Source organism: Balaenoptera acutorostrata, chromosome 20 (assembly GCF_949987535.1).
Source record: "Balaenoptera acutorostrata chromosome 20, mBalAcu1.1, whole genome shotgun sequence".
Taxonomy (NCBI): domain Eukaryota; kingdom Metazoa; phylum Chordata; class Mammalia; order Artiodactyla; family Balaenopteridae; genus Balaenoptera; species Balaenoptera acutorostrata.
In genome coordinates this window covers 18,224,115-18,344,002 of record NC_080083.1, presented here as the reverse complement: position 1 = coordinate 18,344,002, position 119,888 = coordinate 18,224,115, and the positions used below count along the sequence as shown (strand labels likewise).

The 119,888-nt window shown below is 45.8% G+C and overlaps 1 protein-coding gene and 2 long non-coding RNA genes across 3 annotated transcripts; all 3 read left to right on the top strand.

Annotated features, from left to right (window-relative positions):
- Window positions 1-1,732: 1,732 nt before the first annotated feature.
- COPRS (coordinator of PRMT5 and differentiation stimulator) lies at window positions 1,733-5,730 on the top strand. The gene is made up of 4 exons (XM_057535131.1): window positions 1,733-1,898; window positions 4,056-4,122; window positions 4,522-4,743; window positions 5,298-5,730. The coding sequence occupies exons 1-4, from the start codon at window positions 1,800-1,802 to the stop codon at window positions 5,465-5,467; spliced, it is 558 nt and encodes a 185-aa protein (XP_057391114.1). The 5' UTR covers window positions 1,733-1,799; the 3' UTR covers window positions 5,468-5,730.
- Window positions 5,731-9,317: 3,587 nt separating this feature from the next.
- Window positions 9,318-41,355, top strand: LOC130705867 (uncharacterized). The gene is made up of 3 exons (XR_009006262.1): window positions 9,318-9,608; window positions 37,318-37,505; window positions 40,818-41,355. It is a non-coding gene; the product is annotated as an uncharacterized LOC130705867 (long non-coding RNA).
- A 353-nt stretch (window positions 41,356-41,708) lies between these two features.
- LOC130705868 (uncharacterized) lies at window positions 41,709-107,639 on the top strand. The gene is made up of 3 exons (XR_009006263.1): window positions 41,709-42,861; window positions 52,138-52,410; window positions 107,467-107,639. It is a non-coding gene; the product is annotated as an uncharacterized LOC130705868 (long non-coding RNA).
- Window positions 107,640-119,888: the final 12,249 nt, after the last annotated feature.

Below are 119,888 nucleotides of genomic sequence, written 5' to 3'. Positions count from 1 at the left end.
GCTTGTCACTTGCCACTCACTGATAGGGTTTTGATATGAGCCTGCAAGCAACTGATTTATTACCGTCTCTGTGCAGTCAAACCTTTCTGCTGATGATAATCGTATTTGCAGCCGCTACCTAGCGCTAGCATCACCACCTCCGCTCCACCTCAGATCATCAGGCATTAGATTCTCATGAGGAGCGCACAACCTAGATCCCTCACATGTGCAGTTTACAGTAGGTTCCTATGAGAATCTAATGCCGCTGCTGATCTGACAGGAGGTGGAGCTCAGGTGGTAATGCGGGCAATGGGGAGCGGCTGTAAACACAGGTGAAGCTTTGCTCGCTGGCCCGCTGCTCACCTCCTGCTGTGTGGCCTGGTTCCTAACAGGCCACGGACTGACACTGGTCCGAGGCCCGGGGGTTGGGGACCTCTGCCTTAAAGCAAGGCTATGAAGGTGGGTCACCCTGGGGTCATCACACCCTGTACCCGGTTCTCACCATTGCAGGTAATGAAAATGCATGTAGCCAGTTGACCCAGAGCTGCACTGTTAGGGTGGCTTCCAGCCACGTGTGGGAACATAAATGTATTGAAATTAGATAATTCAGTTTCTTGTTTACACTGGCCACATTTTCAAGTGTTCAACCAACCAGCCGCATGGTTACCATACTGAACATCACAGATAACAGAACTTTTATTTCCACCATCAAATAAGGTTCTATTGGACACTTGACCTAGATCCAGTTAGATTTGGGGAAACTAACTCATGGGTCAGAATAGAACACACATTGATTGGTCACATTCTCTTCCTTGTAGGAAAGTCTACATAGAGAAAAAAATGTATGAACTGTTAGGCTAAATTTTTTCAAATGTGTATGTATAAACAACGCACTCTTTGAGGGAGATGAAGGAATAGGCTTATGTCTCAGATTGTCATAAGGTGGCCTGGTGAGCAAGGACTCCCAGCTTCCAGCTTTTCTGCTATTTAAAGGTTAACATGATTATCACACCTTGAGCAGATTTGTTATTGGAGTTCAGACAGTGGCAGGGAAGGGTAGGGAAAGCTGTCTTTAGAGTTTGGTTTATCCCCAGCCCAGGCACTGCCTAACCTCTGCTGGTCTCGTCGCCCAGGTGAGACTGTACCCAGCACAGAATGTTTAGGGTTACTATGACCAATTGTCATAGCCTATAGGGTGTCTGGAACGTTTGAAGAGTTTGTTTTGATCATCCAACCTGGTTACTAATGGGTTAATTTTAAGAACTGACATTAACTCAAGGTGGGGAATCACTGGGCTCCTGAGTTGTCTCACCCATTTGTGGGTGAGTTATAGTCTAATTCTAGACCGAGTTCTAGAGAAACCTGTTTAGAGAAAAGAGTGAAATGGGGTTAGAGCTACAGTTGCATGAAAAGTTTTGAGAGCTGAGTTTTATACACTGTCAGGTAGGCGCGGGTAATCAACGATTCTAACAGTTTTTGAAGCGGAAGCATGCGCAGTGTGGTGGGGTAGGGATAACACTTGGCGTTCCAGACCCAGCTAGTCGTCTAGCCCTGGGATCTGCATCGTCAGGAGCTACAAAAATCAGATTCCGGGACCGGTAGGCAGGGACGGAGGCTTTCGCAGTCGGGCGCGCTCCGCCCCGTGCTCCGTCCCGCCCCTTGCCCCGGCCCCGGCTTCCTCGTGACCCCCGCGCCCCGCCCCCTGGCCGAGAGCACCCCCGGCTGATTGGCCCTCCGCGGCGTATCCTCCGGCTGGCAGCCAGGCCGGCGTGTCACGTGGCCGAGCGGCGTCCTGGGCGCCGACCTGCGGGCTATTGGGCATGGACTCTCGGACCGCCGGTGCCCCGGCGCTGGGGGCGGCGAAGCCGCCGCCGGGTCTGCCGCTGCTGAGCACGCGGGAGGCGCCCCCCAGCCCGGGGGTGAGCGCGGCGCGGGGCCTGGGCGCGGCTACCACCTGCGGCCCGGGGCGGGAAGTTGCGGGGCTCGCGGGGCGGGCTGGGCGGGGGCCGCGGGGAGCCGGGGAAGCGCCTCGGACCCGCCTTCTGCAGCCCCGCCGTTTGGGCGCGCGCCCGAGCTGGAAACGGCCGGGCTGTGGGGCGCGGCACCCCGAGGACGTGGGTGGGCGCGCCGGGCCGGGAGGGCTGGCTGTCGGCCGCAGGGCGCCTGTGCGTCCTTGCTAAATGGGAGGTGATGCTGCTGACCCAGAGCTGGAGCCGCTACTGGGGGGCCTGGGCTGGGGCCAGGTGAGGGCAGCGAGGAGAGCGACTTTCCCTGAAGGGTCCGTGTGCCTTGGTGGGGGTGCTCAGCTAAGCCTCAGCACCAGATGATGCCTCATGCGCTCTCGCCTTTTCTCTTCACTGAAACCAAAAGGCCGCGTTTGACGCAGGGTTTCCAGAAACTTGTTTTCGTTTGCGCGCCAGACGCTCCTGGCTTTTCAGAGACCGTTATTACAGTCATCTGCCCTTGTTTACAGTCAGCAATCCGTGTTAGAGGGTGAGCTCCTTGAGGGTAGGAACCCTCTGTTTAGTGCTGTAAACCCGGCGCCTAGCATAGTGCCTGGCACCGTAGACACACATTAATTGGATGGAGGAATGGAATGCTTGTCTAAGCATCAAAGATATCATATCTTAACCAAAATATGAAAAATGTAGTGATAAGCTTATAAGGAAAAATACTTCGGGGTGCAGGTAGGATGAAACTAATTTTGTCAGAGCAGAGCAGGAAGGTTTGTGCGCTTTCTCTCCAAGATGAGACGATGGTGGTCCTGGCAAAGGCGTGGAGATGAAGAAATGCGGGGCAAATGGCTGGGAGCTTGGGTCCCGGAGCTGGGAGAGAGAAGTATGCTGCACAGGTTGATGGAGCGTGAGGGGGAGGTGTGGATGCCACGGCGTATTTTGTGCTCCAGCAGCGGAGGCCTGTTGAGTTTTTCATCAGAGGAGTCATTAAGCGTGTAAGGCTGCGCAAGATGGGTGAGTGGGAAGGCAGTTAGGGAGCTCTTGCGGTGGAAGAGATGAGAGGTCCTACTACTGGTCGGCAGGAGTGACCAGGAGTTGTCGCTGACTACAGGAGATGGAATTGACTCATTAAATCCAGGTAGGACTAGATCATGAACTAATTGGGGCAGGTGCCAAACGCAGTTTAGATGTAGGGGCAAAGAAGGTGGATTTCAATTCAACAGATGTTATATTCCTGCTGTGTGCTAGGTGTTTTCATAAACGTTACCTCATTATAAACCTCCTGCAAGGTCAGAACAGTCATCCCCAATTTCCAGAGAAGGAAACCCAGGTGTGGTGGCTGAAGTGATGTGTCCAGGGTACACACTGAATGAATGGGATTGAAATCAGGTCTTCTCATGCAGGCTGTGAACATTTCTCATCCCACTTAGAAAGAGGTCTTAACAGGTGATAGGATTTCAGGAACTTTTGAGTGATGGGAGCAGAGAAGCATATGGGTGGCTATGGGAGAAGACGATTTCCCTTTAACAACTAAAGCTCTGTTGTCCCCATGTGTCAGTCAGGAGACAGAAGAATTTGATGAAGGAGCTGTTAACTAGACAAAAAGTTAAGTAACTGAACAGCTAAAAACAGGGAGGTAGCCCCTGCGGGGAAACAGTGACCAGTCCTAGGGCTGACGGAACAAAGGGGTGAGGTTGGAATGACTGAAATGTACAAGCTCAGAGGAGAGGCTTTGCGGGGAGCTGAAATTCCAACCTCTGAGGAGGGGGTACTGTCCCGGCTAGTGCTAGAGTCTCCGAGCTTGGAGGAGGGATCCTGCGGGCCCCGAGACTGAGGCCGCTCTAGAGAGGGCTCGAGAGGAGGCTGGCTCTGCACGTGCTGGCAAACTGTACACTGGATTCAGTGGCCACTCTAGGAAGACAGGCGATCCTGCTGGCAGGGGTGGTGCTGACAGGAAGAGGAAGCAGCAAGGCCCAGTCGAACAGGGCACAGCAGAGATGTGGGTGGCAGAGTCCCTGCCCCAGCCTCGCAAAGGAGGGTATGGAAGTGTGGGTGTGGGGCTGAAATACTGGCCGTACCCGAGATATCCAAGTCCTGGGTAATTGTTTCTTCTTCCCGCAGGCTGCCTTTGCCCCAGCTGGCCACTCCGGTCAGGAGAGAGAGACTGAGAAGGCCGCGGATCGACTAGGCAAGTAGGCAGCAGAGCCTGGGGTGGGTGTTGGGAGAGACCAAGGAGGTCTGTATTGTGAAAGCTTATCATCTGCGAGAGGCCCTTTGCCTCAGTGGCATTTAAACTACCTGAAAACATAAACTGTGCCTGCCTTCTCATGTGAATGAAAAGAGCTGGTAATTAACGGCCTTATTTAAGGCAAAACATCTTATTGAAAGTAAATGATCAACCCTACTTCTAAAACTGGAAACAGAACAACAGTTTTTAAATAAGCGCTCCGGTGGCTGAGGAACTCTGCACACTTGTTACTGCTGCCCTGTTAGTAAGTCTGCCAAAAATCTCCCGAGTGCACGACTAGGCCCTCTCTGGTCTGCCAGTTATTTTTTTAAGACCTTCTTCCTTTTGTCGATTTCTTAGCCAGTGGAGCACAGAGCTTCCCTCATGATAGTCCTGCCCATGGTGAGGGCACCCATTGTGAAGAGGAAGGCTTTGCTGTGGATGACGAGGATTCTGATGGGGAACCGAGTCCCTGGGAGCTGTCAGAAGGGGTGTCCGGCTGTCCACGCAGGGAACAGGCTGCTGATCTTTTTAACGAGGACTGGGACTTGGAGTTGAAAGCAGATCAAGGGAATCCGTATGGTAGGTGTGCGGTTTTTGGGGTCCTAGGCCAGGCTTCTGAAACCCTCCTACACATTAACCCCTAAACAGTTTGCAAGAGGGACCCACATCCATGAGCTTAGCCTGATAGCTCTCATAGGTCTGAAATTTCTGTGACAGCTCCTGTTTCATATGGGGGGGGGGAAAAAGTGCCAGTTTTGCATTTTATTATATAATGTATTGGTTGGTTTTAACATTGAAACAATGTTACCATCTCCAAATATCTTTGTGTGAATCCAGCGGCTGCAGACAGAAGTGCTCTGTTCACCAGTTGCTTCCTCTGCGCTGCTAGGAACCGGTGTCTGAGAAGCAGGACTGTGGGTGGCGTCAGAGTGAAAGTGCTTGGGATTCTCCACCAAAGGAGGACTGTGTGTGTGTGTGTGTGTCTGTGTCTTTGTCTGTGTGTCTGTGTCTGTGTGCGCGTGTGTGCATGTGTTTAAGCAAAGACAGTGCAAGTGTCTGTCCCCTAGACATTGTTGGCTCTCTCTTTTCACTCTCCCTCCTTCCTTTAATTTGTCTTTTAAAACTGCCTGCAGATGCTGACGACATCCAGGGTTGCCTTTCTCAAGAGGTCAGACCCTGGGTGTGCTGTGCCCCGCAAGGAGACATGATCTATGACCCCAGTTGGCACCATCCCCCTCCACTGATACCCCATTATTCCAAGATGGTCTTTGAAACGGGACAGTTTGATGATGCCGAAGACTGAGGGCATAGCTTTTGCCTGGTGAGTGGGTGGGCCCTCCAGGTCAACGTCTCCTTTCTTTGAGGTGAGATGTCATATCTGAGGAAACATTCCCAGTGATCCCCGAGTCGGGCACACAGACTGGTGTTAATTAAGGTCCTCTGTCCCCCAGTTCTGTTGTTGTTGTTGTTGTTTTTAATGAGCTCCTCCTTGGAACGTGTGAGTGTTTATGTCTGTGTCGGGAAGGAATGGTGTTCTTTATAAATAAAAGTAGAAAAAAAAAACCAGCATGCTTTTGCCTACTTTTTTAACCCCCTTTTTCATTAGATACTTCTGAGCAAAGCCTCACTCCTTCATTTAAAGCCCCTCACTTACATTTTCAGGATTGATGTTGTCTGAGATGAAACTACTCTGTGAAAGAAAACGATACTTTAGTTTTTGCCTCTGTAGATCTGGCCCTATTGACCAGAGATTGGAACCCAAGAGGCACTGGTGACTTTGCGGCTGACTGCTATTCCTGTTGATGGAAAATTGACCATTTACTTAGTTAACAAGGACTTTCTGTAGGCTGGAAAATGAAATGGCAAATTAATTAAACCAGCAGTTGTATAGCCCTCAGTTGGCATGAAAGGATTTTACACTCTACTTTCCATTTAACCTTTTAATCCTTACAATTACTTACATGTCACTTAAATTTTTTTTTTTAACCTCATTTGGGAGATGAGGAAAATAAGGCTCAAAATGTTTTGACCTCTCCCAGATCACACAGCCAGGAAACGGCAGAAATGTGACCTGAACCCTCACGTGACTCTGAAGTCTGTTCCCATGGTTGCCCATGTGTGTGTGGGTGTGTGTGTGTGAGCCTGGAGGTGGGACCTGGGGACCACACCTCGGCAGGTCTGTGACACACCAGACCATGTCAACGTTGCCTCTTGGGCAGGCTAGGGATTGCTTCTTACCTCCCTGCCTCCGTATTGAAGCTGAATCAAGAAAAAGTTTCAGACCTGAAATCCACGGCAGTTAAATGAACAATTAACCATTTAAACTATTTTTCAGAGACCCCATAAAATGTGTGAATAAGGCAGCACCTTATGAGGGAGGGCAGTAGCTTTGGCTGTGAGGAGCCCTCATGGCCAAGGTTGTCTTAGGGAGAAAAAATGGTCCCTTCCGCTGTCCTTGCTGGAGAGACAGTCGTAGACCACATCCCCACACCACTCTTGCTTTACTCCTCCCACTGCCATGGCTGATTAGACCATGAGTGTGTCTGACGTGAAAAGAGGAACTTGAGAAATTGAGCTAAGAAGCACTGAGGGCTTGAGGAGCATGGCAGAGCTGCCAAATAGAAAGGTGGTGTTATGGACAGGTTACGTCGGCCCATGTGCAATTATGAGGCAGCTGAAACTGAGTAAAAGCAGAAGTCACGAGGTGGGGAGATTACATGTATGTCAGAGGGAGGGACGGAAGAAAGAGTAAGGAAAGTACACGTGCATGAGTATCTGAGCAAAGAAAATTTACAAGCTGCCGCTGCTGGGATCCATGGAATGGTTGTGAATTTAGATTCTCCTGCTTTTCAAAAGTTACTCTTTGCAGTTCCTCCCGGTTCTTTCCAGCAATATTCTCTTAGAGTTAAAGACATTAGAATGGCTTTCACACCCAAAAGTTGTGTGTGTCAGGAGAACAAGAAAAGGGGGGAGGGGCTAGTCAATTGTTCTGATTTAGGTATCGTTCTGGTGCCCCTCCTAGGATGGATCAAACAGAGAAGGATGGAGATGGGTAACTCCCCAGGCTGTGGACACTGGTTCACAGCCTGGGGAGTTAAGTGGGGTGAAGGGGGTGTGAAGTTCAAGTAAGAAAAAGAAAGTAGGGACGTGGAAAAATACTAATGATATAATAAGCGAAAATATAGACTATAAAACCACTCTGATTATACTGGAAACATGAAAAAATGGCATATGTAAGTGATAAGGATTAATATGGACAAATGGAAACAATTTGATTAGACGGTGGAGGTGTTGGCAGTTTGCTTTTTTATTTTTGTTATTTTAATATAGATTTTGCAATGAGGTATTTAAAGACAAGTTGTTATCCTAAAACAGAGTTGCCTCCTCTGCCTAGCCTTCCCCGTTCTCTCTGACAAATATCCCAACACTTGCCTCCCTCTGCTGCAATCACCGGCTTACGGGCCCACCTCCCTCCTTAGGGTGAGTGCTCTTTGAAGGCAGGACCACATCTTACTCCTCAGTATCCCTGTTTCATAGCTTTTGCCCAGCATGAAAACATTCAGTAAATACTGGCTCAAATTCAGTCTTCTTCAGTAATGGTGCGGTATTTGCCCAGGCTGTGTTTAGGGTTGACTGACAACATCCCAAGCTGGTGATGAAAGAACAAGGTAGGGACTTCCCTGGAGGTCCAGTGGTTATGACTCCGTGCGTCCATTGCAGGGGGCACAGTTTTGATCCCTGGTTGGGGCACTAAGATCCCGCATGCCGCACAGCATGGCCAAAAAATGAAATAATTACCTCAGAAGGAGCCCATTCATTGCTGGCTGGTGCTACTTGTTGGAAAAGTCTCTCTTGTATGGAGTTGGAGTCTACCCATTTGGTGGTCGTGGTCTGCTCTGTGGTCCTGACACTCTTTCCAATGTAGGAAATGAGCACTCTTATCCTCTCTCTGGCTTTTCCTTTTCTAGGCTGTTCTAAACATGTGTCTGGAATCAGAGGGCCAGGGGTGGGGGGAAGGAGGTGGAAGGGGAAGGGAGAGGGGACTGTTTTGGGGATTTTTGAGGTTTTGGCAGGCGTTGCAGCATTGAGAGAGGTTGAGCTTGTTCAGCGAGGGCTTCTGGAATAGAGGAGGGCCAAGGACAGCGCCCTGGGGAGCGTTAGCAATTACAGGGTAAATGGAAGAATCAGATCCCAAGGGCAGGCTGTGGCAGAGGAGGAGGAAAACCAGGTGAGTGTAGGCACCACTCAAGCCAAATCTAAGGAGAAGAGAGTTTTAAGGAAGAGGGAGCGGCCATCTCTTCTAGAGAGAGGCAAAGTAAGATGCAGGCTGAAGAGGTATTTTGGGATGTGGGAATCAGAAAGTGCTCAGAGAATGTATTGACTTGGGGCAGGGATGGGGATAGGGCATTGCAGGCTAACACATTTTGGGGGACGCACCTGAGCCTTTGGTGCTACTGTTTCTCTTGGCTGGGGGGGCAATGGTGACATCCGGCCAACTTCTCTCGGAATGCACAAGCCAGGCTGGAAGAGGCAGCCATGGGACAGAAAAGGAGGGACCAGGGAGAGGGACAGAAGTGGGCAGAGGCTGCTGGAGAAATAGAGGCACGGACTGTTCGGAGGGACAGAAGATTATTCCGGCGTTTCTTTCAGACAATATCATTTACCAGGAAAGAAACCACAGCTGACCACTTTAAAAATCTTAGGTGATGGAAAAGAGAGGAAAAATGTTATTTATCGTGTGGCTGGATGACATTTCAGATACACCCTCATTTCTCTCCTGCCCTCTCTCCGTGCAAGCAGGCTCATTGCCTTAGTGGAGGCATGTGACAGAGTCGAAACAGCCAAGAAATTTTTTTAGTTTTGGTTTTACAAAAAGGGATTTTTAAATTAAAAAAAAATTTTTTTTGGTAAGGAGGCAAGGGAGTTTGGGGCCAACAGACTATGAATCTTGTAGACATTTGGGAAGAAAGAATTTTCCTCAGGCCAAAAAAAAAAAAAAAAAAATTCCCTGGGCTATGAGAAGGAAGATGGAGAGAAGAGAGAGAGAGATTTGGAGATGCTAAGAGCAGATGGAATGATGAGCCCTGCTTCTTGGTGTGTCCCTGGGGAGTTAGGTCCCCAGAGACTGATAGATGTTGGTTCTTTTAGGCAGTCAGGACCATCTGGCAAATGGTGCCCAGGCCTTGAGCATGCAGAGAACCTGATGGACCCAGAGGGGCCGTGGGACAAAGAGGACCTGTGAAGATGGATATTGGATGACGTCATGCCCTGCTTGAGGAAGTGAGAACCCCAGAAGGCCCAGATGGAAGCTCGGTGTCGGAAATTGGGATGGTCAGAGAGACGACAGTTTTGCTTCTTGAACCCCCAAGATGCAGGAGATGCAGAGTTAACAGAAGCCTAGATGAGAACGACTTACTGCTGGAGGCAGGGGACCAGACCATCAGGTAGGTAGAGAATGGCATATTGAAAGTATCATCATGGGTTGATTCATATCAGAGTGCTGATAATTTTTTCTTCGTTTTTATTTTCTATCTGGATGAAAAACTTGCCATTTTTGTACTGTGGCAGAACAAACAGAATTGTGCCGTTCACAGTTTGTATAAGTGGTTTTGTGTATTATTATTTTTTTAAGTTACAAATGCATTGGAAGTTTCCTGGGTACTCTTCTTTAAAAATTTTATTTATTTTTATTTTTGGCTGCGTTGGGTCTTTGTTGCTGCGCACGGGCTTTAGCTGCGGCGAGCGGGGGCTACTCTTCGTTGCGGTGCTCAGGCTTCTCATTAAGGTGGCTTCTCTTGTTGTGGAGCACGGGCTCTAGGTGCGCAGACTTCAGTAGTTGTGGCATACGGGCTCAGTAGCTGTGGCGCACGGGCTTACTTGCTCCCCGGCATGTGGGACCTTCCCGGACCAGGGCTCGAACCCGTGTCCCCAGTGTTGGCAGGCGGATTCTTAACAACTGCGCCACCAGGGAAGTCCCAGTTTTGTGTTTTTTTTTTTTTTTTTTTTAAAGTTTTACTTGATTTTATTTTATTTATTTATTTATTTTATTTTTGGCTGTGTTGGGTCTTCGGTTCGTGCGAGGGCTTTCTCCAGTTGCGGCAAGCGGGGGCCACTCTTCATCGCGGTGCGGGGACCGCTCTTCATCGCGGTGCGCGGGCCTTTCTCTATCGCGGCCCCTCCCGTCGCGGGGCACAGGCTCCAGACGCGCAGGCTCAGCAATTGTGGCTCACGGGCCCAGCCGCTCCGCGGCATGTGGGATCTTCCCAGACCAGGGCTCGAACCCGCGTCCCCTGCATTAGCAGGCAGACTCTCAACCACTGCGCCACCAGGGAAGCCCAGTTTTGTGTATTTTTGATGGCTCTGTTGTGTTTCTGTCTGTTATAGCTTTCTTCCCTTTGGGAAGGTCTGGGGGAATGTACCCTTTCACCCCACCCCTAAATTAGTTTGGTGCTGTTTATAGTGGGGACAGTTTGGTCATCCTGAGACCCCAGGGCGGGGATGGTAGATGGTGCTTCCCCTAGCTTTCTCTCAGATGCCTGGGTGGCTGGGTGGGTTGACTGGGAAGGCTGCAGGGACCACTCTCTTTATATACAGAAGCAGCTGGCTGGACTCTGCAAGGCTCCAGTGCCCTGAGGAAATCGGAGACTGTCTTCCAGGGGGACGGAAGCACACTCACTGGCTAAGTAAATATCTTGGCGCTGCACTGCCCTTGGTTTTCCGGAGTTTGCATTCTTGGGCCCAGCTTTTCACAGGATGGTTGGAATATGGAGAAAGAGGAAAAAACACAAAAAACACAAAAAAACAACCCAATACTCTGGCTGTAGCCCATCTGGATTCTGCCTCCCAGTTCTCCCAGAGCAGATTCCCCACCCAAATAGCAGAATGCTGGATCTGGAGCACTCTGTGTGAGCGTGCACACGTGTGTGTGAGTGTGGCAGGCCCAGGAGAAGTTGGAGGGTGTAACAGGAGGGCAAGCAGCACGGCTGGCTCCCACTTTGTTGACTTAGCGAGTCTGGCTGCAAAGCCAAGGCCTTTGGAAAGAACGGCCCCCCAGCTTCTGGCAGTTTCTGTTGAGCTGGTTCCAGGACTGAGCTAGATCCTGCAGGTGCTGATGGGCAGGAGGAGAGTTCAGTTGGGTTCCAGGGCACCAAGGTTTGGAGAGTTCCACCAGGATTTGTGCTTGCTGCGGGCCTGGGGAAAAAAACACAGCCACAGTTTCAGAAGGAGATATTTCTCTCCGTCTTACAGGATTCTCCGGTCCTCCCCTTTGAGTCAGAGAGAGAAATTTCCCCAGGAGGCAGGCTCCCACTCTCTGACCATTGCAAGGTACAGTTGGCTTTCCTTTTTTACTTTTTCTTCCACCCACCCTCCCCTTTTCTGGTGAGGTGATTTTGATTTCAAAAGCCATTTCCTCTGACAGCTTCTCATTAGCTGTTGAACAAATGTGGCAGATATAAGTCAGAGCCATGTGTTTGGCAACTCAAGGCAGGCGCCTGAATTTCTCCTGGCTGCCGCCTGTAGCGTTATTCCATCCCTCCAGCAGGTGGCAGTAAAGACCCATCGCCGCTCTCTCTCCTGCGTGACCCACGGGGAGGGAAGAGTGAGGGGCCCTGGAGGAGATGCTGAGCTTGCTCGGGGTTACCCTCCTGTCAGTGGGCTTCCTACTGGTTGGCAAGCTCACCTGTGAGTTCATGGCAGGATTTACTCCTGATTTTATAGATGGGTTTTCTCAGAAAAAGTTACTGTGAAATTTAGGGTAAGAGTCATCATTATCCCCCTCTCCCCTACCCCAGCACCTACCCCAGAGTCTGGCATATAGTAAGTGCTTAATATATGCTTGCTGTGTAGATTTTTTTTTTTTTAAGAGAGTAGATCTTTTTATTTTTAATTAATTAATTTATTTTATTTATCTTTGGCTTCGTTGGATCTTCATTGCTGTGCGCGGGCTTTCTCTAGTTGCGGCGAGCAGGGGCTACTCTTCATTGCAGTGCGCGGGCTTCTCATTGTGGTGGCTTCTCATTGCAGAGCACGGGCTCTAGGCGCACGGGCTTCGGTAGGTGTGCCACGCAGGCTCAGTAGTTGTGGCTCGCGGGCTCTAGAGCGCAGGCTCAGTAGTTGTGGCGCACGGGCTTAGTTGCTCCGCGGCATGTGGGATCTTCCCGGACCAGGGCTCGAACCCGTGTCCCCTGCATTGGCAGGCGGGTTCTTAACCACTGCGCCACCAGGGAAGCCCTGCTGTGTAGATTTGATCTTTAGTCATCAATTTCTTTCTGAACACCTGCTATATACTATGTACTCAGGATGGACCTGGTTTCTGCTTTCATGGAGCTCAGAGTCTAGGGGGAAGTTGATGGCACATAAATGGACCCTTATGTTAGCACAGGAGAACTACAAAAGCCCAGGGTATGGTGGGAACCCAGAAGAAGGGGTGGGAGGTCAAGGAGACCCCTCAAAGCAGACAGCCTAGAAGCTGAGTCCTGGAGGACTTGGCCAGGAAGTGGGATGGGTGATCGCCCAGGCAGAGGGAGCTGTGTGTGCAAAGGCCCCCAGGTGTGAGAGGTCTTGTGTGTTTGGGGACATGGTGAGGGATGGTCAGGTAAGCAAGAGTCCTTGGAAGCTATGCCAAGGGGCTTGCAGGGGTCTTAGCAGGAACGTGTCCTGGGCAGATTTTCACTTTCGGAAGAACTTTCTAGTTCCTGGTGGAGACTGGTGGGAGGAGGCTGAGACTCAAGCCAGGGAGGTCAGTCGGGGCTGTAATCTAGTAAGAGAGGATGGGGACCTAAACTAGGGTGATAGCTATGGAGATGGAGGGGGAACGAACAGATTGGGACTATTTATAGAAGTGGGGACAGATTGGCTGTAAGGGTAGAGCGAGAGACAGGAAAGAGTCTGGGATGAGCTTGAGGTCCGTCCTGGCTTGGGCAACCAGGTGGATGAAACAGTCTCTTACGAGTGAATGATCTTTAGATTCATAAGACCTTTCACAGCCAGTATTTTAAGAGGAAGGTGCTCCCTGTTCCAGATGTTCAACTTTGCTCTCAGGGTTTGGAGGACTCCCCGGGGCTGTGTAGCCCTCCACCTTGAACTTCACCTGTGAAGCTCACACGTCCAGGGCACCCTCTGTCTTTCCTATGCTCGGAGAGCAGATGCTCAGGAGATGGAACCTTCTTGCACATGGTGTGTGGGGTGGACACTCTGATTGCCTCCCTTACATCCATTGCCCTCCTCTTGATGATCACCCCTTCCTCATGTCTCTCATGGACCATGGGGAAAGCTAACCCTACCCCTGGACATAGGGGTGGGGTATGGGGGTCAGGTCTAAGTTGACCTGTATATCTCATCTTCTGTATGAGTCTCCTAGGCCTGCTTAACAAATAACCATGAACTTGGTGGCTTAAGACAACAGAAACTTATTGTCTCGCAGTTCTGGAGTCCAGAAGTTCAAAATCAATTTATCGGCAGGGCTGTGCCCCCTCCAGAGGCTCTAGGGGAGATTCTGTTCCTTAATCCCTTCAGCTTCCGGTGGCTGCCGGAATCCTTGGCTTGTAGCTGCTCAGCCCAGGCACTGCCTCCCCTTCACAAGCCTCTCCTATTCTCTTCTGTCTCTTGTAAGGATACTTGTCATCGGATTTAGGGCCTACCTGGGTTATCCAGGATGATGTCATCACAAGATCCTTAACTTAATTGCATCTACAAAGACCATTTTTCCCAATAAGGTCACATTCACAGGTCCAGGGGTTAGGAGGGAGACATATCTTTTGGGGGGCTGCCATTCAACCCACTACAGCCTCTGTGGGTGGCAAGACAATGAAATTGGGACCATGATGACATCATTGAGCCCCTATGGACCAACCCCGGAAGCCTGCCTGCTTCAGGACTGTCAGTTATGCAATTCAATAAATCCTCCTTACTGCTTTGACATGACTTTCCCCCGTCGCTTGCTGCTGAATGCCTCCCGACTGATAATATGTGCCCATTTGGAGTCCTGCATGCGGGCAGTTGGGTGTGGGGAGAGATCACAGCAATTGGAATTCTCCTCTGCTGGGCTCTATTGTTGACACTCTGTGTGACCTTGGGCAGACCACAGGCTCCCTGACCATCGGTTTGAATGCATAAATGGGGCCCTTGTCCCTGCGAAAGGCTCTTCAAAATGGAAGCCACTGTGGTTTCTGTTGTTATGGCCTCTGCATTCCAAGAAAGACGTAATAGAACTGGAAAGGGGCCAAACAATGGAGTGATGAAGGGCTTTTTACCATCAGGGCAAGCTCCACAGTGAGAATTCTCCAGCTGGGAAAGATGGAGGCTGAGGAGGGGACAGAACTGAAGTCCTTTCTATGATAAGGCATATCCACAAGGCGGAACAGACTTGTTCCTCAAATCCCAGAGTCCTTAGAAGTCTAGGGGGGTACTCCTGAAACTTTGAGAAGTTGTTTCAGGGCAAATGATAGGAAGCGCTCTTTTCAACGGTGGAAAGGTTGACTGGAGGCATGTGGGCAGCGCGGTGTCCTGCACGCGGCATCGGGGAGACCTGGGTTCCGCTCCTGGCCCCAGTGGTGTGACGGTGAGCAATCCTCTTTTCTCCCTGAGTCTCAGAGTGCTCGCTGGTAAATTGAGGGGCAATAAACCTGACAGTAAGCCAGGAGTGAACTTCTACAGACTCACCACTGCTCTCCCCACCCCCCAGCGTTGACACCCCTGAGATCAGCTTCCTGCTTGTTACTAGTTTCTGTCATGGGCTCACTGCAGAACCCCTGTGCATGCATGAGATCTTCTCTCCTCTCCCTTACTCAGAACCACTTAAGCAATTCTCTCCTACCTTTCCTACGTCATCTATTTCGCCCTCCTTACCACTATCATTTCTCCCATCTGAAAACAACCCTCCCGTAATCCCACTTCTCTCTCTAGCTCCGGCCCACTTTCTCAGCCCTACTCTGCAGCAAAACACCTTGTGAGAATTGTCTGTACTTGTCTCTTTTGCTCAATGAATCTTTACAAAATGAACACACTCATGTAACTACCATCTAGGTTTTCGAAAAAAAAGGAATATTATCAATACCTCAGAAGCCCTGTCTTCCTCCCAATCACTTACCCCTCTCTACACCCCAAAATAACAACCATCCCGACTTATAACACCATAGATGAGTTTTATCTTTTTCATCTTATTGCATAAAATACTTAAATTTATCATCTTAAACATTTCAAAGCATACAATTCAGTGGCATTTAGTACACTCACAGTGTTGTGCAACCATCCCCGTGACCTAGTTTCAGAACATTTTCATCACTTCAAAAGGAAACCCCACACCTATTAGCAGTCACTCCCCATCCCCCATTCTCCTCAGCCCCTGGCAACCACGAATCTGCTTTATGTCTCTATGGACTTGCCAATTCTGGACATGTCATATAAATGGAATCACACGATATATGGCCTTTTGTGTCTGGTGTCTCTCACTTAGCAAAATGTTTTCAAGGTTCATCCATGTTGTAGCATGTGTCAGTACTTCATTCCTTCTTTACGGCTGAATAACATTCCGTTGTATTTCTACACCACATTTCTGTATCCATTCATCAGTTGATGGACATTTGGGTTGTTTCCACCTTTTGGCGATCATGAATAGTGCTGCTATGAACATTCGTGTACAGATTTTTGTTTGAACACCAATTTTGTCTGTTTTCAAACTTTAACATTGGGCACATGATTCATATTCTTTTTTAAAAAATTAATTAATTAATTATTTTAAATTGAAGTATAGTTTATTTACAATGTTTCAGGTATATAGCAAAGTGATCCAGTTATATATATGTATTCTTTTTCAGATTCTTTTCCATTACAAGTTATTACAGGATACTGAATATAGTTCCCTGTGCTATACAGTAGGTCCTTGTTGTTCATCTATTTTGTATATAGTAGTGTGTATCTGTTAATCCCAAACTCCTACTTTGTCCCTTCCCCCCCTTTTCCTCTTTGGTAACCATTTGTTTGTTTTCTATGCCTGTGAGTCTATGTCTGTTTTATAAATAAGTTCATTTGTATCATTTTTTTTAGATTCCACATATAAGTGATATCATATGATATTTGTCTTTCTCTGTCTGGCTTACTTCACTTAGCTGCAAATGGCATTATTTCATTCTTTTTTTATGGCTGAGTAATATTCCATTGTACATGTATACCACATTTTCTTTATCCATTCATCTGTCGATGGACATTTAGGTTGCTTCCATGTCTTGGCTATTGTACATAGTGCTGCTATGAATATTGGGATGCATGTATCTTTTCAAATTAGAGTTTTAGTTTTTTCCAGATAGATGCCCAGGAGTGGGTTTGCTGGATCAGATTCATCTTCTTTTTCTGTCTGACTTCGTACTTTGTGAAGATTATATTCTCTAATAAGAGATTCATCCACATTACTGCATAGCAGTAGCTCGCTCATTCACATTGCTCGATAAAATGTCATTATGTGAATATATCAATTTTATCTAATCTATTGTTGATGGGTCATGTCCAGTTCTGGGTTATTACAAAGAATGCTGTTATGAACGTTCTCGTTCATGTCTTTTGGTGAACACATGTAGAGATTTGCTATCAGACATATACCTAGGAGTGGAATCACTGGGTCATAGATGCTGCCAAAGGGTTTTCCAAGGTTGTTGCAATTTTCACTCCCCCAGAAATATGTGAAAGTTTTACTTGCTCCACATCTTCACTAACACGTGACATTTCCACCCGAATGTTTAATAGATATCTCAAACCCAGTAAGCCCCAAACTTAACTCTTATGTTCTCCTATAAACCTGTTCCCTCTTTAGTCGATGGCAACTTTGTCCTTCCAATTGCTCAGGCCAGAAACCTTGGAGTCACCACGATCTTCCCTTTTTTGATACCTGACATCCAACACATCCAAAATATGACCTCATCCTTTATCCTGCTGCCATCCTTGCTGGAGCCATCGTTTCTCACCTAGATTCCTGGAATGTCTTCCTATTTGGTGCTCCAGCTTCCATTCCACATATGAGCACAGCAGCTGCCAGGGTGATCTTTTTAAAAAAAATTGTGGTAAAATATGCATAACATAAAATTTACCATTTTAACGGGTATGGTTCAGTGGCGTTAATTACATTCACGTTGTTGTGCTACCATCGCCACAGGGTGATCCTTGTGTGCATAAGGTAGACCATGTTAATCCTCTGCTCAAACTCCTCCAATGGACCCACACTCCGGAGGAAGAGTCCAAGGTCTTACGACAGCACGCCAGGCCTTGGCCAACCTGGTCTCCTGTTATTCCTGTGATTTCATCTCCTTCTACTTCTCCTTGGCTCTCTCTACCCCAGCCCCTTGGGCCTTCTCGTGTTCCTGGAACAAGCCTGGCATGAGTCTGCCTTAGGGCCTTTGAGTTGGCGATCACCTCTGCCTGCCCGGAATGCTCTGTCCCAGAGAGTCTTACGGCTAACTCTCTTGCCTCCCCCACCCCCCCAGAGTCTTGCTCAATCAGCTTGAGGATTTTTGCCCACTATCTCTGAATTTAAATATAAGAGCTGGGACTTCCCTGGCGGTCCAGTGGTTAAGACTGTGCGCTTCCAGTGCAGGGGGCACGGGTTCAATCTCTGGTCGGGGAACTAAGATCCTGCATAATGTGCAGTGCAGCCAAAAAAAAAAAAAAAAAAAGAATTTATCTTTAAAAAATATATATAAGAGCTGGCTTGTGGTTAAAGAATTCTCACGGTAAAGGTTTTTTGTTTGTTTGTTTTCCTTCCCACCTGCTTCCAGTGTTTAACATGGGCAATTTTCCTTGCTCCTCTGGGGGGAAAAGAAGTTTATTTCTCGCCCACTCTTGTACTGAATATGGGGCCCAGCCTTATGGGAAGCTCTCCATTTAATTCTTCACCTTGACCGGGCTGGGGTTTGTCTCCTTGTCCACGCACTCTGTGAGGCCTTGAAAACCAGTGCTCAAGATCATGTGGGTTTGACACAGGTCCTCAGGGAGAAAGCCAGCTTCTACATTCTCTCCGGTTTCCTGCTTTCCCTTCCTCTTTGGCCTCTGACTATTCTTAACCCTTTATGCCAGCTCACTTGGTGCCTTTAAAGGACTGAAAATGTTTTGTCCAGCCTTTTGACTGTTTCAGCAGGAAGTAGTTTGGGGTGTCTAGTCGGCTCTGTGGCCAGAATCAGAAGTCCGTTCAACGTCAGCTTTAGGGAGACAGCACATTGTAGGAGAAAAGACTGGGGTTCAGGAATCCTTGGTCCTGCCTTCAAACTAGCTGTGATTTTAGACCAGTCACATCACACGGACCCCCTGGGCCTCAGCTTCTCACCTGATAAAATAAGGGCTTAGGGGCGGATGGCCTCAAAGATTCTGTGATTCCACGTTAACTGACAGACCATCTCTGTTTTGATGGAGTTCATGACTGTGAGGGGAGAAAGCTCCCAGTTCAGGTGGGCTTTCTGTGTGCTCTCAATGATCTGCCAGGCCCTGGGTCTGGTTTGGGAGAGGAGATGACAAATGTGGAATGCCAGTGGTAAGAAATATGAAATGAAGGGCAATTTATCAATTCCCCAGAGACTGGGGGAGGGGCAGGGAGGAGGGAAGAGACTGACATTGCACATGGGAAAAGGGCCATGGATGCTGGGTGGGTAGTGGAGACAAGAGTATGGACATGGTGAGTCTGTGGATGAGGATCTGCCCTTGTGCTGGTAACTTGGGTCCCCAAAAGAAGGTCCTGAAGACAGAGGCTTAGGGCTTGGCCAACAACCCCCCTTCCCTTTTTCTCCTTCCCAATCAATACATTGTTTAGTCTGGAGAGTTTTTTGGACTTCTATTAAATGAAACCACACCGTATATATTATATTGTGATTTCCCTTATTTGTTTAACATTGTGTTTATGGGATTCACTCATGAAGTTATAGCATATTTTTTTTTTTTTTTAAAGGATTTTCTTATTTATTTATTTATTTATTTATTTATTTTTGGCTGTGTTGGGTCTTCGGTTCGTGCGAGGGCTTTCTCCAGTTGCGGCAAGCGGGGGCCACTCCTCATCGCGGTGCGGGGACCGCTCTTCATCGCGGTGCGCGGGCCTTTCTCTATCGCGGCCCCTCCCGTCGCGGGGCACAGGCTCCAGACGCGCAGGCTCAGCAATTGTGGCTCACGGGCCCAGCTGCTCCGCGGCATGTGGGATCTTCCCAGACCAGGGCTCGAACCCGTGTCCCCTGCATTAGCAGGCAGATTCTCAACCACTGCGCCACCAGGGAAGCCCTAGCATATTTATTTTTATGGCTATGTAGTATTCCCTTGTATGAATAGAGAATATATATATATTTTTTAATTTTTTAATTAAAGTATAGTTGATTTACAAAGTGTTACTTTCTGCTGTACAGCAAAGTGACTCAGTTATGCACATATATACATTCTTTTTTGTATTCTTTTCCATTATGGTTTATCCCAGGATATTGAATATTGTTCCCTGTGCTATAGAGTAGGGCCTTGTTTTTTATCCATCCTATATGTAATAGTTTGCATCTACTAACCCCAAACTCCCAGTCCCTCCCTCCCCCACCCACCTCCCCCTTGGCAACCACAAGTCTGTTCCTGAATAGAGAATATATATATTTTAACCCATTCTCATGTCCATGGGTGTTTGGGCTGTTTGCAGCTTTTGTTTTTATGAGCAGTGCTGCTGTGAACATCCTGGGGCCCATGTGGTGGAAGAGATTCTCCAGGTGCATTATGACGAGTAGAACTGCCTGTTCATAGAGTGTGTGTATACTGGGTAATGCCAAACTATCTTCCAAATACTTGGGTCCACTACTCCTCCCAGCAGTCTGTGAGTGTTCCTAACACTCCGTATCCTCAGAGCTCTCCTCGGTGCTGGCCTGTCCACTCAGCTGTGTCCACATCTCAGAGGCCCCTTGGTCTCACTTGGCCTCTGGCCTGAGTCCCTCTGGTTCGGTCCCCCCCTCCCACCACCCCCAGGCTGACCTGAACTTCCTGTTTCCCAGAGAGTTGGAGCCCTGGCTCATATTGTTGGCTCAGCCTCTGGGTCCAGGCGTAGGGCTTCAGCCTTGTCCTGGGCCCTCTGGCTCCTGGGGGTCAAGGAGGCTAGACATCACTTTCTCTTGCCAAGCCAGGTGGCCCTGGAATTTTCCACCATGGAGGAGGCGGTGTTGTCTCCCCATACCTCCCAGAACCAGGAGTCCTTAAAGACAGCTTTAAGGGCTTTTCTTGAGGCCTTTGGGCAGATTAGCACCAGCCCTGTCAGCGCCGGCAGGAGGACGTGACATGTGTGCTGGCCGCAGGCCAGGCCACACGGATGTCTGTGCACAGTGCCAGCTCAACCAGCCGGGGGCCTCAGGTGTGCAGTGCGTGCAGAGCCGGCCCTGCCCAGCGGGGGAGCCCCGGGAGCCCACCTCCTCCTGTTGCATTCACCTTCCTGCCAGGTGCTTCCTTTCTGACAGTGGCTGCACCAGGGATGGCGCCCTGCATCCTGGGCTCGGAGGGTTTGGGTTTTTCCTTGTTGTGGGAAGGCACGACAGTGTCATGGTTCCCAGCACAGGCCAACTTGGGTTAGAATCCCGGTTCTGGGACTTCCCTGGCGGTCCCGTGATTAAGACTCTGCGCTTCCACTGCAGGGGGCGTGGGTTCGATCCTTGGTTGGGGTACTAAGATCCCATATGCCCTGCCGCGCTGCCAAAAAATATATTAAAAAAAAAAAAAAAAAAAGAATCCCGATTCTACCTCTTACCAGCTGTACTGGTGACCTAACCTCCCTCAGCCACTGTTTCCTCATTTGTAAAATGAGGACACCATCTACATCTACAGTGTTATTAAATGAGAGAATGTGTGTAAAGCATTAGTACTCTCCCTGGCACACCCTGGACCCTGAGAGCTGTTTTGGGTAGTTATTGTGACAATATAATGGTGGAAAGAACTGGGTTTAAAGCTAGAAGGACGTGGGTTTGAATCCTGATGCTGTCACCTCTTGCTTGTGTCATTTAGCCGGTCTGAGCCTCAGTTTTCCCCATCTGCAAAATGGTATATAATAAGAATTTCTACTTCACTGAAGTCATTGAACTAAAATGTGTAAAGAGCTTGGCAGAAAGTAGTTGCTTAATAAATATCAGTGACCGTTATTATTACATGAGAGGAAGGACTTTTATTTTCAGTTAAGGGAACTAGAGACACGATAACATAGAGAGTCATTATTTCCTGTGGAACAGCCCAGACTTCAAATTTTTACGTATTTGAAAATATATTATTAAAAATACATTATAAACATTTTGGAAAAGAGAAAAGGAGAAAAATATCAAGAATTCCCCCAAGGTCCCACCACCTGAGCATAAGCACTGTGACCATGCTGGTGTAAAACTCTTCTGGGATTTTTCCACACGTATTTTATGAAGCAGTTGTAATAGTAGGATATACACTTTTCTGTATTCTTTTTCCTTCACTTAACGCTGTATCATAAACATTTCCCCATGTTGCTACATGTTATTTGTAATTGTAATTTTTTATGATTGCATACCATTCTTAATTAAGACCTTTATGTGTAAACTTCTCCGGTATTTCAGGTTTTTTCCTTAAGATTCCAGAAGTCAAATTACTGGGTCACGGGGCATAAACACTCTTTATAGCTTCAGATTCTTGTAGCCAAGTTGCTTTCCAAAAAGGTGGTATCAATTTGAATGCAGTAATGTCTGAAAAAGCTCATCCAACTGCATATCCATTGGTACTGGGTATTATAAATACAGTTTTCTTGAGACTGATTTATGAACTAGGTCTTGTCTTTATTGGCAGCAGTTGCCAAGCCCAAAAAAGTGAAAAGGAGTTAGTAAACCACAGCAAACTTCATTAATGCAGAATCATGGAGTTGAAAAGTTAATACCTCTTGTCTCACCTGATTTTACCTTGTGCATTTAGACTATAAAGATGGATGGATACTATATTTTAATTTAACAGAGTTTTTTAAAGTTTATTTTTTTCTGTTCTAAGAGTAAAATGTGATTATTAAACACATTTTGGAAACGACAGAAAAAGTTGAAAGATGACTCACTCTTAGTTTCAAGGGTAACATTTTAGTACATTTCCTTATTTTCTTCTAAACATTTTTCTCTTTTCACATAACTGAATATACTCTATGAATAATTTTAATTTCTTTTTTTGCTTGTTATAATATAGATATTTATTTATATAACTGTAAACATATATAGACATCCTTTTTTAGCCTATGTATTGTATTATTTTTATTGTCTTTTTTTTTTGAAAAGGAAATACATACTCATGATTTTAAAAAATTCGAATAGGTCAGGGTGTACAATAAAAAGTCTCTTTCCCACCCTTGACCTCAGTCATCCTCTCCAGAGGAACCATTGTCATAATTTTCTTGTGTATCCAGAGAAATTCTATGCATATTCAAACATAAATGGTCTTTTCTACACAAATAATAGAGTGCCAGACATACTAGTTTGCACCTTGCTTTCTTGTCTGTTTCACTTAATGTATCTTGGAAGTCATCCCACAAAAGCACATATGATTTTGACATGGTCTTTTTAATGGCTGATAAAATATATTTCATGGATGTACTGTAATATATTATCCAGTCTGCTACTGAAGACTGTTCCTTTCTTTGGTTCCTATAGACAGTGTTTCAAGCAACAGTGCTGCCCTTCATGCATGTGTCAGTCACGCCTGTAGGATAAATTCGTAGCAGTGAAATTTTGCTAGAGCAGCTGATGCATTTTAAAATGTACACCTGTTAAATTTTGATAGACACCATCAGATTGCCTTCTATAGGACTTGTACCCAATTAAACTCTACCCAGTAACATATAAAAGTTCCTGTTTCCCTGGTGGCGCAGTGATTAAGAATCCGCCTGCCAATGCAGGGGACACGGGTTCGAGCCCTGGTCCGGGAAGATCCCACATGCCGCGGAGCAACTAAGCTCGTGCACCACAACTACTGAGCCTGCGCTCTAGAGCCCACGTGCCACAACTCCTGAGCCTTCGTGCCACAACTAGTGAAGTGTGCACGCCTAGAGCCTGTCTGTGCTCCGCAACAAGAGAAGCCACCGCAATGAGAGGCCCGCACACCGCAACTAGGAGTAGCCCCCGCTCGCCACAACTAGAGAAGGCCTGCACGCAGCAAGGAAGACCCAACACAGCCAAAAAAAAAAAAAAAAAAAGTTCCTGCTTCCGGGCTTCCCTGGTGGCTCAGTGATTAAGAATCCGCCTGCCAATGCAGGGGACATGGAGCAGAGCAACTAAGCCCGTGAGCCACAACTACTGAGCCTGCGCTCTGGAGCCCGCGAGCCACAACTACTGAAGCCCGCATGCCACAACTACTGAAGCCCGCGCGCCAGAGCCTGTGCTCTGCAACAAGAGAGGCCACCGCGATGAGAAGCCCTCACACCGCAACGAAGAGTAGCCCCCGCTCGCGGCAACTAGAGAAAGCCTGTGCGCACAGCAACAAAGACCCAGCACAGCCAAAAAAATAAATAAAATAAATAAGTTAAAAAAAAAAAAGTTCCTGTTTCTCCATACCATCACCAGCAGAGTGTTAACAATGTCTTTGATCTTTGACAAACTGAAAGGTAAAAATTCCACTTTTAACATAGTTTCTTTTTCATGAGAAAGGCTGAGTAATCTTTTTTTTATAAATTTATTTATTTTATTTATTTTTATTTTTGGCTGCGTTGGGTCTTTGTTGCTGCGTGCGGGCTTTCTCTAGTTGCGGCGAGCGGGGGCTACCCTTTGTTGCGGTGCGCGGGCTTCTCATTGCCGTGGCTTCTCTTGTTATGGAGCACAGGCTCTAGGCTCGCGGGCTTCAGTAGTTGTGGCGTGTGGGCTCAGTAGTTGTGGCTCGTGGGCTCTAGAGTGCAGGCTCAGTAGTTGTGGCGCACGGGCTCAGTTGCTCCACGGCATGCACGATCCTCCTGGACTAGGGATTGAACCTGTGTCCCCTGCATTGGCAGGTGGATTCTTAACCACTGCGCCACCAGGGAAGCCCTGAATAATCTTTCAAAGCCACTTATATTTTGTTTTCTGTGAACTGACTAGACTTTGTTTTTAATTACTGAGAAATATCCCATGGGGAGGATTTACCATAATGTATCTAACTGTTACTTTATGTTGTTTCTAAACTTTCACTGTTATAAATAATAAGCATAGTGAACATCTTTTTTGTATAAAGCGTCTTCAGCACTTTGTATTGTTTTCTTGGAGTGGATTCTTGAAAATGAAATTTGTGGGTCAAAGGGTATTGGCATTTTAGAGACAGGATTGCCAAATTGCTCTTGGAAAGGCTTATGCTAGTTTACAGTCCCACCAACAATGTACACGTGTGCCCAATTCACTTTTCCATTGCCAGCATTGGCTTGTCATATTTAAGGGATCCCCCAGGACGCAGCTTCTGCAGACTTAACTTTGTGCTCTAAACCAGTGTTAGCCTAACCTTTAAAGCCAGCAGACTTTCCTTCTTTGCATGACAAACCCCAATACTTCCTGTCCAACCGAGGCTCAGCTTTGTTCTGGGAGGACTCACAGTTTCGCATCAGAGAGGTCAGTGTCTGTTTTCCTTTCTCTGTAAAACCCCACTGCCAAGTTTGTACAAATCACTGTGAGTAGAAAAACATTCCCGTTGTTCCAAGAAGAGCTCAAATGCTCCTCTCCTGGATTACCAAGCAGAATAGGTTGCCTATGGCCCCGGAGATGTGGGGCAGCACAGCATGCCGGGCTCGTTCTTGGGGGGCGGTGCTGGGATGTGGCAAAGTCAGTGAGCGTGACCCTGGGGCAGGTGCCCTGTGTGCTGGGTTCCATCAGCGCAGGTGTTGCCTGGAAGAGGAGACATTTGTTTTTATCTGCTCAATGCCTCTTTCCTCTTCTGATAATAGGGGCTTCTCTTGCTCTTGCAAACTACTGTATCATGACCTAGCCCTGGCCTAGTGGAATCTCCTTTCCTCTTGGCCAGAGTGACCGACTCAGGAGCAAACACTTGACCCAAGAAAGGCCAGTCACATTCCTTCCTGGAATTTGACCTATGGGTGCTGGGAGAACGAAGTGTGTTTGGTAAGCTGGGATGATGTAGGCTTAAGGCTGTGGTGGTCCTCTTCCCCTCCATGTGGAAAATTCTGTCTGCAGTAGAAGTCTGGGAATGTGGAGCTAAGGAAAGACCCACAGAGATGAGGCAGGAAACGTGGAAAGAGACTGTCTTCATGCCGGCTATTTGAGTGCTTGTCTGAAATGGATGACTCAGCCTTTGTCATCAGAAAGATTTATATTAAAACAAAAGTGGAATACTATTTTTACCTTTCAGTCTGTCAAAGATCAAAGACATGGTTAAGACTGTGCTGGTGATGGTATGGGGAAACAGGTTCTTTTATATGTGTTTGGGTAGAGTTTAATCTGGTACAAGTCCTATAGAAGACCATCTGATGGTGTCTATCAAAATTTAAAGTGTACATTTTAAAACACGTCAGCTGCCCTAGCAAAATTTCACGGCTAGGAATAGATCCTACCGATATTACTGACACATGTGCATGAAGGGCACTTACAATGCAAAAGTCTAATTCACCTGGAGAGGTCAGAGAACTTGCACCTTTGAGGTGAGTGCAGGGAGTTCTGGAAAGAGGGAGCCAAGGGTTGGTACTAGAGGAAAATACCAGGCATCAGATTCAAACATTTCAGATGTTTGAGATGATAGTCAGGAGGGGGCAAGGTAGGGATTGGTGGCTGGGAATATGAGTAGCAAGTCATTGTATATATGTGGTACATATATACAATGAATATTACTCAGCCATTAAAAAGAATGAAATAATGCCATTTGCAGCAACATGGATAACCCTGGAGATTGTCATACTAAGTGAAATAAGTCAGACAGAGAAAGACAAATATCATATGATATTGCTTTTATGCGGAATCTAAAAAAAAGATACAAATGAACTTATTTACAAAGCAGAAACAGACTCACAGACTTAGAGAACAAACTTATGGTTACCAGGAGGGAAGGGTGCGGGGGAGGGATTTATTGGGAGTTTGGGATTGACATGTACACACTGCTATATTTAAAGTAGATAACCAACAAGAACCTACTGTAAAAAAAAAAATTAAAAATAAAAAAAACTATAGATGAGGAAAAGGCCATTAAAATAAATAAAAATGGATGCAGAAGAGTATTAGAGTCTAACTGTTTTGGACTGGGAGCAAGGATGTACTCATATTTTTTAACATGATGTAGATGGAGAAAAGTCTTATGTAAACTCTAATCTATACTCGTAAAACCATACTCTGAAAATCATATTCATTTATAAGTGCTGTAATTGAAGAGGGTGTTTGCCAATCAGAAGCACATAAAAAGGAGAACAGGTTGGATCATTAAAGAGATTCAAAATGCTTTACATGTAAAATAACTGATATGATTGGAGCTATTTAGAAAAGATCAAGAAAGCAATTACAACTGTTTTAAAAGTTCTTTAGGGCTTCCCTGGTGGCGCAGTGGTTGAGAATCTGCCTGCCAATGCACGGGACACAGGTTCGAGCCCTGGTCTGGGAAGATCCCACATGCCGTGAAGCAACTAGGCCCGTGAGCCACAATTACTGAGCCTGCGCGTCTGGAGCCTGTGCTCCGCAACAAGAGAGGCTGTGATAATGAGAGGCCCGCGCACCGCGATGAAGAGTGGCCCCCACTTGCCGCAACTAGAGAAAGCCCTCGCACAGAAACGAAGACCCAACACAGCCATAAATAAATAAATAAATAAATAAATAAATAAATAATTTAAAAAAAAAGTTCTTTAGTAACTGATGTGCAGTAGGGATGCTTGTCAATTTCTGAGGAAAAAGTGGATTAAACTAGGACCAAAGAATGAATGTGAAAAAAAAAAAAGAAGCAAGTCAGGAAGTACAAAGTCAAAGATAAGAGAGTCGATTGCATCATCTGGGCACAAGATGATCTTGAGCTACGCTGGCGGTGGACACGGTGAGGAAGAAAGCAAGAATTGCAAAGGTAAGAGTTGACAGGGGACTTCCTTGGTGGCACAGTGGTTAAGAATCCGCCTGCCAATGCAGGGGACATGGGTTCGAGCCCTGGTCCGGGACGATCCCATATGCCGCGGAGCAACTAAGCCCGTGTGCCACAACTACTGAGCCTGCGCTCTAGAGCCTGAGAGCCACAACTATTGAGCCTGCGTGCCACAACTACTGAAGCCCGCGTGCCTAGAGCCTGTGCTTCACAACGAGAGAAGCCACCACAAGGAGAAGCCCGCGCACAGCAATGAAGAGTAGCCCCAGCTCGCCACAACTAGAGAAAGCACAGCAACGAAGACCCAACACAACCAAAAATAAATAAATAAATTTATTTAAAAAAAAAAAGAGTTGACAGGATTTGGTGACTGGCTGGCTAACTGTATTACAATAGTCTGCTTGTGCTGTTATAACAAAATACCACAGACTCGGTAGCTTAAACAACAGAAATGTATCTCCTCATAGCTCTGGAGGCTGGGAGTCCAAGATCAAGGTGTAGGTGGTATTAGCTTCTGGTGAGGCCTCTCTCCCCAGCTTGTAGATGGTGCCTTCCTGCTCTGTGCTCACATGGCCTTTTCTTTGTGTGCACAGGGAGAACTCTGGTGTTTTTCCCTTTCTTATAAGGTCAGCAGTCCTATAGGATCAGGGCCCCACCCTCATGACCTCATCTAACCTTAATTACCTCTTTAAAGGCTCTATCTCCAAATACAGTTACATTGGGGGTTAGGGCTTCAACATACAAATTTTAGGCGGGGGAACACAGTTCACTCCATAACACTAACTGAGTAGAAATAAGATTTTGGGATAGGATGATTCACTTAATTTGTTTGGGCATATTTTTTCTGGGGCTTTAAAAAGAAATTTGTAATCATAGGTACGTGTGAATGTAAAAATTCTGGTCCTTTCACTTATCCTTTTAAACATTTCCTTGAATTGCTATGTAGTGTTCATAACTATCATTTTTAGAGGCTACGTTGCATTCCTGGTAGTACCCTAGTATTATTCCTGGTCTTAATCTTAACTAGTTTCCCTTGGCCAGCTAAACAGCTGCAAACCCTATCCATCCTTTCTTTGCCAAGCTCATTGTAACCATTCCTTTCTCCCTATCTAATGGCCAACACCCACCATAAGGCCATGTCATTGTGTGCCATGGGCTTCCTCACTGGTCCACTGGTCATCTTGTCATTGGTTGTGTCTACTGCATTCACCCACCACAGAGGAGACAAATGAATCTTAAGGCTGTTTGTCACTCCTCTACCTTACCATTAACTGGAAGATAAAGTCCAAACTCCTTTAACTAGGCATTAGAAGTCCTCCACAATCCAATATTAAGCTAACTTGGTTACTACTCACCCACGCTGTTTCTGTGTGTTTCTTTTCTAGAGTCTGATAGACCCCTCACTGTACTTCCAACATGCCCCATCACTCCCAGGTCATTAACTTTGCTTCATTTAGATGTCCTTCTTGATCATCTAGTTTTATCCAAGTTGAGTTATCAAGACACATCTATGTGCATATTTGACTTTCCCGGTAGACCATGACTCACTTCTATAACTTTGGCACTGGCTTATGGCCCAATCTGTAGACCCAGGTTTCTCCAGATTCACCCAAATTTCTCCAGATTCAAATCCTAGCTCTGTCATGTACAAATTTTATGACCCTGGATAAGTCACTTAACATCACGCCTCCGTTTCCTCATCTGTAAAATTGGGAAAATACTAGTACCCCATTCATCTGACTGTTGTGTATAACATGTATTGTACATGGTTATATGTAAAAGTCACCTCACCAGGTCCCGGGACATAAGTGCTTAATAAATCTTAGCTATTTTGATGATGATGACCACGATTAGCACTCTGGAAATATTTGTTGAATGAATTTCAGCTTCGCTCATGCACAGACAGAAAGGAGCAATGGCTTTTCTGTCTCCTTTTTGTGATCCCCAGCCTCGTCTCTAGAACCTCCTACAACAAACGCCCGTCTTCCAGCCCTGACTCAACATAGCCCCAGAGTGAGAGGCTTTGAATGCTTGTTTCCCTCTTGGCAGCTTGAGTAGGTTTGCCCTGAAGGTCCACTAGCTTCCTCCCAGGAACCAGTTTCATGGAGTTTGATTGACGTTTCCAAACAGGACAGATATCCTGACTCACCTGGGCTGGCGCCCACTGAGACAGTCTGTGGAAACCAGAAACGGGTTCCTTGCCCACAGCCAGGACCACTGCAATGCCTCTCATCAGGCCTGCCCCTAATGTCAGAGAATCCCATGACAAGAAGGCAAAAGGAGGCCCACATACCATCTGTCCAAATATTTAAAAGTTGTGAATCAGGCTAACAAAGTGCTAAATGTATTCCGTCCTTCTACCTTGACAAATGCCCCTACTTAATGGCAAGATCAAAAAATACATATGTGTAAATGTATATAAAAATACGTGTACAGCTATGTAATTCCTGTTACTGAAATTGGCAATGTAGTAAATATGACCGAATTTAATCATAATTGTTTCTGTCTGGATACCCTGTAGATGGGCCAGTGATGTTTGAATGAATATAATAAAAATATTTAAAAATTAAAATAGTTTTTATATGTTTCCAAAGAGTTAATTTTGAGCATTTTAGAAGAAAAGTATATTAAAATTAAAAAGTACCCATGAACCTCCCCATTTATTTAGATCTTTAATGTTTTTCAAAAGAATTTTATAATTTTCTCCATAAAGCACTTACATAGTTTTTGTTAGATTTATTCATTTCAGTTTATATTTTTGGCATGATTATATTTTTAATAATTACTTTTTTATTTGTTACTGATTGTAGAAATTCATTGACTTTTGTATATTAATTTCTTATTCAGCCAACTTGCTGAAATCTTATTAAAACGAATAATTTCTCTATAGATTTTTGTGTTTTCCATGTAGCGATAATATATATGAATATTGAATGTTTGATTTATTGTTTTCCAATCCTTATACCTTTAGCTGTCTTCCTCCAATACAGTGCTGAATGAAAATGTTAGCCGACATTCTTTTCTTGGCCTCAAAGGGGAAACATTCAATGTTTCACATTAAATAGGATTTTTGTTGCCAATTTTCTGTAGATACTCTTTAGGGGTTGAGGAAATTCTACTAGATTTCTAAGGATTTTTAAAATATTTTTTTCATGAATGAATATTTAAATTTATCAAAAATTTTCCATTTACTGAGATGATCATATCATTTTTCTCCTTTAAATCTTTGAATTATATGAATTGGTCTTCTAACATTAAAACAATCTTGGATTCCTGCAATAAGCTGAACTTGGTCAAGATTGTTTTATACACTGCTGGAATTGTTTGCTAATTTTTTAAGAAGAGTTTTGTGTCTATGTAAGTGAAATTGTCTCATAATTTTTCTTTCGTGCACTGTTCATATCAGTTTTGGTATTAATTTTAATATAAAATAAATTGGGGAGTGTTTCTTCCTTTACTGTAATTTTAAAGAGTTAATATTGGAGTTTAAATATTGGAGTTATTTGTTCCTTGAATGATAGAAGTTACTAATAAAACCGTCTGGACCTGGCGTTTTCTTTGTGGTGAGATTTTAAACTACTGATTCAATTTCTTTCTTTCTTCTTTTTTTTAATATTTATTATTTATTTATTTTAGCTGCGCCAGGTCTTAGTTGCGGCATGCGGGATCTTTTAGTTGCAGCATGCAGACTGCTTAGTTGTGGCATGCATGCTTCTTAGTTGCAGCATGCATGCAGGATCTAGTTCCCTGACCAGGGATCGAACCCAGGCCCCCTGCATTGTGAGCATGGAATCTTACCCTCTGGACCACCAGGGAAGTCCCTGATTCAATTTCTTTAATGGTTATAGGATTATTTAGATTTTAAATTTCTTCTTGAGTCAGCTTATTTTTCTAGGAATTTGTCCATATGTTTCTGTTTTCAAACTTATTGGCATAAAATTGTATATAATATTCTCCATCTTTTCAATCTATGTGGCACCTGCAGTTATATGTCATTTTTCATTCCTAATATTATGCCTTCTGTTATTTTTTTCTTGATCAATTTTGACAGAGGTTTGTTAGTGTTATTAATCTTTTAAAATAACATAATTTTGGGACTTCCCTGGTGGTCCAGTGGTTAAGACTTTGTGCTTCCAATGCAAGGGGAGCAGGTTCAATCCCTGGCAGGGGAACCAAGATCCCACATGCCACGCAACTAAGATCCCAGATCCCATATGCCACACAGTGTGGCCAAAAAAAAAGGAAAAAAAAACCCCCATAGTTTTGGTTTTGTTGATCCTTCTGTGTATGTTTATTTTATATTTCATTATTCTCTGCTCTTATTTATATAATTCCCTTTCTTCCAACTCTCTTTGGGTTTGTTCTACTATTAGTTTTTCTATCTGTTTTTAAAAACTTATTATGTAATAAAAATATATAAAAGTATACATTTCCTACTAGCACGGTAATGCTTTAGGTAAACTCTATAAGTTTTAACATGTAGTACTGTTGTTATTGTAGAATTCTAAGTATTTTTAAAATTTCCACTGATATATTATTTAACCCATGACTTTAAAAAATATGCCTCTTAATTTCCAAACACGTTTATTCCCCCTAGTTTTCTGTTTGTAATTGAGTTCAAATTTAATTGTACTGTTGTCAGAAAAAGTGGTCTACAGGATATCAAACTTTTGAAATTTGTTAAGACCTGAATATAATTAAATTTCTTAAATGTTCCATGTATTTCTGAAAAAATGTATACTCTAAAATAGTTGGGGGGACTTCCCTGGTGGCGCAGTGGTTAAGAATCTGCCTGCCAGGGCTTCCCTGGTGGCGCAGTGGTTGAGAATCTGCCTGCTAATGCAGGAAACACGGGTTCGAGCCCTGGTCTGGGAAGATCCCACATGCCGCGGAGCAACTAGGCCCGTGAGCCACAACTACTGAGCCTGCGCGTCTGGAGCCTGTGCTCCGCAACAAGAGAGGCCACAATAGTGAGAGGCCCGCGCACCGCGATGAAGAGTGGCCCCCACTTGCCACAACTGGAGAAAGCCATAGCACAAAAACGAAGACCCAACATAGCAATCAATCAGTCAATAAAGAAATCTTAAAAAAAAAAAAAAAAAAAAAAAGTTGCTTATATTAAAAAAAAAAAAAATAGAATCTGCCTGCCAATGCAGGGGACACAGGTTCGATCCCTGGTCCAGGAAGATCCCACATGCCGCGGAGAAACTAAGCCGGTGCGCCACTACTGAAGCCTGCACACCTAGAGCCCGTGCTCTGCAACAAGAGATGCCACCTTAATGAGAAGGCCGCGCACCACAACGAAGAGTAGACCCCACTTGCTGCAATTAGAGAAAGCCCGCGCACAGCAACAAAGACCCTACGCAGCCAAAAGAATAATAATAAAAATAAAATAAAATAGTTGGGTCCAGTGGTATACATAACTTTAAAAAGTTAAACACCTTATAGATAAGAAAACTTCCAAACTGTTTTCTAGAGAGTTTGTACCATTTTACATTCTGACTGGCCTTGCATGTGAGTTCCAGTAGCTCCACATCCTTGCCGACATTTGGGATACTCAGTCTTCTTAATTTTAGCCACTCTAGTGGTGTATAGTGGGATCTAATTGTGGTTTTAGTTTGAGTTTCCCTGACGACCAATGATGTTGAACATCTTTTCATCTTTTCATGTGTTTATTTGCCATCTGTATATCTTCTTTGATGAGGTGTCTATTCAAATCTTTTGCTGTTTTCTAACTCAATTGTTTGTCTTATTGAATTATGAGTTCTTTATATATTCTGAGTTTAAATTCTATATATTATTATGTATAATATATTCTTCATAATATATTTAATATAGTCTAGACACAGAACTTTAAAGAACTTCATCAAATGTATTTGTTGCAAATATTTTCTCCCAGTCTTACTTCCACTATAGCCATGTGACTTGTTCTCATCAATGACATGTGAGTGGAAGTGATGTGTGATGCTTGTGGGTCAACTTTTAAGAAGCAATGAAACTTTTCCACTTTTTTGTTTTCTTTCCACTTGCCATAAAGAGGCCCCAGGGGATGGTAGGGCCACAAGATGGAAGGAGCTTGGGTTCCTGTGTTACCACATGGAGAAAAGCTGCTGTCCACCAGGAACACTGAGATTAACTGCAGTGAGAAATAAATTCCTACCATATTAAGCCACTGACATTCTGGAGTTCATCTATTATAGCAACTAGTGTTTCTCTGACTAATACCTGCCTGCCTTGATTGAATTGGAGACTAAAAGTGAATTTCTAATCAGAATGATATATGAGCCTCCTCTTCAACAGATTTTTGTGTCAAGACCGTCTGAAGCTATTTCCAAAATCAGTTCTTCTAGCCAGGTCAATTTATTTGTTATGGAATGATTGCTAATGTGGTTTGACGAACTACTTAAGTGAACCTTTTATTAAGTCTTTCCAGTGTTTCTTTACAATGTTAAAATAATTTTGGTGAGTTCTTCACTTGAGTTCACAAACAGGTCCACAGTGGAAAGGTTTTCAGTATTGGTTGGTTGGTTGGTTGGGTCAATGAAGTTGCTTCTGGGGCTTTAGGAGGGCTGTGTCTGATATGGCCTCCATTTAGCGAGGGCTCCATGCCAAGCACTTTGCATGGTTTCTCTTTCAGGCCTCATAACACCATCAGGAGGTAGGAAGTATGACTCCTATTTTAAAGACAAGGAAATTGAGGCTCAGATGAAAGCAAGTCACTTGCTTAAGGCTGCACTGAGACTCGAACATGGGTGTGTCCAGCCCCAGACTTGCATTCTGTTGTCCTGGTGGGAGTCAAACTGAACAGGAGGCCATAGATCCACCTCAGTTTTCCCAGAACACCCTGTCCTGGGCTCCCTGCAGAGGGTCTCAGCCATCAGCCAGATTGTCCTCATGTCCAGAGCCTGGGGCTACCTCAACAACCAGTTCCTTTTTCCTTTTGCACTTCAACCTGCAACAGAGCCACAGGGATGTTATAGACCCTCAGCAGGGGGAGAACCTATGTGTGCTCGGGTACATGTGCGCACGCATGTACATGTGTGCCAGTGACCTGTGGAATCATAGACAGCCATTAGCCTTCTCTCTCCCTACTCTCCTTCCCCTCTGCCACCATCCCAGCTCTTCACATCCACTGGAGAATGGGTGCTTCCTACTCTGGGGGAAGCATGGCTGGGCATCCCAAGAGAAATCATAGTGTCTGTCTTGCTCTGGGCATTGCCAAGGAGGTTTCTGGAAATATGACTCCTATTTTAAAGCTAAGGAAATTGAGGCTCAGATGAAGGAGATTTCTGGAAGTCACTTTTGGGGCTTGTCCAAACACTATGGTTACAACTAGGTCTAAAAATAAAATCCTGTAAAGAAGAAAAGGAATGGGATTATGAGTTTTTTCTTTAGTTTCAAATTTTTCTGTGATGTGGTTTTATTTTTATAATTAAAAGTGATGAAAAATGCAACGAATTGCACAAGCTGTGTGTTGCTTCTCCATGTGAGAAACACCTGCAGGCAGCTCAGCTTTGCTCCCTGCCTGTGTTTAAGTAGTAACACTGCATTGACAAGGAGGTTTTAGAAATTCTTTTTTATTGTGGTAAAATCTGTGGAACATAAAATTTACCACTGTAACATTTTTAAGTGTACAGTTCAGTGACATTAAGTAACATTCACACTGTTGTGCGACCATCACCACCATCCATTTCCAAAACTTTTTCACCATCCCAAACTGAAGCTCTGTACCCATTTATCGCTAACTCCCCATTCCCTCCTCCTTCCAGCCCTTGGTAACCTCTATTCTACTTTTGGTCCCTATGAACTTGACTATTCTAGGTACTTCATATAAGTGAAATCATATAGTATTTGTCCTTTTGTATCTGGCTTATTTCACTTAGCATGATGTCTTCAAGGTTCATCTGTGTTACGGTGTATATTAGAATTTCCTTCTTTTTTTCAGCTAGCTTGAATAACATTCCATAGTATGTATATACCACCTTTTGCTTACCCATTCATCTGTCAATGGCCATTTGGGTCGTTTCTACCTTTTGGCTATTGTGAATAATGCTGCGGTATGGGTGTATAAATACATGTTTGAGTCTCTACTTTGAATTCTTAGGCATGTATACCTAGAAGTGCAATTGCTGTCAAGGAGGCTTTTATTTTTTTAAATTTATTTATTTATTTATGCTTGCATTGGGTCTTCGTTGCTGCGCGAGGGCTTTTTTCTAGGCTTTATGGCATGCGGGATCTTCCCGGACCAGGGATCGAACCCATGACCGCTGCATTAGCAGGTGGATTCTTAACCACTGCGCCACCAGGGAAGCCCCTCGAGGAGGTTTTTAGAACTCATTTTTAGGACTTTCCAAGGAAAGTATTTTGGATTTCCTCAGCTATGGCCACTCCTTGACCTTTGAATGTGGATTTTTAGAAATTTCTAGCAGTTTTGGGAGGCTTAAACATCGATTTAAAAATGCTTTATTAAAGCAAAGCTGAGAAGTAAGGACACGTGTCTGCCTTTCCTGGTGAAGGCTGAGAGGGGGTAAGGGCCTGCCCAGAGTTCAGAGTAGTAGTCACAGGGCCAGGGTTCAAGCTCAGATCTGTCTGAGCTCAAAGCTATGCTTGGTCTATTACCATATTCTCCTATTTGAAAGCAATTTGTTGGGCTGTCAAATTGGGGGATGCCATTTTGGATCAAAAAGGTATGATATGGAGACTAATTTTAAAATGTTCATTATATTTTCCAATCAAAAAGAAAAATAAATGATCAAGGTCTAAAATTTGGAACATAGAGAAAAGCAGAAAGAAAACAGTTACCCGTGGCTCTGCCACTGACTGTCAATTGTATCTCTCTGTACAACGTTTAATTGCATTTTCCCCACAGTTCAGCTGGGCACGGTGTTTACTTGATCACGCCAGGCCGAGAAAAGACAAGCATTTAATAACCTTAAAGAAGCTGAGCCTTTCATTTATAAAGGCTTGCATTGTCAGGAGATGGGAGGGGGCGTGGCAGCTGCCGAGAAGCAGTGCTTGGATCTCCCTACGAGAAAGAACTTGTGAAGTTCTTTCAGCTGCGAAGAATGCGCTTAGCTGATCGCCTCCAGCTGCAGCACTTAAGCCAGCTTCGCTCTTCCCTGGCGGCTCCCAAGCCAAAGACTGAGTGTGGTGGAGACACCGGCACCCACCATTTCTGCCCGTTGGGAGACCCCTCTAATGGGCAACTTTGCTTCACTTCCCACTGGGTTGCCCAAGACTTTGCATGATCTGCACTGTGGTCTGAGATGTTCCCGGCCCTATTTTTCTTCCTCTTGCATTTCTTTTCACGGGATAGGATCTGCATGGCCCTCTGAAGGCTTTCCCTGCCCAGTCCTACCTCCTCAGCCTTTATCTTTCATAGTTATGGCCCTCCACCAAATCTTTCACTCCTAACTCCAGCTCTGCATCTAAGTCCAGCATCTGCTTCCTCCACGACCCATATCGACATAGGTGGTGACGACAAGTTCTATGCATGTTTCTGAGCTTTTAGTCATTCTACATCAAAGCCAAGCATAGGATTTCTACCTCAAGTAATGTTCGACATACCACCAACTTCGGACTTCACACAACACTCGAAAGTGTAAGAATTGAGCTTACGACAAGATGGCCACCATGTGCCCGGAGCCCCTGAGTCCGAGCTCAGCGGCCTGGGAGTCACGATTCCGGGAGCCTTAGATGAAACCTGAGGCGGGGCAAGGAAGGGGCCTAAGCCGGGGAGCAGGGCGGGCGAGGATTAGGGGTGGTGGTGGAGGTGGTGGTGGTGGTATATAGGGCTCTGGCCCTGGGGGCGGTGCTTCTCGGGTCGGGAGAGGGGTGGGGCTTAGGGAGGAGCCTGTGAAGGTGGAGGGGTGGGGCCTGGGTGGAGGAGGAGCCTGAGGAGGGGTTTGGGTGGAACATCTGAGCTGGAGGTGGGTCCAGGGATTGAGTTTGTCTAATAAGGAGGTGGAGCCTTTAGAGGGCAGGGCCTCAGGAATTCTAGGGCTATTGAACCTGGGTGGAAGGTTGGGAAGGTGACCCTGAAAGACAAGGGTGTGGAGTTATGGTTGAGGCACCCACGTTGGGGTGGGGAGATAAAAAAGAATTGAGTTTTCTGAGTATTTTCCTCAATTAAGTCTTATGTCTTAATATTTCAAGAAGCACAAAATGGTGGAAGAGTCTGTAAGAACTCTGAGAAACCATAGAGGAAAGACTAATGAAAGACGGGAGACGAAAGAGAAAGCAACATGGAAAGCACATCCTATAGTAACAAAGATGGACAGATAACACTGAAAAAAGAAGGGGATGATTGGAAACAAGACGACTGCTTTCTAGAAGTCCTGGCGGTTAGTAATCAATAAAGTCTGATGAATGTGGAAAAACAGAACACAGTAAAAATGTGTTACAGCTGAGTGTCTTGCAGTGCAAGCGAGTGTGAATTAAGTGCTAAACACATAAAATAAATATATGAAAGTAGTTGTATCTGTTGTAACTCACGCCACTACAGGAACTTTTAAGAGTTGCTAATAAAATAATAATGCATTTTATTTATCTGACTGTTTGGAAACACAACAGACCGTTTCCAGGTGGCCATGCAGCTTGCCTCCCATGGTCAGAAAGGCCAGTCCAGAGGTGGAGTCACACCTTTCTTTTTCATGTGCCTGGTGAACAGCTCTTGCAATAAACCGTGTCTCAGGCTGATGGAAGCATGTTTGTCCTGACTGCGTGTCTGAGGTCTTGCCTGTGAAACCTGCAGCTGCCCGCTAAGAGGCAGGGGCTCTGTCCTGTTCCTGTCATGAGTGCCCGGGGCTTGCGTCTAGGGCCTTAGGGACCACAGCCCTGGACCTTCTCCTCACTGGTCCGTTTACTTCCCTGACACAAAGAAACCCCACTCAGACTCCCTCCTCCTCCCACACCCCAATTCGCCCAAGAACTGCATCTTTGCTTAGCTTGGGGGTTCTCAACCTGGCCGCCCCATTCACTGATGCCCAGGCTGCATGCCTGACCATTGAACTCAGAACCTCTGGGGCTGGGGCCAGGTGGCAGCATTTTTAAAGCTCCCCAGGTGATAACAATGTGTGGCCAAGGTTAAGAATCACTGGCTTAGCTTAAACCCGTTTCCCTGATGGAAGAAGACAGGAAGGGTACCCTTGCTACAACTTTGCCCCAGGCCCATTCACCGGCCACATCACTGCCCTTGGGGGCAGAGCCGAGTCACCCTCATCTTGCCCCATTCTTCAGTACCTGCCATAGTTCTTCACATGGAGCAGATGCACACAGCCTTGTCCTCAATGAAATAAAATTGAATTTCTTATGGAAGACACTTAGATTTAGTCCTCCCCACATTCCCACCCAAATCCTCAAATGAGCCAGACAGATGCATGGAATGTGGGGTAAAAAACCCAGGATCAAGATCTGTCTTTGATAGCAAATGGCCATGTAACCCTAATCATGTTCCTAATCCATGAGGCTGAGAGTTTCCCCCTGAAAATGAGTATAACTTTTGCTCACTGATGCTCTTTTATTGGGGCCCTGGCATTGAGCTAAGACTTGACATGCATCATTTCCAATCCTCTCAATCACCCCGTAGGGTGTTACCTTTTTACTTGCGGGAAAATAGACTCAACAAGCTAAACAAACTTGTTCGGGTCCCACAGCTAGTTACAGGAATCTGGATCTGTTCTTGGTGATTAAGGGTGTGGGCTTTGGAATTAGACTAGGTTCAAATCCCCGCTCCACCTCTTGCTAGCTGGCAGTCTTGGGTGGGTATTTAACCTCTCCAATCTTCAGTTTGAATTGTAACCCTATGAACTCTCTGTCCTACTCCCCAAATCTCTTTGGGGCAGACTCCAGCTGGGTGGTAGTAGGGGGTCAGGAGAACAGTGAAGTAGAGGGCTGCTGCAGCTGCCCAGTCCCAAACTGGGGAGTGAACTTCTACCCTTTTCCAGTCTGGAGTTTTCTCCAGGCAGAGATGCCAGGGCGGAACACGTGAGGCCATTTGGATGAGCACACACACAATTGATTAGTCACACAGACTTTGATCAACCTCAGTGGCAGAAGCAACAGGTACGGGCTGGACCCACATGTTCCCTTGAGTGTGTAGTTCAAGTTAATCCTTTATCATGCGCGACTCAGATGATATCTCTCTTGACCGCAACTTATGGCACAAACTCCTCTCAATTTCCTTCCAGAACTTTCCTTAGGGTAGAGCCAGCTGGACTCCATGTAGCCCCGTCTGGGATGACTGTTTACTCTTCATACGTGGCTTTTCTCATTAGAACATCATGCCTGTAAGAGTGGGGGCGTGTTGCCAGAGGTACTGGATCTATGCCATTTTAGCCTGATCCTATTTGGTTACACTTCCCCTGTGTTCCAGACTCTTCTAGGCCCCTCGCTTTTGTGGTCCCCCAAAACATAAACGGGCTGACGTTTCTCTCCTTATTTTCTCTGTTTCTCCACAGGTTCTTCTGGATCTTTGCTCTGACTTCACTGACTTCACTTTCTATTTCTGTTGACTGATACCCTCTTCCTCCTCCAGTGTAAATTACTCCCTCTGAGCAATGCACTCACCCATCACCCACCTCACCGTTTATTGTGAGGATTAATTGAGATAACGTGTGTAAGCACCAGGCACATTGCAAATACTTATGCAAATTAGCTATAATTATGTAAATAACAGTCATCCTGTGTGGTATGAGCACTGATAGCAGGAAGTACAAAGTACACTAAAAAATGCTCAGTAAACTGAGAAATGTTAAACAGTGACTGGTGACAACTACTGTGTGTCTGGGAGTCCAGCATCCCCACCTAATACCTTTACTTACTTATGCACTAAACGTTTATTGAGCTCAGTGGTGGCCATTTGTCATATTCACTGCTGCCCAGTGTCTTTTTTTTTTTTTTTAGTTAAAAAATTTTTTTAAACTGTGGCAAAATACATATAACATTTACCATCTTAACCTTTTTTTTTTTTTTTTTTTGGCCGCACCACGCAGGGATCTTAGTTCCCCGACCAGGGATCAAACAGGTGCCCCTTGCAGTGGAAGCACGGAGTCTTAACCACTAGACCACCAGGGAAGTCCCCATCTTAACCATTTTTAAGTGTACAGCTCAGTGGCATTAAGTACATTCACATTGTTGTACAACCACCACCACCATCCATCCACAGAACTCTTTTCATCTTGTAGGGCCCAATGCCTTTTGAACTGTCTTTGTGTGTCTGGGGAAACTCCTCTTCTGTCTTCCCAGTGAGGAAGTCAGAACCCACATTCCCACATGCCCTGGGACTGGGATGCAGGCCTGTGGCCAGGCTCCACCAATCAGACGCGTCCATGCAGACCTTTTGCTTCAGGTGGGATCCACAGGAAGAAACAGGCTTGGGTGAAGCCGCCATGTTTGCTGGTGTGGGCGGCAGCAGAGGTGCCCAGCTTTTGGTGGTGGCAGCTGCTGTGGTGGTGGTTCCCAGGGGTAGCGAGGTCCAGTTCCTGATGCAGAAGTGAAAACAGTGCTGGCTGCGGTAGTGGTTGCAGCAGGGCTGGTTCTTGTCGCTTGGAGTTTGGCATGCGTGGTAGTTTCCTTATTGGGCCATGGTTTGGGGTGTTACTTCTCGATGTTTTGTCTCAAGCCTACTCCTGAATAAATTTTCTTTTTTTGTTTAGCCAGCTGGACAGTAGAACCATGCCAGTCCCTTTCATCAGAAGGACTGCAGAGAACAGTGAAACCAGGGTTGCCCGAACCATCTTGCTTTTGGATGCTGTTGGCAGAGCTGCCTTGATCTTGGACTTCCTTCAGATGAACTGGTCAGGCCCCAGCTTTTTCATTGTCTCTCCTTGACTTCAGTCCAGGCAGGGATGGCTCTGGGATGCAGTAGTTCCTCGTGATTGCTGCAGTACCTGGGAGAGAAATCGTTTTCAGAAACTGGCCACTGCCGGGAAAGGGAGGCCCTGGTGGTCTGGCCCTGCCCGGGGGTTTGCTGTTGGTGATTTTTCTTCTTCATCCACAGAATGTTTTACCTGGACACGGGCTTACCACGAACTACTCCCTGTTATATTTTTCTGCTTGTTTTTCCACACTGTTTCTCTGGAAGGCAAATTCTGTCGAGAGGCATATTTGAGGATGGGAGGGACCACCTCTTTCTATGCGGAAGTACAGAGAAAAACATCATCCGAGATTGCCCACAGTTGCCCTGTGCCCCTCGATGGTCTGATACCCTTGTGCCTCAGTTTTCCTCTCTGCAGGATTGGGCTTGGCTTCCCAGGTCCTCCACTGTGTGATTACTGAGGCCCTTCTCTGTGCCAGGATCATTCTGGAGACAAAAAGACAAGTAAGAGGTCTGGCTCTCAGGAACTCGCGGCCCAGCAGAAGTGAGCAAACAGGTCCAGGCCACAGCCAGTAGCTACTGAGAGAGATCACTTTATCATTTAGCATCGATATTGTCACTTTAGCTGCATCTTGCTGGTCTCCTCTCTGAGTATTTTCTGTCACCCTCTAGGGGGGTGATTCCATGTTCTGTCCTGGTTGTCACTTGCTACCCCGGCCATCCTGGACAAGATACAGGTCAGAGGGCATGTCACAGAGCCTGGCAATCTTCTGCCCAGCTTTTTTTTGTCCTATACTCCTGCAGGTTCACGGAGGAGGAGAAGTTTCTTCTCCTTTTAGGTGGACACTGGCAGCCCTCGTCTTTATTTTATGTTGCAGGATGACTTCTTCCAGGGATGAGTGATGGGGGGGAAGTCCATTCCTGCTAGGGGAACAACTCCACTCCTTGCTTGGTGTGTTTCTGCACTGAGCACAACACGACTATACCTCCAAACCCAATGAGTCAGCCCCAGCCCCAGTGGCCTTGGTCTTGAATGACATCATGAGGGGGACATTAACAATCCAGCCCAGGTTCTTTTTACAGTCTCTTCTCTAGTTCTCAGTGAAGACTAGGCCTCAGTTTCTCATCTTCTGTGAGTGTTGCCTGCATAAGACTGTACAGCTTCCTAAGGATAAAAAATGGTTTCATTGCCCAGGATGGTCACATCCATGGCTAGTGCAAGAAGCTTTTCTCTCCTGGTCTGCAGGGTACCACTCTGCTTACACAGATTACTTTTCCCTGCATCTCATGGATTCGTTTGGTTCCCTGGCATCACGGCTGTCTCCACCATCTCCATGGCTACGGGAGTGTTTGCTTTATGTCTTCACAACTGAGACACTGAGTGGATTTGTCCTCAAATAAAAGGCTGTCTTCTCTAGAGGCGAATTCAACTCTGGTAAAATTGAGACTTGCTTGAAGCTTTGAAAATATAGGCTCCCTCCCACTCTCAACTTCTGCCTTTCCTATTGAAATTTCAAGGATCTTGGGACTTTTGCCAGCATTTAATCTCAGAGTATCCTGTGTTTTCCCTCGGTTATAGGTTGAATTGTCTTCCCCAAGATTCAGATGTTGACGTCCCAACTCCAAATAAACTCAGAATGTGACTGCATTTGGAGACAGGGTCTTTAAAGAGGTGATTAGGTTAAATGAGATCATATGGGTGGGCCTTACCTCCATGTGATTGTTGTCCTTATAAGAAGAGGCGATCAGGACACAGACACACACAGAAGCAAGAGTATGTGAAGACACAGGGAGAAGATCGCCATCTACAAGCCAAGGAGTGAGGCTTCAGAAGGAAGCAACCCTGCCAACACCTTGATCTTGGACTTCCAGCCTCCACAGCTGTAAGAAAACAAATTTCTGTTGCTTAAGCCACCCAGTCTGTGGTGCTTTGTTATGGCAGCCCGAGCAGACTAATACACCCTCCCCCTGAGCAGTCTTTGCAAGAAGCCACCCTTCTTTTAATACAGAGCACACACTCCTCTGCACGTGGGTCGTGAGGACTGGTTTGGAGAGTCTAGATGGGAGAACACCATGTCTGTACCATTTCTCTGTGTGCAAGGGCATCTTCGTCAAGTGCGTTTCTTGCTTCAGGAGGAGCGTGGAAGGGCAGTGAGGACAGAAGGGGACACCATTCTAGCCGGCCACTCTGGCTATGGATGAGGCAGGGATATTTGTCTCTTTCATGTCTGCAAGGCAGGCCACCAAATCAGGCACTTTAAAGCTACACTGTCCATTGTGGAAGCCACCAGCCATATGTGGCTATCAGGCACCTGAAATGTGGTTTGTCTGAATTGGGATGTGCTGTAAGTATAAAATACATAGACTTAGTTGAAAAAAATGGCAAAAAATCTTATTAATAATTTTTACATAGATTACACATTGAAGTATATTTTGAATAGATTGAGTTAAATATATCTATAAGGTTAATTTCACCTGTTTCTTTTTACTTTTTAAAGTGGTTACTAGAAAATTTAAGGTTACTTAGGTGGCTTGTTTCGTATTTCTAGTGGACAATGCTGCTATAAAGAGGGCCTGGGCCCTGCCACCCAGCTAGTAGCCAGCTCTCCTGTGTTTTAATAAGCCATCACAACATATTTAGGGCATAGAGTAAAGATGAGACTTGGCCCGGGCCCTTGAGGGGAATCTAAGTCTCCAGCCCCTGTTGCAGGAATACCCTGGTGAATGCCCAGCTTGTCTCTCATCCTCGCTGAATGACGACCTCTAAGCCCTGACCTTTATACTTTTGTCCTTTTGTGTTGCCGTGATCATTAGCTACTTTCAGACCTCTGACCCCTGCCCCATGGCTGGTTAGTGCTCTTACCTCTCTCTCCCTTGGCTCAGGAATTTCAAGAACAGACTTTTTATTTTTTTAGTTGAAGTATCGTTGATTTACAATGTTGTGTTAATTACTGCTGTACAGCAAAGTGACTCAGTTATACATATATATACATTCTTTTTCATATTCTTTTCCCTTACAGTTTATCACAGGATATTGAATATAGTTCCCTGTGCTATACAGTAGGACCTTGTTTATCCATTCTATATATACCAGTTTGCATCTGCTAATCCCAAACTCCCCAGCCATCCCTCTCCCTCCCCCTCCCCCTTGGCAACCACCAGTCTATTCTCTATATCCGTGATTCTGTTTCTGTTTCATAGATAGATTCATTTGTGTCATAGTTTAGATTCCACGTATAAGTGATATCATATGGTATTTGTCTTTCTCCTTCTGACTGACTTCACTTAGTATGATAATCTGTAGTTGCATCCATGTTGCTGCAAATGGCATTATTTCATTCTTTTTAATGGCTGAGTAGTTTTCCATTGTATATTTGTACCACGTCTTCTTTATCCATTCATCTGTCAGTGGACATTTAGGTAGTTTCCATGTCTTGGCTATTGTGAATAGTGCTACTATGAACATAGGGGTGCGTGTATCTTTTTGAATTATAGTCTTGTCTGGATATATGCCCAGGAGTGGGATCACTGGATCATATGGTAGTTCTATTTTTAGTTTTCTGAGGAACCTCCATACTGTTTTCCACAGTGACTGCACCAACTTACATTCCTACCAACAGTATAGGAGGCAAGAACAGACTTTTTTTAAAAAAAATTATTTTTTATTTATTTATTTTTATTTTTGGCTGTGTTGGGTCTTCGTTGCTGCTCACGGGCTTTTCTCTACTTGCAGCGAGCGGGGGCTTCTCTTGTTGCGGAGCACGGGCTCTAGGCATGCGGGCTCAGCAGTTGTGGCTCACGGGCTCCAGAGCGCAGGCTCAGAAGTTGTGGCGCACGGGCTTAGTTGCTCCGCGGCATGTGGGATCTTCCCGGACCAGGGCTCGAACCCATGTCCCCTGCATTGGCAGGCGGATTCTTAACCACTGCGCCACCAGGGAAGTCCAAGAGCAGACTTCTGATTCCTTCTCCCCAGGCTCTCCTGAGCCCAGGGCTGCCCCACACGCTCATGGCCCCCCTCACCCCGGCCACCTCCACTAGACTTCACCCAGGACTGACCCTGGGAGTCTGGACACAGGTCACCTGGTGTTCACTGAGCTCTTGTTCAGAGCACATGACATTGGCCTCAGCCCTTGGGATCAGGAGAGAAGACCAGGAAAAAAGAAGTCCCCTTCTTTGAAGAAACTGTGGCCGATTTTGAACTCATCCCACGGACAAACCAATGCAGGGTACCGCCTCCCCAACTAGACCCTGTTTGGCCACCTCCTGACCTTGCATATGAAGTTCTGCCAAACTGTTGTTCAACACAGATAACAGCTTTTATGCGATACATTTCTGAGTCCCAGGGGAAATGTTGTAAATACTGGGAATGTGTAAATTGATGAAATCGAATTAATTAAGAAATATAAATCAAGAAAATGTGGAAATAGCAGACAAAGAGAAGCCAGACTCTTTTGGTGGCCACTCTGGGGAGCCATGGAGATGAGGGAGGCCTGGCGTCCCTTCAGACTCCTGTCTGTGACTTTCCAACTCCCAGACACTCTGCTCTGAGGCTCTGTGTCATGCTGTCTCATCTCTAGACCCTCCTAAACATGCCTTCCTGTTCCTGCCTTTATACCTTTGCTCACACTGTTCCCCCCTCCTGGAATACCTTGCCATCCCATGTCTGCTCGTTCAGATATACAACTCCTCCCTTTCAGTCTAAGTTCAAATACTACTTCTCCTTGAAGCATTTCCTGATTAGTAGTCAGAAATGATATGTCCTTTTTGGGGACAGCTTGTTTCTGATCACCTAGTGTCCCTTCCCTTTGGCCTTACATCATGGTTTTTGCTTTCCACGTCTCTTCCTAGACTGGGGGGCTCCTGGGGACAGGACTGTGCTTTAGCCCTCTCTCTGTCACCTGTAGGGTCAAGCACACTGTCTGGCCCTGGTTGCCTGCATTTTCATTTTAAATAGTTACCTCTGTGATAGCAATTCCTGCTCTGTTATATGTGTATGTGTCTTTCTGCCCTGATAAACTATAGGTCTCCATTGAGTGTCTACCAGGTACAAGCTACTGGGGTTGCAAATAAACCAGCCACGGTCTCAGTCCTTCAAGAGAACTCGGACTAGAGGTACAGACAAGTAATGGCCAGCATTGTTGTAAGTGGGCTGGCAGTTGTGCGTCTAGGGATGGGGGTGGAACAAAGGACAGAGGTCAATTCTACTCTTCAGCAGAATTAGCTCAGAGCAGATCTTGAAGAGTAAGGAGAGTTGTGGGAGGGTTGGATTCTTGGGGCAGGAACTGGAGATGGCCTGCAGGGCCACTCCAGTAGTGGACCTGCTGGAAGTGGACCACTCCATGTAGTTGGAGAAAAGATGGGGGCATGTATCTTATCACCTTGTATCCCAATCCTTGCTGTGGAGCAGACAGGTAGAAAAGGTTGATGGACTCGTGGTCTGACCGACTGAATGAATGAACTCAGAGCTCTCTGTAGGTGGGGAAATACACTGACTCATTTATCTCTTTGTTAATTTGAGATGAGGTCTCAGGGTTCACAATACCTTGCCTCGAATTTTCCACATATGCCTGGTCCTAGAATCACCTGGGTTGCTTGTTATACATGAAGTTCTTGGGTCCCTCTCCTAAAGATGCATGTTCAGTGGGTCCGGTGTGGGATCCAGAATCTCTGTTTCACAAGTATTCTAGGAAATCCTTACGATCGGGCAAGTTTGGGAGACTGCTACTAGTAAGAGTGACCTGGGTGCTTATTAAAAGTGTTTCCTCCTGGAACCCACCCAGACTTCACGTAGAATCTTCAGGGCAGGATCTGGTTTGTTTAGCAAGCCCCAGATGAGTCTCACTCTCACACACATTGGGGGACGCACTGCTTTAGCCCAGTGGGTCAACCCTGGCAGCTTAATAGAATCACCTGGGAGCTTTTCAAAGGTCTGGGGCAGGGCCCCCTACCTGTTCTTCTTGAAAGCTCTCGGGATAATGCTGGTAGGTACTTTGAATGTACCTACCAGGTACATTGAATGGAGAGCTGCTATGAGGACCTCTGATTATGGCCCTCTGGCACCTAGTAGGTATGTCAGCCCAGGTGGGATTCTCAGCATCCCTCACGTCACCTCTTGTGGGTCAGTGTTTTGCACATCTAACTGTGCCTTAGTCACCTGGGGGTGGAGGGTGTTTAAACTTCCGATACCCAAACCAAGACCAATTAAATCAGAAGCCACCTGGGGGAGGAGGAGCGTGGAGAAGCTGGGCCTGGTTATTTTAAAAAGTGTTCCTAGATGTTTCTAATAGCAGGGGTGGGGCCCCTGGAGCACGTGTGGATGGTAAGCCGAGCAGTGCCGATGCATTCAGAGCTGAAGCAGTCGTAAACCTCCAGCGATGTGTGGAAGAACAGCCTTTCTCACAGCCTCAGCCCTGAGAGTCAGGATTTAGCGCACCTGCCCAGTTCAGTAAACCTGTGTTTCTGCTTTTAAAAACGGCTGCGTGAGCCCTCCTTGCCAGAGGCTCTCCCTGGACCATCATTGCATTATTTATTCAGTATTTTCATAACTGATCCGTCAGCCCAACTGTAAAAGTGCCAAGGAGAAAACTTCGTTTCTAATGATTATGCATCCCTTTGGCTTTGTTACCATAATTTCTGGGGGAGCAACGATTACTTTGCGTCTGGCTGATCTGCCTCTGAGTGCAGCGTCCTTCTGGTTGGTTTAGAGGGGCCATCCTTCTCTGGGACCGTCGTCTACTGTGTGCTGAAGTCCGGCCTCTGCCCGGGATTTAGGACCTCAGGCGGAATGTCTGGTTGAGGAATTTGCTCATCCGTGCATTCTATGAATCTCTGTCGAGCACCTTCTGTGTGCTGGGCCCCGTGCTGGGGGCTAGAGATACGTGTGACAAGTGCCTCTTTGGAGAGATGTACAAAAGCTAAAGAACTGAGAAGTGAGTGATTAGTTCTGGGGGGTGTGTGTGTTGGCCTGGGAAGCCTTCTCCAAGGAGGTGACATTTGCCCTGGGTTTTGAAGAATAAATAGGAGTCTTGCTGAAAAGGTTGCATAACCTTAGGGCAGGCATCAACCTGGCCAGATGATTAGAATCATCAGGGGAATCCCAGGCTACACTCCAGACCGTCGAATAAGAACCTCTGGGGGTGAGACCCAGGCATCAGTAATTTTTAAAGCTCCCCAGGTGATTTCAAAATGCAGCCAAGGTTGGAAACCATGCATTAAGGGGATGGAGGTGGAGGCCACCTAGAAATTTAAAAAAAAAATTAACATAGCCTTGAAGTTAACCTTCCAAAGGTAGTCAGTTCATAAACTTCTCTCCAGCCCTTCCCAAGTGTTCCAGAGAAATGAAAGGATGGGGGCTTTGGAGGCAGACAGATGATGTGCTGACTACTATAACATAACTTGGTGGCTGACCGTTCATTTATTCATGGAGTTGATAATTTGACAGTTATTTATTGAGTGCCTGCTTTGTGCTAGGTGCTGGGAAGCCAGCAGTGAATAAGATCAAGTTCTTGCTCTTGAGAAAGTAATTTCCTAGTGGGGAAGATGGACAGACACGTTTCTAATGCAGTGTTAGGAGTACGGACAGTAAGCTAGGGGAGCCTCCACGAGGGGTACCTAGTGCAGTCTCATGGGGTTAAGGAGAGTTTTCCTTAAGGAAATGGCCTTAAGGAGATATTGGAAAGAATTGGTCAGGCAAAAGGGAGGAGGGAAGAGATGGAGGCATAGGCTGAGGAAACTGCATGTACAAGAAGCCAGAGGCAAGAGTAAATACGGTACATTCAGGGGATTTGCAAGTATTCAGTCTGGCTGGGGTATGAAATGTGACGTGGGAGAGAGCTAAGAGAGAAGCTGAAAAAACAGGCAGGGGCCAGATCATAAGAGGCCTTATTAACTGAATTTTGGAGTCTGTCCTTTATCCTGATGGCAATGGGCAGCTACTGAAGGGTTTGCCTATGAGATGTATTTATGTGTGCCGTGTGATTAGACTGCAGGAGGGTTATAGGAATCTTGTGAGAGATGACCGTGGTATGAGCTCTGGTGATGCCAGTGAGGATGGAGAGAAGCTGAGCCAGATGATGTTTAGATCTCTGGAGTTTTCTCTCTGGACAGCTCTCTCCTCTCTGGTCCTCTGTCCCATGAAATCTAGCTGCCTTGGTCTCCTCAACTCAGGGAGGTGGCCTGGCTCTCCTTGGGTCGCCCTCCCTGCACAGCAGCCTGAAAACTACTCAGGGATCACTGTCCTTTGTTAAAGATGTCCAGTGTCTTGAAAACTTTTATTTTTGTCAGTTTTTTGGTTGCTTCAGGCGAGAGGTATAGCATATCCAGTCTCTATCAGCCCGTCTTGGCTGGAAGCAAAAGTCCTTCAGTTTTATTTTTCTGTCCAAGAATTATTTAAGAAAGAGTTTTAAAATTTCTGTACGACAAGATCCCTTTGTTTTCTGTTGTTCCCTTTTATTTACTTACTATTATTATTAATATTATTTTGTGACTGGAAAATGTTTTCTATTCTATTTCTACGTTTTGAGATTTAAAAAGATAGAATCTAAGGCCTAATATCTGGTCAACTTTTGTGATTTGAATTGCAAAAAGACATCCTTGAGTTTTAGAGTATTAGATGTACTTTATTATGTTATGTTAGTTGGGTCTTCTCAGTTCTTACCTTTTATCCACTTGATCTGTCACGGACCGAGAGAGGTCATCTAAATTTAACCACCAATTCATTTCTATATTTTTCTTTGTGTTTCCATGAGTTTTTGATTCATATTCATGATGCTTTGTTATTTGGTATATAAATCTCTTTTGTGACCACACCCTTTATCATTATAAAATACCCTTCTTTATTTCATTTACTTATTTGTTTTGCCCCGAATCCAACTTGTTAGATATTATGATCTTGATTTCTACTTTCTTTTTTTTGGCATATGCCTAATTATCATTACTTTCTTGTCACTTTCAGTTTAACCATGGTCTCTAATTTTGATCATCATGATTCATTTTCAGATATTAAGAAGCCCGATCTGGTGGGTGGTGCCCCTTCCATCCCCTTTGCATTTCTAGCCCTATATTTTCCCTATTTCAATGAACACCCTCACATTTTTAGTCTTCAGCTGATATAGGATGATGGGGGGTGATGGTTCCTGCATTGGTTTTGGCATCTTTTAGTGAATTTTGCATGACTACATTTTGCATTGTGCCTCCCTTCCTCCCTTCCTCTCTTTCTCTCTCTTCCCTCCTTCCTTCCTTCCTTCCTACCTTTCTTTCTCTCTTTCCTTCCTTCCTTCCTTCCTTTCTTTCTTAATTGAAGTATAGTTGATGTGAAGTATTACATAAGTTTCAGGTATACAACATAGTGATTCACAATTTTAAAGGTTATACTCCATCTATAGTTATTATAAAAATATTGGCTATGTTCCCTGTGCTGTACAATATTTCCTTGTAGCTAATTTAATTTATACATAGTACTTTTAACCTCTTAATCACCTACCCCTGTCTTGTCTCTCCCCCTTCCCTCTCCCCACTGGTAACCACTAGTTTGTTCTCTATATACGTGAGTCTGCTTCTTTTTTTATTATATTCACTAGTTTTATTTTTTAGCTTCCACATATAAGTGATATCTTACAGTATTTGTCTTTCTCTGTCTGACTTATGTCACTGAGCATAATACCCTCCAAGTCCATCCATGTTCATTCTTTTTAGAGCTGAATAGTATTCCATTGTGAATATATACCACATTTTCTTTATCCCTTTGTCTGTTGATGGACACTTAGGTTGCTTCCATAGCTTGGCAATTGTAGCTAATGCCGCTATGATCATTGGGTATGAATTCCCTGGTGGTCCAGTGGTTAGGGCTCCGTGCTTCCACTGCATGGGGCACAGTTCAACCTCTGATCAGGGAGCTAAAATCCCACATGCTGCATGGTGCGGCCAAAACAAAAACAAAAACAAAAACAGAACATTGGGTGCATGTATCTTTTTGAATTAGTGTTTTTGTTTTTTTCAGGTATGTACCTAGGAGTGGAATTGCTGGATCATATGGTAACTCTATTTTTAGTTTTTTGAGAAACCTCCATACTGTTTTTCACAATGGCTGCACCAATTTACATTCCCATCAACAGTATGTGAGGGTTCCCTTTTCTGCATATCCCCGCCAACATTTGTTATTTGTGGTCTTTTTTAGAAATTCACGTTCTTTTATTTATTTATTTATTTATTTATGACTGTGTTGAGTCTTCGTTTCTGTGCGAGTACTTTCTCTAGTTGTGGCAAGCGGGGGCCACTCTTCATCGCGGTGCGCGGGCCTCTCACTATCGCGGCCTCTCTTGTTGCGGAGCACAGGCTCCAGACGCGCAGGCTCAGTAATTGTGGCTCACGGGCCCAGTTGCTCCGCGGCATGTGGGATCCTCCCAGACCAGGGCTCGAACCCGTGTCCCCTGCATCGGCAGGCAGACTCTCAACCACTGCGCCACCAGGGAAGCCCTATTTGTGGTCTTTTTGATGCTAGACATTCTGACTGGTGTGAGGTGATACCTCATTGTGGTTTTAATTTGCATTTCTCTGATGATTAATGATGTTGAGCATCTTTCCATGTGCCTGTTGGCCATCTGTATGTCTTCTTTGGACATAAAATGTGTTCCTTAAAATGTGAGGATATATGTTATCTGTCACTTTCTGCTTTTAGTCTTTAACTGAAAAATTGAGACTACAGGAAAGTTCCATCCAACTTCCTGTTATAGCTGTAGAGCCAAGCGAAGTGGTGCTTCCAGCCCTGTCCAAGGCAGGAGGAGATGAGATACTAATAGTTAGTACTGGTCATTTGGACAGAAATAACCCAGGAATGTAGAAAAAAACAGAGTAATTTAACATAACAAGTGCCGATCACATACCTGATGTGTGTCAGGCACTGTCATGAGTGCTGTGAGGATGCACCGATGAAAGACATGGTCCTGTCCTCGGGGCAAGGAGACATGCACATACAGGACCAGCCATCATACAATGTTGGTTTTGGTGTGTGCAAGTGGCTAAGAGCAAATGAAACACAATAGGGACCAGGGAAGGGAGAAATGACTAGGATGGAGGGTGGGGTTGGGCAGGGTGGTGGTTCAGGTTACGAATGGCAGACGTGGCTGACTGTCCGTGAGAAATGTGTGCTCCCCATCCCACAGGGTGAAGCCCGGGGATGACATTTCCTCCTTGCATCCCAAGTGGCCACGCCATTGCTCTTGCCGATAAAACGTGAAGCACTTCCAGTCTGGAGCTTTTAAGGATGAGTGTGGCTTGTCTACTTGCTCCTTTCTTGGCTGGAAGAAGAGGATGCTGAGGGAGAACTACCAGACAGCAGGAGCCTGGGTTCCTGAAATCATCCCAAGGAGTAAAGGCACCTGCCAATGAAGAATACCTCGGTCTGTTACTTGAGGGGAAAGTAAACTTCCGTTACGGTAAGGCACTGACAGTTTGGGATTATTAAGAGTTAGAATTACCCTAATTAATACGGAAGATTTAGTGGAGGAAGTAGCATTTGAATTGGGCGTTAAATAGCATGTAGGATTTGACACTGAATCTGCCAATGCCTTGATCTTGGACTTCGCAGCCTCCAGAGCTATGAGAAATACATTTCTGTTGTTTAAGTCATACAATCTATGGTATTTTTGTTATAGCAGCCTGAATGGACTGAGTACTTTTTAACCTTATTCTACAGATAGAGAAACTGAGGCTCAGCCCACAATTTAGGTCAAAGTAGTTCATTGGATGTTTCCTGGGAAAATTTGGCTTCGATTCATGGTTCAGGAAAAAAAAAAAATTGTATTTGGATTTTCATTTCAGGGTTCAGAGGATCAACTTGGTTCTTTCTCGTTTGGGGTTCAAAATTTAGTTTGAATCCTTGGCCCTAGGGGTCTCTGGTTCTTCGTAAGTATTTATTTATTTATTTATTTTTGGCTGCGTTGGGTCTTCGTTGCTGTGCGCGGGCTTTCTCTAGTTGCGGCGAGCGGGGGCTACTCTTCATTGCGGTGCATGGGCCTCTCATTGCGGTGGCTTCTTTTGTTGCAGAGCACGGGCTCTAGGCATGCGGGCTTCAGTAGTTGTGGTGTTCGGGCTCAGTAGTTGTGGCTCGCGGGTTCTAGAGTGCAGGCTTGGTAGTTGTGGCACACGGGCTTAGTTGCTCTGCAGCATGTGGGATCTTCCCGGACCAGGGCTCGAACCCATGTCCCCTGCATTGGCAGGAGGATTCTTAACCACTGCGCCACCAGGGAAGCCCCTGCATAAGTATTTAAATAAGTTAGAAGCCGTAAAATTGATGTGACGGACGTACTTGGGCATCCAGAGGTGGTGAGCTTTTTCTCTGGCCTGTGGTTCTGGGTGAGTGGTGACTGGTGTCCACCGAGATGGATGATGGCCGTGGGATGTGAACCTGAGTGATGACTGATATTAAAGTGGATATGGGTAAACAGAAATGAATTCTGCTTGGACTCATTTTTATCAGGCAGGTTCCCAGGCAGGGTGATGGTCTGCAGACTGGGCCCCAGTTGGTGCTGGGTGCCAACAGCTGTGTCTTCTCTGCTCTTCCCAGTCCCAGGGCGAGGACTGTGCCAAGAGACGCTACTTGGTCAGTCCCACCTAGGCACCTCCAAAGGTCTGACTCAGAAAGTGGGGAGAAATGCCAGAGGCGGAGCCAGGCACAGGCCCGGGCAAAAACGTGTGAGGCTGAGTGTTTATAACAGTGAGAAACTGGCAATGACCCAAATGCTCAATGGTCAGAGGGGAGAGGGAGGGTGAAAGCATTCCAGCACCTATTCTGTGCCTCGTTGTGTGGAATCACAAGGCTACTGATCTCTAATTTATGGATGAAAAACATAGTTGGGGGTAGCGGTGGGGCCTCTCCAAAAGGAGATCAAGCCTTCTTGTCTAGGGCAGCTTTGGCTAGAACACATCTCCAAAAGGGCTTGCCCTGCTTTCCTTCACGTGCCAGGCCTGTGCTGAGAAATTTACAGGGTATTTTATTTAATCTTCAACAACCTCTAGAGAAGTAGATATAACACCCCCATTTTTGTAGAAACTCAGGCTTTTTTTTTTTATGGAGACACTGAGGTTCAAAGATAAGAAATGATTTTCTTAATGTCACATGTGTGAAGTGGCAGAGCCAGAATTTAAACTGAAATTTTGTAAAACTCCAAACCCTGGGCTCTGGCACCAGACTATAAGGGTTCAGATCCCAGCTCCTCCACTTACTAGTTGTGTGTACCTAGGGAATTTCCTGAATCTCTTTCATCTTGGTAAAATGGGGGTGATAAAAATTCTTGCCTTTCTGGGCTGTTAGGAGGACCAAAGGCGTTAAGACAAGTATAACACGCTGTGCTGAGCACACTCAATAAAAGTCAGCTATTGTTATTTTTATCATTGTTATTGCTACCACTTCTCTAAGACACTTACATGGCTCTAGGGATAATCTTTACATTGATGGAAACAGACCAGGATTGAATGCTTCCTTGTCTTAGAAGCCTTGGGCCAATGTGGTAACAACAGCCTTTGCACATTCCAAACATGGAGAAGTATCTAGAATAAAACTCCCAAACAGGACAGTGGAGACTCTGTTTATCCAGGCCAATGTTGACTTGGGGATCAGTGCAAAGGCGAGATGAGGGTGCTTGCTGATGAGGTGATTGGGTCACATGGGTCTCGTGTCATCTCTGAAAGAAATGAAAGGGAAGTTGGACTTGACCTGGTGGGTCTTGAGAAAGAGCTCTGCTTGTGGTTTAAAATTGTGTCTCATTTTCATTTGTCCATTGCTTTGTGCTCTTTATGGCTGGCTTGATGAGGTCCTACTGAGAGGCGGGGGAATGAACTGGAGGTTTGAGCCCTGCGTCCTTTCTCCTCCATTTCCTTAATGCTTCAGAATAATAACCCATTTCATGTAATAGTGGGTTCAGATGGCAGATTACAGACTCAGGTATTGTAGAGGGACCAATCAGTGTGTCCACGGCTTGACCCTGGTAGAAGGCGGTAACCCTGATTGCAAAGACTTGAGCCTTCCAACTCAGTCAGGAGGTCCCCGCCTCCTCCCAACTCCTCTAAAATTTCCCCGGTGGCAGGAAATCAGGATCTGTGTAGACACTCAGCTTGCACCAATGTCCAGTTTTCCTCCCCTCTGGGCACTCAGAAGACTATACATCAATTGCTCAGGGCCACGTGGTTCTGGCCAACAGGCTGTGAGAGGAAAGGACACGTGTCCCTTCTGGGCTGAGGCATCCAAGAGCAGGTGCATGGCAACTGAGGAGACCATGTTACCTGTGGAGCAGCTCCAGCAGAGAGCAGCCTCCTTCCGCCTGGTCCCCAGGGCCTGAATGGGGCAGAGCCCTGCCACTCCCCAGTCCTCATGGGACAGGAACGTGAGTGAGAAAGAAACTGGTGTTGTGTGAAGCCACTGAGATTTTGGAGGTGTTTCCATAGCCTAACCCAGCCCACTTAACCAATCCAGGGTCCCTCCCCTGGAGGACAACCTAAGGTGTTCCGGCTGTACCTGGCCCAAGGATGCCTCTGCAAGGTGTGGCAAGAATCGGACGCAGTGTGCCTTTTGCCAGGCCCGTGCCTCTGGGTTTCTGCTTTGTGCCTCCACCGTGTCATACCTGGTGTTTGTCCTTGCCCTCTGCTCACTAGGGAAGCAATAACATTACCTTTCTTTGTTTTTTCCTTTTTCAAAATTATTATTATTATTTTTTGGCCACGTTGCGCGGCATGCAGGATCTTAGCACAGCATGTGGGATCCCCAACCAGTCATCAAACCTGTGCCCCTCACAGTGGAAGTGTGGAGTCTTAACCACTGGACCACCAGGGAAGTCCCTAAAAATTAATTTTCTATTTTTATCAAGGTAACATGGGTAGCTAGTTAAAAAATTAAAGCAGGCAGGATCACACCCTGCGCCTGAATCCAACTCTCTAGAGTCAACCTTCGTAAACTCTTTAAGTCTTCCTTTTGGCATTTTCTACCATATTTCTAAATAATCTGTTTATAATGCTATTTCTTCCCCCCCCCCCAGTTTTACTGTGATATAATGACATACATCACTGTGTAAGTTTAAGGTGTACACCATAATGGTTTGACTTAGATATATTATGAAATATATACTCAGTTACATTTTTTTCTATATTATCTACTGACCTCCTACTAAAAAAGATTTTGCTCTCTTTCCCCAACCTGGCAACTCCTCCTGAAACCACTTCTGCTCTCTTTATTCTCCTAACATAGTTATACTGTGATTTTTGGTTGAACCAATATCTGGTGTTTGCCTTACTGTGACTATGTAAATATTGTCCATGGCTGAGTCACAAGAGGTGCAATGATTACATCTTATTTCTTATACAGTATAGTAGAAACAGTGTTATGTGTTCACCCCTGTTTTCTATTCCCGAGAACACAGGAGATTACATTTCCCAGCCTCCTTTGCATTCAGCTGGGACCATGTGACTATGTTCTGGCCAATGGAAATGCAAGGGAAAGTGATACAGCCCTTTCAGCCCCAGGCAGTCCAAGACCTTCTTCACACTCCAGGCAGCCTGAGTGAAGGGCACTGAAATGGTAGAGTTGCAAGAGGGAAGGAGGCTGTGTTCCTGAGTCACCACCTGGAGGAGAGCTGCCAACCAGCATCAGCCTGTGACGTGGATGAGATATAGATTTTTCTGTCTTAAGCCACTGAGATTTTAAGATGGGTCTGTTATGGCAGCTACCGTTAATACCTAATACTTTCAGCCATTTTTTTTTTATTGTTCTCCAGTTTGCTTAGGATCCTTTTAATCATCCTGATTCATTCCCAGACTCTCCCACAGAATTACAAACCTCCTCTCAGTAAGGTCAAACCCCCAGGCTCTTCAATTGTGCCTTCCCCCACCCCCCGCCACAACTAACCCTTGTGCCTAGTTGATGGGACTTCAGGCTTTTCTCTGCCTGACAGGGAGGCAGGAGGCTGGTTGGAAGGGGAAATAGGTTATATTTAAGGAGAGGTGGTCTCACTTAATGGTTAAGAGCTCAAAGTTTTCAACTTTAGTAGCTCTTTGACTTAGGGCAATTTTCTTTTTTTTTTTTAAATTTATTAAATTTAATTTTGGCTGAGTTGGGTCTTTGTTGCTGTGTGCAGGCTTTCTCTAGTTGCGGTGAGTGGGGGCTATTCTTCGTTGTGGTACACGGGCTTTTCATTGTGGTGGCTTCTCTTGTTGAAGAGCACGGGCTCTAGGCACGTGGGCTCAGTAGTTGTGGCACACGGGCTCAGTAGTTGTGACTCACGGGCTCTAGAGCGCAGGCTCAGTAGTTGTGGCGCATGGGCTTAGTTGCTCCACGGCATGTGGAATCTTCCTGGACCAGGGTTCGAACCTGTGTCCCCTGCATTGGCAGGCGGATTCTTAACCACTGCGCCACCAGGGACGTCATGAGCAATTTTCTTAACTTTTCTGAGACTTAGCATCCTCATCTGAAAAAATGGGGATAATAGTAACCTCAATGTTATAGGACTGTTGTGAGGATTAAATGAGATATTCTTGTAAAGTGCTCTCAGCAGAATTTCTGGCATGTTGCATGTGCTGATAAATGCTAGTTATTATTATAATTAAGATGAAAAAGCTCTGGGGAATGACTGCACTCCCCAAGCGTCAGGGAATATAACCTGAGAGTGAGTTTTCTGCCTTGCTTCTGACTATAGGTAGCTGTCCCCCAACTCTAGAGACCATCAGAAGAAGGACCAACTCGGGGAGGTGTGTCCCAAGGTGTGACAGCAGCCTCTCCAGGGATGGAGACCATGTGCCAGGAATCCTCCTTTATGTCCTCAGCATGGGCTGAGCTGGCCTGAGCTGGGACTCCCTGAAGGTCCTTGGTTCCCCCACTTCAAGTGTTCCCTCCCTCCACCCTTGGATTACCGGGTGGTGCTGCTCAGTTTCCTTCCTTCCCTTTGATTGGAGATGCATGCCAATTAGCTTAATAGCAAATATTTATTGAGTATCTACTACATGCCAGGCACTGTGCTAGGCAATGGATCACAAGAGTTAACAAATAGAAAGACTTTGCTGTTAAAGAGTTTATAATTAAGTGGGAGAGGCAGATGGTGAAGAAATGAATGTATAATTATACACTGCAGGCCGGGCTGGAAAGGAAAACATCGAGTCCTGGGAGGGAATATCCAGGGTGACTTCACCCTTGGGGCAGTGAACTCTCGCAGTCAGCAGGGAAACTCATGCAGGATCTAAGAGACCACAAAAAGGAGTTTGGATTTTATTTTAATTGGAAAGCAGAGGAGCCCTGACTTGTTTAGAGCAGGGGACTGACATGATCAGATTTGTGTTTTTTTGGTATTTTTTTTTAATTTTTACTAATTTTTGGCCATGGTATTCTATTTATTTATTTATTTTTGGCTGTGTTGGGTCTTCGTTTCTGTGCGAGGGCTTTCTCTAGTTGTGACAAGAGGGGGCCACTCTTCATCGCGGTGCGCGGGCCTCTCACTATCGCAGCCTCTCTTGTTGCGGAGCACGGGCTCCAGATGCGCAGGCTCAGTAGTTGTGGCTCACGGGCCTAGTTGCTCCGCGGCATGTGGGATCTTCCCAGACCAGGGCTCGAACCCGTGTCCCCTGCATTAGCAGGCAGATTCTCAACCACTGCGCCACCAGGGAAGCCCCAGATTTGTGTTTTAAAGAGGTCACTTTATCAACCACTTGCTCTGTGCCTCAACTATCATGGGAAACCACGGTTGGAAGAGCAGAAAGGGGAAGGGAAGGACCACGAGGGAGGATGAGACCTTAGTAATCTGACTGCGGTCGATTTCAGTTGCTGCATTTTTTGGTCCCATCCTGGATAGTGGGTGTCACCATGGCAACCTAAGTGGACGAATGTTTCAGGCTTTAACAAATGTCGATGGTTGTCAAATGTCAACCATGCAGATCTGTGTCAACGCAATACAAATGTCTTCCCCACCAAACCTCTTCTCCCCACACACCCGGAGGCATTTCTGATTTTGAAGCTTAGTTGGTTTCTGTTCATTGGCGAACTATGTTTTGTGAGGGCAAGCAGTAATTACGCCTTGAAACTCTTTTCCCGCCTAACGCCCAGAAGAATGTTTGCATCAGACTAAACCAAACCCAACATGGTAGCGGGATAAACAGAGCCGGAAGTGCAAAGCCAAAGGCACTTTGATGCTGGTTCTATTCCTCTTTTATCCGAGGGACACACAAATACTGTCAGTAAGAAACATCTTCCCAGTCTACCTCCCAGGCACTGCAGCGTTCATGTTCCCTCCTTGGAGTTTCCATTATACCTTGAACATATCTGTATTATGGCTTTTATCACACTTCACTCATCTGTTGGTTCATTCACCACATATAAAACGTCCAGTGTTCAGGTATTGTGCCAGGTGCTGGGGACAGAGTGTTGAACAAGACAGGCCCCGTTTGCATGGACTTACATTGTAATTGGGGTAGATGGACAATAGTCCAGTCGACAAAGTGCTGAATAAGATCACTGCAGACACTATTAGGTTCTCGAACAATTAGAGGAGATTAGGCTTTAGTGGTTAGTAGTGAAGGACTCTTGCTATTTCTTGGATATGCTACCTTCATTCCCTCATCAGCGCCTTTCGACTTGCTGTTCCCTCTCTGGAAAGTTCTCCTGCACTTTCCCACAACAGCTTCCTTTGGCTCATTTTGGTCTCAGCTCAAAAGTCACCTCCTCCGAGAGGGCCCCTCTGACCACCCTAACCAGAGTAGCCCTTATGTATGCCCTTCATTGTTTGTGACCTGCCTCAGCCCACTAGAAGCACAAGCTCTCCTGCGGACAGGTTCTTAGATTTGTGGGCTGTTGGTTTCAGCCATGGTTTGGTCGGGAAAACAGACGCTACTCTCTGGATTCCACGTGTGAAGGGTTTCAATCTGTGGAATTGGAGAATTCAATCTGTGGAACACAATTGTTGGGAGGCGGGTGGGAATTAAGATGGGGGGAGCCTTGGGTGGGGAGGGGGAAAGTGGGCGGTTCTCAAGAGCTCACCGGGAGGCCACTGTGAATTTTGAGAAATACTGGAACTGGTTGTCAGTGATTTCAGTCTGTTGCAATAACGAAAGTCATTTTCAAGAGTCTGCCCAGAAGCTGCTGCGAATCTTAAAAAACTTCCAGGAAGCCTCTGCTTGCTAGCTCACTTGCCTGCAAGTAGTAATTTGCAGGCACTTACCTGGAAGTTGCTGCAGACTTCACATCCATCACTTTGAATCTGTCTCCATGACAGCCTCGAATCCAGAAACGTACACGGGAGGAGATTCTGGGAAATGTGGTTCTTGGCTTTCCCTTCGTAGAGCAGACTACAGAAGTGGGAGGCAATGATGCCAAGTTGAAAACACAATCCAACATGCCATTGTATCTCCAGTCTCTAGAACGGTACTTGACACATAGCGGGTGCTTTGGTGGGAGTTGAATGATTGACAGAATCATCCTCAACTGGCTGACTCCAAAGCCCATGCAGTCCCATTCCAAAACCAGCTGAACAAGCTATGACCTTGACCCTGGAGCCCCGGCTGGAACTGCTGACCAATAAGTCCCAGACAGGGTCTGTGCCACACATATGCCCACAGAATTGTGCACATTAGGGACAGGAGCGGTGAGGGAGGCTGGAGAGCCCAGGGAGTTTATGAGAGGGGAGGCTGAAAAAGGGACCTCCAACCCTCTGTGATCAATCCTTCCTGGAGGTGGTGGCATTGCGGAGTCACTAGATAGAGAAATACTGCTGCCCCAGGGTAGCCATCCCTGACGGCAGAGGAGATGCGTAGCCCTTGGGGGCCTGGGCATTTGGCCATGAGTAACCCCTCTGATGTTAAAAGATATGGGAAGTCTCTTGTTTTACCTTTTAAATTAATGTGAATTTTGTGTGCTCTCCTATAATGTGTATGATTGCTTTCGTATGAAAATAAGCCTATTCTCCCCCATTTTGGAGTCACACTGATGCTCCACGTGATGTGTTGGATTTAGTAGGGGGTAGGGGTGGAAGCCGCAGGTGTACCAGGCCCCAGGACCAGCTACTGCGAGGCCTGGTGCAAAATGAAAATGTGGGGTCCCTTGTTCAAAAATTAGAATTTCAAGACTGTACCAGCAGAGCATTTTTTTAAAAAAACATTTTTTATTTCTTTAATGTTGTATCTATTTTGTTTATTTTGGGGTTGGGTCTTCGTTGCTGCACGCAGTCTCCCTCTAGTTGAGGAGAGAGGGGGCTACTCCCTGTTGCGGTGCGCGGGCTTCTCACTGCGGTGGCTTCTCTTGTTGCAGAGCACGGGCTCTAGGTGTGTGGGCTCAGTAGTTATGGCACGGGGGCTCAGTAGTTGTGGCTCATGGGCTCTAGAGTGCAGGCTCAGTAGTTGTGGCACACGGGCTTAGTTGCTCTGCAGCATGTGGGATCTTCCCGGGCCAGGGCTTGAACTCGTGTCCCCTGCATTGGCAGGTGGATTCTTAACCACTGTGCCACCAGGGAAGCCCCCCAGCAGAGCATTAAACCAAGTGTGGGGCCCTTCTGAGCATGAGCCCTGTGGGACTGGTAACAAATGACCACAAACTAAGTGGCTTAAAACAATACAGTAGGGGACTTCCCTGGCGGTCCAGTGGTTAAGACTCCGTGCTTCCAATGCATGGGGTGCGGGTTCGATCCATGCTGGGGAACTAAGATCCCATATGCTGTGAGGAGAGGCCAAAAAAAAAAAAACCAAAAAACAAATTAATTTTCTCCCAGTTCTGGAGGCCAGAAATCTGAAATGGGTCTCACTGGCTGAAATCAAGTTGTTGGCAGGACCACCCTTCCTCCTGAGGCTCTAGGGGAGGCTGGATTTCCTTGCCTCCTGCAACTTGTGAAGGCTGCCTGCGTGCCTTGGCTTGGGACCCCCTTCCTGACATCACTTCAACCTCTTGCTTCTGTTGTCACATCTTCTACTTCCTCTGTTGTCAAATCTTCGCCACCCTCTTGTATGAAGATTGCATTTAGGGTCCATGCTGGATAATCCAGGATAATCTCGAAATGCTTAATCACATCTGCAAAGTCCCTTATGCCACAGAAGGTAACATTCACAGGTTCTGGGGATTAGGACCTGGTTAACTTTTGGGGCCATTATTCTGCCGACCCTACATGCCCTTGAAGTGGGCCCTGCCAGGCTCACAGCTGAATCCTCTGGTTTGAAAGAGGCAGCCTTTGAGGCTCAGAGCAGAAAGGCGAGTGGGACAGACGTGTGAAGCAGTCGGGGAAAGGCTGCCTTCTTCACCTGGATCCTCCATGCTGGCCTCAGTGGGAAGAGGCTGTGTCCAGTGCCCAGGGGCGACCAGAGATTCATGGCTTTTGTGTCGCACCCTGATTAGAGTTGCCAGATTTAGCAAATAAAATTGCAGGATCCGCATCATGTGGGATCTTCCCACATCAGGGCTCAAACCCATGTCCCCTGCATTGGCAGGCGGATTCTTAACCACTGCGCCACCAACGTATTTTATCTGGCTACTCTGTTCCTGATCCTTACAGCCACACCGTGTTGCCTTCCTCCAATGGCTGTGCTCAGTCTCAGCCTCCCGGGCTTTGGTGAGACCCCCATCGTTCTCCTCCTAGTGGGGTTTCAGGTGTGCGGCCAGAATAAGAGAAGCTGGGCCCGAGGGTTCACAGGCAGGCAGAGGGTTGACAGGGAAAGAGCCTCAGGGTGGCTGGGGAGGAGGCCTGGGTTTGCTGATCTTAAGGAAAACAGCAGCACTTCCTTACCGGGAGGGCAGAGCATTTCCAAGGTGATTGCTAACTGCCCCCCACACCCCCACAAAGATGTTGTGTCCCAGCCCTGGAGGGCCATGGGCCTTGAGTCTGTGTGGCCCCCCGAGGGTCACAGGCAGCTCCTAAGTGCAGGATGCAGGGCTCATGGAATAAACACCACATTTCACTTCCTTTGCAAACATCGCACATCTGAGAAACTAATTTCCTTTTCTGAGACACGTCTTTCCCAGCTGTCCAGGCCCTTGGCAGGCTGGGGTCAGACGATAAAATAGAAGTGGTCGGGGCAGCAGGCTGGTGGAGTTAATGCCCCCCCAGTATTGCAGTCAGAAAGTCCGTGTGCTCTGTGAGGATGTGGATCTGTCCAAGTTCACTTCCTTGAGACGGACCACAGAGAAACAGACCATGTGGCTCTTGTTCTCCTATTGACAGTATTCCATAGAACCCAAGATCTGATGATGATTGTAAGAAGCATTGTTATTTTATGTACCGACAGCAAAAGAATGCTGCCAGCTATGTTATACTGTTAATCGAAACGTGCACCCCAATTTCAGAGTTGTGAAATTGTGAAAAGATGGGCATCTTAAGAAGCAATGAGATCATATTAGGTTTACTGTCAGCTCCAAGCTAGTGGAATGGAGCCATGGAATAATCATAACAATGACAATGATTTATTTATTAGTTATTGATAATGTCTGTGTTTGAGCCATGCGACATCACCCTTCTCCTTAACAGTTAAGAAAAACTGGTTCCCAGTCAAATGTGTGCATGGTGGGTCTATTGAAGCCCCCATCCCATGCCTGGGTTTCTCTTTGGGACCTCCTGCTTTGATTTCCTACATCCACCGAATTCTCCTCTGCCCCCCTCCCCCCCACCATGTAGATAATTTCCACTTTTTAAAAAGACTGTGGGGACTTCCCTGGTGGCTCAGTGGTTAAGAATTCCCCTGTCAATGCAGGAGACACGGGTTTGATCCCTGGTCCGGGAAGATTCCACATGCCGTGGAGCAACTAAGCCCGTGTGCCACAACTACTGAGCCTGTGCATCTAGAGCCCGTGCTCCGCAACAAGAGGAGCAATGAGAAGCCCTTGCACCACAACGAAGAGTGGCCCCCACTCGCTGCAACTAGAGAAAGCCCGCGTGCAGCAAAGAAGACCCAACGCAGCCCAAAATAAATGAATTAAAAAAAAAAAGATTGTGATAAGATACACAGAAAATTTACCGTTCGAACCATTTTAAAGTGTACAGTTCAGTGGCATTTAGTACATTTCCACTGAATTCTTGCTCTTGCTACATCTTTCTTCCAGGTCGTGGTTTTTTTTCTCAGCCCTATGTGGAGTTTACAGAAGAACCTAGTATTTTCCTCTTGATTCTCCAGATCAGCCGCCAACACAGGCTGTGGGGTATTAGCAGATGATTACCGAAAACTTGAAGGAGTCTGAAGGGTTATAGCCCGCCCAGCCCAGCCTTAATTCTAACGCTCTCTCTTCTTCCAGCCTCTGCGAGACATTGGCTGCCTCTTGGCCTCGAATCTGCCTCCCAAGGTGTTTCCCAGCTTTCTCTCCTCCCCTCCATCTCAGGCTTTTCTGCCAGCTCCTTGCTGGGCTGCCAAACTCCTGACTTTATCACAAGGAGCCATTTTGCTCTCTCTTCTCCCTGACTTCCTTCCTACCATCCAGAGTTTTCACCTTTCACAGGTGTTCTCTATACAAAGACCGCCTGGCCCCAGGAGAGCTTATTTCCCCAGTCAGGGAGAAACCTGCCCAGCTGTCAGAGATTTGCCATCTCGCTGATTGCTTTAAATGCGGCCAGTCTGCTGTCTCTACCCCTTATAGAGCTCAGGCTCCGCCGCCGAGGGCAGACGCGTGCAAAGCCAAGTCCGTGTGGTAACTGTCATGCTCTGATAAGGGGGCACTCGGAGCCTTCTGGAGCGGAGAGGAGGGGGTCCTGACTCCGTGAAGGCCGGCCGCTGCAGTATGTTATTGCCGAGTTCCCGTCTCTCCATCTGGTATTTGCTCCCAAAGTCCCTTTGGGAATCACAGTTCCTGCTCTCACTCCATTTGGTTGGGGGCAGGCTGACCCCATCCCCAGGCTCCAGGGATGGACACATGCCCCTGGGCTGTCCGGCCCTTTGGAACATTCCTGACAACAGTGACTTGTTCAGAGATAGGCGTGGGACCCAATCCAGGCCAGTGAAAGCAACCCTAGGCCTTGTCCTGGAACTACTGGGTCAGAGACACTCCCATGCTGCTCGGGCTGCTCACTGGTAAGCCAGGAGCCTGGAGATGCTGGTGGTCATCTGGTCACCACATGGAGCGAGGCTGCTGGAGAGTGAAGACAAGTCGGAGGAAACCAGCATTAAGAACAGGAGAGCGATGACTGGATACCGGGTAGGAAAGCCAAAAACGTCACTTTTCTGCATAATGAAGCTTGAGTTAGGCTTTTGTGGACCCTAAGAACCCTGATTAACAGTCCTGGAAGGCTGCAAAGCAGGGGGATGACGATTGCGTAGGGCTTTGAAGGATAAGTAGGAGTTTCCAGGCAGCAAAGGTGAGGAGCATGGTCTAGGCAGAGTGGGTAGCCCGTGTGCAGGTGAGAAGGCAGGGACTGGAGATGCGGGCGGCGCTGGATGACGGAAAGCCTTAAGTGTCATCCTCGGGGATATAGACGTGGTCCCGGAGCTGGATGCTGTGCTGGGGTTTTACTCCCACGAGCTTATGCTTCCCCACACTGCAGATGAAGGAACTGAGTCTAGGAGGTGCGAGGCAGAAAGTTTGCAGTTCAGTGACCCCACCGGGAGTGCCACACAGGTTACGAGGCTAAGCCCCTCCAGGTATGCAGAGAGGTTGGCCTTGGCACCCACGGGGCCGATAGGTCAGGCAATGAAGGGACAAGGAGCTGCCTTTGACCGGCTATGTGCTCAGCCCCAGGCCGCCTTATGTGTCCTTCTAGCTTAGTTTTCTGAGACCATGGAGGGTGAGAGATTCCGGTGAGTAGGGATCACCTGGGGGTTCTCACCCTGGTTGCACTTGAGAATCCCCCTGAGGGGTGGGGGTTAAAACTACAGGGCCAGCACAGACCTGACTGCTGGTATGTTTCAAAGCCTTTTTAGGTGATTTTAATGGACATCAGGGTTAAGGGCCATTGGCCTGGGGCAGTGGTTCTCAATCACTTGGTGAGATTAATTAAGGGAAAGTTAAGAGAGTAGGGGAGAGAAAGAATACTCCCTGGGCTTCATTGATGGACTAGGCCCTGTGCTGGGTACTTGACAAGCAGTGTCTTGTTTAATCCTCCCTACAGCTTTGTGGTGATATGATCCCCATTTTACAGAGGTGCTCGCTGAGGCTTGGAGAGGTGTAGCAAACCGCCAAGGCCATCGAACTAGTCTGCAGAGGGGCTGGGCTTTCAGCCCAGGCCTCTGTGACTCTGCACACACGTGCTCCCTCCTGCCAGCTGCCTGGCATCCTGAGAGGTTGCCCGGTCCCTCTGGGCAGGCCCCACCTTGGCTGAAGCCATTATGGGGTGCTCTTCCATAAGGGAGGGTCCCAGTCCTTGTGAACCGGGAAACAGGAGGAGGAGGGGGCTGTGCTTGGAAGCTTGGCACCTACGTCCTCCGCTGCAATGCTGAGGGGCCTGGGCCAAGTCACTGCCTGTGTCGGGGCCACTGTATTAGTCAGGGTTTTCCAGAGGAACAGAAGCAACAGGGTGTGTGTGTGTAAAGTGATTTATTACAAGGAGTTGCCTTATGTAATTACGGAGGCTGACAAGTCCTAAGATCTGCAGGTGAGTCGGCGAGCTAGAGAACCCAGGAGAACTGATGATATAGTTCCATTCTGAGCCTGAAGGCCGGAGAGCCAATGGTGATGTTTCACTGAGAAAGCCTGCGGGCCTGAGGCCAAACTGATGTCTCATTTTTTTTTAAAAAAAATCTTTATTGGAGTATAGTTGATTTACAATGTTGTGTTAATTTCTTCTGTACATCAAAGTGACTCATATATATATGTTTTTTCATATTCTTTTCCATGATGGTTTATCACTGGATATTGAATACAGTTCTCTGTGCTATACAATAGGACCTTGTTGTTTATCCATCCTATATATAATAGTTTGCACCTGCTAATCCCAAACTCCCAACCTTTTTCTCCCCTACCCCATCTCCTCCCTTGGCAACCACAAGTCTGTTCTCTACATCTGAGTCTGTTTTTGTTTTATAGATAGGTTCATTTGTGTCATATTTTAGATTCCACGTGTTAAGTGATATTGTGTGGTATTTGTCTTTCTGACTTAGTATGATAATCTCTGGGTCCATCCATGTCGCTTCAAATGGCCTTATTTCATTGTGTTTTTTTAATGGCTGAGTAATATTCCATTGAATATATATACACCACATCTTCTTTATCCATTCATCTGTCGATGGACATTTAGGTTGCTTCCATGTCTTGGCTATTGTGCATAGTGCTGCTATGAACATAGGGGTGCGTGTATCTTTTCAAATTATACTTTGGGTATATGCCCAGGAGTGATATTGCTGGATCATATGGTAGTTCTATTTTTAGGTTTTCAAGGAACCTGCATACCGTTTTCCATAGTGGCTGCACCAATTTATATTCCCACCAGCAGAGTAGGAGGGCTCCCTTTCCTCCACACCCTCATGTTTCAGTTTGACTCCAAAAGCAAGAAAAAGCCAGTGTCCCAGTTTGATGGCAGTCAGGCCGGAGGAATTCCTCCTTACTCACAGAGCAGCCGGCTTTTCGTTCTGTTAGGGCCTTCAGGTGGTTGCATGACGCCCACCCACATTAGGGAGGGCAATCTGCTTTGCCCAGTCCCCAGATGCAAATGTTAATCTCATTCAGAAACGCCCTCACAGGAACATCCAGAATAACGTTCGACCAAAATCTGGGCACCCTGTGGCCCAGTCAAATCGACACCTAAAATTAACAATTAAAGTTACTTGGGGAAAAGTAAAGGGGTTGGTAAGCTGGCAGCAGGTCAGTGCCCAGGCTGAGGGGTGCGTGTGAGTCATTTAACCTCTCCCAGCCTGGTACACATGGTCCTGGGGGAGTCGCATGAAGTTATTTTTCACAGCTGAAAGCCGTTTGAGCTTCTTGCCACGGCTGTTCTCACTGGTACTACTAATCAGCTTGCTACCCTGTGCTCCACTTGGACTGTTCTGTTGGGACCCAGGACGGGCGTGAAATGAGGCCCAGACAAAGCTGGCCAGTTGGGGAGATAAGTGATGGTCTCCGCTTGCTCCTGGCTTCCCTTCCTGGCTGAGTGTGGCTGGGAGACAGCATGGGAGCTGGGGCTGGATCTGCCTTCAGAGCTTCCTGAACAGAGGAGGGTCTTGCCCTGCATGTGGGCTCTCACTCTGGCCAGGAACAATGAATGGACTGGGGCCCAGTGTATCCGAGGACTGGAGGACGCCTGTTGTCCTGCCCTGGGGGAGGCCAGGTCCTGCCCGGAGGGTGACCTTTGCTGTGTGGGGTGGCTTGTGGGTAGGGGGGGAATTAGGGACCCCTCTGGCTACTTCTCTATAGGGTGTCCTAACGTGCCCACCCCTGCCCTTAGATCCTGACTGCAGAACCTGCCATTTCTTGCTGTTTGCTGCTACCATCTTTCTGAAGCTTTTCTGCTCATCCATAAGCGACCCTTTGACATTCAAGCTTTCTAAGGAAAGAGCTCCTCTTGTCAGCGCAGACCTGTGTGTCCTTTATGCTTGCTCCCACACGCTCACTGGGTTTGATGGTTTAGTTTCTTCAGTGCTGGGTCTGTGAGGATGAGAAAGGGGAGGAGTGGGTTGTGGGACCCACCCTCCAGATCGAAGGTGCTCCATGGGTGATGGAGAAGGACCCATGGGGGCTGAGCTGTGAAAGGCCTCAGGGTCCCTGCAAGGGGGCTCGCTGGTCTCTAGAGAGGCAGAAGGACCCTTAGAAGGGCCACATCCCTGGAAGTTGCTGCCTAGAGTGGGGGTAGGTGAAGAGGGAGCACGGGGGGCGGAGACAAGGAGGCCCATGGCGGAGGGGTTGTTATAACAATTCTAACACCATACACTTGATAGCATTCCTACACCTGCTGGGGATGCAAGCCGGAACCACGGGAGACGATATGCAGCCTCCTCCGGAGAGCAGCCGGTGTTACATCTTAAATGGCTTTCACATTTTCTTTTCTTTTCTTTTTTTTTTTTTTCGGCCGTGCGGCATGCGAGATCTTAGTTCCCGGACCAGGAATCAAACCCAGAGGCCCTTGGCAGTGAAAGCACCGAGTCCTAACCACTGGACCACCAGGGAATTCCTTTTCACATTAAAATATTAAAAAGAAAAAAGGTGGGAGGATTTCCCTGGTGGTCCAGTGGTTAACACTTGGCCTTCCAATGCAGGGGGTGCGGGTTTGATCCCTGGTCAGGGAGCTGGGATCCCACATGCCCCTCAGCCAAAAAACCAAACCATGAAACAGGAGCAATATTGTGACGAATCCAATAAGGACTTTGGGAATGGTCCACATCAAAAAAAGATCTTTAAAAAAAAAAAAAAAAAAAGGAAAAGGAAAAAGGTGGGGCTTGACAGTACATAAAGGCAATATTTTGCAGAAGTATTGGTGTGCCTGGTGTCTGAGGAGGCGGGGCATGCACGGGGCAGTGGGCAGAGAAGGCAGCTGCTGTGGTTGGGAGATTGCTTACCTTGAGCAAATAAATTAATAAGTTGAGGCTGATGGGGGCCAAGTTTCTTACAGTTACGTGATTTGCAAACATGGAAAGGGGGATGTCTAGAAAGAACCCTGAGGTGTGACCTCACTGACATATGCATACTTATACACACATTAAAACCATGAATTTTATGTATGTATGTGCAGATTATAGTTATATAAATATATATAGTTATAGGTGTTTGTACCTGTAAACGTACATGCATTTCTTAGTTTGTAGATGGCCTAGAAGCAATAACATTCTAATAGTCATGGTGAACACACCAAGCTCCCAGATCTTAGTTTCTAATCACCATTCTCCACTAATATGAAACAGGGCTTCTTGGAGAAGTGGCTGCTTCTAGAGATGGAGCAGGGAAAGGACAAGGTGAGTCTGGAACATCTTGTGCCAGAAAGGAAGGAAGTGCTCAAAGAATGATGAGGACATTAAAAAAGGATATAGGGATCAGCTAGAAAGGGGGTCTTATTGATCAAATCTGGGCAATTTGAGCATCAACATTAATAATGATAGTACTGGATAAAACTTGTTGAATAAAATAGGAATCCATGAGGCCACAGTGATGTAGTTAAGTAAATGAACAAATTAATAGGAGAGAAGGGTAAACTCTTTCTTGCAAGAGATTGTCAATTAATGATGGAAATAGGAAAAATCCACATTAGGTAACCATCACGGTGATGGTTGATTCAGGCTGGACTTGTCAATGATGCTAAGACTGGCAGGTGAATGTTTGAAGAACAGGATATGGATGTAATGCTGGAATGTATCTCCAGAAAATATTTACCAATTACAAAGGAAAAAATGGTGACTTTCTGGTAGAAAAACCTGGCAGCCACCAACCTGAGCAAGTGATCAAAATGAACCTCACCAGGGCTCGGTAAGTTGACATCATGGGCCTCCTTAGATGAATGAAGCCTCATTTCTGTGCTATTCCTGCCAAGAATGCATGGCCTGAGTCTCATCACAAGGAAACAACAGTCAGCCTCAGGTCGGGGGTACCCTATAAAATGAAAGATCTACACTCTTTAAAAAACAGCTGTCAAAGAAAGACACGAAAGACGGGGAAAGAGAGGGGAAATGTTACAGTTTGGAGGAGACTGGAGAAACATGACAACTAAATGCAAGGTGTATTCCTAGATTGGATCCTGGACCGGAAAGGAAAAAGGAAAAAGAAACATTGGGACAGTTGATGAAACGTGAATGGGGTGCAGATTGAATGATGGTGCTGTACCAGTGTTGATTTCCCTATCGGGAAGGTTATGTTGCAGAGTGTTTTGTTTCTAGGAAATATACTCTGGAGTATTTAGCGGCACTGAGACATCCTATCTTCAGCTTGCCCTCAAATGTTTCAGAAAAAGACTAATGATTGTAGATATTGTGTGTGTGTGTAAAGAAAGATTGTGTGCACACATGCGTGCAATAAAGCAAATGTGGAAAAACATTAACACTTGGGAAACCTGACTAAAAGGAATATGGCAGTTCTTTTTATTTGTCTTACAGCTTTTCTGTAAATCTGAAATTACTTCAAAATAAATTATTTTTTAAAAGATAAACCCATTCATAGCCCAGCCAATCCACAGGGAACTATATAAAGTTTTAGAGCATTTCTTCCTGGTTTCTGTGGACTTTTATGTAGTTAAAATCATGTTCTATATACAATTTTATGTCCTACTGTATCATTTAACATGGTAACAAACATTTCCCTGTGTGTTTGTTATAAAGGCTCCATAAACATTGTTTTTAATGGCTACGTAATGCCCCACTGAGAGGTTGCATCAAAAATTACCATTCTAACTGTTGTTGGACAGTATTCAGGTTATTTCCTTTTTAAAAAATTATAAATCACACTGCAATGACTATCTTTGATAATAAAGCATTTTATGTTTGTCTTAGGGTAGACTTCTAGAGATGGAATTATGAAAGGATGTGAATATCTTACAACGATTGGTACCTACTGCCGTGTTGCTTTTCAAAAGCACTGAGTAACGTAATAATTCCCAACAGCAGTGAGTGAATGCTAGTCCGCATACACCCTCACCAGCATTTTAAAATTCTTTATTCTTTTGTTAGGTGGAGAGTGATGGCATTGTTTCACTATGTTTTCCTCTGATTTCTAGAGACATTGCAAATTATACTATCGGTTTGTTTTTCACTCATGTCACCATGCTTTTCTTTGGCTCTTCTAGACTGACCACTTCTCCAAGGACTGGGTCCAAGTGACCTTTGTATCTAGGGTAGAGCCCTCACTTCCTAGGATCGCTGGCCCCTGGTGCACGTCTGGCTCTTTCTGGAGCCTCGTGACCTCAAAGTTGCTCATGTGCCTGGCTCCTCCTTCTCCTCGGGGACTGTTTGGGGAGCCGGGACTGTCTAGGTCAGCCCGTGCCCTTTCCCAATTAGTTCTTCTGGTTCCTTCCAGCTCCCAGGCCTGTGAGCAACTCTCACCCACTTTCATTTTATTAGACTTTTCCCCTCCTTTATCATTTTTGAAAAATAAAAATCGGATTATTGATTTTTTTGTCCCGATTATAAAAGCAATAATAGAATCACTATAAAAGTTCAGATGTTATAGAAAAGTGTAAAAAGAGAAGACCAACCCCTCCACCATCATATAACCCAGAGCTATCTGGCATGAATATTCGGAATTTTTAAACAATTTTTTTCTATGTATGTAGGTATAGACTAATTTTTTGCAAAAATGAGCTCACTTTTTAACATTTAAAAAAAACCCTTTTAAGGTTTATTTTAAAAAGTTGGCAGTAGACCTCAGATTTACATATACAGTTTGCATTCAGTACTTTTTTGGGTAACACAAACCTGAACACGGCCAAGCATCTGTTAACTTTCGTGTTAAAAACAAATTTCTATTTGTAACGTGCAACATTCCTGAACCAGTGTAGAGACTTTGCTTGGAAGTTGCATGTGCATGTGTGTGTATAAGAAAACATAATTTAACAAGTGCTATCTTAAGCCTCGAAGACATGTTCTGAAAAAGTAAGAAAGTTGGGGGGAAAACTTCAGGTCATATCTAGTCCTTAAAACTTTTAGGGATCAGCCTCCAATTACCACTGTGCCGTGTTGATCAGCCTCCAATTACCACTGTGCCGTGTTGATTACCAATCCATTCACCTAACTAAGCATTTGCATGTGGCTTGAGCTATCCTTTTCGTTTGTAAAATTATTATTTTTACTGTAATTGTAGGTTTTGATTAATTTTCACATGGCAACATATTAACAAATCATTACTGATAACAGGCTTTTCGGTTTGCTCAAGATTATGAATTGTAAGTAAAATGAAACAGCATCTCCAGCTGACAGATGGATACCCAGGTCACACGATGTCTCTTAAAGTAAGCTTGTGACACTCCAACCAGGGAACTGTAGCAATGAGGAAACTGTTGACAAAGGACAACCAGGGAATATTTATCTCAGTACAGGCTGGAATCTGTACTTAAGAAAGTGGATGATTATATCTGAAGTAGTACAAATTGTAACCAGCAAGAATGTTTTCTCAGAGCTCCCAGTAGAATTAGTCAGTCAGATGAAAAGGAAAGTATGGAACAGCTTCGTTCATTTAGGAAATTGTCCTAACAGCCAGTGCAAAGGTAGTAACTTCTGACTGAGAGTTTATGGATCTTATAAGTCATTAACTTATAAATGCTTTTTTAAAAAAATTAATTTTATTTATTTACTTTTGGCTGTGTTGGGTCTTCGTTACTGTGTGCAGAGTTTCTCTCGTTGTGGCGAGCAGGGGCTATTCTTCGTCGTGGTGCGTGGGCTTCTCATTGTGGTGGCTTCTCTTGTTGTGGAGCACGGGCTCTAGGCACACAGGCTTCAGTAGTTGTGGCACGTGGGCTCAGTAGTTGTGGCTTGCGGGCTCTAGAGCGCAGGCTCAGTAGTTGTGGCACACGGGCTTAGTTGCTCTGCGCATGTGGGATCTTCCCGGACTAGGGATCGAATCCGTGTCCCCTGCATTGGCAGGCGGATTCTTAACCACTGCGCCACCAGGGAAGTCCCATAAGTCATTAACTTATAATGCTGACTTATAAAGGACATTGATGAGGATAAAAAGTTCTGTGTTAAGGCTTTAGTTAGCTGGATCTCCAAAACCTAAGACCTGAAATCCAAATTAATGTTACAGTAAATAAACACATTAATTTTTGGCACATATGGAAGCTTGGGGTTTTAGAGAAATTCAGGTAATAATTTGAACAAGCTCTTCTGAAATTGAGAATTAAAAAAACCTGTAAATAAGGAAAATAACTTGAGAAAATAGACATATAGTATTTATTATATCTAATGCCCCAAATTTCAAAATCCCTGAAATAAGATATAACGTTTACCAAAAGGTATAGATTGATATTGATGGATGCTGGTGAAGTATAAAATACTCTCTAAAATGGTGATAGTTTTTTACCTCATTCCTTGTGTGAGAATACTTAGTAATCTTTTCCTGAGTATGCTCCAGCAAGGCAGATAGCTACCATCTGAGGGCTGGTTTGTTTGTGGTAACTAGGACCGCAGAGGCCAGTTCTATGAAGGGTGAGCAGCCATATTTTAGAGTTAATTTCAGACAATCCGCTCAAACACGTATGAGAAAGATGTGCTTCTTTGATTTCCTGTCCCCTGCCTTTTCCAGTGTTTCTTTCTTGGCTGATTGTTGTCTTTTTGTTTCGTTTTGTTTAGCCTCCAAATGTCTTCTTACTGATTCCTTTTCACACTTGATTGGCACAAATGTGGGCCCAGTCTGGGCTGTATCTTGCCTGTAGGACTACCTTTGCAGACGTCCTCGGTGTGCAAATTGCAGGGACAGTCTGATGGCCGCTGCCCCAGGTCACCAGAGGGACTTTGGCTCAGCTTGTGCTCAGCCATCCGGGTGGGCCAGTGGGACCACTGGTCTCATTTTGTAGCTTGGGTGCTGCTGTGAGCTTTTTCCCCTGGAAGAATGTCTGGCTCCGTCCACTATTAGTGCAAAGTAATGGAAGCCAGGTTTGTTGGGTGCCAAGCATTCTGCTATGTGCCCCCAGGTGCAATATTTCAAGTTACTCCTGTGAGGTAGGTGCTATTATTATGATCCCCACCTTCCAGACTGAGAAATTGAGTCTCATAGAGGTTGACGTCCCCAGTGTTATATGTTAGTAAGTGTAGAGATGGGACTTGAGCCCAGGTCGGTCTGCACCCCCAGCCACTGAGCTAGGTGGCCTTTCCTTCCCTTTGGGTGTGAGCCTTCTCAAGTTGCCTACACACCGTCTCACACGCACACGATCTCTCTCACACACAGACACAGACACACACTCACACCGTCTCTTGTGCACATGCAGAGCATCTCTCCTTCACCCTTACCACCTGTTGCCACCCCTCCATTTGTTGGCCACCTGCCCAATCTCTCATTCACCCCCCAGTCTTTCTCTTTTATCCCGACACAATCTCTCTGCTGCCCCTACAATCTCTCTCTCTTACCCCCTCACATCTATTGCTCTCTTACTTTCCCACCCTCTCTCTCACCCCCTCTCACAATCCCTCTCACCCCAAATTTCTCTCTCACCCCCACGATATCTTTCTCCCTCTGCCCACAATATGTCTCTCTCTCCGGCCCCCCTCCCCGCAATCTTTCTCTCTCTTCTCTTTCACCCCTGCAATCTCTCTCACCCCTACAGTATCTCCCTCTGTCACTCTTTCTACACACACTCTCTCTCTCTCTCTCTCTCCTTCATACACATGCACCCCACCCACACTCCTATACCTGCCCCAGCACCCTCGGAATCCATCTCTCTCTGTCGCACACACACAGTCTCACTCACACAGAGAGGCTTTTTTTTTTTAAACAACCTTTTCAGCTTTTTAAAAAATTTTTATTTATTTTATTTTTGCCTGTGTTGGGTCTTAGTTTCTGTGCGAGGGCTTCCTCTAGTTGTGGCAAGCGGGGGCCACTCTTCATCGCGGTGCGCGGGCCTCTCACTGTCGCGGCCTCTCCCATTGCAGAGCACAGGCTCCAGACACGCAGGCTCAGCAACTGTGGCTCACAGGCCTAGTTGCTCCGCGGCATGTGGGATGTTCCCAGACCAGGGCTCGAACCCGTGTCCCCTGAATTAGCAGGCAGATTCTCAACCACTGTGCCACCAGGGAAGCCCCACAGAGAGTCTTTTATTACACTGGAATAATATTATATGTTTATGCTGTTTTGTGGCCTGCTTTTTTCTCTAACTCACTTTAAGAAGGGCCAGGAAGGGAATTCCCAGGCGGTCCCAGTGGTGAGGACTCGGTGCTTTCACTGCCGGGGCCCTGGGTTTGATCCCTGGTCAGGGATCTAAGATCCCGCAAGCTGTGTGGTGTGGCAAAAAAAAAAAAAAAAAGATTTTGGGGACTTCCCTGGTGGTCCAGCAGTTAAGACTCTGAGCTTCCAATGCAGGGGGTATGGGTTCAACCTCTGGTCAGGGAACTAAGATCCCACATGCCGTGCGGTGTGGCCCAAAAATTTTTAAAAAAAAAGAAAAGAAAAGAAAAAAGAAGGGCCAAGAAGAACAAAACAGATTCTCTCCCATCCTGAGTACCTCTCAGCAGAGCCTCCAGGCCTCCTTTCCCCCAGCGGAGCCTGGAGCCCAAGTCACAGCGGAAAGATCTAGAGCACCGGCTCTGTGGTGACTCTGCAGGCCACAGGCTGGGCCTTGTGTGAGCCTGGATCTCGCTCCTGGGAGCCCCTGGAGGGGTGCTGGGAACTCACACCCTGATGAAGCCTCAGATGGGGCAGAGATGCGGGAGCCCCGGTGGCCCCAGTGAACGGCTCTCCCCAGTCCCCTTCTCCACAGTTTCTTCATTCCATGGAAGGGATTCCAACCATGCGCTTCGTGGCTCTTTGTTTTTCCTTTCCCGGGAGTCAGTTTTCATCCAGTTATTACGGGAATGAAAATCATTATAGAAAATGAGAAAAGCAATAGGGGAAAAGCCCCAAAGCACCCATGCCCTACAACAGCTGCCAACCATTCATCTCCGATGGCTCCTTCCTAGACCACAGAGACACTGTACCATCATTTACTCACCCATTTCCCTATTGTTGGTATGTCATTAGTTCCATCATTCTATACCATGCTTTTTGTGCACAGATTTTAATGGCAATCTGGATTGTTTACTTACATATATTCTTAGAAGTGGAATTCTTAGAAGAGGATTCTTCTTAGAAGTAGAATTACTGGGTTAAGGGTTTTGAGACCTTCAACCAAATGCAATGTTTTGCTCTTGCATTTCAAAAGGACAAACAATTTTTCAGAAGTGCAACTACTGGGCAAAACAAGAAAAGATTATACTTTGTGCTGTTTGTAATTTTTATAAGAGTGGACTATCATTTTGGAAAATCACAGCCTGAATGGTGATGTTGTTTATGGTATTTGAGTCACCAGCACATCTATACCTACCTGTGTTTGTCGCTGTTGATTCATGGTGTGATATACACATGTATATGCACACATACACACACACACACATGCATGATAGGTAGATTTAGTTTGCTTGTATTTAGAATGTCAAATATTAGGTTGAATCATGTGAAATTCCATTTTCATAGATCAAAAACAGTTCCATATCAGTAATTTCACATGGTTCAGCTTAATATTAAATATCGTCCAACTTCTTAATCCAAACTTACTTCTTCTTAGCCTGTGCAAGCATCTCCCTACCTCATGCCCAAGCACTCACATGTTGAAATATTATTTTATTGCATTCCTTTTATTTTGCACTTAAATTGCAAGTCGAGTATTAAGTCTTTTCAGTTTGTGTGTAAATGGGTCATTTTTATCACCAAGTTTCATTTAAGAAAGGCAAAGGAGGCATTAAAAATGTTTATGAAAAGGGAGTATTGGGTCTGATAGGGCTGAGAAATACCAGGTTTGGTGTTGGCCTTCTTAAAACAGGACCCATAACATTGTATTCTATACAAGTGTGCTGCTTGAAAGAATTTCAACATTGTAGTTACCATGTTATGTTATAATTGTCAAGTCAGTCTCCCTACTGAGTTCCTTAAGGGTGTCTTAAAAACAGCGGAGGGAAACCAACATTAGAAGTGCCTGTCTACCTTGTGCCCATAGTAAGAGACGTCATTTCGTCTAATCCTCACAGCAACTCCGTGAGGAAGCAGGACTGGCCATGGTTTACAGACAAGGAAACTGAGGCATAGAGAGGTAAGGATTCTTGCCCACGATTACATGGTCAATAGCAGAGCAGGAATTTGGACTAAGTTCTATGGAATTCTAAGGCAGAGTTGCCAGATAAAATACAAGATGCTCAGATAAGTTTGAGTTTCAGATAAACAGTGACTCTGAATGTTATAGTATAAGTGTGCCCCCAAACGTTGCATGGGACATGTTTATACTAAAATGGGACTTCTTGTTTCTCTAAGTTTCGAAATCAACTGATTGTTCTGCATTATTATTAAGTCTGGCAACCTTACTCTTTCCCCCTCTGTCACTTCCCTTGCTTTTCTTACTCAGAATGTTGCTCCCTAGATTTTTATTCCAAAAATGTCTTTCAGGCCCCAGTGTGAGTCACTGGAGAGGCAGCAAGAAGTTAACAGAGAGCCTTTCACGGGGATTGTGAGGCCCTGGGGCCTGGCCCTGATCGTGGGAAAGACACACCTTCTGGAACAGTTTTCTCATTTGTGAACTGGAGAGTTGAACTACACCATCTCAAGGGTCAGAGAATATTTACTGGGCTCTGACCGTGTGCCAGGCACTGTTCTGGGCCCTTGGGCTCCATCAAAAAACAAAACTGACAAAGTTCCCTGTCCTCAGAGAGCTAACATTCTAATGGGGGAGAGACAGACAATAAACAGGTAGTAATAATGCCAGCTACCCTTTTCTCAGGTAGCACTGGGTCAGGCCCGCTGCTGGGGACTTCACAAGCATAGGCTCCTCTGGTGTCCCTTTGTGCCCACCCCATCGGACGTCCAGGGCAGGGTGTGGTGCTGGCACACGGTGGTAGCCGGGGTGGGTCCAGGTTTTGTGAGGCTTGGGGACTCTCTTTAAGAAAAGCATATAACATTACCAGACCCTTCCCAGGATCCTAGAAAGAGCCTGTGCAGGAGAGGCTGCGAACCTGAAGCTTCAATAGCGTCCCCATAAATACGGCCCTGGGCTCAGTTGGTGATTGTTGAACGAACAAACAACCTTGTAGCGTAGCTTCCCCATTTATGACTGTGGATACTGAGGTTCAGAAAGGTGCAGGGACTTACTCAAGTTCATGGAGCCGGTAAGTGGCAGCGCTGGTGCTGATGTGGTTCAGTAGGGAGAGAACGTGGCAGTGGAAAGCTCCTTAGGCTTTGGATCATGAAAGGCCTGGATTTAAATTTGCCCCTTGTGTGGACTTGCTGGGTAACTTTGGCCAAGTGTCTTAACCTCTCTGTGCCTTTTGTGTCCTCATCAGTAAAATGGAGAAAGCAATACTGCTCCTGTAGGGTAGCTGGAGATGATCAGTTAATGCTCATTCGGAGGAAGGATCATTCCCGGCTCGAGAGAAGACCTGAGGCTCCTCTTGTGCTCCTGGGAGTGCTCCCGCCTGCCTTGGGACTTTGGAACCCACACTTAGGACCAATGGGGGTGGGATTGGCGCAGGCAGCCAAGAAGCACATTTTTGGAATGACTCATCTATAGCCTCCTTCCTGGAGGGTTCAGCCTGACGGGTTTCTCTCCAGAAGCCCCTGTTGGTGTGGGCAGGAGGGGAAGCACAGGAAGGGCCAGTGGTTCCTGCCAATGCTGGCTGTGTCCAACCCGGATATTTAGAGAAAAACTCAGGACAAATATCCATTAACTGTTTCTTTGAGTCTCACACAGGAGGGGAACTGAAGGGACAAGGAAGGGGAAACTACCACTGGTGAGCCCCCTACCACGTGCCAGAGTTTTATGTACAATTTGTAACAGTTACCAAAAATTTATGTATATATAAAATAACTTCTTGTGTGCACTGTGCTCAGCGTATTATCTGTATTAACTCATTTAAACCTTACAACAGTCCATTAAGGTAATAACTTACCCCCATTTTTTTGGATGAGGAAAACTGAGGCATAGAGAAGTTAAGTAACTTATTCTAGTTCATACACCTAGGGAAACAGGATTTAAACCCAGGTGGTTTGGCTCCACAGTTCACGTGGGGCTGGCCCTTATAAAGCAAGTGCTACATGCCCCTTTGACAGATGAGAAAACTGAGGCATAGAGAAGTTAGGTAACTTATTCTAGTTCATACACCTAGGGAAACAGGATTTAAACCCAGGTGGTTTGGCGCCACAGTTCACGTGGGGGTGGCCCTTATAAAGCAAGTACTACATGCCCCTTTGACAGATGAGAAAACTGAGGCTTGCCTGAGGACAAGCCTAGATCGCACCATAAGTAGCAGAGTTGGATTTCAAACCCAGGGCTATCGGACTCCAGAGCCCATGCATTTTCTCTTCCGCCAAGGTGTCTGCCAGGCCAGGGCAGAGTTTGAACCTGTATCCCTCTGCTCTTGTGGGATGTCTGGGATTCATTTCCTGAGATGCTCAAGGTTAAATTCTGGTCTCACCTTGACCCTAGCCCAAACCTCCTTCACGCTAGCTTGTTGCAGCTCCCAATTTCAGTAGAAATCAGGCCCGGTAATGTCAGAGGTAGAATGTCGCTTGCTCTGTGTTAAGATTCTGAGGGTGGGAAGTAAGACGGGGAGTGGTCCCTCAGCCTCCAGCTGTCCTAATTGTCGGGGGCTGTGTCCCCTTTGCTGCAACCTCCTCTGTTCAGTCCAGAGGAGGTGCTCGGTGATGCGAAGTGAATGAGCGATGGGGACCAGGCCTTCCCAATGCTTCCTGCCTGAGACAGTGTTTGCATGGCTGGTACCCTGGAGGACACAGACCTGGGTTGGAGTCCCCGTCTACCACCGTCTGGCTTGGTGACACCGCACAAGGCACTCTCTGAACCTCAGTTGAATAACAATTCCTACTTGAAAGGGTCGTTTTGAGAATTAAATGAAATGGCACATGTGAAGAGCCCACCCAGCACCAGGCTTGGCATCTTATAGATCCTTAATACATATTCCCCCTCCCCTGCCCAGGGCCTGAGAGGCTCTCCTTTCTTGCCCTATCTGCCCCTTTTTCTTAAAAAAATTGTCGTAAAATATATATAACTATATGTAAGTTTGATAAACTTACCATTTTAACAACTTTAAAATATGCAATTCAGTGGCATTGAGTACCTTGACTTGGTTGGGCGACCATCAACACCATCCATCGCCAGAACATTTTCCATCATCTCAAACCGAAACTCTGGACCCATTAAACAGTATTTTCCCATTCCCCTCTCCCCTCAGCCCTTGGTAATCTCTATTCTTCTTTCTGTCTCCGTGAATTTGCCTGTTCTAGGTACCTCGTAAATGGAGTTATACAATATTTATCCTTTTGTGTCTGGCTTATTTCACTTCGTATCATGTCTTCCAAGTTATCTGTGTTGTAGTGTGTGTCAGAATTTCCTTCCTTTTTAAAGCTGAATAATATTCTGTTGTATGTTTATGCCACATTTTGTTTATCCATTCATCTGTCGACGGACCCTTGGGTTGCTTCCACCTTTTGACTCTTGTGAATAATGCTGCAGTGGACAGGGGTGAACAAGTCTCCGTTTTAATCCCTGCTTTCAATTCTTTTCGATATGTACCCAGAAGTAGGATTGCCGGACCATATGGTAATTCTATGTTTAATTTTTTTTGATGCCTCTCCCTTCTTTATTTTCTTTCCTCTTGTTAATCTGTCTTTTATTTTTTAATTGAAGTACAGTTAATTTACAATGTTGTGTTAGTTTCAAGCGTACAGCAAACTGATTCAGTTCCACACACATGCACACACACACATTCTTTTTCAGATCCTTTTCCATTATACTTTATTACAATATATTGAATATAGTTCCCTGTGCTACACAGTAGGACCTTGTTGTTTATTTTATATATAGTGGTGTGCATCTGTTATCCCAAACTCCTAATTTATCCCTCCCTCACTCCCTTCCCCCTTTGGTAACCATAAGTTTGTTTTCTATGTCCGTGAGTCTTTCTGTTTCGTAAATATAGTTCACTTGTATCATTTTTGTTTTAGATTCCACATATAAGTGATGTCATTTGATACTTTCTCTGTCTGGCTTCACTTAGTATGATGATCTCTAGGTCCATCCACGTTGCTGCAAATGGCGTTCTTTCGTTCTTTTTTATGGCTGAGTAATATTCCATTGTATTCCACATCTTCTTTATCCATTCATCTATCGACGGACATTTGGGTTGCTTCCATGTCTTTGATGCCCCTCCCTTCTTAAACATTCTCTCTCCCTCTCCCCTTCTCCTACCTAGCTCTTACCATTTGACCTTCATCCTGGGAAGTCCTCTTGGTGTGTTATTTCTTTTTGACCTGGTTTGGCTTTGGTAAGGGGCAACTTGGGAAGCTTTGAGATACTACTAGCGACCGAGCCTGGCCTCCCTCTCTCTAGACCCCTCCTTGCCAGAGCTGGTCAGCTACTCTATGACCTGGAACCCATCTGGTTGGGACTGGTAAGCCAGTGGCTCTCAGAGTAGCCACACAGGCCCCAGAGAGGCCCCTCTCTGAGAGTGGGGGAAGCAGGACTTTTCGTCTGACTACGCGTGCTTATTGCTGTGACTCAGGACAGGCTGTGGACCTCAGGGCATCTCTGAGCAGAGCCGCTCAAACCTGACAAGGTCACCCAGCAGCTTCCTCCTCTACCTACAAGTTAGACTCAAAGGTGATTCTTCCATGAGACAGACTGGTGTCTGGGAAGAAACTCGGCCTTGGGAGTCAGAGACCTCACGCTGAATCCCTACTCTGTCTCTTCCTTGTGTCACCCCTTGGCAAGCTACTCAAACTCCCTGAGCCTCGGTTTCCACATCTATCAAATGGGAATAACAATAGTCCCTACCTTAGTGGGCTGTTGTGCACATTATGCACGTGCAGCTCTCGGCCCCATGGAAGGGCTACGGTTACCCTCCTTGGTGACAGCTCAGAAAGCTGGCAGGGACTGCTGCAGGCCAAAGACCCCTGCCCGAGTCCTGTTCACTGCTCTCCACCTCTGTCCCTCTCATCCTATGTCTGGTCTTTCCAGCTCTGAAATGGCTCTTCAAGTTATTTTAACAAGGAATAAAATATCTTCTGGGAAATCAGCAGAAGGATGGCCTTTGGAACACTCTCTGCATTGCGTCTGTGCTCTCAGGCTTGACCCAAGAATAACAGCTACTCTATGCCAGCTTGATGGGCCTCTCTGGGCCTCTGGAAGGTCCTCCTGCCACTCTTCAGGTGTTTTCCAGCTCCTGATGCTTGCTCAAGCCTGGCGCGCGCGCGTGTGTGTGTGTGTGTGTGTGTGTGTGTGTGTGTGTGTGTGTGTGTCTCTGTGCAGGGGCAGAGCCTTGCCCATCTATCAGTTTTTTTTTTTCTTTTAAGCCTCCCTGTTGATCCATGAGGGAGGCACAGATCTCTCTCGGAAGGTATTTTAAATGTAATGAATCTACTGAAAAAGATTGAGGGCGGGGGTGGTGGCTGGAGGAGGGTTAACAGTCCAGATAGACCCGCTCTTGTGTCTCAGACTTGAGCATGCGCACACACCACCTGGGGGATCTGATTCAGGAGGTCTGGGGTGAGGCCTGAGATTGTCTATTTCTGACCAGCAGTACCAATGCGGCTGGTCTGGGGTCCATTCCGTGAGCAGCTGTGCTAGACCTGCTTGTTCTTCTAAGTTCTGTGGCCCCTGCGGTTTCCCACAGGCCGCTTGCCTCTGCTTTGTGCCCAGTCTCACACCACACCCTGGGCTCTTTTTCCCGAATTTCAATCCTTCCTCTCAACCTTTTCCTCACGCTACGCGGCCTGATTCAGGTTTCTGTAGCAACTACTCCCAAAGCCTGCCGCTGGCCCTCAGCTGGGTTTCCAATCTCAATTACTTTCTGAGAAATAAGCCTTTTTCATTTAATGATAATAAGAGCAATATTCACCCGTTACAGGAATCTTGGAAATTACTGGAAAATGTATGGGAGCAAATGAAAAGTTATCCAGAATTCTGTAGCCCTAAGAGAATTATTGATGAGTTGTTTTTTTTTTTAACCATCTTTAAAATTTACAATGTTGTGTTAGTTTCAGGTATACAGCACAGGGATTCAGTTATATATCTTTTTAAAAAAAAATTTTTTTTTATAGAATTGCCATTACATGATGCTACCTTTTTTTTTTTTAATTTAATTTTATTTATTTATTTTTGTCTGTGTTGGGTCTTCGTTTCTGTGCGAGGGCTTTCTCTACTTGCAGCAAGCGGGGGCCACTCTTCATTGCGGTGCGCGGGCCTTGCACTATCGCGGCCTCTCTTGTTGCGGAGCACAGGCTCCAAACGCGCAGGCTCAGTAGTTGTGGCTCACGGGCCCAGTTGCTCTGTGGCATGTGGGATCTTCCCAGACCAGGGCTCGAACCCGTGTCCCCTGAATTAGCAGGCAGATTCTTCACCACTGTGCCACCAGGGAAGCCCCTATATATCTATTCTTTTTCAGATTCTTTTCCATTATAGATTATTATAAGATATTGACTATAGTATAGTTCCCTGTGCTGTATATTGATGAGGTTTTGATTCACACCTTTCACTCCCCTTTTTTTCTTGTGCATCTCTATATGTTAAAACTTAATTGAAATAATACAAAAGAAACAAATACGGACATTGCTATAGGCTGCTTTCCTGTTTTATGACTGGTTCTTTGAAAACATACAAAAATGACTTAATATCCCATAGATACTGATAATTGCTATTGTTTGTTGAGTCCTTAAGATGTGAGGCCATGGGGTAAACACCTGCTCGTTGTCTCAGTTAAATAATCCATCATTTGCTTAACTGGTCTTCTGTATAAATAATACTGTGATGAACATCTCTGTGCATACATTTTAATCTAGCTTTCTGATTATTTCTTTAGATCTGGAGTTGGCAAACGTTTGGTAAAGGGCCAGGTAATAACTATTTTAGGTTTGGTGGACCATATAGTCTCTGCCGTAACTACTCAACTCTCCGTTGTAGCACAAAAGCAACCATAAACTCTATAAACAAATGAGTGTGGATGTGTTCCAATACAATTTTATTTACAAAAACAGGTGGCTGGTTGGATGTGGTCCACAGGCCATAGTTTGCCAACCTTGCTTTATTTATTTATTTATTTTTGGCTGTGTTGGGTCTTCATTTCTGTGCGAGGGCTTTCTCTAGTTGCGGCAAGCGGGGGCCACTCTTCATCGCGGTGCGCGGGCCTCTCACTATCACGGCCAACCTTGCTTTAGACTAGAATCAGTCAAGGATGCACAAATTTTTTTTTTAATAAAAGGCAGAAAATGGATTTAGTTGTACCCAATACAGTTTCTGTCACTGCTGTTTCTTCTCCCCTCCCCCTCCCTGCTATTTTCTTGTCCTCCTTCTTCTCCCTCCTCCTTTTTTCTTTTTCCTCATTCTCCTTCCAACCTCTTAAGAATGTAAAAACCATTCTTAGCTTGTAGACCATACAAAAGCAGCCCTTTTTTGACCCCTGGACTAGATAAATGGATGTTGAATTCCTGATTCGGCAAGTATGAATGTTGAACAATCTCTTGATGAATGTGGCCTGGTTGCTTTCCAGAATGGTGGCAGTTCCAATCTAAACACCCCCATTGGCCGAGCAGGAAACTGTCCATCCTATTCTACCCTCGCTGCATCGAGAAGTTTTTTACTCAATCTTTGCTAATTCAGTAGATGAGAATATCTCCTAATTCACACTTGCTTTGATTACTAACAGGTTGAGCATTTTTCCTCTGAATTATTCATTTGTATTTCCCATTCTGTAAATTTGGTTTTTTTGGTGGTCTTTGTCTTTTTATTTGGGATCTTATTGTTTTTCTTTATAAGTTTTGCACGACTTCTCGACAAAGAGAGGATTTGAAGCGTTGTCCTGTTTGCTGCAATGATTTTCCCCATTGTTTTCCTTTGCCTTTTCATTCTATTATTATTTTGATGGCTAGAAGTGCTTAATTTTTATTTATCTTTTCCTTTGTGAGTTCCATTTCCTCTTTGAAACTTTCTCTTTTGGTTTTCTGAATGTCAGCTATCCCACTTTGCCCTCAGCCTCCTGATATCCCATAAACAGTTCAGGAATTCTGTGGAGAAATGTGTAAATTATAAATGCTTTCAGCTGAGTCTTACAGAAAATCTGATAAACAGTGGTTTAAGCCAGTGGTTCTCAAACTTTAGCACACATCAGAATCACCGGGGGACTTGGTAAAACTGATTGCAGGGCCCGCCTATAGAATTTCAGGTTCTTATAGGTCTGGGATGGGGCCTGAGAATGTGCATTTCTAACACATTCCCATATGGTGCTGATGCTGCTGGCCTGGGGCCCACTTTGAGAACCACTGGCTTAAACAATTGAGAGATTCAGTTACCTCGTAGAACAAAGAGTCCAGAAGAGTGTGGTCCCAGGGCTGGTTTAACAGCTCAGTGATGTCAGGTTCTAGGCCATGGCTTTACTTTCTATTGGTCTTTTCCTCAGGATTGCAAGATGGCTGCCATAGCTCCAGGCATTTCATATTTTAAATTTATTTATTTATTTTATTTTTGCCTGTGTTGGGTCTTCGTTTCTGTCCGAGGGCTTTCTCTAGTTGTGGCGAGCGGGGACCACTCTTCGTCGTGGTGCGTAGGCCTCTCACTGTCGCGGCCTCTCTTGTTGTGGAGCACAAGCTCCAGACGGGCAGGCTCAGTAGTTGTGGCTCACGGGCCTAGTTGCTCCGTGGCATGTGGGATCTTCCCAGACCAGGGCTCGAACCCATGTCCCCTGCATTGGCAGGCGGACTCTCAACCACTGCGCCACCAGGGAAGCCCAGGCATTTCATATTTAACACCAGCATTCCAATCAGGAAGAAGGGGGAACATGGGAAAAAACTTTCCTTTTGACAATGTTTGGCACATTGCCACTTTGGCCAAAGCTTGTAGGCAAACATCTAGTAAGAAGAGAAGGTAGATTTGGGGTAGGAGATAGTCTCTGTCTTAAGTGCTTCCCTGCATTGGGTGGAAAAGTGCATAGTTCAGGCCCTTGGACCCTCAGCTGCAGGCCCAGTGAACTGTACTCTGTCTGGGTGTCTTTAGGGACCCAGAGTCAGGTCAGCTTGGCCTCCAAACTGGTTCTGATCTTGGCTTCACTGAAGTCATTGGACTTCTGCCTTGTTTCTGATACAGAGGCTGAACTGGCCCCTTGTTCTGGTATTTGGATGCTTTCTTGCCTGAATTCTTTGCTAAATAATTGGCCTGGCTCTCTCTAAGTTGGGAACCCTGCTTGCTTCTGCCGGTTCTTCTCCTAGTCAGGAGTCCTAGCCCCAAATTCCAATCTGGTACTGTGGAGCCTTACTGCCTTTTGACAGGTCTCCCAAGTACCACCTGCCCGGATTCCTTGAAACACCCCACAGCCCGACTGTCAAAGCTCCTGAGAACAGTGGACCTAAGCCTCCGAAGGCTTGCACGGATCGACTGGCTGCTGCATTTTGCCTGTTGATCCAACTTTCTCTTATTGTCTATAGCTGGTGTTTGAATTATTCCCAACCTTTCTTGGAGGCCAGGGCTGGCTCCACCAGCACCACTGAGAGTAGAAACTGGGAGCAGGAAGTTCCTACATCAGACAATAGGAAATACCAAAAGCTCAGGGGAGTGGGCTAAGGCAGTATCTGTAAGAAAATGCCAAGGTCCTGATGGAGGGGAGAATGAGGTAATCCTAACTCCAGAAGAGTCAAAGATGGCTTTTCTATTAGGACCCAAACTGGTTTAAACAAGATAACTAATTGGGAAGTCCAGGGGTAAGGCTGGCTTCAAGCATGGCTCATTGCTTGGGTTCAAATGGTATCACTAGAATCCAGTTATTCCCATCTTACAGTCTGGTTTCTTCTGGGTTAATTTCTTTCTTCAACTGGCTCTGCCCTCGTGTCACAAGATGGCTGCCAACAGCTCTGGGGGCTACATCCTTCCCATTTTCTTTCCAGAGGAGAAAGAGAAAATCAAAAGTCCCAGAACTGAGCTTTGTTAGCCCTGATTGGCCTGATATGGGCCACTGTCCTTCCCTGAAAGCAACCACTAGGGTCAGGGAAATGTGATGTATGGATTAATTAAGGGTTGAGTCACAGGATTCAACCCTAGATTTGAGGGTAGAATCAATCCCACCCAAACCACATGGCTGAAAATGGGGCAAGAGTGCCCTCAAAGGATATTCAGGGGCACTGAAGTGGGAGAAGGTGGGAGTGGATGTGGAGAGGCAACCTACAGATGTTCATTCTAATTGGAGGTTGAACTTGGTGGGGGTCACAGCTGAAGACTTAAGGTGATGCCAGGGTCTTAAAGCATGCAAGGATTAAGGGATGGAGAGGAAGAGGTGCTTGATTGACCTCCAGGGATGGGGTGTGTGACGGGGTCAGGCTGCTTAAAGGGCCAGGAACAGGTGGGCACCTGGCTCTGGTCCTCTCCTCTCCTGTGTCTGCTCCAGTTTAGTCTGTAGGTCCAGTTCCAGGTCAGCAAGTTCCACATCTCAGCACCTCCCAGACTGCCCATCCTGTTGCAGTTAACTCTTCCAGGGCTGGGTTGAGATTGACTTCTTCCTACTCAAAGAACACATGATTCAATCAAACAGTATGCTTATTCTTTTGGCAATAAAAATGCCGTGTAGAACATTCATTGCCATTCCGGACAATGCCTCCTTCAAAAGCCCTTTGGGTTTACTGCCCTCGTTATTCTCTGTAACTCAAATATAATTTGTCAGCCCCATGTGATATATTTCAGCTTGAGTGTAGTCCCAGAGAAAGTTTGTGGTCACAGATGCGTTTGAATGTTTTCTATCATCAGAAGACAAAACTAATATAAAGCTAGTATTTTGTCCGCATGGGGCCAAATCGAGTATCCGAGTTACAAATCGGTGTTCCCTCAGGTGCCTGCTGATACGTACTCTCTCTGCTACCTTCATGGTCTTCGTCCCTTTTTTGTCCCTAATTATCATAGTCACCACTGTGTTTAGTCTTGGGAGCCTCCTAAATCCTTTTGGAATCAATCAGAGAAAATTCAAGGGAAGTAAATAAATAACATGTGATTTGTTTTCCCTTATGTATTGGTTTTCTCAGCAGGGAAGGGGAAAATGTATAATTCAGACATAAACTTCGTCTGATTAAGATCAAATGAGGTTCTCTTATTTGTTCTTTTTTCTCTTTGCTTCTGCCTTCCTCCTCCCTCCCTCCCCTCCTTCCATTGTGAGAGAGTGTGTGATCCTTTTACTGAGGGGTAGGAGAAATGTTGGGAGCTCAGAAGTGGCTGGTGGAACATGCTTGCTTCTCAACTTCCTCTGGGGTGGAAATTCATTTAAAACTTGCAGTTTCCAAAGTGGCTGCCAAAGCCACAGCATTGGGTTGGGGGGGGGGGGCACTGAGAGTCTCAAAGGACAGGCTAGAGCCAGGCAGTGGGGGTGGGGAGTGGACACGCCTTGCAGAGACCATCTTTTGAAAACATCCCCAAGGTGTAACAGAGAGTATCCATCTGAGCTGATAAGAGTCCAGACCCCCGACTGCAGCCTTGAGTGGGTCTCAGCTTCCATCCTGCCACTGTCTCTACTAAAACCCAGAAGTTTCCGATTTCCTTCTTTACTAAACCCAACCTCCTCTTCCTGACTTGTAAAACTCTCCATAACCTGGGTGCATCCTTCATCTCTATCACCACCTAACCCGACTCTTTGCTTTAGTTCTCTTACCTCCCAAGACACACACAGTTTTTACATCATTGGGTTTGAGCAGAAGATCTGAACTTGAGTTCTCAGTCTACTTCTTACTGCCCTAGGATCTTGGGCAAGTCATGTGACCACTCTGCACCTTGGGTTCCCTTTAGGAAATGGAACCAGTGGATATTTACTGAGTCCTGGAAGCTCTGCATCCATTTCCACCCATACTATCTCTTTGGTAGCCATACCCTAATTTTCCTCTGGAAACATCTCTGCCCCACTTTTAGTCCATGAACCTCTGGGTGGAGTTAGCTCTGCTCCCTGTGTCAGGAGTAGAACCCATGATCCAGTGCAAAGCTGAGCAGTGTATCCCAAGTTTCCATGCCACCTCATTGCCTCATGGGTGGGCAGGCAACCTAAGCGGGTCCAACCAGAGTGAATCGCAGGACTCTTGCCAGGACACAGACACTTGCTCTTTTCGTCTGAATTTGAATCTAGAAGGATGTGGCTGTAGCAGCCTGAGCTTGAGAATCAAGCCTGAAAAGGAACCACCCTGAAGGGTAGAGCTGAGCTGGGGGGGAAAGAAACCTGGTCCCAGTTAGTGCTGGAGGACTGTTTTCCCATCTGGAATGGCCACTGCTTGGCTTTCTCCTCCCCTCTCTCTGTCCAAAGCCTTCCTTATGTTTCCTACCCCACTTGCTTTCTTCTTTTCTTCCCCCCACCTTCTTTTGATTTGCAAAGAAAATCATGGTAAAATACACAACATGAAATTTACCATCTTAACCATTTTTAAGTGCACAGTTAAGTAGTATTAAGTACATTCACATGGTTGTGCAACCAATTTCCAGAACTTTTTCATCTTGCAAATCTGAAACTCTGTACCCATTAAACAACTCCCCGTTTCCCCAGCCCCCAGCCCCTGGCAGCCACCATTCCACTTTCTGTCTCTATGAGTTTGGCTCCTCTAGTATATACTACCCCATATAAGTGGAACCATACAATATTTGTCCTTTTATGTCTGGCTTATTTCATTTAATACAGTGTCTTCAAGTTTCATCCATGTTGTAGTGTGTCAGAATTCTCTTCCTTTTTAAGGCTGAATAATATTCCCCTGAATGGATAGACCGCATTTTGTTTATCCATTCATCCGTCAATGGATATTCAAGTTGTTTCCATGTTTTAGCTATTGTGAATAATGCTGCTATGAACGTGGGTATACAAATATCTCTTCAAGACCCTGCTTTCAATTCTTTGGGCGTATACCCAGAAGTGGAATTGCTGCATCACATGGGGTTCCGGTTTTACTTTTTGGAAGAACTGTCATATTTCCCACAGTGGGTGAACCATTTTATCGATACATTCCCACCCACAATGCACAGGGTTCCAATTTCTCCACATCCTTATCAACACCCTTCCCAGACTTCTTAGCCAGCATGAAGTTGCCTCCCCTGGGACTCTGATCACTGATCCCTGAAGCCTTCATTTGTACCTACCACCCAGAACACCAGGGATGCTACACAGTTCAACTCTAGGTTATCTGTGGGCCTCTGTGGTTTCTAGATTTTTTAGGTCTTTCCGAGCAGAGCAAGACCTTCCTTGAGGTTCGGCGTCTGTGAACCCCTGGTTTATAGGACTGTCTTTTGCAGAGATTTTGTTTTTCAAGCATCTAATTGTGTCTGGCACACAGAAGTCAGGTAGGGCCATGAAAACAGCGTGGGGATTCCAATCCCGGCGCTGCCCTGGATAGCTGTGTGACCTTGGCAAGTCACCCATGTTCTCTCAGCTTCTGTTCTTCAGCTCTAACATGAGACTGCATTACTTCCCACACAGGCCGGTGTATTTTTTGAAATAACTGGTGCAGAGGCGCTAGGGCTATGGGAGTTCCCTCACGTGCCTTCCCAAAGCTGGTGGAGGCAAATGTCACACAAGTGAGATACAGAGATCCTTGAGAGTCTGATACACTGGGTTTTGGAATATTTGGGGATAATTGGCATTCCTAGACAATTCCCAAGTTTGTTTCAGCCAATGGTACTGATCCAGGGGGGACCCAGGCTCCTAGTAAATGACTAAATAATTCAGCCAAGTTTTATCTTGACGTGACAATTGATATATCCAAATCCAACTCAAGTCCCACTGCAAATATCGCCTCCTCCAGGAAGCCCTCCTTAACCCCACAGCACTTGGACACATCTCCATGTTAGCTTGATTGGCTTATTTCCTTGATGGGACATGTCAGCCAGGATCCTCTTGTGCACTGAAGGTAGCACATACTAGATGCTTAGTAAGCGTTTGCTGAATGAATGAACGACTGAATGATTAAGTTTCGATCTAATACAGGGAGGCTAAAGAAACAACCTGGAAGATTATAGCAGGAGAGACACCCAGAAGGGAGCCTGGAGAGTCTACAGCAGACTCCCAGGATAATCAAAAGGCGCCCTGATTTCTCCATTCAAATTCCAGCTCCCGAGATTACACAGCATAGCCAGTGGGCACGTGGGCTTGAATTTAGATGTGGGTTCAACTCCTGTCTCTTCCACCTACTAACTGAATGGCTTTAAGCAAATTACTTAGCCTCACTGAGCCATCAGCGCGCAGCTCAGTTAGCTCTCGTTATGCCTTTGCTCAAGCCCCCACCTTCCCCGCCTGGCCCTTTGGGGCCGGCCTCTTCTCCAGGCTGCCTGCCATTTACACATCTGAGAAATATGCAGGCCAATGGAAACACACATCCTCCAATCTGCCCGCTCCTCACACAGGGGATTAAAATCTGTCTCATCTTCCCAGTTTGGAATGCTGAGTATTTGGTCAAGGATTCAGCTCCCCCTTTTTATGAGGCTCTAAGAAAACCCAAATTAAACCCTGATTTGTTTTTAAAGATCAGAATCCTTAATTTTTCAGCATTTGGCTCATTTTCCTTACAGGCTTAGAAAGCAACATTAAACAGATTCTGTTCCTTAGCACACTCTGCTTTTTCTTTGCTGTGTGTTAGAGGGGGTGGACAAAGCTCTCGAGATTTCCCGTAGTGCTTGCCGGGTGACCTTGGCCAAGCCGCCTTACTTCCCTGGCCTTCATTTGTCATCTGTGGAATGAGGGGGCTAAGCCCCAAGGCTTGTGCACTCCTTGAGGGATCACTTAAAACTCCTGTATTTCAGATGGAGGCTCAGAGAGGGGAGGGGACTTACCAAAGGGCACACAGCTATTTAACATGCAGAACCAGCTCAGGGGTTCTGGTTTCTAGGTGAGCCCTCTACTTCCCTAGTAACTTCATTTTCTCTAAGAAAGAAATATGGGGCTGTCAACAACTCCTGCACAATTTCCAAGCGCCCTGCCTTTCTGGGTAGTGTTCAGTAGATTTCAGGATGTCGTTGGTGTTTTCAGGGCTATTCAAAACGAGGAAGGAAGAAAAACCCAGAAGTGGGGAAGTCAGGATGTGTTGGCGTGTTCTGTGCTTCATTATTAGATGTACCGAAAAGAAAATTGTTCAATTTAAACCAAAGTGATGTGAAAACCAGCAGCCATCATGATGTTTCCCCAGCTTCGGATAACTGCCCAATATAGTGACACACTTTTTCAGTTTGCCTTGGACTGAAGGGTTTCTGAGATGTGGGACTTTCAGTGCTAAAACCTGGAAAGTCCCAGGCAAACCAGGCTGACGTGGATGAATTGAGCACTCTACTGGCTGGCTAGTAGGCAAAGAGAAAGGCCTTCTAGTAGGGCACTTTGGCTGGTCTGAGTAACGGGTCTGCCACTCCTATGCCATATGCAGCTTTGAGAGGGCCAAGCCCTCCAAGCCTCAGTGTTCTCATCTGATAGTTGTGTTTAAATGAGATAATTAATTTAAATTGCCTACTTCAGTGACTGGCACAGAGCAATCACCCACTGAATGTTAAGCCTCTTCCTTCTAGGTGGGGGAAAAAAAAAAGCTCAGTTTTATTTTCTTTTTTCTTGGTAATCATTGTGAGGGTTTTTTTCCCCCAGCTTTATTGAGGTATACTTGACGAATATAATCATAAGGTATTTAAAGTGTACATCAAAAAAAAAATTAAGTGTACATCGTGGTGATATGATGTACGTATACGTTATGAAAGGATTCCCACCATTAATGAATACCTCCATCACATCACACGTTTATCTTTTTTTGTATGAGAAAGGCTTTTTCTTTTTTAAATTCCAAGCATGTGGAACAAGAGGTTACAGATGATGTGTTTGAGGATGGATTTTACAAAATCATGTAGTATTTTCTCCAGGGTTGAGTATATTTGGGTAAGTCACCACATGTCTTGTTGAATTCTTGGGCCAAACAACCATATTGTCACTTCTTTCTCTTAAAATGTTTGGGAAAGTCATGGATCAGCTTTGGCGTGTGAGAGGGATCAGGGGGGTCCGGCCCTAAGCAGCTTGGCTGGTACAGTGAACAGAGAATGGTAATTGGCGCGAGACCTAGGGTAAAATCCCAGCTCTGCCCCATTTTGGCTGCCACGCTTGTCCTCATCTGTATCAGGTAAACGACCATCTGCACTTGGCGAGGTTTTCATGTGGCCTCTGTGAGAGCTGATGCGTGGTATCTCCTGGGAGCTTGTGAATATTTTAGTCCTGTCTGCTTGGGTTCCTGTCTTGGAGGCTCAGAGGGTCTCAGGGTCTTTCCTGTGCCATTCGAGGCTGGGTGAAAACAGGCTTTGGAGAGCGTGTGTTGGCTGGGGCAGGAAGCCAACTCATGGTAGAGAACGGATGATTTCCCCTTGGTCATCTGGAGATATAAGCCCAGACCTTTGGCTCCAGAGCCTCGGAACAACCAGGTCACTCTGTTGGCAGCTGGGTCCTGGATTTCAGTCCATCTAAATCAGTAAAGAAAAGGTCAGAGGCCCTGAAGATCAGGGTCAGCCACCCCACTGACCTCCCTGGCAGGTTGTCTCGGGACTGTTTCACATCTGAGAGCTCTTTATCTTCATTTCTTGCCAAGCCCGCAGCTGGGAGCCGTGGATGTCTGCAGGCTGTTTGGAGGGCCAGGGGTTGCCCCTCTGGCCTCTTCTCTTACCCTCCCTGCCAGCTTTGAGAGGCAGCAGGGTAGCTTAATAAATGGTTCTTCAGCAGCTGTGGCCCTATGAATGTAGCCATCCCACTATGGCTGGACACTTAGATGGCTTCCGTTATAAGTAACATTGTGATGAACACTGAAAATGGGCCCAGGTAACCATTCAGGGAAGTTGGCAAAGAGCGAGGCCATGCTTGCTCTACAGATGAGATTTCCCAAGAAGGAAAGTTGAACAATTTAAAGAAAATTTGAAAACATTTTGAAGGAAGTCTTCCTAAAATATATCTCACCTTTCCCTGCCTTAGCCGACAAGAGCATACTGATGAGACCCTTTCTTTTGCATGGGGATCAATATTAGAGCCCTCAGTTATTACCCTACAGCACTGCGATTGCTGGTGCCTTTAATATGAAAGGTACTTCTGGAGTCAGGGGCCGATAAGCAAGCAAAATCTCCTAACTCCACGCAAGGTGTGGCGGGAGTGACAAGCCCTACGTGCTTCAACACAAGATGGAAATAAACTTCAGCTCTGGCTCGGTGTCAGCAACCCCACACAGCCCAGAGAGGGACAGTCTGTGATGCTGGCATCTTCTCTAGTCATTTTGGTTGTTATATTTTCAGCCTAGTAAATGCAATTATTCTATTTGGTTCTTTTCCAAATCTGCCATGTCACTGTTTATAATGCCTAGTTTGGGGCCAATCTTTTCAAGTTTGCTTTTACCTCTTTGAACACAGCAGGCATAGTTATTTTACGGTCCTGTCTGATTAATGCCAGGATCCAGGATCCCTGTTGGTTTGTATCTCTTGTCTATTTTTTCTACCGGTTTTCACTCATGGTGTCTTGTCTCCTGTGCACTTGATAATCTTTGCGTGAAGGATATGGGGTTGGAAGAAATTATTTGTAGAATGATGAATGATGGTCTTCCTCTTAAGAGGATTTTAAATTTCTTTGGCAGGTGCCTGGGGGCTCTAGAATCTGAGATGTACTTGATCTATGTTTGGGACTTGAGATTCCTGAGTTCCTCAAACGTCTTGAAGCAGGTGGTGGTCCTTGCAAGAGCTACTGGTCCACCCTTAGCTGGAGGATGTAGCCTTGTGGGATTTGTAAACTTTTCTACTTTTTTTCTGTACTTTCCAAAATTCTACATACTAATTATAGACATTGTTTTAAATTAGAACAAATAATCATGCAAACAAAAATAATGAGAGAGGCCATTCAGTCTCGGAGTTTCTACATGGGAAAGTGCCCGATTCTAGAGGAGATCCCAGTTATCTGAGTGTCAGTAGATAGACATGGTGGATTAGCACTGGCCTGAAGAAGGCAAAGATGCTAAATGAATTCCATACCTACTTAAATCCAGAATAGAAACCACAGAGGTCTCAGCCCCCGCTCCCACTTGGTGACCTCAAGGCTTCCACCAAATTACTTGTGTACAAGGCATAAGTCTCCTCCCCTTTCCTCTCCACAAAGTCGCACAAGTAGCAGACATCACTGCTCAATCACAACACTTGATTTTGATCTTCCACGTGTTAGCAAAAACTTTAAATAGCCAGATAATATGCAATACTTTGAATGGACTAGATTTTACTTGATTGGTCTCCTAATGCTGGATATTTAGGCTGTTTACATTTCCCCCTTATTACAAAATACTTATAATGAACATCTTTGTATCTAGCTCTTTGCCAGCATTTTGAATGATTTCTTTGGCGGTAGATTCCTAACAATGGATCAAAAGATATGAACATTTGTCAGGTTTTTGATATATATTGCCAAATTACTTTCTAGAAAGTGTATTCCAACTAATACACCCACCAGGAGCAGAGAGAGCCTGCTATATTCCTTGCCACCACCAGATATATAATTAAAATAATTTGGGGGCTAATTTGGTAAAGGAAAAATGATAGCCTTTTGTTATTTAATTTGCATTTTGCACTATCTCTTTAATGCAATTCTCCTTTTGGTGAAATTACTTTTTATGCATGTAGCACCTCTTTGACAGACACAACCTTTAAAATGGGGGCAATTACTCCAGTGTCTAAGATTTCTCATTTTAGCATTTATTGAAAAAATATGTACACTGCATACTGCGCTATGTTAATACACCTACTGAGTCCTTCACAGCGTCTTTCTTGGGTACCAGCTGCGTTCTCTCTATGAGCAAGGGGTGAAATCCCAAAGCAAGGAGAGTGCACTTGAAACCAGGAGGATGATATAATAAGTGGAAAAAGGCAGAATCAGAACAGTATAATATGATTCCATTATGTTTCTAAAAAGTCATATGTGCATTTAAGACAATTTTTTAAAAATTTATTTGGCTGCGTTAGGTCTTCATTGCTGTGCGCAGGCTTTCTCTAGTTGCAGCGAGCAGGGGCTACTCTTGGTTGTGGTGCGTGGGCTTCTCATTGCAGTGACTTCTCTTGTTGCGGAGCACGGGCTCTAGGCTTGCGGGCTTCAGTAGTTGCAGCACACAGGCTCAGTAGTTGCGGCTCACGGGCTCTAGAGCGCAGGCTCAGTAGTTGTGGCACACGGGCTTAGTTGCTCTGCGGCATGTGAGATCTTCCCAGACCAGGGCTGGAACCCGTGTCCCCTGCATTGGCAGGCGGATTCTTAACCACTGCACCACCAGGGAAGGCCCTAAAACAATTTTTATTGACGAATAGTTGATTTACAATGTTTAAGGTGTACAGCAAAGTGATTCAGTTATACATACATACATATATATATTCTTTTTCAGACTCTTTTCCGTTATAGGTTATTACCAGCTAATAAATACAGTTCACTGTGCTATACAGTAGGTCTTTGTTGTTTATCTGTTTTATATATAGTAGTGTTTATCTGTTAATCCCAAATTCTTAATTTATCTCTCCCCCTCCCTTTCCCCTTTGGTAAGCACTAGTTTGTTTTCTGTGCCTGTGAGTTTATTTCCGTTTTGTAAATAAGTTTATTTATATCATTTTTTTTTAGATTCCACATATAAGTGATATCATATGATATGTCTTTCTTTGTCTGACTTACTTGACTTAGTATGAATCTCTAGGTCCAGCCATGTTGCTGCAAATGGCATTATTTCATTCTTTTTTATGGCTGAGTAGTATTCCGTTGGATGTATGTACCACATCTTCTTTATCCATTCATCTGTCGATGGACATTTAGGTTGCTTCCCTGTGTTGGCTATTGTAAATAGTCCTGCTATGAACATTGGGGTGCAAGTCATATGTGCATTTTAAAAAGCATCTAGAAGGACATAGCTCAAACCACTAACAGTGGTTTTCTATGTGGATTAGGATTTTGTGGGAATTTGACACTTTTATCATATAGATTTTGTAGTACTTGATTTTTTAAAATAAGCAATTGTTACTTTTATAATCAGATAAAATAATAAAGGTATTTCTATTTTTTTAAAAAAAGCTTGTTTTAGCAACTGGTTATGGATGAAAAAAATGCCATCCTGTCTTGATATCTCTGGGTCCCTCTTCTTCTCTCTCCCTTTGTAAATATATGTATAAATATAGAAAGATATTTGTATATATTTATATTTTAAATTTTAATATTTTATATTATATGTAATATATGTTTATATATATTTTAAACCTAAGTCTAGAAAAAGAACCACTTGGGGCATTAATGCTTCTGCTCTATGTAGCTCACGGGGATGACAGTGGTATCTGTCACTACAACTTCCGCACAGGGCAGATCAGAGCTGTTGCGTATATCCAACTTGTGCCTGATTTTGAAACCAGTTTTTAGATGAGATCGAAAGAGAAAGTCACACTGTATGGAAGGCCGATTACCCCTCAGGACAACTTCTTGAGGCAGGTATTCTTGTCCTGGTATTTCGAGGAGAAACTGAGGCTCCAGAGGGTGAATTAACTTGGTCAGCAGGGCCTAGAAGCAAGCTGTGGGGTCAGGATTCAGATCCAAGTATGACTGCCTCCAAAGATTGCCCACTTGACTACTGCACACGTGACTCCGTTAGGGGAAGTCAGAGGTCCTGAGGCCCTGCTCCCTGGAACCACCACATGTGAAGGAGAAGTGGGGCTGGGGCCTGGCCCTGGCAGGGCCCTTTTGGTTATGACGCCCAGAGACACATTCCAATCCCTTCCTGTAGTGGAAAGACATTGTAAGATATACACGCAGGGGCCCACGAGCCCCCCCAAACATGCCCTGGGGAAAGGAGCGCTGGAGGGGCTTCCCCAGCCGAGGTGCCTCTAGAGATTCAGCTATAGGGTTTCATGGGACTGATGCAACCCGCTACTCGCCGGGTGTCTGCTCCTCTCTATGCTGCTGTCAGCTGGCCCCCTCGCCCTCTGCTCCATTGGCTCTAAAAGTGTGGTCACTGTGTCACTTGCATCGTACTCCCCTGGTTTGCTGGTTTAAATCAGATTCCTGCCCACGCCTCTGAATCGGATTTTCTAAGGGTGTCTGATGGTTAATTTTATGTGTCAACTTGACTGGGCCATGGGGTGCCCAGATGTCTGGTTAAATTCTATTTCTGGGTGTGTCTGTGATGGTGTTTCTGGACGAGATTCGCATTTCTTTTAAACGTTTTAAGCATTTTAATATTTATTGATTATTTATTTATTTATTTTGGCTGAGCCGGGTCTTAGTTGCGGCATGCAGGCTTCTTAGTTGCGGCGTGCAGACTTCTTTGTTGCAGCATGTGTGTGGGATCTGGTTCCCTGACCAGGGATGGAACCCGGGCCCCCTGCATTGGGAGTGCGGAGTCTTACCCACTGGACCACCAGGGAAATCCAAAGATTAGCATTTGAATTAGTGGATTGAGTAAAGCAAACAGCCCTCCCCAAGGTGGGTGAGCAGCTTCATCTTAGTCCTTCAGGAGATCTCGTTGGCTGCCCTGGACCCCGCAGCCTACTCTCCTGGCAGGTGGCTCTTTGGCAGGTGCCTTGGAACCAAAGAAGTTCCAGAAAGTCCCCGAGAGTCCAGGCTGGGATCGGCCCCACCAGCCTTCAGAGCCCAAGCTCTCACCTCTGGCTTTGGAGTCTGGCTGCCTGCGATCTGGCAGAAGGGAACAGCCAGAGGTAGCCTGGGAAGGTGAGAAGGACTCTGGTTTTGGCATTAGAAGGTACGAGTTTGAGCCTTGGGTCTATTTATTCCTGGCTGTGTGGGGTCGTGGAAAGAGCAGGCTGTGGAGGGAGGTCTTGCGTGAGGCTTGGGTTTCACGCTACACCCTTTGCCCAGGTCAGGGCACCCTTAACAAGCCCCAGGCCATCCCCAGAGTGCCTACACTGGGCCGCCCTCCTGCCAGTCCAGCCCATCTGGTCAGGGCTCCCGTCCCTGTCCTGGTGCACGTCCAGGAGTCTGCTGGTGTCCCCGAGGGACAGCTGCGGCTGGCACGCCTCTTTGGCCCTTCAGAGCAGTGTGGGGACAATGCAGCTATCTTGTGACTGAGAGTAAAACTCCACCTCTAAGGATGGCAGGAACACAGGCTGAGTCCAGGTCCTTGGTGACAAGCTGGAACAGCACTGTTTATCTCTGGACATCTCATGTGGGAGAAATGACCCTGAATGTGCTGAAGCCTACGTTGGCTGAGGGTTTTGCTACTTGTAGCCAAGTGGGTGGAATCCTGACTGATGGGGGGGGGGCAGTGCCCCTCCCTGCCGGTAACGGGGTCGGGGGGCAGGTGGGGTCATCAGGACCCTTCTGATACAAAACCTCAGCCTCCACTGAGACCCAGGAGGGATGGGGAAGCTTTTTTTTAAGCCTCTCGCTGCCTTGGATCGCTGGTGGGAGGGAGCAGGCCATGGCAGCCTGGGAAAGTGGGAAAGGGGCTTGTTTGCCACCAGACGGTCTGGGTTTGAAGCCAGGCTCTGTTAATTCCTGCCTCAGGTTGACATTGGGTCTGTGCTTGGGGCAGGGTAGACCCTGCAGGTTGGGTCAAGGCCCCCAGATATGGGGCAGTGGAGGGCATGGAATGGTGACAGACCAATTAGGACAGAAGTTCAGAGGAGTGAGATTGCAACCTTTGTATCAAAGAAGGCTTCCTGGAGGAGGGGCCCTTGAAGGGTGTACCTGATTTGCTTGGGGAGGAGACCAGAGCAGCAGGGAGGACTACAAGCCTCTTTGGATGACATCTTATTCTGACTTGTGCACATCTCTGCTGGACTGCCTTTGCCCACACCTGTCTCCTCCCCATTTGCCTGTTTCCCCGCCAGCCAGCCAATGAGCTCTGGGAGGCCTTCATCTCAGTTGCCTGGCAAGAGGAATTTCTGGACTCACTACTGGGGGAAAGGACTATAGGAAATATGAGACCCTAGGTGCAGGGTGGGTGTCTCCAGGCCAGGAGAAGGCAGCGAGCTGGTGGGTCTGGGGGTGCAGCCCATGCAGAGGGGTCCGGGAGGGCAGGTTGGAAAGAGAGGTCTTTAATTCATTTTTTGTTTTTTTTTTAAACCAACTCTTCATCCTCTTGCTGCCTTGCCAGGACTTTTATTTATTTATTTATTTATGGCTGTGTTGGGTCTTCGTTTCTGTGCGAGGGCTTTCTCTAATTGCGTCAAGTGGGGGCTACTCTTCATCGCGGTGCGCGGGCCTCTCACTATCGCGGCCTCTCTTGTTGCGGAGCACAGGCTCCAGACGCGCAGGCTCAGCAGTTGTGGTGCACGGGCCTAGTTGCTCCGCGGCATGTGGGATCTTCCCGGACCAGGGCTCGAACCTGTGTCCCCTGCATTGGCAGGCGGATTCTTAACCACTGCGCCACCAGGGAAGCCCAAGAGAGGTCTTTAAACTGTGCTTCCTGATGACATTTCAGGCCAGTTCCAGGACCCTTCCCTGAGAAGACTAGGGGTATTTTCTCTTCCTTTTGGCACCGGCGTTGACAGGCGAGAGCACGCTTCCCACTGACCACAGGCTCCCTACACTTGGCCTTGAGCTAGAGAACTTTGGAATGAATTAGCTGAGAGCATAATGTCTCCCATTTCCCAGGAGCTCATCTCATCTCCGGGGATCACAGAGATGCATTAAGTTTGCTCCTTGATCTCTGCAACTCTGAGGGGCACGTGTGCTGGAGTGCAGTGAGAAGTGACGTGGGTGCAGGAGGCTTGAGTTCCTGTCCTAGCTCCACCACTGACCAACTAGGTGGCTTTGGGCTGGTCTCTGCCTTTCTTGGGGCCCACTTTCCCTCCTGGGTTTGGATGACCTGCCAGCTCGGACATTCTAACTCTTGTACCCTTGTGATTCCTAATCCTGGCCACCAGATTATGGGGCCCCGAGGCCATGGGAGGAAGCTGCCATCTTACTTGGGAGCTCTTGACACTTCCATCTCCCAAGATGGCGAAGAGGATGGAAGTGTTAATAATAGCTGGCATGCATCGTCAAAAAATCTAGAAATAATAAATGCTGGAGAGGGTGTGGAGAAAAGGGAACCCTCCTGCACTGTTGGTGGGAATGTAAATTGATACAGCCACTATGGAGAACAGTATGGAGGTTCCTTAAAAAGCTAAAAATAGAACTACCATATGACCCAGCAATCCCACTACTGGGCATATACCCTGAGAAAAACATAATTCAAAAGGAGTCATGCACCACAATGTTCACTGCAGCACTATTTACAATAGCCAGGACATAGAAGCAACCTAAGTGTCCATCGACAGATGAATGGATAAAGAAGATGTGGCACATATATACAATGGACTATTACTCAGCCATAAAAAGAAACGAAATTGAGTTATTTGTAGTGAGGTGGATGGACCTAGAGTCTGTCATACAGAGTGAAGTAAGTCAGAAAGAGAAAAACAAATACCGTATGCTAACACATATATATGGAATCTAAAAAAAAAAATGGTTCTGAAGAACCTAGGGGCAGGACAGGAATAAAGACGCAGATGTAGAGAATGGACTTGAGGACACAGGGAGGGGGAAGGGTAAGCTGGGACGAAGTGAGAGAGTAGCATGGACATATATACACTACCAAATGTAAAACAGATAGCTAGTGGGAAGCAGCCTCATAGCACAGAGAGATCAGCTCGGTGCTTTGTGACCACCTAGAGGGGTGGGATAGGGAGGGTGGGAGGGAGACGCAAGAGGGAGGGGATATGGGGATGTATGTATACATATAGCTGATTCACTTTGTTGTACAGCAGACACTAACAACATTGTAGAGCAATTATCCTCCAATAAAGATGTAAAAAATAAATAAATGAAAAAAAAAAAAGCAGGCATTTACTGAACACAGACATTGTGCAAACGGCCTTACATGCATCATCTCACTTAATTGCCACAAAAGCCCTGTGATTAATCAAGCTCCCGGCTGCCTGGACACATAAAGGAATGCGTTATTTATAGTATTATGAATTGGATATCCACCCACGTTTTGCTAGGTGGGATAACTTTACAGAGATGGAGGAATAAAGGTCTGGCTCCTTTAAGAAGCAAGGTGGTGAGAAGGAGGATGAGTTCAAAGGGAGGGAGGGGCCCTGAGTGAGTGGGATGGGAACTGGGGGGTGGGGCTGGGACTGGAGGGGTGCCCTGAAATTGCTGTGTCCCTGGCGCCAGGGCATGGTACCCAGCTTCCTCCCACCATGGGCCCCCAGTGAGATGACCAAGGCCAAGAGCATCAGTTCAGGTTTGATTTGCCCTGGGCTCTGCTGGGGAAACCACTAGATTCTGAAATCAGCCTTCAGGACTGATTTTGGGTATAGCTTGTGGGTGAGCTGTAATTATGTCCATTATACCTGTCTTGAATGATTCACAGATGGCAGGGGCTTACGTAGGAGTAATGTTCCTCTTAATTTATTTTTTTCTTTAATTTATATTTTCCGGTGACTCACTGGAGTTGAGAGTACAGTCTCATTGACGGGAGAAGAAAAAGTGGGGAGAGAAAAAAAGGAAAATGTCATCAGGTCCACTGGAGACAAATAAAATTGTCCAAACTATGTCCAGGTGATTCTGGGTTCATGTCCTATGGGTTCAAACCTACTGCCTGATCTCTGAGCCTCTTGACTCTCCCCACTCCTGGAAGTGGGAGACAGCCCTGTAGCCCCAGGAAAGCAATGGAGGTATGACCCGATGCTGGAAAGTTTGTGCTTTGGACCAGAAGGATCTGGGTTTGACTCTCTGCTCTGATCCTAATGCTTGCTGTGTGACCCTGAGCCCTTTCTTTAACCTCTCTGAGCCTCCTTTTTTCTCACCTGCAAATCGGGAAAAAACAAAGCCAGCTTTGTAGATTGCTGGGAGGATGACATGAGGGGTTATATATATTAAGCGCCTGGCATATCGTAGTGAGAATAACAGCAAATATTTATCAGCGATTATAATGCACCAGGCACTTTACGTGTGGTGCCTTAGTCCTTACAACAGTCCTCTGGGTGAGCACTATTACTACCCTCAGTTTACCGGTGAGGAAACTGAGCTCAGAGAGGTTACACGATTTGCCAAGGTCACACAGCTAGTGAATGGCAGAGTTTGGGGGACTGGATCTCAGGCCTAGCTGACTTTAAAGCCACTGGAGGAAAGTAGACTTAACCCCCCAACCCCAACTCTACTTATTCTCATAAGAAATGTCCTTGTCCTTCGTGTTCCTCAAAGCAAACCTGCCTGAATTTGAGCCCCCCAATTTCTCTCTTCCTGGCCCCGCCAGCCTCTCAGACAACCTCATCGGAAACTTGGGGTCATCTTTGGCCCCTCTGCTCCCCTGACCATCACTGCCATGTCGTACTTGGTGGCACTATCCAAGCGGCGGCCCAGACCCAGATCTATTCGTCTTCAGTGGAGGTCTGTGCCTTCCTCATCTTCCTCCTCCCCACCACTGAGTTCTTGCCACATCTCCCCCCTCCCAGAGTAGCCAATTTCAGCCATCCCCTTGTTGCTCTCTTCCCTGCCTGCTTCAGGCATGTCACTCCCTCCCTGAAATCTTCACTGGCTCCCCAGTGCCTGCCATACTTAGTACCGGGCTAAGGAGCTGGTGCTGACTGTGTCACGTTCGACCAGTCCTTCCCTCTCTCTGGTCCCAATTTCCCCAGCTGTGGAATGAGACCCTGCCAGGGTAGCCTTCCCTTCAAACTCATAAAGAGACCAGATCAAAGCTAAGCTCCCACAAGGGAGGAAGGGCCCAGGTCTTGGCTGTGCTCCCCCCCTTCCTGTGTCCTGGGGCTCCTTGGGGCACGGTAAAGACCACTGGGCTAGTGGTGGAGACCTTGGTGGTCTTTTGGGGGCCATGTGCTTGTATCCTGAGGCCTCCCCTGGGGGTCCTGAGACTAGAGTGGGTGCTGGGTCTCTGGCCCCTGCTGGCTGGGGTGCCTGAGGGGCTGGGGGCTCAGGACCTGCCTCCTACGCCTCACCCACCTTGGGGCAGTGTCGGGAGGAAGACCCGGGGAAGGTCTCCGTGTCAGTGGGTCAGCCAGCAGCCCGTCCAGCCCCAGACTCTTAGTTGCCGAGGCCAGGGCCATCCGCTCGGCTCACAGGGACTGCCACCTACTCCTCCCACCTCCTGCCAAACAGACACGCTGGGGCTTGTCTACACTGCAGGAGGGGATCTCATCCAGGGCCTCTTGGCCACTTCCTGTTGACCTCCGGCTGGTGGGCCATGAGGGGGGTTCCCTCCCTCCGCTTTCCCAGAAGAACTCTGGAATGTCCGCTCCACAAGGCAGGCCAGGCTCTGCGGGCCCTTGACCTCACACCAGAAGAGGAGAGAGGGCCGCGCCCGCTCCAGGACAGGCCGCTGAGTCTTCCAAAAAGCGAGTTTTGCCCTGAGACCCACAGCAGGGGCCCTGGGATGGGGGAGGACCCCGAGTGCTTGGTGCCTCGTGTGAGACATGGCCGCTTCTGGTTCTGAGGAGTTGGCTTGTCCAACAGGAGGTGCATCGCGAGGAGCCCTGGGCACTGGGTTCCTCCGGCAAGTCTTACTGGGCCTGAGACCGCTGCAGGTGCTGGGGACGAAGTGGGGGACATGTCTTCCCCTCTCAAGGAGTTTACAATCCTATTGTGGAAACAGAAGCCATCATCCTGCAATTCATGGCTTATTGGGGAATGTCAATTCACGGGAGTCTAAACAGGAAACGTTTTTATTTTTTCACAGGGCTTTCCATTATGCTAGGTTGAACTCCCCTTTCCTGTCCCTTGACACATTTTGGGTGCATTCCATAGCCTCCTGGTCCCTTTAGGGGCTGGTAGTTTACGGTGGCTGGGCAGGCCCTGCCTCCTCTTCCGGGTATGGAGATACCAGATTCTTAGCTCCTTTTGTTCTCAGTTTTGGGCCTCGGCTCTGTTCTGGGACAGTTAGATCCTTCCCATGACCAGTGATAAGATGTAGTACAGGGACCGGTGGGAGCAAAGAGGAGGGCACCCAGCCTGGCCTCGAGGGACCAGGAAAGGCTTCTGGGCCACCTCTCCCCACCATGGGCCGGACTCAGATTCTCTTAGGGGACAGGGCTTCACTTCCCTGATGCTGTTCTCCCCTTCTGCAAGTTTCCTAAGATCTCTGAGTCGTTGTGAACTTGAGGGCAGGGGCCGTCTGTGTCCCCAGTGCCCATCAGGCACGTCAGCCGTAGGCGAATGAATGAGCTGATTCCGCTGAAGGATTTTGTTCTCCCATGCTTCGGTGGATGGGGTCTCTTGGGACCCCAGAAGAGTTTGAACTCTTTGGAAGAACTTCTAGAAGGTGAGACGGCTCAGTCTGATCCAGGGGCTGGCAGGCCACGAGCTGGGCTCTGCTCAGCCATGCGGGAGGCTTGTCTCTGGCCAGTCCCCTGCGTCGTCTTCCTCCTGCTCGGCTGGAACCCCCTTCCCAAGCGTCCGCTTCCTCTTCCACGATAGCCCATCAGAGACCTCCCTCTGTGCTCCTCTTAGAACCCGGCTGTCAGTTCATGTAGCGCCTTCCACTGCCTCCAAGGTTATGCCTATGGGACTGCGTCCTTTCCGATGACATTCTGATCGCTGGTCTATTTATAACAGTGACTCACCCACTACCTCAACTTCTGCAGGAAGAGTTTGGCTTAGGAGCCAACTCCCCTGGAATGTAAAACAATCTGTGCTTGTAAATGATCACCATTTCATTTCCCTGAGATTGTGCACCCTTGGCCTCCTCTTGACCCTGTGGCCAGGGCTCTTAGTGATCCCCCTACCCCCCACCCTGCCCCGGTACCACCGTCCCCTTTTGTTTATCAAAATTCCTGCCGACCTCACGACCTGCACAGCCGGGCAAGTTCCTCTTCACCATTAACCTTGAGACTGAGACTTCCTTGCTCTGCAGATGGGAAGGTCCCCGCTGGATGATTTCCCTTTGTTTTCCTAGTGTTTGCTTGTGAATGAGCTCCTGTTGGGATGGGGGCAGGGAGTGGATGAATCTGGGAGAGAGCCATGGGCTCCCACCCTTGACCTGAGACCGCCTTCTCTCCTGGGACCCCAGCCTCCACCGGGCACCCACAGACGCCCCTTGTACCCTGCTGCTCATGGCCTGTGCTGACTGTAAAGTGACTACTGACAGGAGAGGTGGTCATCAATCAAAGCAAGTTCTACCTCTTCTCCAGCACCGGTCCAGGGCAGCCTGTCACCATCCCCTCCGGCAGGTATCTGCTGCCTCCTATGGTGGTTGAACTTGAAGGACACTAACATGGACAGGCATTTGCAGTCAGGCTGGGGAGATGAGACGGCCCCCTCCCTCCAGTTTGTCAGGAGTCACCCTTGTTGCCTCCGTTACCGTGTCCTTACCCACAAGCATCCCACATCCCCAGCCCTCCCAGCCTGCAGCCATTTCTTCTTGGTGCTAGACAGGTCACTCTGTCCCATGGCCCTCACTCTGGAATCCTCCTGTCACCCCATCATGGGTCGTTGATGATTGTCACTCAGTCCAGTGTTCTAGCTCTGTTGAACAACGAACAGTGAACATCTGTGTACTCACCACCCAATTTAGGAAAAAGACTCTAACCATCACTTTTAAAGTCCCTATGAAGCCCTCCTCATCCCATCCCCTTAGCTCCCTTCTCAGAGGTAACCGTTATCCTGAATTGTGTGTATGATTTTCTGGCTTTTCTTTATACTTATACCAAATATATTTGCTTCTCTAAACAATAGGTGGTTTAGTCTTGCTGGGTTTTTTTTAAAACTTTATGTAAATGGAAACATAGTTTATGTTCTTCCGTGACCTGCTTTTTGTTGTTGTTTAACATTTTATTCTGACATTACGTGTACCCTGGAATTCATTTATTTTCACTAATGATTTTTATTCCATTATGTGGATTTACCGTATTTTGTCCATCCTGCTGCTGGTAGATGTAGTAGATGTTTAGTTAGCCTTTCCCCTTCCTCACTCGTCTGACTTTTCCTCTTTTTCTTTTTTCTCCTGTTACAAACAGTGCTCTGGTGAGGATCCCTGCCGTCCACACAGGAGAGACGCAGATGCCCTTCAGCTGAGGACCTCCGGGGGCACAGCTGGCATGGAAATGCTGGGCCGTAAGGTATGAGCATCTTCTCTATTCCTAGGTATCACTGATCTGCATTCCCATGCTCAGGGTATCCAAATTCCAGTGGTTCTGTGGTCTCACCAGTGCTCAGTATTCCCAGACTTCAAAATCTTTGTGCATCCAAAGGGTATGAAGTGCTGTCTTGTTGTTTTCCTGACTGCTGGTGAGGTTGAGCATATTTTCAGTTGTTTTCTGTGAATTGCCGGTTCCTGTCTTTTGCCTATTCTATTTGCTGATCTTATTGATCTGTGGTGGTTCTTTATAGATTTTGAACACGAATCTCTTGGCAGGCAACGATCTTCTCCCAGGCTGTAGTTTGTCTTTTTTTGTTGGGGTGGGGGTGGGGGATTGGGAGGTTTTTTAAAAATACAGCGAAATACACAAATCTTAATTGCTGCAGTTTGATGGATTTTGACAAATGCATATAGCCGTGTAACCCACTCCTCTCTCATGTCGTAGAAGATTTCCATCACCCCAGTAAGGTCTTTTGTGCTCCTTCCCGGGCAACCACTGCTTTGACTTCCTTTACCATATTGTATTAATTTTGCCTGATTTAGAACTTCATATAAATTAAATCATATAGTGTGTCTGGCTTCTTGCTCAGCATAATTTTTTTAAGATTCATCCATGTTGTTGTATAGATTTCTTTTTTATTGCTGAGATGATTCCTGTTGTATAAATATACTGCAATCTGTTTATCCTTTCTCCTGTTGATGGACAGTACAGTTGTTTCAGTTTTTGGCTACCATGAATAAAATGGCTATAAACATTCTTGTACCTGTCTTTTGGTGGACATATGTTTTCATTTCTCTGGGGTAAATACCTCAGAGTAGAATTGCTGGGGCGTAGGGAAGGTGTATGTTTAACTTTATGAGAAACGCTGTGTTTCATCTTTTAACTCTGTTAAGGGCATTGTCTGTCATCAGATTTAACAATCTTTTCCTTTATGGTTTATGCTTCCTTTAGAACTCTTTTTTTGAGGTCATAAAGCTTTTCTGCTATATTTCCTTCAGCAGGTTTTAAACTTTGCATTTGATATTTGGGTCTTGAATTCACCTGAAATTGATTTTTGTCTACCATGTGAGTTAAGAATCTATTTTTCCCCCATTCCCCATTTCCGTAACCAATATTTCCAACACTATTATTGACTAGAGCATCGCCCCCGCCCGCAATTGTAGGGCTCTGTCATATATGACATTTCCACATGGCTTTAGCCTTGTATCTGAGCTCCATTCTGTGTCATTGGTTTATTTTTCTATCCCTATGCCAATACCACACTGTGCTAATTACTATAATTCATAAAATGTCCGGCTATCTGGTAGGGTAAATCATCCTACTTTGTTCTCAAAAATCAGCTTGTACTTAGGGTCTTTGCTCTACCCTATAAACTTTAGGATCGATTTGTTAGATTGCAGGCATGTGTGTGTGTGTGCACACACACACACTGAGTTGAAATTTTGTTTGCGTTTGCATCGTATTTATTGATGATTTGGAGAAAGGACTGCCATCTCTATGAGCCTGAGTCTTCCTATTCATGAACAGTTTGTCTCTATTTTTTGTTTTCTTAAGGTCTTTTAATAAAGGTACATACTTTTCTCTGTAAAGCTCTTTGCGTATTTTTTGTTGTATTAATTTTCGGTATCTTACAGTTTTTTGTTATTGTAAATGGAATTTTTAAAAAATTACATTTTAAATCATTTGTTGCTGATTGTAGGAGCCCTGCTGATTTTTGCACACTGATGGTTTAGCAAGCATTTTTCTGAGGCCTTTTATTTGTTCCTGTGGTTTGGCAGTAGCTCTTTGTTGCATTTTCCATATGGGCAATCCTATAATCTGTAGAGAATAAGTTTCATTTCTTCCTCTCAAATCTTTACAGCTGTAATTTTCTTTCTTGTCTCTATGCGCTGGCTAGGACCTCCAGAAGAATGGTGAATAGAAGAGGAGATAATGGGCAGACTTGTCCTGATCCTGCCTTTAAAGGGATGCTTTTAATATTTGCCCACGAAGTCTGATGTTCATTCCAAAGTGTTTGCAGATACACTTTAAGTTATAAAGTCCCCTTCAGATCTTAGTTTGCTAAGACTTTAAAAAACTTATATCATAAATGGGTGTTAAATTTTTTTCAAAGAATTTTTCTATGTATATTGAATAGTCATATAATTTCCCTCTTTGATCTGTGAATTACATAAACAGATTTTCTCATATTAAATCATCCTTTTATTCCTAGAGTAAGCCTAGTTGGTTTAAGTTGGTGGTGGTGATTATTGTACATAATACTGTATTGAATGGCAAACATTTTAGGATTTTTACACTTATGTTGAAAAGTGAGATTGTGCTGTAGTTTTCCTTTCTTATATTTTCCTTGTTTTTGGGGGGGTTTTTTTGGTAATAAGGTTATACTTAACTTATAAAATCGTTGGGGGAAGTTTCTTTTCCTAGTCTTTGGAATAGTTTGCATGAGGTTGGATTACCTGTTCCTCACTGTTTGATAGAACTAACTGGTAAAATCACCTGGGCCAAGTTTTGGGTGTTTGTGTATATGTGTAGATTTTTAAAACATAGATTCAGTTTATTTAATGATTATTTGTGTGTTCAGATTTTCTATTTCTTATTCAATAGTTTTGATAATTTTTTTTTCTGGGGAAGTTTCCATTTCATCTAACTTTTTCAATTTATTGGCATAATCTCATTCATGGTATTTTCTTATTGTTTTAAAATTCTCTACTATATCTATAGTTATGTCCCTCTTTCATTCCTAATGTTATTTATTTGTGCCTTTTCATATTTTGATCCGTCAGTTCAGATGTTTGCCTATTTTACTGGTATTCTCAAAGAACCAAACTTGATTACCTCTTCTATTGTTTCTTTGTTTTGCATTTTGTTAATACCTCATCCTTTCTGATTTCTTTCTATTTTCTTTGGATTTACTTTGTTGCACTTTATATAACATCTTGAATTTTGTGCTTAATCCATAAATTTTCTTTCTAACACGTATTTTTATGGCTATGACCTCTAAGTGCTGATTGTAGCTACATCCCAAACTTTGATATGTAGAATTTTATTATCATTCAGCTCTAAATATTTTCTTTTTAAATTTTAATTTCTTCTTTGATCCATTTGTTGTTTAGAAGTGTGTTTTTTTACATTTCCCCAACATTAGTTAAGTTGTCCTGGTTTATTTAGATTCATCTGTAACTTTACCAATTCATTTGCTTACCATTGTTTTTTGCTTCTCATTCCTTTTCTGTATTTAATTTTCGTCTTCTTGAAGTACATCCTTTAGTTCTTCTTTCAGCATGGGTATGTAATGGGAAACTCTCTTAGTTTAGTTTGAGCAAACATGGTTTTTCCCCTGTAACATCTAGCTGGGTGTAGAATTCTCGGTTGAACTTTATTTTCTCTGAGTAATTTGAAGATATTTTTCCATTGTCTCCTGGTGTCTGTTGAGAAGTCTATTGCCATTCTACTTGTGTTTCCTTTTTAAGCAATCTGTACTTTCTCTGTGGTTGCAGTTTCACCAGGATATGTTCTTGTTTGCCCTGGGCAGTCATCGTTTATACCTGTTACCCTTGCATAACTGTTAATAGCACCTCTTTCATTCTCAAAAATATCCTGTGTAGAATGATAAATTATGTAGTCACCTTAACTATAATGTATATAAGCATAGTTTCATTTATCCTTACCCTCTAAGGACTCATTGTGCTTCCTGTATCTAAAAATCCATCAATTCTGGTGAATGCTTAACCATTTTCTCTTTTTAAAAGGCCTACATTAAAAACCTTTCATTTAAAATTGTATCTTAAGAAAAAAAAGTAATAAATATATCATCAACTTAATATGTCCTTTTCTCCTCCGATTGTCTGATCTGCCTGTACCCCTTAAAGCCACCATAGCTATTACAACATTCTAGATATTGTTACTGAGTCCAACTCTTACTACTTGCCACATGACAGGCCAATAAATTGAGATACAAGTTGTTGGGACCAGGAATTGTGACTTTATTTGGAAAGCCACCAGACCAAGAAGATGGTGGATGCCGTCTTCTTTGAGTTAGATAGAGTTCAGCCTTCTTTTATACTAAAAGGGGAGGGGGTGTGGTTGGTTGCTGCAAACTTCTTGGTGCCGGAATCCTTTGTTCTTGCAGCTGTCCATGTAGGTCCCATCACAATGTTCCTATAAGCCTCCAACAAGACAAATGCTGTTCTCTGTTCTGCAACTTTTTACCTCTATATGAATGGAAAAGTGTTATACCTTTAAAGGTCAGAGCCTTGAGAATGGGCTATCCTGTATATTTCAGGCTATAGGCAACGGTTCGTGTAGCAAAAGCAATACAATACAAAGGTTAAAGTAAAAGAAACAGATCCAGTAGGGAGTCAGATTTGTTCTTTGCTATTACATTATTACATACAATGGACCATTTTTGTGGCCTCAGTTCTGTGACACTTGCTTCAACCATTTGTGTGTTTGCTTTTATTGTGTATCATACATAAAAGTGTATATAAATCATACACCAAAGAATGATGTACCCAGCATACAGGTTGACAATTAGAACATTACCTAATACCTTATATGCTCCTTTCATGCCTCTGTCAGGGGCATCCTGCCCCGCTTCCCACATAACCACTATTCTGACTTTTATGTTGATGATTCCATTGCTTTTCTGTAGTTTTTACCACACACATATGTATTTTAAACAATTTATTATTTAGTTTTGCCTGCCTTTAAAGTTTATACAAATGGGATCATACTGTACATATTCTTCTGTGACTTGTTCTTTCCCCTTCAAATTTATGTTTTTGAAGTTAATTTGTGTTGATGAGTAGCTGTGTCGTTAATCCATTTCACTGCAGTCTAACAATGGACTCATTGTTTGAATATATCACAATATATAAATCTAACCTACTCATTATGGACACTGGTGATGTTACCAATTCTTGGTGATTATACACCTCTTTATATTCCTACTTTCAATATGTTTCTTGTGCTTCACATACTCACTAACCCTTGGTATTGTCATTGCTTTAATTTTTGCCAAATTGGTATAAGTGTGGAATGGTATGGCACTGTGTGTGTGTGTGTGTGTGTGTGTCTGTGTGTGTGTGTTTAAACTTTTAATTTAGGCATTGTGATTTTAATCTGCACTTCCTTTATTCTCAATTATGTTGACCATGTTCTCATGTTTATCAGACATTTGTCTTTTCTCTTCAGTGGAATTCCTGTTTTTGCCTTTCATCTGTTTTCTTTGGGGTTATTTTCCTTATTCTTATAGATTTATAAGCATTCTTTACATGTTCTGGAAATTAATCCTTTGTCATATGTGTTGCAATTTTCACCTCCAAGTTGGTGGCTTGTTTTTTCTCATTCTTTCTGAAGTCTCTGAAAAAACAGAAGTTCTTAATTTGTCTATTTTGTTGTTTTTGTTAGAAAAGGTGAGTGTATACAAATATACCTTATTTAAGAACTTCTTCTCTACCCTGAGAACCAAAAATTATTGTCCTATATTATGTCCTAATTTTTGTTATAGTTTTATCATTCATATTTGTGTTTAATCTACCCTGAATTGATTTTTATGTAGGACATGAAGAAGGAATTAATTTTTTCTGTATGGATAACCAATTGTGTCATTACCATTTGTTATGGTCCATCCTTTTCCTTGTAAATCTGTAACATCTTTTCTGCTATAAATCCAGTTTCCATATATGCCTGTGTGTTCCTGGGCTCTCTCTTCTGTTTCATTGGACACCGTTTGTCTACTCCTGTACCAATACCACACTATTTTGATTAGCTTTATCTTGATATCTGGTAGGACAAATCCTTTCCTCTTGTTCTTATTCAAGAATGACTTAGGTTTTCATGGTCCTGTAGGCTTCCATACAGATTCTGGAATCAGCTTTTTAGTTTGCATGAAACTCTCTACGATGGACTTGGTTCAGTGTCATCAATGCTCCATCACATGGCTTGGCCGGTCCCTGTGGAAAGTGGTGCTGTATTCAGGGCTCAGTGTTGGTCTTTGTGGTCAGCAGGCTGGACCCTCAACATGGGCTGTAACCACATCAGCCATGGTCATGGTGAGTGGGGGTCTCTATTGCTGAGCTCATGCATCACCTGAATTGCTTCCACCATGGCCATTTTGTCTGTGAGCACCTTGACCAAGGGAAGAAGTGCTGGGGGTGGGGAAGGCTGACTGATGCCCATAGGATGGGTTTTCTTCTCCACTGATGCTGGAGCGCTCTTCTGCTGAGCAACCCCACACGAATACGCTCATTTGAAGAGATCTATCCACTCACACCCCTTGTATCTTTCTCACCCACTTTCGCATCTTATTATTTCAAAGTCCCTGTCCATCCAGCCAAACTATTAGCCTCTGTCTGTGAATCAACATGATATCTGTACTCTGGCCCAGTGTGGGAAAGGGGAGGTAGGGTAGACTGGGAGAAGCCACTGATAGTCGGACAGTCTGAGAAACCACCATGTCTTGCCACTATGACTGTGAAGTAAGAGTTTGTGGAAAGGCCGTGAACTGCCACTTTTGCGCAACCTCAGAGTGGTAGCTCGTAGAGCAATTTTGAAGCCGTGTCTGACCACCACAAACTTCTGAAAAAATGCTAATATTTCAGTGATTTCACCTTGCATCTCTTCTACCTTCCAATCTTGTTCAGGTTTCTCTTATTGACAAACTCTAACCTGGAGCCATACTGGGAAGTAATTTTCTGACTTACAAGAAGCGATGATGGTGGTTGCAAGTTGACAACAGACCATCCATCCCAGTGGTATATATTTATGTGGTTTGCAGTCATTTCCGTGTATAGGTAAGGGATCACTAGCCATCCTGCCTTGGGAATGGCTTCCAGGGATAATAAATACTACTGCCCACTGTGTCAGTTCACCTGGGATTGTGGCATAAGGTACAGGGGCCAGATGTTGTAGTATAACAGGTCTTATGATGTTCAGGATTGGAAGTATATGAATATTGAAGGAGAAATAAAGTTTGAAATGCACGATGGCCAGAAGCTAATCTGTTCAGAAGTATGATAGAGACATGTTTGCCAGTTAATGTTAAAAAGCTCATCACATCTAGTTTAAAACAATCAGTTTCTCTTTGTTTATCCTTTGAATGATTAGTCTCAAAGTGACATTGCAACTTATAACAATATAATACTGTTCAAAAATATTCTGTTGCATAAGAAGCAGTAAGGTAAATTATTAACAGAGGTACCTTCCAGTGTAGCAATCACCTCTTAAGCTGGATTTAATTTGCTGTTTAACTCATCCACTGGGGTTTTTAAAAATAAATTTATTTATTTATTTATTTTTGGCTGCGTTGGGTCTTCATTGATGCGCGTGGGCTTTTTCTAGTTGTGGAGAGCAGGGGCTACTCTTTGTTGCGGTGCACGGGCTTCTCACCGTGGTGGCTTCTCTTGTTTCGGAGCACAGGCTCTAGGCACACGGGCTCAGTAGTTGTGGCACATGGGCTTCAGTAGTTGTGGCTCACGGGCTCTAGAACGCAGGCTCAGTAGTTGTGGCGCATGGGCTTAGTTGCTCCGCGGCATGTGGGATCTTCTCGGACCAGGGCTTGAACCCGTGTCCCCTGCATTGGCAGGTGGATTCTCAACCACTGCGCCATCAGGGAAGTCCCCATTGGGTTTTTAATTTCGGGGACTTTCTGTATTTCTCTAATAGTTCAAGTTGGATATTTTCCAAAATATGCTTGTTTTTTTTAAAGATAACGTTCTCTTTCCTTTTTAAAATTCCTTCATGTTGTTAATTATTTAAGATTTACTTATTTTGTATTCTGTATGTTGTTTGTTCTAATGGTTAAAGTCTTTGTGGTGGCTGTCGGGGGGATCAAATCCTATTGCTTATTTTGTCTCATTCTTGCTCACTCATCTTGTAATTTAGATTACGAGCTCATCTACAGCAGCACTCTGTCTGTGGGAATCATGTGCAGCCTTGGTTGACAGTGTGCTCTCCCGGGCAGTTTCATGTTTGTTACTGTCAGGAATCCTAGGGGTATCACTGTCCTGAGACTAATGTTACCATGTTACTTTACCAGTCTGGGAGTTTCTGGACTGCAGGGGTAGGGTTCCTCCCACACAGCTACAGCATTAACTCAAAACCTTATTCCTTTGATATTTAGTCACTTCTCAATTTCTGGCCCTTGATGATTTCCTTTCTTACTGGAAAACTTAGCTCTGCTTTTCAAAGGATGTCTGTTATACTTTATCCACAGTATCTAAGTGTTTATTAGTGGAAGGGTTTTCAGGTTATCTAGCAAATTACATTTCTAAAATTGTAAGCCTTACTATTTGTTTTTGTTAATTGTTGTGTCCCTTTTGCCTATCATAATGCCTGGAAAAAAGGATATTGAATAAACATTCTTTTCTTTTTTTCTTTATTTGTATCTCCTGGTCACTGAGATCCTTAAGCCTTTACTCTTCCCTTAGTGCTCAGCACAGAGCCTGGCACACAGCACGCACTCAAGAAATGTTTGTGGAATGAATTGGGGAGGATAAATTTTACAGATGAGGACTCTGAGACCAGAGACATGAAGTAACCTAAGTCTCTGGCAGTTCAATGCTGGTCAAGGTGATTTCTAGGTGGTATCATTCATTCACATATTTGTGTTTTCTATAAATTATCCATTCCTGTAGTTGTAAGAAGACAGAAGAAGTCCTCTGGTCCTGCCCTATGGATCTTATTTTATTGGAGAGTATGATCCTCCCACCCCCTTCTCCAGGGTTCAGGACATCAATATCTCAGCCTAGGAGCTTCAAGTCTGATAATTCTGGAGGGCTTCTTGGTGGTGGTAGCTTGAGACTGTGGGAAAAGAAGCGGGGAAGCTGGAGAGGGTGGCCAGCAAGGAAAATGGAAATGCTCTGTGTGCTTCTGTGGCCCATGTGCCATTGTTGATTTCCATTCTCTCCTTTCTTTGTTTTTTTTTTTGTTGTTGTTAAGTTTGAACTCTCGGTAAGAGGCCAGTTGCCTTAGCTAAAAATGACTTGCTTGATTTATTCTTCCTAGTGTCAAGGAATAACAAACCTTGCCCTAACATGAGCCCTCCCTGGCTGTCTGGGAGCTGCACTTACCCTGGGCAGCATGGGGGTGGCTGTGGAGAGACCTCCAAGCTGGGAGTCCAGAGCCCTCGGTTCCTGGCCCAGCATCACCACTGTGTGACCTGGGGCAACTCACTTGCCCTCTCTGAACTCAGTTTTGTGATCTGAAACTTGAGAGGATGATCTTAAAGGGCCTCTCCAGCTGTGACATCATGAGGTTACAAAATCAAGCAAGGTAATAATAAGGGCTTAGGTGCTAGATTACTGGTCTGTGTATTAGCGGTACCCTCTGCTCAGGCCTGATAACATAAAGTTGGTTGATCAGGCAAACATCGGGGGAGGGGGCTTGACATTAGTGCCAGGAGTTTAGAATCAAGGGCCCTATCTCCTAGTATGTAGGTGACATCTTGTGGAGACCTCGAACAAAACTGAGCTTCTGTAGTTAGGAAGAACTGGAGACAGGGATTCGTAGCGCTGTCCCAAATGAGGGAAATAGTGAAGTAGGTCTGTCATTTTCAAAGGCTTTCTAATAATACAGCCAAGTGCTTATGCTATAATGATAAGTGAAAACGCAGGTCACAAATTTACAGATCTAGAATAAACAAAGCCAGATACAAATGAAGAAAAAAGGCTGGACGTGGAATAACGGGTGATTTCTCTCTCTCTGGGGAGGCAGTTTTGCTCTACTTATGGCATTTTTAATATTTCCTACAGTGAGACTGTATCACTCTCATGGTAAACAAACTGTATTAAAATAATATTTTAAAGAGTGTTCCATTTTGTGCTATAGGGAGATGGGAGACCTGGTTGACCCCATGTTCACATCTGGACCCACCAGGGACATTGGCGCTGGAGGGTGTCCAGGGAAGGGTGTTGGTGATGATGGGGGAATTGCACAGCTGCCTGCAGGGAGCAGCTGTCAAACAGAGGCTGTGTTGGTTAGAAAAATTAGAAAAATAAGGATGGGGTCATGGTTATGCCTGAGACAGTCCCAGGGAAAAGGAATTAGACACTGTCAGAGGGAATGCAGAGGTCAGAAGCAGCACGACTGCAGGAAACCCCAAGCTTGCCAGGACCCAGCTTTGGGCTTAATAGAAGTAAGAATAGCCGGCTTTGGGAACTGTCCAAGCTTAGCACCAACAGCCTTGGGAGGTGGTGAGGCCTTCCTCATGGGGAGGGTTGAAGAGGCTGCTGCCCATGGTCAGGGACACTACGGTGAGCTTTCCTGCAGTGCTGGGAGACTGGAGAAGAGAGGAGCTCAAAGTCCTCTTCCATCTGTTAAGGGAGAAAGGAGAAAGTTGGAAGGAGAGAAATAATTACCATCATGGTCAGGAGAGGGGACCTCCCAAGTGGGTTCAAGTCCTGGATCTACTAATTATCTGTGTGATCTTGGGTTAAGTTACTGAACCTCTTTTGTATCTCAGTTTTCTCATCTGCAAAATGGACATAAACTCAGGGTAGCTGTGATAAATGAATTGAGAGAGTGTATAGAGGGCTTGGTGCAGGGCCTTGTATACAGTAAGAACTCAATAAATGAGATGGATGGCAGTAGGTTATTTTTCGGGCCTCCTGCAACTTGCTCAGCGCCCAAGTCACTCACTTTCTCACGTGTCAGGCGTATCATGTTTGGAATCAGCCTCTGTGGGTCAAAAGTCATATTCTGTATTTGGCTGAACTAATTTTATCCCGGATTATTTCTGACAGAGTCAACATTCTTCCCTCTCCCGCCTCCAAATCCCCTCAGAGGTACACATTCTCCAGGCAGGCTGCTCTCTGAGCTTGGTTTCCTTGGCCTCCCTCCCCATATCGGTACCCAGAATGTAATAACGAACCCCATCTCCCAGCCAGGAGCTGGGTGCCCAGGAATTCCGGCCCCACTCGGCCAGGTCTGTTTGCCAGCGCATCTGTTTCTAATCAGCGCGGTGAGATGCATTCTTTCTGCCGGGCGTGCAGGCCTGGAGCCTGGGGACTGCGCTAATTGATTGCTAAATGGATCTTGTCATTTCCAAAAGAGGCCTCCAGACTTGCCCTTTACTCTGCCCCTGCTCCCCATGGGCTGAAGAGTTTAGGAATTAACTCGTCCGCTGCTTTTGGAAGAGAGGCAATGACGATCTTGAACCTCAATTGTAGGACTTCAGCAGAAGCCTTAGAAAAGCCCCTGCTCTCTGTAAAGAGATTTTCGGCTTAAAAAGCACTTCCACGAACACGATCCCATTTCATTCTCCCAGCAGCTCGGTGGAGTCAGCCCAACTGCTTTGGACAGATGAGGAAATCAAGGTTCAGGGTGTGAGTTGAGTGGCCCCAGGTGACACAGACTTCGTGGCAGGGACGAGAGTGTCTTGAACCTGACTCATCCTGGGTCCGGGTTCTTCCCCAAATCTTGGCCCATCCAGCAGCATGGGGCCAGGGCTTGCCATTGAGGTTGCTAGGGAGAAAGGGGGACAGCACAGGGTCTACTGACCGGGCTGCCTGGGGCATCAGGATGCCCAGAAGAGCTGTGGGTTGTGCCGGGCTGTCCTGTCATAGGAGAGCACCAGGATGGGGAAGATGCCACTCACGTTCAGGGGTGAAGGGCAGCTACCCCAGCCCCAGAGAGAGTGCAGTCTTCCTCTCCCAGCTACTAGCAGCCCCCTCTTATCCCAGCACCCACGCCTCAAGGGCCCTGGGCTTCCCCGGCACTTGCAGGAGAATAAGTCACCGTTCGTGTCCTTGTCTGTCTCCCCAGCTTGGAGGCAGGGATTGTTGTCCTTCTGTCTCTGAATCTCCTGGAGCAGTCTGCTCGTACGTAGTAGGTGGTCAATATATGAATGTAGAACGAATGACTCATCCTGGACTTTTCCCTCTGATCTCATTCTCCTTGGGCTTTTGGCAGAGTTGATCAGTGAGGATGAGATTAAAACCTGCTCTCAGCAGAGCAGTTGAGCACTCTGGTGCCTCGGTGCCTGACAAAATCCCTGAGCTTCAGTTTCCATATCTGCCAAGTGGCGGTGATTCCATGTGTGTCCACCCGGGACTGGTTGGAAGACCAGTTGAGATACTGCAAGTTTGAATGCTACCCTCATGTAAATGGTGTGTGTGTGTGTGTTGTTTGTTTATTTTAATCGTTAATGGATTCTGGGCTCCACTCTCCTCCAGAAGCTTCTTTACTGGCCTGCACTGCCAAGAGAGCTTCTTGTAGAATCAGGGTGCAGAGAAGTTCCATCAGTCTGTAAAAACTATGTTTGAGCCCTTAATGTCAGTCTTGGTTCAGAATAAGTGCCT

Coding starts and splice junctions, on each gene's coding strand:
- COPRS (XM_057535131.1), top strand. CDS start 1,800: ATGGACTCTCGGACCGCCGGTGCCCCGGCGCTGGGGGCGGCGAAGCCG. Junction 1,899..4,055: donor AGGCGCCCCCCAGCCCGGGG/GTGAGCGCGGCG, acceptor TTCTTCCCGCAG/GCTGCCTTTGCCCCAGCTGG. Junction 4,123..4,521: donor GAAGGCCGCGGATCGACTAG/GCAAGTAGGCAG, acceptor TCGATTTCTTAG/CCAGTGGAGCACAGAGCTTC.